The sequence below is a fragment of the Cottoperca gobio genome, chromosome 5 (assembly GCF_900634415.1).
Source record: "Cottoperca gobio chromosome 5, fCotGob3.1, whole genome shotgun sequence".
NCBI classification, from domain to species: domain Eukaryota; kingdom Metazoa; phylum Chordata; class Actinopteri; order Perciformes; family Bovichtidae; genus Cottoperca; species Cottoperca gobio.
The window spans coordinates 3,945,923-4,090,101 of NC_041359.1; the positions used below are offsets into that span (position 1 = coordinate 3,945,923).

The 144,179-nt window shown below is 42.4% G+C and overlaps 4 protein-coding genes across 5 annotated transcripts; 2 read left to right on the plus strand and 2 right to left on the minus strand.

The window, feature by feature from the left end:
• The first annotated feature begins 37,463 nt into the window (after positions 1-37,463).
• Positions 37,464-39,043, plus strand: LOC115008784 (uromodulin-like). Its single transcript, XM_029432612.1, has 4 exons — positions 37,464-37,647; positions 38,322-38,562; positions 38,661-38,797; positions 38,890-39,043. The coding sequence occupies exons 2-4, from the start codon at positions 38,529-38,531 to the stop codon at positions 38,971-38,973; spliced, it is 255 nt and encodes an 84-aa protein (XP_029288472.1). The 5' UTR covers positions 37,464-37,647; positions 38,322-38,528; the 3' UTR covers positions 38,974-39,043.
• A 6,489-nt stretch (positions 39,044-45,532) lies between these two features.
• On the plus strand, positions 45,533-46,427 carry LOC115008707 (protein phosphatase 1 regulatory subunit 3D-like). Its single transcript, XM_029432459.1, is given in 2 exon segments — positions 45,533-46,219; positions 46,221-46,427. Coding segments are annotated over 2 exon segments (894 nt in total).
• Positions 46,428-50,707: 4,280 nt separating this feature from the next.
• phactr3b (phosphatase and actin regulator 3b) lies at positions 50,708-101,525 on the minus strand. Of its 2 annotated transcripts, none has more exons than XM_029430663.1 (13): positions 101,311-101,525; positions 80,707-80,865; positions 80,454-80,528; positions 80,187-80,327; positions 78,525-78,752; positions 78,237-78,444; positions 77,217-77,407; positions 75,119-75,272; positions 55,220-55,275; positions 53,136-53,197; positions 52,824-52,964; positions 51,640-51,716; positions 50,708-51,264 (listed from the first exon to the last, which is right to left on the minus strand). In XM_029430663.1, the coding sequence occupies exons 1-13, from the start codon at positions 101,417-101,419 to the stop codon at positions 51,249-51,251; spliced, it is 1,617 nt and encodes a 538-aa protein (XP_029286523.1). In that variant the 5' UTR covers positions 101,420-101,525; the 3' UTR covers positions 50,708-51,248. The 2 variants fall into 2 exon arrangements, with proteins under 2 accessions (XP_029286523.1, XP_029286524.1); XM_029430664.1 differs by lacking the exon at positions 101,311-101,525 and adding an exon at positions 84,247-84,446.
• A 9,026-nt stretch (positions 101,526-110,551) lies between these two features.
• On the minus strand, positions 110,552-111,531 carry LOC115008670 (uromodulin-like). Its single transcript, XM_029432396.1, has 3 exons — positions 111,388-111,531; positions 111,153-111,289; positions 110,552-111,060 (listed from the first exon to the last, which is right to left on the minus strand). The coding sequence occupies exons 1-3, from the start codon at positions 111,419-111,421 to the stop codon at positions 110,977-110,979; spliced, it is 255 nt and encodes an 84-aa protein (XP_029288256.1). The 5' UTR covers positions 111,422-111,531; the 3' UTR covers positions 110,552-110,976.
• Between the last annotated feature and the right edge of the window lie 32,648 nt (positions 111,532-144,179).

Below are 144,179 nucleotides of genomic sequence, written 5' to 3' on the forward strand. Positions count from 1 at the left end.
ACAGGCAACAGGTAATAACCAATCAGAGGCAGAGCAGGGCGGGTCATGCCTTCGCCATAGTAGTGCTGTGTATTTTCGGAGCAATTGGTGTTTGTTTTCGGGGAAACGGACTGTCGGATAAAGGGGCTTTTGGAATAGTGGGAAGTCCACCTGGTGTGCTGATTCAAACCCTGGATCTTCTGGCTGTGAGTCATGTGTCCCTACTATGAAGTGCTTAAAAATAAATATATATATATATATATATATATATATATATATATATATATATATATATATATATATATGTACACAGTATATATACTTTTTCTTTACTTTTGTTTTCCACCACTATATGATTACAGGGTGAACTGTTTATTTTAAAAGATGCTTGTTTCTCTTTCCTGGTCTGCAGTGAGAATGTGTTTTTTATTAATGGTATGAAAGAGTAACATTTGGAGCAGGCACTGAAACATAGTTGTGTTGTTTGTGTCACCTAATCCTAAAACCACACACTATTGTTTCTGACAATGCATCTGAACAATGAAGAGAAACTGAACGAATACCTTAAGCCGACAGTGAAAACACCGTTTTTTGATTATTGTTTTTTTGTTGTTGTGTTGGAATCACATACACACATGTAGGCTTGAGTCCCATCTGCCATTTCTATGGAACCAATGTTGTGTTCTGCTGTTTAGTAACTTGAGAGGCTTTCTTCTTGTTTAATGCTCTTACTGTATGTGATGACTTATTCATAGCAAAATGTGAACCATTCAGCTTAACTTAGAGCAAAGTCTAAAGTTGCAATACTGTATTGTAAAGTTCACAGGCTAAGAGGCTTTAATACTCTTCAAATGAAGCAGGTAACTTCAAAAGGTACAGTCTTTCTAGTATGAAATGTGTCTAACTGTCTGCTGAAGCCTCATTTTAGCTTAAGTACAACTGTTGAATACATGTATACCTGTAACAAGGCCTGTGCATTTTGACCCCCATTTCTGACTGTGTGAGTGCACGAGGAGGGGATGACTTCAGGGCCAGCAGGGAGATGAGGAAAGGTTCTCAAAAGACAAAGAAATAATTAAATCTTATTTTAAATGGGAAACTGATTCCACCTAAAGAGATGTTACAAAAATAGCTTCTTCTTTTACAATTTAGAGTTTCCTTAATTATTTTACTCATTGAGTATGTTGCGGTGGTTTTACACATCTGATGTCAGTCCTGATGTGCGGACAGAGCTGGGAAAGATGCTTTCTGCTGCAGCCACTTGGAATACTTTTATTGATGAATCTTATATCTATGGCAATAATTTCGTACAGTAAATAATTCCCTGTTTTTAGATCACTTTTGCTTGCTTTGTTATTTTAATCGTCGGATTTTAGTATTGTTTTTTAATTTAATCTATTACTTTATTTTAGGATTGTTTTGTCTGTTGTTTTGTCGACAATGTTTTATGCTTCCTTTTATGCTGTTTCCCGAGATGTCAATATTTTTCATCTACCTGATTATGTTCCAATGTTTTACTTTTATCTGTTTGTGTTTTGTAAAGCACTTCATACCTTTGCTTTGTAAATTGCTACATAAATAAAAAGGGAATTATTGTTCTGTCTGTGCCAGGTGGCCAGTGTCTGAATCACAGCCGTGTTTAATCCTCCCATTGGCACTTGGACACATTGTTGTGACAAAAAATGATGAAGATTTAACTCAAATCAACCTTAAACGTTGTTAATAAAGTTAGCCATGCTTTGTAATCCAGTGTCTTCATGGCAAAATGTACATTGTCATATCTATTAACAGGGCTGCAGTGAACCTGATTCTAGACTTATTGTAGTTCCCAGTATACTATTGTTTCATCTGAATGTCCTCCTGTATTTTAATAGTAATTTATATTCTGTTGGTGAGCTAATATTACTCTGATGTTTGCTGTGTTTGTATTAAAATACATCTGAAATAGCTCAGCAGCTTTTTAGAAATACTGGAAAAACAAAGGCAATAATAAAATTGTTAGCTCCACACAATAGCATATTCATATTTATAAAAAACCTAATCAGTATTCATGTTTCCATCCCACTAGCTTGCACATGCTGGTAGATATGACAGCAGCATTTCAAATTGTGCCTCGTGTACTTAACATCTCATAATCAGGAAATGGTCTTCATGTAAAAGATAAGAAAAGAAGATAACATATCAAATCACAGTATACTGAAGAAAATCACATTTTGATGCCTGATATGAGCACATGTTGGACAGACTGACACATTGTGGGCTCTGCCTTCATTAATGCTCATGTTGCATGCTGAGGCAGGAAAGTGGCATTTTCATAACCAGCTTTATTATTCACTTGTACCAGTTTGGTGTTTTGGTGATACAGTGAAGTTAACTGTGCCAGTGTGGGGGCAGAGGTGCAATTCCAGTAACAATCAAGCTGGGAAGTGCAATTTCCATGTCAATTATTGCCCAGATTTGCATTTGCTCACACCAGAGCAGAGCGCAGGGGGCAAGGCGCAGTCATGTTTCTACTGTGTTTTGTGGCTTCGCTGTTATACATGCGCCAGTAGTTCCAATTCAAAGCTGAACTTTTTGTAGATGAGTTGGTTACCTATGCAAATCTCTCAAGCTAGAAAATACAATGAGTAGCATTTTTCATTTTAACTACACAGACATGGCTTGGGTGTGGATGACTGTAATCCAACACACAGCTGTCAGTATGTGCACCATGACACGATGGGAGGTGGAGGTGGCCGCACACATTAAAGATGTTTCCTACATTGAACAACTTCAGCAACACAGCAAACAGTGATTTCTAATTCATGTAAGTGCAGGTGTATTATAGGTACACCTGAACAATATATTGCAATTCAATACAACTAATATGCCATAAATTCTACTTTTACAAAGCTCATAATGTTCAATGTTTTTGGTGACGTTGTCAGAAATATGTCAATTGAATTATATGTTTATTATTGAGGTCATAGTTGAAGGTGGTGTTGAACAGGAATACATTATGTTGAGAACATTTCTAAGTTTGTACACACGTGAGAATATTTCAATATAATGCAGTTTGGCACAACAACATCACTAACTGTGTGATAACCTCAGTGCTGAATGTATAATTTAAATGACATTGATACTTTAAAAACTAAACATCAAAGGCATCACAAACTTAATGGCAGGTGTACCTAATAAAGTGGCCACCGAGTGTATTTGCTCGTATTCTGCACCTACAACAAGTGAAGCTATCAGGGTGCACAGCACAGTGGGAAGCAGGGAATTTCATTTGTCAGAAATGATGCCAGACTTGCCATACCTGGTGAGAATATAACCCTCCTCAGTCCTAGCTTCAGCGTATATGTTACTTATTTAGTCTCTCTGTCAAACTCTCAAACCAGAGTTGGTGACTGTTGGAACAGTGGAAAGACTAACAAAGACGGTTTTGATTGAGTTTTAGTTTGTTTCTGTGAGGTTTGAATGAAGGGGGTTTTATGATGAGAGAGAAGTAAAATGACTGTTTCTATCAATGGAGTCTGGTGGTTTTGAGGAGAGCAAAATAATTGTATGCTTTGTAAATTAATACATTATAATATTTGTCCAAGTTCCTGTAGAATATATTTATGGTGTGAGTAGGACTTTATTGACAAGAGTACCACTACATCCTCCATACATTGAACATGATGCTGGATTCATTTAGGAATTTGGTTTTACAGTTCTATTGCTTTCATTCACATTTTATTGAGAGAAAACATTCTGAAGGTAAATGTTTTCATGCTTTAACGTACACTAAAGGCCTCTCCACAGACACACAGTACATGTAGCTCAAACTAACTTCTAAAAATAACTTTTTTTTTCATTGAATGCTATGTAATCCTTAACATTTCAAATCTAACCCTAATAATAATAATAATAATAATAATAATAATAATAATAATAATAATAATAATAATAATAATAAGCTTTATTTGTATAGCACCTTTCATACAAGAATTGCAGCCCAAAGTGCTTCACAGCAAAAACATAACAATTAGTACAAGATTAGAGAGAATAAGAGCATTTATAGTACAATAATCACAGTGTTGATGTAAATGAGTCTGAAGTACCATTATAAAAATAGCAGAATTAAAATAGTATAAAATAGCAGATAAAATAGCAGAATTAAAATAATATAATATAGCAGAATTAAAATTGTATAAAAATAGCTGAATTAAAATAGCAGATAACATAGCAGAATTAAAATAGTATAAAATAACATTGGAAATCATGCCTAGTTTCCCTATCTGTGCCGTACTTAACGACCCTACTGCCGGGAAACCACATTCATCACACCATTCTTGAAAATGTTTTAAACTGTCAGAGCCATATTTTGAAAGCATGAGATCAACTATGCACCCCTGTGGCCTTTCCACTGGTTTACTCCCTTCGGTTAAAGCCAGTTATTCTCCAATACACATTTATCAGAGAAACTTCCTCTTTTTCCCGTAGTAACACAGTCTATTTGATCTTAGGTTTTTAAAAAATACACACTCTGAAATTTATCTCAGTTACCTTTACACATTCAACCAGGCATAGCAAAAATTTATGAAATCATTTAAATTAGTTTAAAGTGGCACCATTAAAAGGCAAAGATAAAAATATACAAAATATCACCATTAAAAGGCTAAAGTAAAGAGATATAAAATATCACCATTAAAAGGCTAAAGTAAAGAGATATAAAATATCACCATTAAAAGGCTAACGTAAAGAGATATAAAATATCACCATTAAAAGGCTAAAGTAAAGAGATATAAAATATCACTATTAAAAGGCTAAAGTAAAGAGATATAAAATATCACCATTAAAAGGCTAAAGTAAAGAGATATAAAATATCACCATTAAAAGGCTAAAGTAAAGAGATATAAAATATCACTATTAAAAGGCTAAAGTAAAGAGATATGTTTTTAGCTTACTTTTGAAGATATTGAGCGACCTTGCCTCCCTAATGTCTGCAGGTAATGTGTTCCATAGCTTTGGTGCATAATTGTAAAAGGCTGCATCCCCCATTTTCTTTTGGATGTTTCATTTAATAAACCAGTAGTGGATGATCGTAATGTTCTTGGGGGCACATAGTTTATTAGAGAGTTGGCAGTGTAACTTTGTGCGGTTCTGTTTAGGGCTTTGTATACAAGAAGTAGGACCTTAAAGTCAATTCTAAAAGTTACTGGAAGCCAGTGTAGAGCAGCTAACACTGGACTGATGTGGTCTCTCCTCTTGGTTCTGGTCTAATCTAAATTTAATCCCAACTGTGATTCCAGTAGCACCCCAAACAAATTTATTGAAGAAGTTTGAATAACCAGATACAGTATATGCGTTTATTTCATGATAATGTTCAATGCTGAAGGTTTCTCTCAAGGTCAGGAAAACAACACACCCACACATACAATAAAGATACAATAAACTCATCTAAAATTCCACATAAAAACATGGTCAAATACATCACCTTTGAAAAAATACCTATGCTTTAACAAAGTAATCTAACTTGAATTCTGAATTCTGGAAACTAACTTTGTCCCTGACCTCCATGACTTCTAAACACCTCTCAGTTTTCATCAGCAAATGGAATTTTCTATGTTGTCAAATAAAGCTATTAAGCAAACCTTCAGTTGAGAATATTTAGTCAAACTACGATTTAAAAATGAATTTTCATGCTCATAAACACTCTTAAACTAGAGCAAAGATACTGTGTGAGTTGAAAGGGACAACCACATGCAGGTGTTCCAGAAACAACAGTAAGCTGTTAATTGTAGTTGGGCCAGCAGAAGCACTTTAGTGCCCAATTGTTGCAATTTGCATTGAAATTCGTATTACTTCTCGGAGTCGGAAAACTAGAGGCCATCTTTGCGCTGAGATCACAGCAGTTGTGATGCCAAATCGGGCCAGGGGCGTAAAGTGACTTCCTAGCCCCCTATTTCTGGCGCCCTTACTTGGACCACGGCAATTATCGAACTCAACCTTAATTTCCATCTCAACTACACATCTTTAAAGTTTTGTGGCTGCATCTTGTAAGGTTACGACACTATTATGATGACAAAATCTTTCCATAGACAGACAGACATATATATAAACACCTGGCAAATGACTTAAAACCTCTCCTGTGGTAGTTCCTGTTACAGTCTCCAGTAGCACCTTTTGCCATGATGACACCCAAATAGAAGACCAGTGTCGCTGTCGCGGCTGGTAAAGATGCTCCAGAACTTGCTTGAGAATCATAACATTTTAAAGCTTACTTGGGTATAAAATGAATCCAGTGATAGCTGCTTGTACACCCATGGGTAAATTGCAAACAGGAACTGCTAATAGCTAATTCAGCATAGCTTTCATGGTGCCAGTTTGCCCAAATGTAAACAAATATAGGCTAACATACTGGGCTCGAGTTGCAGCTAACTGACTGACTGATAGCAACATTGTGCTTCCTGTTTACATCCCTCAAAGGACCCAAATAATGGGGATTGTAGTTCCAAAACGTAGAGCATGATTATACCCCAAATAGCAGTAAGACAAAAACATTCAACTTTGTCTGACGGGGAGCCCGCAGTTACAAACCGTTGCCCTAGAGTTAGTTTACACTGCACAGCAGCGTGGCCTTTTTTGTTCTGGTTTTGGATTGTCTGTCTGTTTGTCAGCAGGATGAAGGAAAAACTACTGAACCATTTTCATGAAACTTGGTGGAAAGGTGTAGCATGGGCCAAAGAAGAACCCACTGGAGCAGATTATTATTTCCCCTTCTAGTTCCTGAATAAGATAATCAGTTGTGTTGTGACAAAATACAGATGATGGGAGCTCAACTCCACTTACTCTTGTTCAAACTGACTGTATAGTGCTTCTATATCCCCACTAATGTATCATTTTGTCCATACAAATCACACCGTTTTTTTGTTTTAGTAGAAAGCATAGTGGCAGCTTTACAATCTCATAGCTTTATTCTCCCTCGTGCCTTTCAGGTCGTGTACCTTTGTCTATGCTGTTGAAGCCGGCCAAGTCTTGCTGAGCAGTGGCAGCCTGACAGGCTGGGCCCTACAACACCTTCAGACACCGTTAGCTATATGTTCTAGGGTAGGCTTGTATTACCATGCTCTGTACTATAATGCCTCAGCACCTATTTGTACTCTTGCAGCACCAGAGTTTCCATATTAGTGTGCAAGGTTGTTTGGAAGATTAAACTTGTATTATTCCCATGAGGATATTGAAATAATAGGATAAAGCAGAGCAGAGTAGAATATAAATAGCTACAGAGGAAATTAATATAACACATCAGCAACCTGTATCACATTTTGACCTGGTTTAGAAGAAATGTATCAATGAAAATAATGTTAAAATAGGATTCACATGATTACAGGCAGTAACACATAGCAACAGTTAGTGCCATTGATCTGTAGTCAATAATACACTTTGTGTGTGTGAGTGATTCTCAGTTAATCTTGATACATCTTAATTTTCTATAATCACATTCACAAGAGCATATCATTAAAGCTGCACTAATCAATAATTTTATATCAACAATGGATCAAATTTTATATCAACAATGGATCAAATGACTGTGTTATCAGGTTGTCCAAAAAAGTCGGTTAAGACTCTTCAGTTGATCCAAAATGCAGCGGCACGTGTATTGACTAGAACAAGGAAATGGGATCATATTACTCCTGTATTAGCTGCTCTGCACTGGCTCCCGGTAAAATACAGAATAGAATTCAAAATCTTTCTCCTGACTTACAAATCAATTAAAGGTCAGGCTCCAGCATATCTTAAAGATCTCATAGTACCTTATAAACCAACTAGAGCATTACGCTCCCAGACTGCAGGGTTACTTGTGGTTCCTAGAGTCTCTAAGAGTACAATGGGAGCCAGAGCCTTCAGCTATCAAGCTCCTCTCCAGTGGAACCAGCTTCCAGTTTGTGTTCGGGAGGCAGACACACTCTCCACATTTAAGAGTAGGCTAAAGACTTTCCTTTTTGATAAAGCTTATAGTTAGGGCTGGCTCAGGTTTGCCCTGGATCAGCCCCTAGTTATGCTGCTATAGGCTTAGACTGCCGGGGGACACCTCCCTGCTCTCTTCCTTCTCTCCCTCTCTCTTCTTCTCCCTCTCTTCTTCTCCCTCTCTATCTGTATGCATTTATGTAAATGTATGTTACTAACTCACCATCCGGGGTATCATCCCCGGAGTGTCTGTCTCTCATGTGGCAGGTTGTCACTGATAAAGTTTACGTCAGGATCATGAATCGTGACAGCGCCTGCTGACCTGGTCCTGCTGGACACCGGGAAGCCTTATTGACATTTTCCTGGATTCATCCAAACTTTCTATTTCTTTTTTTTTTCCAACACAACATAATTTCTGTCAAATGTTGTATTTGTACTATGTTGTTTATCCTGTACACACGACATCTATTGCACGTCTGTCCGTCCTGGGAGAGGGATCCCTCCTCAGTTGCTCTCCCTGAGGTTTCTTCCATTTTTTCCCCTTTAATTTTGGGGTTTCTTTTAGGAAGTTTTTCCTTGTGCGATGCAAGGGTCTAAGGACAGAGGATGTTGTAACCTGTACAGTCTGTAAAGCACACTGAGACAAATGTATAATTTGTGATATTGGGCTATACAAATAAATTTGATTTGATTTGATTTGAATATAAAAGGCTCATAGTGACGGAATGACAGATAATTATCACCTGTTTTTGAGGTTCCCTTCAGCGCTACAAAGCTGTTTAACGTTTTCGGGACTAAGTTGTGCATTTGTTGGGACTGACTCAAAGTACAGTGTGTGTGTACATGGTAACAAAGGCACATGACACTCAGTGCAGCGATTTCGCTCAGCAATGTGCTTTTAATAGTTTGTGAACAACATGGCAAAGAGTTTTAAGATTTATCACACACTACATGTTAGGAGGATCAATTCATTGTCGGTTTTAGTCGTCTCATGGGATTTGTTGACAATTATTTCATATAACAAAATTATACACACGGTGTATTTTTTCAGTTCGATCGGTTTAATCTTAAACGGTTTAATTTAAGTATTTTATTTTTTCTGTTTCCTGTTTGAAAATTGTGTCGCTTTTTCTCCAATAGTGGCACCTGTTGCCTCTGTGATGTCGGGATGGATGACTGACGCCTCGGAAACTCTGAGATTTTGTCCAACCTGAACGTATATTTAGCGCATCTGTCCGATTCAGAAAGGTCTGATATTAGCAGGCTCATCAAAAACTGTCCGGGTCTTCTCAGTCATGATATTGATGTGGCCGTTCTCAAGCCTATAAAACAGCCAGTCTGTTCTTTATTACGGCTGGAGGTAAAGTACCTTGACTGTGTTAACCATGTAGAATCTGCAAGTATGTCACAAACTAGACCTCCTAAAGAGATATTTACTACTGTGTTACCCCTAACCATTGTTTACAGTATGCAATCATGCCAATCACAGAGAGGGCCAACATTAAGGCATCGTTTCGGGGGTGAAGCTTGGAAACTGCAGCGCCCACAGAGTCACACTTTGCCTTGAGTGTGTCATTACACTGGAGGTCAATCAGCTTCCATTTGGATGTTCACATGTGCTGTTTCCACGTCAACTGCAAACGGATTGCTGAGCAGTTCATGCGCAGTCGGGAACACAGCGGTGGAGATGGTATGTCAGCGTTTGGAAACACGTAGTGACCAAAGTTTCCTTCTGCATCAGAGTCTCCCACAGGCAGCTCGGCTTGGAAAGCTCTCACTGCATCATACATGTCCGTGATCACACGGCCCTGAAGCTGGAGGTTTAACAGTGAGATGCTTCGTTATGTCGCACAAACAGGCCAGCTCACATCGTCCCAGAGATCTGTGGTGTGTTTCCCTTTGCTTCCAAAAACGGCCAGATTTCCTCACACAACTCGAAAAATCTATTCAGCACTTTCCCTCGACTGAGCCTTCGCACCGCCATGTTCAGAATGTATCTCCTCAGGGAAAGACTTTCATTGACTTTCATTGACTCTTATAAAGTTTCCTGTCTGTGTTAGGGTGCTTATTACATGTTCCATCTCCAGAGCTTTACAACACAGCGCTTCCTGGTGTCAGCTCACCTGCACAGTTCTCCCGCTGCATCTTCTCCTGCATCCTGCACTAATCCCCTCTTTTCTTCACATCGCAGGCTCCGTCTGTCGCCAGTATCCGTCAGTTTGTCCCGGGGCAGTTTCATTTCATTCACACATTTAGATACTTCCTCAAATATGTATTTTCCCGTGGTTGTGCCATGCATTGATTTAATTACCAAAACCGGCGGGCCAGTTATGATAGAGATATAATTATGGCCTTGAGTTTTACACCCGTGCAGTAGACACAGAAACTTGCACATAAATTAGATAAATAACATAAGCGTTTAGTTTATTTAATAAAAGAGCACCTGTTCAATGTGAAAAGTGAGTTGTGAATATTAAATTTAAAAAATCAGAGGGGGGCGCGGGGTTCGGTTGGGGGGGGCACAGACAATGGTAGGGGAAACACTGATACCGCTTTTAGTACTCGGAGACGTGATATACTTAAAACTGAATTTTATTAAATATATGGCTCTCAAGGAAATACATTTAAAAATATTTGGCTTTTATGGCTCTCCCAGCCAAAAAGGTTCCGACCCCTGTCATAGACTGAACATGTGAGAACCCTCAGTGAGATTTGTTGGCCGATCACATTCTATTTGGGAAGTTACCTATTTATTTGACCTATTTAGGTAAACAAGTAGAGCAAGGTCAGGTTTACCTGGTTGATGTCAAGATGCGAGCAATCTTAGAGTTCACAGTTCCACAAATGCGTTGTGAACTCCGTAGCTTTATGGTGAGGGCGGGTTTTATTGTGCGATTTCAATATTGATGTTTGTTAAAGAAGGGACTAGATAATGTCATGGCTGATGCAGGTCTTATGACCCTGGGTCATTTTGTGCATTTGTGTAAGTGTGCAAGAGTGATGAGAAACAGGTGGAGAAGCCTCTGGAGTGATCCACTGGATGACATCAGTCCCTTTTTAACTCAATCAGTCAATCTCCCCTCCCTCACATCTTCCAACAAACAGCTAGCATTTAGTGTGTGTATTCGCAGAGTTATGTGTAAGTAGTGTATATCCGTAGGCCATTTGGGAAGTGTGCTGTTGTGCTAAGGAGTTAGTAACTTTGTGATTCTGTCCATTTATAAATATTCAGCTTCTTTTTACTCTGTAAATAATGGGCACTTAAAAGCAGTTTGGTGGGAGTGAGAAGTCCTTTATGTTTACTTTTGAACTCTTTTCCTCTTGTTTTTTCATGTGGAAGCTCAGGTTAGTCTAATTGTCTTTTGTTTAACTTTTGTTAGCATAAAAAACATTAATATTGCTTGTTTTTACTGTGCTCGTTATACATTACTGTAGAAGGCATCATACAGTAATGTAGTCAGTTACCACAACATTATAAAGTGAAAGCAGAACAAAACAAAAACAGACCATAATTGTCAGTTTTTCTCAGTGTTGGTCAAAAGAAAGGAGCTTATCATAAAGAAACACAAGTATAAGAAGCAATAAACTACCGGTATATCACAGTCATTTCTGTCATGTCAGTCATGTGCATACATATTAGTTAAGTGAGTGGCATCATGTTACATTGAGCATAATATTTGTCTGAATGTAATGGTTTATTAGTAAGGGAAGTTTATTTATGCTTATTAAAATCTGTTTGTAAAGTCTGACAAGTCAAGTTGAGGTAAATGACAAACTACAGAAAATATGAACCCAACACAACAATATGTGATTTTTAGTGACACAGTGGCAGTTGCTTGAGGCTTGTTGTGTATGAGCAGCATAACGTAATCTAGGTGCAACATGTCATAACAACCCCGACCTCAACTGAAGTCAATTACCCACACGGTCTTCCTGTGTCCCAGTTTGCCCCTCTTTTCTGGGGTTGTCAGATTTGGAATCAGGTCACTCGACTGCTATCTCCATTCAGCCATTAGATAGATATCTGCTCTATCTGAGGGCTGCTGACTGCACAGACTACCTGCCGCTTCTCTCTGCTCCTCACACACTCATATATACACATCTAACAACTCGAACAAGGCATGTCCGGGATGAGACACAGCAAACATCTAATGTGAGACACAGGTTTTTTCATGCACTGATGCACTGGTCAAATTGTTTTAGTTTGAGCTATTTTGCTTCCATAAGTCTTATTTAAGACTAGTGGAAATAAAAAATCCAAAATACACATTTCAGTGTTTATTTAACCATCTTTGTCTAGTTATGTCTTCAGACTTCTCCAAAAATAACCAAAAGTTAGCATTCGATCATTTAAATAAACCTCATTTGCATGTTTAAACATAACATCTTGGAAATCTTTTCATACAAAAAAGTATTGTCTTAATGTACGTAATCAATTTGCGAAGTTTCATGGTGATATGTATTCTATATCTACTTTTCTTTTTTATCTAGTTTTATTTTTACCCTATTCGTATGGAATTTTACAATATATCATTAATAATTAATTAATTAATGAATAATTAATACAACATATTTAATAAGATAATGCATAATTAGCATTTTTAAACACAACATTTCAGAAAATGTGTCTTAATATAAGTAATCAGGTGGGGAAGTTACATGCTGATATCTATAAGTTGGTCCTCAATACGTAGCTTTACTTATGTGTTTGTGTATTGGATATTATTCTTATGTTATTTCTGTTGTACAGCACCTTGGTCAACTCTGGTTGCTTTTAAATGTGCTTTATAAATAAACTTGATTTAATTTGATTAAATAGACTGGGATGATGCAGTCTGCACCAACAATGAAAACCTCTGCAAATATTGCACCAATGCGTGGATTGGGAACTACTTGAAAACAGCTGTTTAAATGTGAGTTTGAATGTGCTGTAATATTGTTTATTAATTAATAATACGTCCTTCTTGTTTGCAGAACGTTGCAAGATCCTACATGATTGCCTCTCAAATGTATACAGAGTGTGTAATACTAAAGAGAAGTTTTCAGTCATGTTGTCTCTCCATCCAAACACAGCAGCAGCTCATCTGATTGATACTGAATAAACCAGAGTACAGGAGAGAAACATTGAGCAGCCGTTAGAGTGTTACACACTCTTCATGGGCCTTCATGAGAGAGACTTGCCATGCTCACAAAACGACCCTCACAAAGGCACACAGAGTTTGTTGGGTCACAGAACTGGTTCAGAGCACAGAAATAAAACATGAAAGAAAGACAAAAGATTCGGCCTGCAGGCATTACTATAGCAAGGTTTTGGGTCAGTGTTTCCAGCAGCAGTGGTCACTCAAACACACTCGCTTATAATAATAATAATAATAATAATAATAATAATAATAATAATAATATATTATTATTATTATTATTATTATTATTATTATTATTATTATTATTATTAATAATAATAATAATAATAATACTAATATTAATAACAACAAACATTTCTCAATAATATTACAAAGTGCTTCTAAGTAGTAAATCTATTTTTTCAGATCAATATATGAAGAATATTTAAAAATAAGATGCAGACTGGTAAAAGACACAAATAATTAATAAATAAAAGCAAGTACAGAAATCAAGAAACATGAATATATGATTGATGATATGATATGAAAATTACAATAAAAACTGTTTTAAAAAGTACTGCAAATACATGTAGAATTTTGAATTGAAATGTTTTTAGTTACCTGTCATTCTTGTAGTATTAGATATTTGTGCTAATGAATTTAACCAGATGTTTTTTATCTTAACCATCAAAATCTGATGCTGGTAATGTAAAAAGTAAAATGTATTTGTTCCAACTTCTAAAAAAGAAAGAAAACTGAAGATTATCAATTACAGATATATTTAGTAATTTTCTCTTTCTCTTTCAAGATAGTGCTAGTGTCTTTAAAGTCTAGGCCTTTTGTGGATTTTCAAAGGACTTCAGAATGTTTAAAATACTCTATATCACTCAAACAGAGTTTGTCGTTTACGAAATGTAGAAAATACAAGTTCAGTAATTATTTCCTGTCTGATTCCAGAGTGGATCTTGACATAAATCATGTGCTGAGATTGAATATAGTGACCAGGAGTAATAATGATGGGCTGGACTTGTTACAAGATAGTATACAGCACAAAAGACAAGGACCTAATATAGTTTTAGGTCCTTTAATACGATCCAAACACTAGAACGATGGAGCTATGGCTCATGGTGGCATGTTTCTCTGTTTTCACAACCAACTATCATGAGCTCAAGGTTGTAGGTTGTTGAGTGCAATTCTTTTACATAAAAAAGCTCCATGAATGCATGAGCAGGTAAAGTGTGTGCATATATAGACATAATATATATATAGACAAAATGCTTTTGAGTCTAACCCGCCAAGCTATTAGTATAGTTTAATAGCAACCTTCTTTACCTGCAACAGTGTGACCCATAACGCCCAGCATGTGCACCAGAGGGAGGGCCCCTGAGAGATAAACACCAACAGTGGAAAAACCTCAGAAGATTATTCTGCTTTGCTGGCACAATATCACAGCAATAGGGCAGATCTGCTTATGTGTGAATTTAGGCAGAACAAGGCGTCTCAACCAACATGCAGAAAAGGCAAAGTAACACACATACACACAAACACGCATAGGGGCGGCTGAATGAGACTATCGAAACAACGGTTTTTGCTAGCGTGTCAACATGTTGCAGATGTTCCGATAAGCAAAGTTCGCATTATTTCTGAGAAGCAAACACACCGCAACAACCTCTTTTCCGACCCTTCATCCGCTGAATGCAGCAGTACAACAACAGCGGAAGCACGTGAAGCCGAAGGCGAGGGCTGCTCTTCGTAAATATTACCCTATAGAGATACGGAGACCACAATGACCTGATTGAGTCGATAGCGATGTTCACATAATTCTACAGAAAGTCTCCGGAGGACAGAGGGCGATACTGTCGGTGTTGGCAAACACGATTCAACGGTGAGTGTGAACATCACACGTCGGCTGGACGGGGTCAACCGACACCCATCACCTCACGTTCTTTCCCCTCTCCCTCCATCTTTCTGCAGCTCTGGCCCATGTAGCAGGCTACACTTTGCCCTCAGCTGATGGAAAGCAAATAACAAGCCACATAAAAGGTCTGCTACGGACACACACATTCACAAATACACACAGTCGCACACAAGATAACAGGGCCTCTGCGGGGGCGAGGGTGCGTGGGGGGGGGATTCAGGGAGTTGAGGGTCGAGGAGGGGTGGGGGAATATGGCACTGCCCCACACAAAGGCAGCCCTGAAATAGCCCCCTCGCACAATGAGACCTGCCACTCTGTCTATGAGATAATGTCTAATTGAAAACACTGCAGCCATTGTGCTCCTGTCACCGGCTCTATTGTCCAGATAGCCCTCTCTCCCCCCCCACCTCTCTTTTTCCATTGACGCGGCGCAATTGTTCCTCACCATTGTGGCAACCTTACTCTCTCTCTCTCTTTCTCTTTCTCTGTCTCTCTATCTCCCCCTCTCTCTGTATTGTTATAATTTCATTACTTATTTGTTTTTTGTTCCGCTTCTCCTTTCACTCGGCTGCAGACCTTTTGTTCACCATATTTAGGCACTTCATTGGGATCTGCTGCCAATGTGTGTGTGCGTCTGTGTGTGCGTCTGTCTGTGTGTGTGTGTGTGTGTGTGTGTGTGTGTGTGTGTGTGTGTGTGTGAGCAGGTGTCAGTTTCACGAGGAGATAAAAACAGGAAGCAAGATAAAATAGTTCTCTGAGACGAAATAAAGCCCTTGCAGGCATCACAGAGGGGGAGGTTGGTTTCAGCCATGTGCTCCTCTTGATTCTGGTAATATGAAACATGGACCTCGTCGTCCTCGGAGACAAGTGGCTATGAGGACAACAGGCATTGTCCTGAGTGAATTACACTCTGTGTTGACATTGTTGCAGCCTGCCAGTGTCCAGAAACTATGGACAACCTGTCACCTAATGACACAGATATCTGGCAGAGACGAGGCAAACATGGATCATGAATCATGGGACTGACAGGGCCGGTCGACTTGAGGTGAAGCACAGTAATGTTGTGCTTGGCTATGACAGACCTGACAAACCTGAAGAATCTCCTGCTCCTCATCTTACAGCTGCTATTTATATGGTTCTTCTTAAAAGGTACAAAAGGTTGCTCGCATTAAAGGTTGTCAATTCGATATTCATGCAATAATATAGCAGCAAACAACTAATAAACTAGTAATGTCTCCTTGAGCAGAAAATAAAGTGACTCCCTCTGTGTGTGTCGTAATCTGAGCTTCTTTGTGCTTTGTTTAAATAGCCGGCCCGGCCACGCATGCATGTCAGTGCATGTGAGTCCCGTGGCCCCTAATGGCCGCAGCTCTGCACTGCACCTTCGCTGATAATGCCATCTTGACCCATGTCGTTGTCGCAAAAAAAGTTACGGCCACCCTAACACTGTTAGCATTGTTGTCGTAGTTAGCACCTTTGGCTGCTAGCTGCCAGCTCAGCCACCGCCATGTTGAGAGCCGTGTGGAGGCAATCCCTATGCTTTGAATCATTTAGCCTATTGAGAACCTTTTTAGTGTTATGATACTGTTAGGATAGAAAATCTAAGTAACAAGTTATTGATTATTGGTGGACCAGCTAGGCTTGCTGATGGCCAATACCAGTATTTGATTTACAAAAACTGTCCACTATTTTGTGTTTTCGTGGAATGTTTTACCCCTCTAGCTTCAAATAATTAATTCAACCTTTTGGAAGATTTGACGAGAATATTGATACAATATGAATCGAGATTCTTATTATTATTATATTAGCTGAGCATTAAGACAGGAAACGGGGAAACAGCTAGCCTGGCTCTGACATTCACCATCCAGCATCTGACAAGGTTTCCATTCATTGCTGTACACAGCATAAACAATATTATAAGATTATTGAAATTTGCTTAATCCGACTAATCCCTCACTCTGAACAACTAGAGCACTATTATATTAGGAAAAGTGAAATTAACTTTATTATTTTTAAAGCAACCTGCATTCAAATTCTGAATGAAATCACAAAAGACCTTCCCTTTTTGCAGTCAAAAGTCTATCAAAGGGATTTTCAAATGTATTGTGAAAACTTTTTTTGGGGAAGGTAATGTCATTCTGTCGGCCCGTCCAGCATCTTGATATAAACTGAAATACTTCAACAATTACTGGATAAATTCAGATACATTTTTGTAGAGACATTCGTGATCATTCCTACTGACTTTGGAGATCCCCTGACTTGTAGCGATAGATGTCATGTGTGAAGGATAAACAACATAATACAATTACAACAAAGAAAAATCCATGTGACAAAAATGACAATACAAACATATACAGTCCCCTCCAAAACTATTGGAACAGCAAGGCCAATTCCTTTATTTTTGCTGTACACTGAAAACAATTGAGTTTGACATCAAAAGATGAATATGAGAAACAAAGATCAGATCAGTCTTTCAGCTTCTATTTCCAGGTATTTACATCTAGATCAGTTAAACAACGTAGAAGATAGCACCTTTTATTTGAACCCACCCATTTTTCAAGTGAGCAAAAGTATAGGAACATGTGACTGACAGGTGTTTTTCGTTGCCCAGGTGTCCTGTACATTGATTATTCATAGCCAGTACAACCATTTGGAATGTCCTGAAGAAGAATGTAACTACTAGTGTGCTGAGCAATAGATGTCAAACTGGTAGAACAAGGAAAACATCAGCTGCTGATGACAGAAACATTGTGAGAACTCTAAAGAAAAACTCTACAACAACTGTCAGTGACATCACCAACAACCTCTGGAGGGCCGGAGTGAAGGTTTCACAATCCACCGTTCGCAGAAGACTTTGGGAACCAAAGTACAGAGGCTACACCAGAAGATGCAAATAAGCAATAAGAACAGGAAGGCCAGATTAGAATTTGCCAAAATGTACAGAGACAAGGCTCAAAAGTTCTGGGACAAAGTTTTATGGACTGATGAGACAAAGATGAACCTTTGCCAAAGTGATGGAAAGGCTAGCGTGTGGAGAAAGAAAGGATCTGCTCATGATCCCAAACACACAAGCTCATCTGAGAAACACGGTGGCGGTAATGTTATGGCTTCTTCTGGGACGGGCTCATTGATCTTCTTTGATGATGTAACACATGATGGCAGCAGTAAAATGAACTCAGAAGTCTACAGAAACATTTTGTCTGCCAATTTAAAGAGAGACGCAACGAAACTGATCGGGAGATCCTTCATCATGCAGCAAGACAACGACCCAAAACACACTGCCAAAACAACCAAGGAGTTCACCAGGGGAAAGAAGTGGAAGGTTTTAGACTGGCCAAGTCAATCTCCAGACTGAAACCCTATTGAGCATTTTACCTGCTAAAGAGGAGACTGAAGGGAGAAACCCCCCGAAACAAACAGCAACTGAAAGCAACTGAAAAGCCTGGAAAGGCATCACAAAAGAAGAATGCAAAAGTTGGGTGGCAGGCTTGAGGCAGTTATTGCAAACAATGGATTTGCAACTAAATATTAAGTATTATTCACTTTTCACACTATGTTAAGTCTCTGTTCCTATACTTTTGCTCACTAAAAATGTGATTTTCCGTTATAAACGATGCTATCTTCCAAGTTGTTCATCAGATCTAGATGTAAATACCTGGAAATAGAAGCTGAAAGACTGATCTTTTTTTTCATATTCATCTTTTGATGTCAAACTCAATTGTTTTCAATGTACAGCAAAAATAAAGGAATTGGCCTTGCTGTTCCAATAGTTTTGGAGGGCACTGTATGACAATGATGGACCTGCCATCAGGATATTAAGTGTTTGATGCACATTATTTTTGGTTTTATAATCCCGTTATGATAAATTGCAATAACTTTGGTGATCATCAGACTTTTTATCTAGTGCCACAATCAGGTCAAATGTGTTCAATACAATCGTGACATTCACAGCTGCGGTTAAGGTGTTGTGCTAATTAGCAAATGTTAGTAATTCATTCAATTTTAGCTGAAGAACAAGCCCCAGCAGTTGCAGGTGAGTGAGATGTAAGCTGGGCTACTTTTCTTGCTGTTTGTGGTGAACAAACAGACTATTATAAAGAGGCTTTGCTCTTAATGCAGCCAACATGTTAAGAAGCACACATCTCCTGTGACAATTTGTCCCCTCAGAGTGAGACATGTGACGTTGACAGACAGCAGCACAGAAGACAGATGAAGCATTGTCCCCTTGCAAGTGGAATGTAAGTTTGGCAACTTATTTAGCCACTGTTGTGTACTAACAAGTCAGGCCACAAATGTCACTTTGATTGAGGGAATTGGTCTGAACAATGCTACTTATCCCCTCCGCTGAACTTCTTTAGGCAAATTAACCAGAACATTTCAAAGGCACAGTGGACATGTGAACATTTCCCCCTGTGGAGGGACTGAAAGATGCTGGATTCTTACCATGACTGAATGTTGACAGACAATATATATAAACCTGTAACACTCAAATGAAGATTCACTGCAGATATGGCAGCATATGGCTCCTGATTTCTCTTCTGGCGCGCCTCTCACTGTGTTCTTTAATGATTCAGCAGTTGTAATGACATGTGGGAATCTTTCCTGCTATTTGAGTGTTTTGTCTTTTTGTTTCCCACATGGAGCTTTTGGAATAAGACTGACATTTAATAATAAAACATATTTGCTGAAACTGAATTATACTGGCGTGTAGGTTGATTATAAACACTTAACTATACTACTTAGTTTGCTAACACTTTAGATTACAGCCTACCAATTACTGAGTAATTATTGCAGTTAAGTTTCTCTTTCACAAAGTATGGGTTGATCCAGTTGGTCTGTTTTGCCTCATCTGAACCACTCCAATGGTAGTGATAACAACTGATAATGGCCATTCAATGGGCTGATAACATCTGAAAAGGGTGGATATGAATTAAATACTTGTTGGGCACCTACAGAGCTGTTTTCTCATAAGAACTCCAGATAATGTCTGGAGAATCAGGTCCGGACATTGTTCGGAGTTCCCCTTTCACACAACAGGACATTGTTTGTGTCAGAAGTTCTCACTCGCTGGAACTATTCTGTTTGGTTTAGGTGAGGGGAGGCGCCTGCAGGAGGCAGGTAATGGAGCGGATTACACCGCGGTCACATAGCCGGTTCATAATTTTGTCATAAACAACCGAGTCCTTTAACGTTCCTTGAATTTGTGTGCCCTTACCAACTGATGTTTATTTTCTTCCGATTTCACGCCAACCACGATAGAAACGTCATTCTATGTCATTGTACGCCGGACAATTACATGGACTTTGTACTCAGGAGCTGGCAGGATAAAGTCTGTTTGAAGTCCGTTCCAAATGATTCGGACATTTGCATTCCGACGTACAGCTCCTCCAGGTAAAGCCTGGATCATCGTAAGGTTGCATGTGGTGTGAAAGGGGCTTAAATTAGTACAGTGGAAGAGGTGATCAGGGCTATTAAATTACTGAGTAACTATTTAATAGAAATAGGGTACATTATTATTAATATTAATAATAATAATAATAATAATACTGGGTAACAAGGAAAGAACAATGGTATAACACTGTTGTTATTGAAATTAAATTATTTATTTAATCATCTTTGAGATGATTAAATAAATGATGAGATATCTACAAAAGATGACTTTAGGAAATAAACGTACTTATAATAATAAAGTTTTAATGTAGGCTAAGCATGGGAGGAAGGGCCTAATGATAATGTCATACTGGGCTGTTAAATGACCCTTACATTGTTCACCCCATTGCACAGTAATTATAGTGTAGTTACAGAGAATTACAGATTTTGATGTAGTGCAGTTCTTTGTCATGGAATACAGTAGCTGTAGCGGAAAGTGAAGTGAAAAATATAAGATAATTTGACCTTTTCAGCTCCTCTTTGATAAGAAAATGTATTACATTTATATAGTTGAAGTGAGAAAAAGACAGTTCTGAAAAGACTTTTGGATGATGACCAAATGGTTTACCATCCAATTAGAGAGCCAGTCACTCTGGCTGCAGGAGCTGTCAGAACTGGATGATTTTGACCTTGGGTGAACTGTAAACCTGCGATCTGCATATTTAGCAGATTGGCTGAACCAAACTGTGAATGGTGTGGAAAGTGGATTTTGTCTCCACTTCACATGTTGTTGCATTGATGTTGCTGATTGCTCAAACAGACAGACACAACTGAAAATGTTTTATCAGTTATTAAACTGGAGATCAAACATCAGTTGCATCAGAATGAGCTTTGAAGTGGGGGACATCCAGCTTTGGATGATGTAAGAGGCTGTTGAACATTTTCACGTCAACGTCCTTTCAATCTCAGCCTAGCCTATCGTTTGTGTACAACTAACATGTGGTAAGGAATGCATTCCCTCTTCTCATCAGGGTAGGCCTACTTACAGATCCAAATATTGGCAGCTTTGTTTTCTTTTGACAGTGGTACACCAACAACTTAAGACCTACACGGTACGCGACACTCCGCTGAGAAACACTTCACGTGTTCATACATTAATACAAGGGGGTGCAGACTTGAAAGGAGCTTCCTGTTGTTTCACTCTGAGAAATGTTACAAGGTAATTTATCAACCAACCAACCAGTCAATATGTTTTTTTACTAAGGTTCGAAAGACAATCATAATTCATGGCCATTAAAAGAGAGTCTTTACATCCTATATGCATATAAACATTCAAATACACAGCACAGCGAGGTTGAGTCACCTAGGCTTACTTTCTAAATAACTGTGGATGTGCAGTTAGGTAAACACACACACACACACACACACACACACACACACACACACACACACACACACACACACACACACACACACACACACACACACACACACACACACACACAATTCATAATCAAATCTTATTGGATGTCAGATCACATTGATTTCATTTGGAAACCTAACTTTCTGTATTTGAATACAATAAACCGTGTATCTCCAAAATTCACAGCTTCTTTTCACAAAAAAAGACTAGACATGTAACAGCTGATTGATGCAGCTTGTGGACGCAGCAACACAGTATATCATGTTGAATCCGACATTCACACTTCTACAGGCCGGAAGCAGAAAGGTGAGGTGAAACTGTAACAGCTCTTGTATAAGCTGGTACAGACAAGGCAGGTAATATAAATGGGATTTTACTTGCTTTAAAAAAGCAAAAACAGGTTCAGCAACAGGAAGGTATTCAGCAATGCAAACACGACTGCTTTGGGGGAGGAATTACAGGGTCTGAGAAGAGAGTGATGGGAAAAACAAGTTGAACATGAGTTAAATGGATTCCGAACTTGTGACAGGAACTGTTTTGTCAAAGCAACAATAAATAGTAAACATTTAAATTTAAATTTCAATTCTAATAACAACTCTAATAACAATTATAATAGAAAATCTAATAAAACACGCTATATCTAATAATAATCAATAATTATTGATAGAAATCAAATATGTAATGGTAAATAATTGTGCATTCATTACAACACTTGACTGTGTTTCTCCTTCCCTCTCTGTTTGAAGGGGCATGGCTTGCTAGAGGAAATCACAGTCCTAGAGACTGCAGGTAACATAAAATAATGCAAGAGGGCTAAAGTTCCCATCACTGTCAAAGAACAGTAATCTTTACACTTTTCAAAGTGAAGGTACTTTGGCTTAAACTGTGGACCTCTGTCCTTTTGGATTTGGACCAAATTGATGCAGTCTCAGTCTTTTTACTTTCCAGCTTTATTGATGGGATCAGGAGACTCAAAGCACAAAGCTGTACAACAGAAAACCACAAACATGCAATCAATGCAATAATTACCTTAAGGGGATAATTCTTTCTTTTGTTTGTGTGTTGAAACACCTGAGACTTAGTTATGTGCGTACTTACTATTTTCGACCAACATGAATAAGTAAAACAAAGTATGTCATTTACAATGGTATGAAACAAATTCTCATAGTTGAGAATAGTAGCCTCCAAATGTTTATTATATTTTACTTAAAGCTGCATTGAGTTTTGTTAGGCCACTAGGGGGCAGTGTAACAAGCTGAAAACACAACACTGCCTGTTGCTATAGGCGACGTACAAGCAAACAATTGCCTATTTACACATCCAGCAACATGAGCATTCATTTGGAGTCGTGTTTCTGTCCACCTGATATAAGTACAACATTCACTCTCCTTTAACTCTGTTTTGGATCTTCCCCAACTACTGAGAAAAATATCTGTCTCTTTAGCTAAACAATGCATATGTTCACCAGCAAGTCGCTAACTTCGTCTGTTTGTCATTTGGTACCAGACTGGTTTGACCCGACTCTCTTCCTAGTTGGCTCAGTAGGACGTTATCATCTATTGGTAAGCTGGATCACAGCAGGGAAGTTCAAAATTGTTAGGCGGCGACCTCTAGTAGTATTTTAAACAACAACAAAACATAGTACTTTCACCCAGGAGACAGCTGTTCGTGTTCCATGACCTATTTTAAGTACGTATACGTATGTAACATAGTTTTGTTTCAACTCACAACATTAACCATGTGTTTCAAACTGCGACCAAAGGTTCAGTTTTCCCCGATTGAAGCATAATTAAAGCATGATAACAACTGATAACGGGCATTTAATGGGCCTATAACTTTCTAAATGTTTGAAACAGCTGCCTGCTGTTGCTGGAAACAGGGTTGATGATTTAAGTGATTGTAAGAGTGAACCAAAACAGCAAAGTTGCAGGCCGAAAACTGAAACAATGAGCTGAAAGACGGCTCTTTACTTGCTAGCTGTTCCACTTAATGTTAGTTACTAGCTTTGTCGGTGTGCCGAAGTGGGTTTATTGCATCTGAAAAGTGTTACCTGCTGCATCTGGAAGTCTGCATCTAGAGTATACCACATCAGTCAAGTTGCAAGGCCCAGAAACCAAAACAATGACTTGAAAAATAAAATAAAAAACTAATTTAAAAAAAACTCTATAGAGTATGTGGAAACTTGTAGAGTTGGTTAATAATTTTCTTTAGGTTTACTGTCAGTGACCACTTCCTTCATGACAGTCATTTGATTTATTTGAGCAGCTGTTTATATAAAAGCAATGAATATTGCAGTTTTAATAAATCATCGATCATTATAATTATTATATACAGTATTAGTAAAGAACATCGAACAGCACACAACATATTTCAGGTCAGTACCACTCAGCATAATATGTGTTATTAGGTAGTTTGTTAAATACAAATTATGGCTATAAGGATCTTATAAAATAATGTTTGCAATAATTGATTCATATCTGAGAGCAGTTAGATGGACAGTGTCTAGATATTGATGAAGCTTTCCTCCTCTTCCTCCCCTGCCTCCCCCTCAGTGCCTCTGCTCACTGACCCCTGCCACTTCTGGAGCAGCTTTGGCCAACGTGTTCATCAGATCCCCAGTGTTGCTGCCAAACAACCTCACAATGAAAAATGCCTCCACATTTCCTCGGTTTCACAAACACTGTTTGGAACAAAAAGCCCTTATCAGACCTGCATATTATTCACCGTGTTAATTGGAGGGAAAATAAATGTATTGTGCATCTCGACGGTGCTGTTAAAACAAGATAAGAACCACATGAGCAAGTCCGAGGCAGTGGCTATTGAATGAATTGTTTAACAGAGAAAGTGTGAACAAGTTGGAAACTCTTTTCTTTCACTTTTTCTGCTGTGCTGAGGCCTGGCATGGTTTATGTGACCAATCTGGTAATCCCCTGTTATATGTAATTTATTGATAGTTACTGATTCTGGCATTGCCCATTCAAGAAACAAATGTCAGAGGTCAAACACATATCGGCGTATTGAAATTATAAACAGACACATTCATCACCTGAAACAAGCAAGCGACATGGATGTATATTTGTGTGGATTCCCCTCAACAGCAACCACAGTAAGCAGCATTTCCAAAGCTACACTGAACTTTAAGGTGAGCTACTGCCAGTATGGAGAAGAGCGTACAGCTTAGATGAATTTGAATTAGTAGCAAGTTATATTTCATTTCATTTACATTCAGAATTTTGTTACATTCTTAGCAGCAGTCAAGCTTCAACTCTGGCCACAAAGGACCTCACCTCTCTATTGGCTTTTGTTCCTGACAAGCACAGCCACCTTATATCGAGAAAATGACAGCTTTGCATGAATTAACAAAAAAGCAGCTTTACCTAATGGCCATGCATTTATAAAAAACATGTTTTTTATTTATTTTTCCAGAAAGATCTCATGAGCTCAAGGATCATACACTTTGGAGGTACTTGTACTTTACTTGAGTATTTCCAATTTATGCCACTTTATACTCCTCCTCAGCTTCATCTCAGATGGAATTATTGTACTTTTTACTACTTTTCATCCACTTCCTGTCCAGTGAAAACCATGTATCTCCAGATGTGGTGATTTTGAGTAATTGTGATGAACATATAAAGGTGTTTTGTGTGTAAACAGATTAAATATAGTACATGCAAATATGGGCGTATGCTGTGAGGCGACACCACAAACCATAACCTGGTTTTGCAGCAAAAGGCAGTAAATTAAAGTAGTACAGTGAGACAGAATTAGATCATGACTCACATTAGTAAACTCCCTATTTGGTCAAGTTTGGTCAAAACATTGTATTGTACGTGTCTATAATTGCTTTCTACTTCACATCTACGCTGATTAAAGGGAATAAACATGTCATGCTTGTTTGGTAAAGGCCTTACTGACTGCCACCACCTCCGTGAGTGATACCATCGACTGGAGAGAGCGACAACAATAGCAACCATGAATAGGTAGAGGGTTCACATACAGATTAAAACAACCCGCCAACACAATGCTCATAAAGCGCTTTCTCTAACTCAAAGTCATTGACTGTTTGTCCTTGATAACAAAATGCTTGTTGTGACACTCAAGTGATATAGATATAAAGCTACTGCTTTTTAATTCAAGCAGCCTATAGATATAATCATATACATCAACATCTTTAAAGTGAGACCGTGCACATTTGTTTTCAAAGCCTGCACATGAACAGACATCATCATTATGTGATTTAGAAGCAATGAATGGTAAGCGAGGGGCTGATTAGGATTACAACACAGCTTTCTGCTTTTGTTCAATTGTGGACATTTTCGGGGACACTATGTAGTGCATAGCCTTTACACTTAAAGTCAGACAGTCCAATAAACTGACAAAAAGTTTTTCTTTTGCAGGGAACAACAAACATGTCCGCTGAGGAGCACGGACGGACCACTGACCGAACCTACCAGCACAGGCCCAGGGATAGGCTACAAAGTGTGAGGTGCCCTCCTAAACTAAAAAATGTCAGTCAAAGAGACACTTACCAATCAGTAGGAGAATCTAAATGATCACAAAGAAACATAAAACGACAACAAAGAGAAACAAAAAGACTACAAAGAGACACAAAATAACTACAAAAAGATACAAAACAGCGGCAAAGAGACCACAAAGAGTCTCACAACAATTATGAAAAAGGGCAAAACAACCACAAAGAGGCACGACATACCTACAAAGAGACACAAAGCCACTCTAGAGTCTGTGTGTCTTGCTCCTGGAAGTGGTGTCTGTGCCAAAGGGCCCGTTGTTGCACATTATAGCTTTAAATGTTACCTTCCAATTCCAAAGTACCCAGTGTTTCCCCCAGAATGTTATTCTTGTATCTAATAATAAGATACATAAAAAAACATGTAATTAAACTTTGACTAGAAAAAGGCCAACATTGGCTCAGACTAGCAGTCTAAATTGAACTATGAATATCCTGTCAGTCAGCGAGGCAGGAAGCAAAGAGCCAGCGGGTCGTCTGGCTGACTCTACCAGGCCTGCAGGGGTCGAGCCTGTCAGGTGGGGGTCTGGCAGGTGAGGCAGATAGTGAAACAAAGAACCCCCCCCCCCCCCCTCCTCTTTCTTTCCCCATCCCGTCTGCCTTCCCTTCCCTTCAGAACAATCAGCACTAACAGGAACAGGAAGTGATGTAGAGAGGAGGTTGATCAAACCAGGGCAGTTCCTTTGGCCGGGTCACATGAGGAAAGAGAAGGTAGGAAGGACAGGCGTTAAAATGAGCAAAGATAGAGAAAAACAAAACAAGTTAGTGGCAAGTTATCCTGTTTGTGTGTGTGTGTGTGTGTGTGTGTGTGTGTGTGTGTGTGTGTGTGTGTGTGTGTGTGTGTGTGCATGTGCGTGTGTGTGTGTGTGTGTGTGTGTGTACTTTTGTGTACTATTTCTGTCTGCTGTGTTCAGTAGTGATTTACAGTCAGGGTTGGGTAATGTGTAATCAGGATACCGTAATCAGATAAAAAAACAAGTAACTGTAATCAGATTAGATTATAGATTATTAGATTATAGTTACATTGTCAAGGATTTCTCGATTACATTTTATGATTACGTCTTTAAATTAAGTAAATTACTCCTCTCCTGTTGCTGGGTTGCCAGTTTTGTTAATTGTGTCTTAACTGATTTATGGATTATTTATGGATAATGGAGTTTTTATTCCCTTTTTATTTACAATGAAAATGGAAGCTGAACATTTTGAGTAAGTGCTCCTCTTGCGTTACAAATTCCTCCATGCGGCCTTTGATTGAACAACAGCAACACAAATGTACAGAAAAGTATTTTGTGCCTTTACTGTTTTTGTAATAAGGATCATTCGATCTCGCCAACTGTAAATGCTGAAATTGCAAATGCATATTATTTGCATTAAAAGTGTTTGGAGGAACTGACATTTTTGTGGATGTGTCCTTTGTTTTAGTATAAGGTGCAATATGTTCAATGTTTGATTTTGAAGTAATCCAAAAGTATTCAGATTACATTAAAACATAATTGCAATCCAATGGATTATGTTACTCATTACACAAATTGCCATGTAACTTGTATTGTAATATAACCCAAGTGTGCTTACAGCATCATGTATTAGAGGAAAGCATGTATTGTATTACTCTGATGGTATTTATCCTGTACTAACAATAATAATAATAATAAATTGTATTTATAGGCGCACTTTTCATTTGCGTAAACAAAACTCAATGTGCTAACAAAACTCAAAGTGCTACTATTCATCTATATTTCTGCAATATTACCATGATGACCACAGTTCCCTCTCTGGACAGATATCAGAAGATGCCAATATGACCCTGACTGTGAATAAGGCCATGACAGGAGTTTGAGGTACCGCACTCATGTGTGCATGTTAACACTAGCCTCCTCCTCATTGTTATTTTGACTCCAGGGCCTGTATGGCGGCCAGCTGGAGTGCCAGTGACTGCACTGCCTCCCTTCTCTCAGTCTTCCTTGAGAATGTGAGCACAGGCGTGTGGCATTGAGAGTCAGCAGCCCATTCCTGTTCCCATAGCACAAAGACAAGCATGTGGCACTTGACAGCGATGCCCGATGAGCGACGCACGCTACCACAAGCCGCAGCATTGCCCTGCCTTTTAAGATGCGGCCTAGGGGTCCCTGCCCTGAAAGGTGACACCGAGGCCTGCACCACCGAGGCTCCTTGCGTCTTTCCTTTCCCCCCACTTGCGAACTCTCGTCTGTCCTCGGCTGCTAATTTCCGTCACACTTTCTCTTCTGAGCAGGGGGGCAAGCCTGTGTTGTATGTTATTAATACTATTGTTAACTGCACACTAAAGGTTGGCCTCCCTGACGCAGCTCATCATGTTACAGGTATATTGTGCACAACAGAAAAATAGCCAATCCTGCTTCATATAATACCATCTATAAATATCAGAGGGAATACCATGGCCAATTATGGTTAGATGCAGGCTGATTGTCATGTTGTGGCTGGCAACAGACTTAAAGGCCTTCTTCTTGGCATACGACCAGGAGCAGTGTTTTGACTGTGAGATCAGTCAAAATGATAGGTTTAGATTAAAGATTAAGGTAAAGGTTGCTTTTTGAGAAGGATAATCTAAAAAGGAGTAACCAATATGCAAGAGACAAATGCCAGATCAGGAGTGAATGCTGACTTCCATTTATCTTCCCGTGGTCCAGAGAAACTGCCGTTAAGCTTACCAAACATTTCAGACACCATCAGAGTGCTGCACGAGGGCCTGCTGTAACGTTTGATATGACACAGCACCCTCTAGAGGCACAAATCCTGAGATTGTTTTGGACTGTATTTATTTACTGCTAAATGTGACATTTTGGAATTAAGTAAAAAGAGTAAAAAGTGAATCCTACTTGAAATCGTAACATGTACAAAGAGCTCCAGAGAATACATCCTAAATGACTGCAATACAAAGACAGAGGTCTGAACATATTTCTTAAATCTAATTTGAATGTTTGACAGGATGTGCCAGAATTAACTTTTTTACATTTCATTGCATTTCTCAGAGGTGCAAGCTACAATAATGCAGCTGTCATTGCTTTGATTTGCACTCACTTTGCATGCATCTGTATTGTTTGTACTCGTCCAGTGAAGAACTCAATTCTTGTGATTTCTCTGATGTACATGCTGCAAAATGTATTTCCTGCTCCAGATTTCCAGATCTCATCTTTATCCTTATTTTTATAACTTCACATATCGCTTGCTAGTGGAGATATTATCGATTTCACAAAAAAAAACTTTTAAAAAAACTAAAAAAAAAAAATATATATATATATATATATAAATAATCTCTTTTTGCCAATTGTATAGAGAGGTCAGAGATCAAGGTCTAACATCCCCCGAGCAGTGACCTGCTCATGGGCATTTCAACACTTTGATACCAAAGAAGGGCCAAAAGAATCTTAAAAGCATCTGAATGCCTTATTGTAAAATTTCCACACTAATGAATACTTCATGTTGAAATTTAAGTATACCACTTAGCTGATAGCACTGACATGTTTTGCTTTGAAAAGCATTTATCTGAATTCCCCTCTCTCCCCTGTAATTTAAAGTTGTGCAGTATTCACATGGGAGGGAGGCTGAGTGGAATCAATTATATCTGGTCAGTCACATGATGCAAGAAAGAAAAGAAAAGATGTACTGGAAACCTTGCACTTTGAAAAATCTAGTTTTTGACATTGCATAACTTGTAATTGACAGAGTGGAGTAAAGTGTTTTTAAAATCAGTAAAATGTTGAGAGGGAGAGATAACTGGTTGCTCTGTAGACGATGATGAAGGATGTGTCAGGTGCTCTTGGAAAAACGGGGAAAAAACAGAACAGGAAGGCGATCCAGGCATTCCAAAATGAACAAGCAAACAGGATGGACATATTTAAAAAGCCTGTTTTGTTGTAGCTAAATCATTAAAAAGTGTTTCGACCACTGTTCGGCGTTCATCAGTGCTTACAACAACACAAGTGTGGCCTCACCTATATAGTATCAACAACCAAGGAGGCAGTCACAAAAAAATAATGAACACAAAATATGAGATGAAAACACAAAAAGGTTTTATATACATGGAAATGATGAACACTTATATAAATACATTTAAATATAGTCTGTGAGAAACAGAAGTCTACAGAGTAAAGCATGTAGACATTTTACAGAAAGCATTTGAAGTGTCTGTGGTTAAGTTTCAGTCTAGTGTCTCCCCCCTGGCCAGAGGTTTAATGTGTTCAATGCCCTCTTTGCGTAATTAGGAGTCATTAGCGTTGTGAATTTCACAAAAGTGTCCATAATAATAATAATACATTAGATTTGTATAGTGCTTTTCTAGAAACTCAAAGACGCTTGACAGAGTGAGTGACACAAAGATAAATATATAAACGAACAAACAATAAAAGAAGGGAGGATAAGGAGAAGAGACGGTCAGTGGTTGAAGGTGAGTGATGATTTGAATGTGGTGAGTGAGGAGGAGTCTCTGATGGTTTGAGGCAGAGAGTTCCAGAGGGTGGGAGCAGCAATGGAGAAGGCTACGGGTGGGAGTGGGTTTGTGGAGGAGGTCAGTCAGGTAGGAAGGGGCCAGGTTATGGAGGGCTTTGTAGGTCATGAGGAGGATCTTTTTTCTGGATTCTCTGGGGCAGGGGTGATGTGGTCACGGATCCGGGAGTGGGTGAGAAGACGGGCAGCGGAGTTCTGGCTGCATTGGAGTTTATTGATGATTTTTGCGGGTGAGCCATAGAGGAGGCTGTTAACAATTTGTGGGGTAATCACGTTTCTTTATCCTAATGGCATATTTATGATCAGCGAGGCGATCCCTCAAGCGTCCGTTAGTGCGGCCTACGTAGAAAAAGTCTTCCACACACACAAGACAAGCAGTATACAACAGTTATGTTCCAATGAATGAAATCACTCGTTTATATCTTCTGTTTTGTGTTCACATCAGTTAATATATTTAGTTTGCTCCACATGATCACAGTGAGGGTAATGCATACATCCTTTTTCTATCTGCACGAAGATATTATTGAGCCAGTGTAGGTGTGGGGAAGCATCTAAAAGAGACAATGTGGGGTCCCACAATCCCCAAAAAATAGGCAGGAAGAATGAGGGGAAAAAAACAGGAGCCCATAGTTACCCCAATCTTTTGTACATGTTCAGCCATAAACAAAAATAAATTATTGTGAATGAGCCAGTCTGTCAGTTTCAATGAACAACCACAGGAGGGTGTAGAGTTCTATCTGAAAGGTAACAACTTAAAGCAAGTAGCCCCACCTGGTGGTCGATATTTGATAAAAAAAACTTTCTATGTCCATAGTGATAAGAAAATGAGGCCGGATATCAGTCAAAGTGGCAATCCTATTCAACACATCTGTGGTGTCCTCGGTAAAAGGATGGAAGTTTTCTTACTAAAGGTTTATTAAATGAATCAATAGATTTATATGCTGGTTCTGTAGGAACTTGATGAGGCCTGTATCAGTGATAATACATTTGGATTCCTAATGGTTGATCACCATGTTATTTTAACTTTTCATCTACTTCCTAAAGTACACAAGGAGCCTTCAGATAACCAGAGAATGGTACTCTTACAGAAAAGCGTTGGAAAAAAGACTTCCAACATTTCTTATCTTTAACATGATACTCTTAAAAAAAAAATCAGACATGAGCCTGCACATCAGTCTCAACCATTTTTTGTCACCACTTATAGTAGACATGCTGAACAAGGTATATTCAAACTGAAGGATTTGAATTCCCACACGTGTTCTCAGTGGCTACACTCCACAAGGGGCAAAGAACCACTTTTAAATGGAATGCAGGCACCTGAGGCGGCTGGGATGATGTTGAATCTTTGATGTTCAAACAGCAGGTAGTGTTACGGGGAGTGTTTGGACCCAAATGCAGCACACAGGAAACCAGGTAGCCTACAGTAGGTAACACCATTTAATTGTTGAAGCTTGGCAGGTACAAGGCAAGACAGATACTCAGCATAGTGCAAATACAAAAGTCCAAGTAGACAAACCAGCAAGGGATAGACAGAGGATCGGAAACAGACGAGACGGGCAACAGGAAATCAGTCGGACGAGACGTCAGTTGGAGTGGAGACGTGGGCAGTGTAAAACTACAGAGGTGCAGCAGGCACAGAGAAGCAGACCGTGCCAGGTAGTTTAGCAGATGATGTTGTAATACTACTTGTTAACCTACTTAATTGCAGTCATTATCACTTTTTTACATTGTGATTTGTACACATAACACCTTGATTAATTGTTGCAAATTCCTGTTCCATATGCACACACTAAAAGGGTTATAACTTTGTGGTACTCCCATGTAATTTGTTTAATAAATCTAGTGCCTTGGCAGGAACAAACTTTCCTGCAGTACATTCAGTTCTTGTGTGCTGCACAATATCAATGCACAATTTTGGAGTTGTGTTGTAGTAAATGTTCATCCAGAAAGTACTTTGTATCTAGCATATATGATAATAATATGTAATATTCAATAACGTGTGATATTCAAGATACTCAATCTGGTTGTCAGCACAGCATGTTGTACGCATAGCAGGTTTGAGGGTCAGAGTAAAAGTGCTGAGCATATAGGTTATTTTTAGAGGGAAAAAGTAAGTTCCCCAATTAACCCAGAAATGTTAGATTCATGAGACCATTAGCAAATACCAAAGAGGAGATAGGGGAGGGGACCTGCGGCTGTAGAGGGGGCACATGGCACTACTAGACTGTGCAGGTAGCCCTGTGAGTACCCCTCACACAGGCTAGATAAGCCTTATACCCGGGTCATTGAGATGTCATGAAGACACAGGTGTTAGATCAAAGGAGAATCGAAAAAAACAGTTGCTTGATTTATTCTAAAGTGCTGACTCGGGACAAATAAGATGGTGGGAAAATAATGACCTTTTAGCCTCATTGCCGTCGTAAAGGGTAAAGCTCAGAAGGTTAGAATTCAGTTTACAGCCGGCTGTAACCTCGGGTGATTTCTCATTTTCATATAAGAATAAACTCTATTGCATATCTTATAACTTTAAGAATACCAGAACTTCAATAGCTTATTAGATTTAAAGTGTTCAAGGAAGAGGGTCCGACTTCACTTCTGGACCGGAGAAAGGACTTTTTTTTTACAGTTGCCGATATTTTCCAACTAATTTTGGCCGATTGCAGATGCATACTCGTCATCTTATCTGCTTCTCATTTCTGAGGAAATGTTCATTTCTGGCCGATGACAATATTCAATTTTAATGCATCCATCTGCCGATGACGCTACTTCACAACATTATTGTATATACAAAATTCAGAAATTCAGTCAACAATAAAATAAAAGGGGACGTTTGGTGACTCCATTGATCTTGATAAGACATATCTCTAACTCTGCATTCACCTATCTTTCAACTCTCGATCCATTGCCGTTTTCCAATGCCTCCAAATAATTCTGGAGGCTGTATTGATGGCCAGCATTAAAAAAAATGTTTCCCTAATAAACATGTAGGAAACTCACACCATGGTAATTGAGCCATAGGTCTCAATTTCCCAGAATCCTTTATTGCTGTAAAAACCCTACATCACTTCCTGTGTCAAATGGACGTGCCATAAAGCCTGAGGACACAAAGTACTGTAGTGATTGGTTACTGTAGTCTGTGATGAATGACGTCACCAGGTCAACAAAACCACAAAACAGCAATGTGTTCACTCTCTTTCTCCTCTGCGCCACAGCTGTACCCCGACCGTAGGAAGGCAGTTGCCTGCTGGAAGCACGCCACTACATCATCTGATCTGCCTAAAAGACTTCCAGTTAGCCAGCACTGCTAATCTTCAGTAACAAGTTTAGTGCATGCAGTGGCTCTCCACAGCTGGTTAGACTTCATAATAAAAGCAGCAAGGAGTTAGCAAGGATCGTAGTATAGAATTTAGCATACAGTAACTTTACACAACTAAGTAAGACTAGAACATATACTGTTGTAAATGTTTGTACATGTGTTGATTTGGTTGTTATTCACTGAACTTTATTGTTTGATCTGTTGTAATGAGCTAATGGGTAACGTAAGGTGGCTTTACCACATCGCCGAATTGATGTGAAGGTATTGAATTCACAGCCGTGAATTGGCCTTTAAACATAGCGACACACACTCAGAGGGATTCAAAGCTCTCGCTCTCATACATGTCCTTTTGTTCAGTTCCTACGCATGTTCGCACAAAGCAGACCGCACTCCCATGGTCACATCACCTTGCACCAGATCTGAAAATATTGTCAGGTTATTCTGAGGAGCTGAAATAAACGCCAACCCTATTCCCCGAACAACACTGGAACCGGTGTGTCTCTGAAAAGAAAGGCAATACAGAGTCCACAAAGTCCAGTGCTGCACAAAAAAAAAAAGAGATCAATGGAGATAGCCAGTGCCCCATATTGCTTATGCCTAACATACATACCCTTACATACATAATAAGGGTTCCAAATCACTCACCATCCCCAAACCCCTAATGGCAGCTGAGGAAAACATTCATAGGCCCAAATCTGTGGAGCACACTCATTGGAATTCAAGTAACAAATCAACAAAATCATCCCTAGAAATACCAGAGCAACCACAATCTGTGTGGAAAAACTCTCTCAAAAAAATGTATACATTCCCAGCATTAGATCCTGGACAAGCCCCCATTTGTTACCGCCTGGCTCAAGGTATTGCAATCGCTTTACCGCACCATTGTGACGAAAAGAGAGCTGAGCCAGAAGGCAAAGCTCTCGATCTACCGGTCCATCTTCGTTCCTACCCTCACCTATGGTCATGAAGGCTGGGCCATGACCGAAAGAATGAGATTGCGTGTACAAGCAGCGAAAATGGGTTTTCTCAGGCGGGTGGCTGGCGTCTCCCTTAGAGATAGAGCCTGCTCTTTTGTACATGCCTGTCAGAAAATTATTACATTTTTGTATTCGGTCTGCTTTAATTTGTGCGCTGGGAAACCAAACCAGACAAAATAGAAAACAAACCAAAAGCATAACCCTGTCCATGTTTCCCCTGTCACTATGTCTGTGTATGTGTGTATGTGTGTATGTGGCATGGGCGTGGCCTGAACTTCAGCAGCTGACCACACTCAACTCATTGACTCCAATCTGCTCATCTGTCTACAATCATCTCATCCCAGCACAGTATATCTACCCTGGTCTTCCAGCCACTCATCACCAGATTGTTGTTACAACTACCCGGTAGCCTAGTGCTCGGCCTCTCAGTGTAACAGTGTGCTGTTGAAAATCTCATGAAACCAAATAATTAATAATAGGGTCAAATCTGACCCACAAAGTACATTGTTTTTTAATAGTATGGCATGTAGCTAAAAATAACTTTTGGGTAGGAACAAGGCCATAAATGCAAGTCCAATTACCATTGACCTAAAAAAACACAAACGGATAAACATGACCTTGCCAAACTTGTTAGGGTTGCCTATCTAGATATTTAAGATTCTTCAACAAATGACTTTGGCTAACACTTTGGAACATTCCAAGTATGACCTTATGACCTTATGATATTTATTAGATATGATTGGTTAACACTAACTGTGTAAAATAAATTACCTGCCAAATTTGCACTCCTGCGTGTTTATTTTTACAATCCAAGTTACATTTTGAGGGTTTCAAGTGACTGGTAATGTCACAGTCGCATCATATGTCTCTGGACTGACCGTGGCTTCTAAATGGCCCTTATTCTCACAGGTAGATTCTCTAATAAGATCTTCCTATCACTGGTGGATTCCCAACCAGCCACTTAAAGAAAGGTAAGGACACTGGAAATCAACCATCTTTAAATCTAATGTAATTTCTGCCCTTAATATTTGTGAGTGATAACTTTGTGAACTTGTATTCGCATTAGCATCCATCATCGAGCAAGCCAGTAGAGTCTGCTTTGGTACAGTTTGCCAAAAATATCTCTTTTGTCCTTTTCAGCAAGTGTGTGTCTTGTCTCCTGATTGTGGCCCATAATGAGGATTACTCTGGAAATGCTGTTACTCCTGCTAATGCATATTCTAATAGGATGGACAGGTAATGATGAACATATTATCGGATGACACAAAATAAACTTAAATCTTAAAGCAGTGACAAATACGAAGTTCCATTCCAGCTCTATGGAAAATTGTATTGTTTTTGTTCCGCTGACCCCATGTGGCAAAACAAATCAGTTATTGGTGCTTTAAAATAGAACATGCATGGAACAAAAAACAGTAAAGAATATTCTGATCTATATTAAATCAAAAGTATTTTTTATTTATAGTTTTATCAGTACATTGATGTAAGAAATGCTCATTAAATGTTTGCGAACCCTTATCAACTAAAAAGCGAATTAATCAAAATTACTAAAACTTACTGTACTTAATTGTTTGTATTAAATCTGTTTCAGTGCCAGAGATCCAATTTTTGTGAGGTATAATTGTATTCACACGAAAAATCATCTACCAATATTGCTTTGTTTTCTAAAACATTGATGTTTAATTATTGTTAACAGGAAATACAACCACAATGGCAAAAAACAGTCCTGACATATAATAGCTAAAGTTAACATAACCCTCCCATTAGTTGAATTTCTAATGTGAATCAAATGTTCACTTTCTTCTGTCGTTCGGTCCACCAACTCCTCAGAAAAATCTCCATGTTAGCTTTCGAATTCTTGTTTCTTTCCCAGCTAGTAACTAGGGATGTACCTGAATCCAAATACATTATTCGGGAAAGCATAAATAATGATAATTTAAACAGATATTTCTTCTCTCTAAAGTTGTTCACTATTATTCGGGAGGGAAACACTATGATGGACATCATGCGTGCGATAGATATTCTTTAATTGATTCATATCATTGTGAATGGCCAAAAGATAAAAATGGCCATTCTGTTTGCAAGATAGGTTATATGACTCACACCATTCATTTATAACGATAGTGAAAAGGAACCCAATGATTAAATGATCAAGTACAGTTACATTGTAGAAATTAGGCTTTCGCTCAATAATGCTGTAATTGCAACCTGCACTTGCCATGAGGGTTGACAGATTTTTTGCTTTCACTTCAACCAGGAATTGCCATGACAACCACAACTGTTACAATACCAGAAGGTCCCTCAGTGAGGCTGGTCGACTCTAACAGCTCCTGCTCTGGCAGAGTGGAGATCTTACACAACGGCGAGTGGGGGACGGTCTGGAATCTGGCTGATGCTCAGGTGGTTTGTCGACAGGTGGGCTGTGGCAACACTCTGGAAGCAAAACAATGGGCACATTTTGGAAGAGGCAGTGGATCAATTTGGTTAGATGATCTTCAGTGTACAGCAATGGAGTCTTTAATAACAGACTGTCCACATTGGGAAATAGGATCCCACAACTGTGGTCATCATGAAGATGCTGGTGTCATTTGTGAAGGTAAATGTGTAGACATACAGTAAGCACAGTGCAGTTGGTAATGTCCACGTATACCTAGAGAAGTCATCTTATGCTCTAGCATTATCAGGATACCGTACAGAATGGACAGGTTTCTTTTACAACAATAAGCTACATTGATAATTAAAACAGAAGTTACTGAACTCTAATTTGTACCAAACAGAATGGTCATCCTCCACCACAATACTCAAATATTAGGCATTACTTTTATGTTAAGACCATTTATTTCTAACCATAGTGAAAAGGAACCCAATGATTAAATGATTAAGTACAGTTACATTGTAGAAATTGGGCTTTTACTCAATAATATTGTAATTGCAACCTGCACTTACCATGAGGGTTGACAGATTTTTTGCTTTCACTTCAACCTGGAATTGCCACGATAACCACACCTGTTGTAATGTCCACGTATACCTATAGAAGTCATCTTGTGCTCTAGCATTATCAGGATACCGTACAGAATGTATAGGTTTCTTTTACAACAATAAGCTACATTGATAATTAAAACAGAAGTTACTGAACTCTAATTTGTACCAAACCGACACATCAGGCTAAATGTTGTGATGAGACCACAACTGTGAGTCTTCACATCACTGGATAAAATAATTATATTGCAGGGGGGAAATACATCTCTAATTGTCTTTCTTTCTTCTCAGCAATCGGGGTGGCCTCTTGGGATCAGGTACCAAACCCATAGCCTCCATGACTCTTTTCCACGGCGCCAACTATTTACACAGCTACCCAGCAGGCCAGGTCACTCTGCCGCTGGGCTCTGCCTTACATGTAGAAGTGTTGGTGGATGAGTGATCCAAGTTCTGCAGTTGTTCTGGAGGATTGCTATACCACTCACTCCTCAAACCCCGATGACCCCATCCGAGACTATCTCATTCGTTCCAGGTATGTGTCTTTCCTACTTTAGATGGACTGGAGTGGAAAATGTGAAATATATGGTGATGTGTAATGGTCCTAATGACTTAGTCCGACATCTTTGCCAGGTGTCCTTCTGCCTCTCGTCATGTCCCGCCGTGCTCGTTTCTCTGCCCTGCTCTTTAATCTCCAGAATGATCAGCCAAACCTCTTCCATCACTGCACACTATGCATGTGTGACAAGAGGATCCACAACTGTGTTCCAGTAAGTCAGACACTCATCAATCAACAATCAATGCTTTATATCCAAACACTGGCTATAGGTGTCTAATCATGCTACCCCCTCTGCCCTCACAGCGCTGCAGACGAAGGACATATCGCTCTCCTGTCTACCAAGATCCGATCCATTCCATCACCATTGGACCAATCACGTTCAAGTGAAAAATACAATCCGGTATCAGAGCAGATGTCTCAGCACTGTGATTTGTTTGGAAGTTATGTTTCCTTTTTCTTTCATCTTGGTCTTTTGCAAGCACATTTTAATGATATCTTTATTTTTCGATCACCCTGTGATATCCTTCCTGTCTATACATTATGTAGGCTATGGTTAATGGTGGTTCTGTTTTAGCTAATCAACAACAACATGTTCATGTCTTAACTGTAACTTGATTTTTTTGTAAAAGACACGATAAACACATTTAAAGGTACACTAATAACAACACAGGTTGTGGGTTTGGGGCGATATGGCAAACATATTCTATCCCATTATAGCATATTTCTGGTAATTCAATAAATAATAGTTCATGTGAAACAGCAACATGTTAAAGCCTATTTATGTATACTCTTCTGTGAATTAAAAACTTAAGCAAATTAAGTACTGAGTATGTTCTCATTTATTTAAGAGTGCAAAATTAACATAACAGTGAATAAATGCTGTTGGACAGCACTACACACACTTTATTTTAACCAACATTTGGGTTCATTATTCTCCCCCAGTATTATGCAGAGAGAAGCCTGTCCCGAGCTGTATGCACTATTGTATTCTGGGGTAATGGATTTTAATAAATATTGATATTATTCACCCATCTTGCATACATACTGGCACTGAGAGGCTCTACCCCCATGTGGACTGACAGGTGTATTACATGCTTTTATATGACACTTGGTTTGATGTTTGATGGCCATCTAGTAAAAGCAAATAAGCTAAAAAGGTTAAGGTTCCATTCAGTGCTTCTAACCAACACGTGTTGTGTGTATCCTTGAGGCTCAGTAAACATACTGAATGCCTTTCCTTCTTCAGAAAACATTTGCAATTTGCATTGACTTACTTCTGCTGTTGTGTCAAAGTCTGTTTCCCTTTACCTTAACCTTAACCCTTAGCCCTAACCCAACCAGTTATCTTTGTGAGGCCTAACCATAACCTATCCTGAGCCCTGATCCCATCACTGAGAGCAGCACTATGGAGAACACTACTCAAAAGGAGTAGTGTCAAAAGTTGTTTCAAAGGCGGAAGAGACTTGTGGTGCCCAAATAACAACGCAGCGTGTGGTGTCTGGTAGGACTGCATGTGTCCTCTGAGATATAAACAAAACCAGAACCAGAAGCTTTTCTCAAACATTTCTTCAAAATGCTTTAAGTGGTCAAAAAACACACAGTTTGTGTACTAAACCCTTTATAGTTAAAGTTGAGAAGTATTTCTGCTGACTCTTAATGGTATGAAAAAAGGCACTACATATAGTAGAGCTCAAGGTGCAGCAAACAGAAAGACAGACACACTTAAGAGACTAGCTGGTGAACATAGTGCAGGATTTATCATCTAAAGCAGTGGTTCTCAACATTTTTCAGGCTAATTGTCTATCCTGAATTTTAATGTTGATTATTATTTTGTTTATATTATTCTGATTATTATTGTTAGTATTTATTATTTATTGTACATATTGATTATATTCATTTTGTATAAATGTTTCTATCATTAGACTGCTATATTAAGTTGTTATAAAAACTCAAATTCTCTGAGAATGAAGTTACATAATAATATTTCAAAATAATAATACATATTATATTATTTAAGTATTTTGTTGTTGTTTTTACCTTTTATTGCCCTAATACACCATGTACCCAGGGAACAAACAAAGACATTTTATTCAGGAGTGTTAAACAAATACAACAGTAAGAAGTTTGAGATTCAAACGTTAATCTGTGTCATACACTGCAGCCAATCAGAAACAGGTCAGACATTCAAACTTTAATTGGTGTTAAACACAGCAGCCTCAGAAATTCAAAACAATGTTCCAACGATAAACGAGCACAAAGGAACAAGTCTGAGGCACTGCCCCCCCCCCCCAACGGAACTCCGTGTTTTTATATATATATTGCGCCAAAGCAGAACTCACTTTTCACATTGAACAGGTGCTCTTTTAGTAAATAAACTAAACGCTTATGGTATTTATCTAGTTTATGTGCACGTTTCTGTCTACTATGTTGCTGCTTTGTACATTCACATTCTTTCCTCTGCTATGTTTTGCGAAGGGCGGGGCTCCGCTCCCGACACACACACACACACACGTGCGCACGCACACCTACAGTACAGTCAGAGACAGAGCGGAGGAAAGGAAAGGAGAGAACTACAAAGTGCAAAAAAGTCAAAAATCCAACATATTAATTATAAATGGAGCGACGTCGACCTCAACGTTCAGAAACTCAGGCGAAAATATTCACATTTTTTAAAGGCACACAGCCTGAATCAGCAGCAGTGATGCAGATGTTAGCTCTGCTGGTGTTAGCTCTGCTGATGTTAGCTCTGCTACAACGAGCAGCTCATATGCTGCTGGTCCAAGTCCCGACCAGAGCGTTAGTTTGTTAAAATTAATTCAGATTAGTTTTATTCATGGTGTATCCTTGGAAAAACATTCATGCTTTTGAGCAGTGGCGGCTGAGGGTGGCGGCGCTGCTTTTTTTCAAGCAGCACTCCTCAGCAAAATAAAAATTAAAGTCTAAAAACAACACAAAGTTGCCTGAACACTGGTCAGAATCAATTCAGAATTTGGTTTATTGGCAAGTAAATTTACACATACAAGGATGTATGCATTTATGCACCATGCCTCATCTTTTTTTCAAATCTCAGATTTAACAACATAGCAGAGCCCAGGGGTCTTCAACGTTCTTCAGGCCAAGGACCCCTACTATATATTAGGGGACGGACATAATATTATCTGTTTTTATATATAGATTTGCTTTAGCAGCAGAACTGAGAAGTTCACAATTCAAACAATTCTGAATAAAAACTGATTGTCACAACAAAATAACATAACATTTTAAAAACTGATTGAGAATTTAAGACAAAAATGAATTAGATGCTACTGGTGATATTTTTGGATACTACAGTATGTGATATGCTGTGTGGCAGACTTTGTGTTACATGGAGGAATTTTGTTGTAAATGTTTTGCTAAATTATAATTGTGTAATGCATCGTTTGGTAGAGGATTGTCTTCACTAGCTTTTAGTGGGAACCTCCAGTTGTTATTGATATCCAACATAATATATGAATTAATAGAAATAAAACATTTACAACTGCAACATTAATGGATTACTATAATAATTCCTTTATTAGTGATTTATTTATAATTGACAAGCTTTTTCTCATGTCTTATTAGAAAGTGAAAAACTCAAGACCCTTTATTAATAACTTACTAACGTCTGCAGCTGAACTACAGATCAATCAAAGAGCATTCCTCAGTTGATTGATAAGCACATCTGTCTTTACTGTAAACCCCCATCTTGTGTGAACAAAAGGAAGACTGACCTGGAAGCTCTTCTTGACTTCCTGACCTTTGAATTAGCTATAAATACTGAAGCAGGGACAGCTGCTCCTTTGAGCAGCACGACAGCCTTACAACCTGTATGTGTGAGATTGATCATCTTTTGTATGAATAAACTCAGCTCCTTCTTGCAACAATATAGATTAAAACTCTTATTTGGATCCTGACTTCGTGGTGTTATTAAGAATATTTTTCCGACAGTTGCTGATGGAGGTTGTAGGTGGAGGTTTTGTGGAATCCTCCACGTGCATTTTGTACACATGTTCTTACAGTCACCTCATCTCTGTGATCTGAAGGTTATACAATCAGCCTGAGATCAACTCCATATCTAAATATGAATCTCCAGATCTGACTGCAGCCTCAGTCTTATTCACCATTATCCACAGACTTATTTATTTAGCTTATCTATATATAAATACAACTAATGAAAGCACTTGTTATTGCATCATTAGTGATGCAGACCTGTTGTTGTCGTTACACAGAAGGCCGATCATTCCGCACAGACAATATTTGAGTTTCGTGAAACATATATTTAACTTCTTTAAAAAATAAATGTAGGCTATCAGCTTAAAGCTTATAGTTAGGGCTGGCTCAGGTTTGCCTTGGATCAGCCCCTGCCGGGGGACACCTCCCTGCTCTCTTCCTTCTCTTCCTCTTTCCTCCCCTCCCTCTCTTCTTCTCCCTCTCTATCTGTATGCATTTATGTAAATGTATGTTATTGACTCATCATCCGGGGCATCATCCCCAGAGTGTTTGTCTCTCATGTGGCAGGTTGCCACTGATAAAGTTTACGTCAGGATCAGGAATCGTGGCTGCGCCTGCTGCCCTGGTCCTGCTGGACACCGGGAAGCCTTTTTGACATTTTCCTGGATTCATCCAAACTTTCTCTTTTTCAACACAACATCATTTCTGTCAAATGTTGTATTTGTACTATGTTGTTTATCCTGTACATGCGACATCTATTACAGTCTGTCCGTCCTGGGAGAGGGATCCCTCCTCAGTCTCTCCCTGAGGTTTCTTCCATTTTTCCCCCTTTAATTATGGGGTTTCTTTTAGGAAGTTTTTCCTTGTGCGATGCAAGGGTCTAAGGACAGAGGGTGCCATAACCTGTACAGTCTGTAAAGCACACTGAGACAAATGTGTCATTTGTGATATTGGGCTATATAAATAAATTTGATTTGATTTGATTTGATTTGATCTACCACTGACTGCATATTTGGGTTGTCATTAAGATTTTTAAAATCGCTTTGGCTCAGACAGCAAAAAAAGAAGCTAAATCTGCGAGTTCATATCACAGCCTGAGTCAGTGACGTGCGGTGAGGTCTCATATCAGCATTCTTTACACACACACACACACACACACACACACACACACACACACACACACACACACACACACACACACACACACACACACACACACACACACACACAGGTAAGGTGCATATTTGGCCAAAAAAGAGAGGTACATGTATTGGGCTCACGTGCGCCCTCTTCAGTTTGGGCTCACGTGCGCCCTCTTCAGTGCGACAGAGTACTGTCTGCCTCACCTGGCCTGAGTGAAGGACTAACACGTGAAAGTTGTAAAAAGCTGTACAGTCCACCATGCTGGATGTGTTACCCATGCCATACATCGTTAGAAATCTTCGAATCTCGTCTATTGAGGATTTTGAGATCACTATCACAACAGCAGGTACAATCAGCTCCTCAAACTCAGGGAAGTGACGTCAGGGGAGTCAGGGGAGGCAGATAACAATAAAATAAATATAAATGTATATTTGTCCACTTTGTGCTATAACTGCATTTTCTGTATAATTCCAATAATTTTGATCATTGTTATAGTCACAATCGCTGAATTTGCGTATCCTCTGTTCAGATACAGGAGAGATGCGAGCTGAGGCAGCGACGAGCTGAGCCTCCCCTCGGATTGCGCAATCCCTCGCAAACTAGGTTGAGCGCAGGCATTTGGCGCGTGCCTGTTGCTATCTCTCTGTATGTCGCCAACAGACACTTTTATTATGCGTCCTGACTTTCCATAGTCCAGTTAATGTATATAATGTATGTGTGTAACATATTTATATTTACATCTTGCTGATGTGACATAAAACCATAGTGAGACGACACCAGGTGAGGCAGACACTACATGAGCCCAATACATGTACCTCTCTGAGCCGCTATAAATGTAACGTTCTTTTTTGGCCAAATATGTACCTTACCTGTGTGTGTGTGTGTGTGTGTGTGTGTGTGTGTGTGTGTGTGTGTGTGTGTGTGTGTGTGTGTGTGTGTGTGTGTGTAGATCATACATGTAGAAGGGACAGTGAATTTTTTGCGACCCCCTGTTGAAGACCTCTGGTTTAAGATATGTATATTTATTTCTTCTTTCTTCTAAGTTTTGTCACCAAAGAGGACAAAATGCTACATCTCAAAATATATTTATACTTAAAATGAAATGCAAACACTCAAACATTAACATACAGTGACACAATTAAAACAAATTGCATATCATAGAGGTAGTTGTTTGATGTTTTTCTTGGCACTCTGTGAATCAAGATAGCTAGTAACTATAGTCGTAGTAACTATAAAGAAGGCCTGTTCAGAGACGACCTGCTATAAATATTCACTCTACACCTCCCATCCCCAGTTAAGGTCTCATGTTATATGTCAAGGGCTGAGCTCAAAGGGTGGCAGCAGACAGTTTGGTATTCGGATCAAGTTTGTCCCTGATCGCTTTGTATGCAGGTTGTGTTGTTTATTAAGTCTTCTTACTACATCGTCTGCGGTCTGTGGTTTGCAAAAGCTTTATTATTTTTTGCTCAAGAAGTTTGTGTGTATGGTTTCCTGTGGAGTGTTGGTGGTATTTGCTGGCAGAGACAGGCTGTCTGGCATCTGGTGGCAGTTGGATTCATAGCAACTTTGCTTTCAGACAGTGAACGAGGTCAATGCCCGAGGCAGGCTCAACAACAGAACACAAGAAGTCTCTGCTGCAAAAGGTTTGCTACTTTTAGCATGAAGCAATATTTGCATTGTTTTATATTTTAAGCATTTGATTGATGGACTTGTGAGATGATTGCAAATTTGTCTAGAAAACTTGCAGTTGTAACAGTATATTTGCTTGTGCTGTTTGAAAGACTGAATGATTAGATTATAGATGGACTGGTTTGTTTCTCAAGGTGTGACAAACATGGCCAGTTGTGGTGAGAAAAGTCGGACCCAGCCTCAGTTCATCAGTGGCTCAAGTAACGTATGCGCCACGAGAAACGTCACCACCCGTCTTCGAGACATTTATGATCCCAAGCCTTCTCTGAAAGCCCCAGTCCGGATACGCCCTCCAGGTCCAAGACCTCCCTCAGTAAAAGAGCTCAATTTAAAGCAAAGCTTTGCCAGTGATCCTCCAACCAAGACGATCATGAGGAGACGAACTCAGTCTCTTCCTTCATCAGCAGAGACAAAAAAGGAACTTCGTAGCCTGCAGGTACGCTTTGTGGACTCATTGGGCCTCGAGTTAGAGGATGTTAAGGTCTTCAAAGTTCAAGAGCAGCCCCTAATACCCCAGCATGTCATGTTCAGACTGCTGATGAGCTCTGAGCTGGCTTTCGGGAAGTCACTGGAGCTGTCCCTGCCTTACTTCAAACCTTGTTTCCCTGAAAATATGAAGGCTCAAGCAGACTTCCTGAAGCGCCTCTGCACTCAGGGCGTGTGTCTGGAGCAGGTCGTGTGTTCAGAGCAGGGGATAACGGGCACTATACAAGTTCTGAACTTAGCTTATGAGAAGGAAGTCACAGTGCACTACTCTTTCACCAACTGGAGAACACACACGGAAACAACAGCATCCTGGGTGTCCAGCGGGTACGGTGGTGAGTGCGACGCTTCCAGAGGCCGATATCTTCAGATTTCGTCTACCTGTCCCACCCTTCCTTCTGCAGCCAGGAGCCATGTTAGAGTTTGCCATCTGCTACCACGTAAAAGGATGTAATCGTTGGGACAACAACAGTGGGCATAATTATAAACTATCATGCCACAGTTACAAGGTGACTGTGCCTAGAGAGTGTGAGGACAGCATGCTGCATTTTACCTGAGTGTCCACATGGGGGCGCTGTAACACCTGCACACAGGTATGGGGGATAAAACATGCTTGTTCAGTAACTATGTTTCCCTTTACTTAAAACATGCAGAGGTGGAATGTAACTTCATACAATTACTCTCTACTTAGTAACATTTTGAGGTACTTTTCCACTATATACTGTATTTTTTACTCCTGCTTACATGTTAATGCATCAGTACTGATCAGTCAAAATGTATAATGATATTACACTGACCTTGTTGATGCACAATTTTTTACTTTACTTTTGATACTTTAAATACATCTAGCTGAAAATACTTCTGCACTTTTATTTAAGTAACATTTTAAATGCAGCCGTTTTACGTGTAATTAAGTATTACAGTGATTGTTACTTTTATTTAATTGAAGGATCTGAATCCTTTTAGAAAATGCACAATGGTTCTTGATAAAGTGAATGTTATTCTGTATTACAAAACAGCTTCTTGATAGTTTGATTTATTGCATTAGTTTGAGTACAGTGAAACATCAGCATCTGTTCAGCTTCACCATATTTATAGTTCAGCCTTAAAGGGGTATGCCATCATAAATTGTGTTGCATGTGACCCCTGAACTAAAATGAGTTTGACACCCCTGTATTACATTCAGCTGAAAACTTAAAATAAAAGAAAGTGTACAGTATACTGCTTGTGAGTTGAGTGATGGGCTGGTTTACTCATTGGCTCTATGGAGCGGGCTGTGATGTCTGCTCCAGTTTATATGTAATCCACACCCTCCTCGCCAAAACAGTGACAAAAAGTTGAAACTGAAAAAAAGAGTGACATGAAGAAAAGATCATTAAAAAAACATCAAAACACAAAAAATATCAAATCATTTTTAATGCCTGTGTTTTACTTTAAAGTGGACATGTTTCCTTTTCTTAATGCCAAGTTTAATTTTCGATGCCAAACTTACTGTCACTGTTATAGCTCCATGTTTCGGGCTCTCAGAGGCAGACAAGGGGTTCAAGTCATTTGGTCCAAGTCTCAAATAAGTCCCAAGTCAAGTCACAGGTTAAATCGAGTCCTTAATTAAGGCAAGTTGTCCTGTCTTTATAAAGACAAAATACAAGGTATTAGTAACTGATAATGTAAAACATAAAATGAACACAGACAAGTCATTCATGTCTCGAGTCACAAGTTCACCTCCAAGTCCAAATCGAGTCTCAAGTCATTTATTTTCTGTCAAGTCAAGTTACAAGTCATCAAGACAATTACTTGGGTCCACATCTCTGCCCTCATACGATGACGTATTGCACTGTAGCAGTTACTGGGAGGCACAGTGGAGGAAGGCTTGTAAACTGTAGCACAACCAAACAAGAAATGCTCTTCGTGCTGTGAGGCTTCAACATGTCCTCAGTACTTGAAGTGAAGTCATTGTTTGTCCTAAACGTTAGACACACATCCCCTCAGTGGTTCTGTGCTGCCTGGGTTTCATCGCTCCTGCACGCTGCTCGTTTGTATTGATGTTCTTCACTGACGCTCTTAGCTGTGATGCCAGTGTGTTGTCGGGGCACACATCCGTACTGCCTCACAGCGCTGTGCCTTTATTTGGGTCTGTCATCTTGTGCTAGTTGCCAGTAGTTATATAAGAGGCCTCCATATTAGGAGCTCGATAGTGACGTTTGCTCCGGAGACTGGCAGGGATTGAAATGTGAAAATTGAGGCTTCATTATTATGATTACCAGTTGCGTGTTTAAAACACCATTGTGGCCTGTGTTTTCTGGCATAAAGGAACTGTGTAATATTGGTTCAGTTGGTCATGACTGATTTCCTCATATGAATATTAATTTGAAGTCACAACATTTCTGAGTATTGATCTGATGCAGTGCAGCTCAAATACTGTCTCATAATGGACAAGTGTCAATATAGCACTTAAACTACTTATATACATTTATAATTGGTTAATACATCCAGTCATGTTATGCCACTCATCTGGGTCCATTTAATTGATTATATTATTATGAATTATTGTTACTTACTGCTGCAAAGTACTGGGGAAAAAGTGATATAATACATAATTCTAGGCAATATTGTCCCTTCTGGTTTTTCATCATACTTTGGTTGGAATGGTCATGAAACAGGCAGTAAACTGAATTTGAAATAGTATTAAAAAAGGTCTTAAAACATTTTAAGATTACATTTGGTGAACGCTGCAGAAACCCTGTCTGTCATAATATTTCAAACATAACCTGGTTACTGTAATATTTAGTGCTTGACCTTTTCTTTGACATAACACGCAGTTAAGCTTACATAATGCACCTGAACAATAGATATTGTTTCTGGCAAAAAGGTTTTCAAGGAATAAATGCAAAAAAAGGAAGAAATTGTCCAAAATATGACGTGATTTAAAATCCAAAGCCTAGTTTTAAACCAGAAGGTCATCACGTTTACAGTTGGCATAAAAGCGCTGAACATATGTTAGGCGTGTTTTCCGTTGGCCTCCACCTACCTGAGGGACGCCCGGAAGTCAGGGTATCCCCCTTACGCGCCATGAGAGTGTCCCGTGTTGCACCCACGCAGCTCCACAGGTTCCTGGGCTGTTCAGCACCAGACTGTGAGCCGCCGCAGCTCTCGGCCGGTAGCGGCTCGTTTCTTTACTCCAGACAGCGAGCGGTCCTGGACTACAGTGTCATTTTAACTGGAGCCGCCATCTGCTCCTCCACCAGTGCCAGCACGCAGGCTGTGACTCACAGAACCTGCATGTTGTTTCAGAAAAGAAGCTGAAAACTACACATCCAATCCGAACGTGCCTGATGAAGAGGTTACCGTGCCAGGGCTGCTTCCATTTCTTCCCCATATTTATTATCAGGAGAGAGGTTTCTACCTTCTGAAAGAGGCTTTTCAATGGTCACAGGGAGTCAGAACTCACTCCAAATTGGACAAATGGAGTCAGGTTGACTTTGTTTCATGAGGGGATTTAACCTAACTAACCTGCTTAATGGACTACAAATTATGTCCTCATTTCAGAGACGCCTCCACAACACGAGGAGAAGAAGCAGGTCACTGCCTGCGCTTGTAAACTAATCGCTGCTTAATCTCATGCAACAAAGTGAACTTCACTACGATTGTATTATCTGCTTAGTAAAGCGTGGAAATGATTAGATAAATCTGAGGGGATAACAACCCATTTATGACGTTTAGTCGGGAATTATCACCTTAATTCTGACCTTTGTGAGAACATTTTTGAAATATCACCATCAATATCATCATTTCTGTTATGCCATGATATTAAAGAGGCCGTATTATGCTCATTTTCAGGTTCATACTTGTATTCTGAGTTTCTACTAGAACCTGTTTACATACTTTAATGTTCAAAAAAGACATTATTTTCCTCATACTATCTGCTTCAAAATACCCTCTGTCCGAAACGCTTTGTTTTAGCATCTGTCTCTTTAAGCCTCCCTCACGAAAAAAATCCAGTCTTGCGAGAAAAGTATGGCGCACCTCTATTAAGGTACTTCTCAAGCTCAGCGGTGGAGATCCTCAGATGGGGGGGCCACATCTGAATACTTTATTGAATCCCATGTTTTCTGACCCAGATGTGCACAAGCAGGTTTTCATATTACAGTGGAACCTGCTTATAGTGATCACGTCTGTGCGGGTCAGATTGATCAGTATAAATATATGGATATTATTATTTGATAATACCATCTAATTGACATTTGTATATTTAACACATGAATATAAAGTAATGAAAGTGCAGCGTCACTTTTTACTGGCTTGCTTTCATTTCTCCTGCCTTTTGAAACGAACGGCGCCCTTTTTCCGGTGCTCCTCGCTCACCCGACTCCGGGCACTGTGGTCATGGAGGGAGACGTAGTATGTCTGTAACCACAGGTCACTTCTCTGTGTGCATCTGTGTTCTGCAGACTTCACAATGTAGCCTGAGGAACACCAAGTTTTGCTGCGGCCCGTCAGCTCATTATTGGCAGTTTGTCATGAGACAAAGTTTTTCACTGAAAGAAAAGGACTTTCATTTTCCCGTCAGGTCACCAGCCGGAGAGCAGACAGGTTACTCTGAGGCACAGTATCAAGAGAGGAAAGTAATAATACAATAACTGTAGTTTAAAAATGTTTTCAAGATGCTGTCATGTATGAACAGACCCAGCATGAACACTGTAGGCAGACTGCTTGATTACTTTAAGCAAATTATTTAAACATTTGTATAGGAATGGTTCTGTCCCAAGCTTTTTGACCCATATAAGCGGTGCGTCCCCTTTAAAATGTGTTTTGAAAAACTTTGAAATCACACTAATATACACGAGACAAACAGAGTTTGTTAGAAATTGAAAACCTGTATTGTGCAGACAATAAATAGCGCTTACAAAGGGAATTTTGTCTTTTACACAGACAAGGTTTCTGTTTATACTGTTGATATGAAACGCATCTCCACCTGAATCAGTGGGACTCAGATGCAGCTCGGGTAAGTGACGACTAATACTGGAGTGGGACTGCTCGACTCGGTCACATGCATATTTCCCCCCTGTGGCATCAAAAAGGACGTCTTTCAAAAGAGTCTGTTTACAAAAAGAAGTCTCTGCTTGTCTATGGCGAACGCATGACCTTGACTCTCCTCGCTCCTCTGACAAGGTGAAGGGAGGGTTCAGGAGATGTTCCTCTGAGCAGAAGTGGAGCTCCCCATCCACCAGCAGCTCCATTTCCAGAGACATAGCCTCCAATCTTCACTGGAAACAAATACCAGGACGCCCACTAACTGTGGGCCAGGGCGCTGGAAGACTGCGTGCAAGGCCTTCACTGACAGAACCAGATATCAGCAACTCTTCACAGAAGAAACCTTGCTATGGCCGGTGGAACCTGGAAAGAAAAGAGGGGAAAGTTTGAGCGTGGGCTGAAATATTCACATACTGGGGTTTCATCAATCAAAAGTTCTATTATTAGCCCAACGGACAGAGCTCAGCCAATGGCCTCTCCTTACTAATAGGGTCTTGCGTAAGCAAGCTATAGCTACAGACAGTTTTGACGAAAGCAAAACGTAAGCTAAATACATACGGACATTCATTATAGTGGAGAGGCTCGTCTCAAGGGGCCTGGTTGCAGCTAAATTTAAGCCCCACTCTGCACCCACTGATGTGAAACTGTTGGGTAATGCACCTTTGAGTCTTTTCACAATGTCACACTGACCCTCTTAGTCATCGTCCACTAACAGTAAAGCATGCAGAGCGAACCCACCTCGTCAGATGCTTGCTCGAAGTATGAACTTCCATCTCGTTACTTTTGAACTCGTTCAGCTCCTTCCGTATCGCTGCCTGCGGAACAAAAGCAACATGAGGCGTGAGCACAGGTGTGTCCCTTCATACAGGCGTGCAAGTCGCTCAGGTGCTGAAGCTCACATGAGGATGGAGAAGCATCTGTTGTTTAGGTGCAGATTATGTAAGCAGGAGTTTATATAGACGCGGTGTCTAAGAGTTTTAAGGCCACATAGAATGCAATTAAGCACCTGGACAATAGGGCCTAGAATGATCTATTATTATATCACTTTTTTTCCTTCTCAGCATTATGTAACAATAATTCATAATAATATAATTAATTAAATGAATGTGGACCCAGATAGCATAACAGGAATGGATGGAATAACCCAGTCATATAAACGCTGAATTAACACTTTCCTGCCACATTATGCAACGATAAGCTTCATATCTACTGTAGCTGGCAGTAGTGAGTGTTTGGGTCTGATCGTGCTGACTGAGGATTAAACACAACACACCGTCACTACACTTTAGTTTATAGTTGTATAATGTCTCCTATATTTTTACTTTTGTAAACACTTTCTAACCCTAACCCTAACCCTAACACCTTTTTGAAGAGGGGTTCTCAACCTTTTGTAACTTAAGGCTCACTTCTGATTGGTAAAGGATTTCTGAGGAGCACCTTTCCAAATAAATAAGAAAAAAATCGAAATAAAATGACATAAAAAAGAGAAAAAGTAAACTGGGCTGTAAACATGTGTTATGCCTCCTGCAGCTGTAATAACCACAAACAATCTTTGTGTCACTGCATCCGCGGTTAGCTAAACGTGACAAAACCGTCGTGATTGGCTGTTGTGATATTACTGGTCATTGAAATGATGCATTTTAATTTGACTTTATTTTATTTATGTGATTTAGCTTGGTAAATTACCAAATAATATCGTTTTTAATTTAATATAAGCATTTGACAGTATCTCTAAGTACCACTAGATGGCGCTCTGAGGCCCAGTGTATAAAAATTGCTTTTTTATAATACTTTTGAAGACCTGCAGAAACCCTGCAGAGAGGCTGACACAGGTCTACTTCACAAAGAGAGTCAGAATATGGACAATATGGACTACTTTTAATATTTAAAAAGCCGGTGGTGCTGTCCTGTCTTTTAGCTACCTTGTCAGCAGCTGACAGTCGGGTCCAGGGCTTGTCAGCTCGCCTGTCGTAGTCCTGAGCTTTGGCAACTTCCACATAGTCACTGAAACGAATGAGGATCTTTCTGTCCCGCAGTTCGTCCACTGTCGGTCGCTGGTTCAGCTGGAAAACAAGGATAAATGTCAATGTCACCAAAGAGATTGATGATAGAAATTAACAGCAGCAGCTCGAGTATTGAGGTTCTGTGTTGTCCTGGGGGCTGGTCCGTTGCCTAAATGTGGTATAAACTTGTATAAACTTTAGGAAAGTGCTCAGATGACTGCAGCTGCCTACCTTTCTGTTCAGACGCTGTTTGATTTCCCTCCTCTCCTCCTGTTCGGTCTGGTCATTTCTTTCTGTAGACACAAAAAAAAAGCCAAATATTATAACCAAAAGTAAGTCAAAATCCTTTAGTTGTATAGATACACGGCCCCTGATTATTTCATGAGACTGGACGGTTGATGAAGTCTGTGATTAACGGAGCTAATGTGTGTGATCCGCCTCATGTCAATACTCCTCAGGGAGTCTGCAGGAGTGCTGCGGACAGGACTGGTGGACACAGTGTGGGTCAGTGCTGGATGTGAGGTAGAGCGGGTGCATTACAGCACTAATAGGATTCATCTTCATTAGTTACAGCAGAAAGATCACTAGATGTCACTTCATTTATTTTTTATCTCTCTTTTTTCTTTCCCAAAGATGATGTTGAACTGCTGCACTAGTCACCGTCAACACATGATTTGAATTATGTGCATTGTTTTTTTCTTCTTCTAAAGGCATATTTAGTTAGTGGTTAGGACATCGGGTCAATGAATGTGTCAGTGTCCTGCTTGCTAAGGGGTCGTGTTTAGCTTGAACACATGGGGTGAGTGATAAAACAGACAGCTGAGCTCACAGGTGGCTCGACTGGGAGACGCAGCTCGCTACAAGTGTGGGACTTCACTCCTCATATGGCTGTTTCATAATTGTTCTGTATCATCAGGACAGCAGGTCTAGTTTCACAGTTTGAAGTGTTACGATCTAACACCTTCTCCCGACACAAGTGGAGCTATTCTTCTGAATAAAACAGCGGTAGCGTGATTTAAATATGAGTTTATATACAGTATCCATGGGGAAGATACCAGACCATTACAGCTGAAACGATTGACAGAAAAAGAATTTGCAACTATTTTGATAATCATTTAGGTCATTTTTTGAAGCAGAAATAGTGAAACAATTCCAATATTTTCTGATTCCAGCCTCTCAAATGAGAGGATTTCCAGCTTTCTTTCTCATAAATCATTGTAAACTAAATATTTTTGGGTTTTTGGACTTTTTGTCAAACAAAATAAGACATTCGAAGACATCCCATTTGGGTCTGTGAAGTTGTAAAGGACATTGTTTTTACTTTCTTCCTTTTTTTCATAGATTAAGCGATCATCGATTAATCAAAATATGTTTTGGCAGATGAATGGATAATGAAAACAATCAGCCCTCAAGAACAGTCAACCAACAACCCAGTCTCTGTAAAGAGCAGAGGACATTGATTTTGGGGATTTGTGGTCAGAAATATATAATTGGATCAACAAAAAAGGGATTTGTTCATGATGTCTACATTTGAATATTCTTCTTGAAAATATGTAATTAAAAAAAATACTTTCATTGATAATTAATCTGCACATTTCTTTCTTAATTGATTCACGATTTCAGAAACTATTAACTGATCATTTTCTGTCATCCACCAAGTGATTAATAGACTAATTATTTCAGCTGTAAAAAATAATAATACACAAGTAAAAAACAAACAAACACAACTATCATCATTTAAAAATAATAAAAATGGTGTGAGCACCCCACTGCCAGCCATATTTGGTGTTCCACCAGAACCCGTGCAGCCTGATGTAGATATATAATTACAACAGTCTGAAGAAATCTCCTAAAGCTCCCTTCTTTTCAATCTGGTTTAATTATAGTTTTTCTAAACTTGGAAAAAATAAAAAAAGTTCTTTCTTATTTTGTTTATTTGTTTTTGTTTTTTCTTCTTTTTCTCTTTACAACTTCTTGAGAAATGATTTTACAGTTAAAGTCAAATCAAATCTGGCGATATGTAAATAGTGTGAGCATCTTATTTTGAAATATCCATTTAGCCCACATCACAACAGTCTATAGTCACTGATAGAGATATTATAGATCAGCTAAACTAGAAAGTAAACATGAAAGCACGCATGTTAACAAGTTGTTCTAATGAAAGGTAGTTTGCTTTTATGTTTGACATAGGAGGCAGGACGTATCATAGCGAGATGTATCCACAAACAGTAAATTGTGCCGTCATCAGATTTCATCATCATCATCATCATAATAAGTGAATAAGTGCTGGTTGTGTCGCTGGTTGAACTACTTACGCTTTAAGATGTTCCGACTCTCCAGCTCCTCCACCGCCGGCCTCTGGCTCAGTCTCCTGCGGAAGAACACCAGAATTACGTTCTGGACCATCTTTCCCCCTCACACACTGCTGGCCTTTTCTTTCTTCAACCCCTCTTGGCACAAAGTCTTTCCACTACTACTAGCACTTCGGATGCTTGAGCCGGTGCGCAGAGCGCCAAGATCCGCACATCCAAAACGCAAACACCGCGTCCCACCTCGGGTCCAAAAAGCGGCTTGTTTTGCTATAATGACATTTAAGGCTCCACATCGGGAAACAAAAAGCTGGCTGCGCGTTTAATATCACGCGTCAGAGCCAGTTCAGTGAAGAAAACAAAGGGAGAGTTTCCCTCAAACACCAGCTGGGTTTTGGTGATGGTGAAGTTTAGAGAGAGGAGCGTTGGTTGTTGTAGTCCCGGCGGAGCTGTGGAGGATGCACAGCTCTGAGTGTAATAGTGAGGCAGCACAGCCTGCCTCCTTTTTACCACATGCACAACACTCATGAGAAGGGGAGGGACTGAGAGGGAGATTCCCCATGCAGCACACACACACACACACACACACACACACACACACACACACACACACACACACACACACACACACACACACACACACACACACACACACACACCAGCTGTATCAGAATAAGAAGGCGACAGAAGTAAAGGTAATCCCTTCTGAACTCACTTTGCAACAAATGTATTAATCTTTATAATGCATGTGCAGTCTATATGATGAGTCTATGTGATGTTGTAGTAAACTGAGGATTGTTTAAGAGAAAACAAATATAAAGCAAATACGATATCTGTTATCTGTTAAACAGATGATGAGCAGAGCATCAGCAGGACAGCTTAACTATTGAAAGGCTTCTGTGTTCACTACAATTGATCATTTCAGTATCTGTCTGTCCTTGTGTTTTGTCTATAAATGTCAGGGGAGGGTGAAATACGAAAATAATAAAATACAAATAATTCCCAGAACATAATAAAATGTTATCAAAGTTCTTGCTTTGTCTGAACAACAGGCAACAAGCCAAATATATTTAATAATAAAGAGACAATACAGAAAAAAAGCAAAACATGGATTCATGTGAGAGCCTTGGTGTTTTAGCTTGATGACTGACATGATTAGCTGGTGGTAAGAATGCATGTGATGTGATAAACAGGCTGCTGATACCAGCATTGATATTCACAAGATAGGGTGGTGTGGTGCTCAGCATTCCACGTCACCTGAATTTGGAGGATTCTGCACAGGACTTTCCAAGACAAATCTCCACCCCACCCCCAACACCCCCACACAGCTGTCAGACAGCGCTGAATTCCAAAGGGGAAAACTCTCATAGTGCCTCACAGGGAATAAATATTGAGCTTAATATTTCCATTTGATCTAAACTAGGCTACAAATATTTTATAAGAAACCAAAAAGTTCCTTTCCTGACCCTTGAGTTATATGGGTGAAAGGGACAAAACATAGTGAACTTGAATTACACATGTACCTGAAAGATCCCCTGCAGACATGTATTAATACAAATAGTCTGCTTGTGTGTATAATTTTCATATTAAAATCCTTCTTTAGGCATCTTCTCTTTCCCTACAAGCCCATTGTCAGTGTATGCACACTTGTGGCTTCAGGTTTCTACATCACACTTGTATGAGCTGTACATTGGACCAGGATTGGCTTCCAAACTAGTCGTGAGGTCACAGATCATGTTCTCAGGCCCACAATGTAAAATCAGATGTTCAATGAGCACAAGGACGTTTTCCACTTTCGGCAGATGGACGCTGCACATGCGTGATTCTGCAGTGACGCTCAAACAGGAGGAAGAAGAAGAACATTGTTGTGGAGGGGGACTTTAAGGTTAGTTTGGACTGGACTAGGACAATATGAGCAGGCAAAGTAATGCTTAACACCTGAGAAAGACACCTCTGCATTATAAAAGCAAAACGCAGTGTCAAGTGGTCGATTTAAGATCTGAATTTGACGACTTATCTGTAAATAAAATACAATTTTGATCAGAAACAGAATCAGGTTTTCACATATACGGAATTTGCTTTGGTGTATTGGTGCAAAACATAAACACAGTGTGAGAAAATGAAATGAAAAATGAAAGCAAGCATTGCAAATATCCCAAAACATAAAAATACAATAGAAGAAAATTCCAAAAACAAATTATTGTAACTTTTAAAACTTAAAACTTTATTTTCTCAACTAATAGTTTGCCTTCGTATATCAGATGAATTGCAAGCTGTCCACTGCTGGTTCACCCAGCAGCTGTAACCACCAGATGCACCAACGTAACGTGAACACAGCACGAGTGCACAGAACATCCGCTCCCTGAACAAACAAGTTCAATTAAAACAAACTGTCACGACTCACTTGAGAAAAAAGCTAGACAGTCGTAACAAAATCCACTTTTTCTAATCAAGCAGAAAAGGGTCAGACCACAATGTATTCACACTATGTTGGGAGATGAAACGATGATTCACAGCAGCAGCAGGGCCGATGCACAGCAGACCGGGCGAGCAGAAAATGAGATCAGATGTTGTTCTGACCAGCACAGGAACTTACAGTGCTGACCGAGAAAGGGACATTACGTTTACTGGGAACACGGTGTCTTTTTGGGAGCTGGACAAACCCCCCCATCCTCCAAATTATTGAGGATGGACAGTTTATAAATCTGGGTTCACAGCAGGTCAAGCTGGCGTCATCCGTGAAGTAGTTACTGTCCCCCTCTCATTGCTCTTCCCAGGTCTACTTAGAATAAACGTGACAGGGGTTTAACCATCTATGCTTTACGATGACTCTGCTGGCTGGATAATTCACAGACGCTTTTTATCAGATGTATTGTTACAACTATCCAAACCATTCTTATAAGCATCAACGTGAGAGTATTGGAGGATCGAGATCACAGATAAAGTCCAGCGACTTTGTTTTTTAATATCGAATTCCAACGACGGTTAAGGTTAAGCAACTGCAACACTTGGTTGAGGTTAAAGAAAGATTATGGGCAGGTTAATAAAATAAAGAGCACTGTACACAACGTTCAGGTCACAGCTTCCGGGAGCTGAACTCTCCGCAGAGGTAACCTCCTCTCTGACACAAGAGGATAAGCTCAGTAAAACTGGTAAAAACACTAAATAAAGCGTTTCACGCTACAAATCAGTGTTTTTCCTTTACGCTGTTCAGCTGCCACTAACTTAGCTTGTTACTCTGATAACTTCAGATCCAAACATCTGAGGACTGAAATCCTTCATTTAGTTACAAAACATAGTTAGAAAAGACCAATAAAGTGTCATAAAAATGTGGCTTAAAACAGGATAAAAAGTCAGTTTCTGAAGCTTCTGGCAGACAAAGCACAACACTGACAGGAGAGCAGAGGACACACACTCACACAGATTTCTCTAGTTTTGAAATTGTTGGAAACATTTGGGATAATGGAAGAACACAACTCAATAAGATATAGAACATCGATGTGGAAATGTTACATATTATACCTGAAATGTTCATTCTGTGGGCCAAAATGAAACTAGTCTGTTGTCAGGTTTGTGCGTCTGTACTTGGCCAAATCATTTGTGAGGGAAGAAGCTCCGCTGCAACACCTCTGTACAGGTATAAGTGGTTTGAGTCTTTGGAACAGAGTGTCTTCTCTGAGTTAAATTCTCCCGGTAAACTTTTATTCATATCATATTAATAATTTAATCTCATCACCCTGATAGTTTAGAACCAGGACCTTCAGCATTCGGATCAAGTAGCTAGTAAATAAAATAAGGTGTCAGATGTATTAGCTTCACCTGTCATTCCAATGTCCCACATATCCTAATATTGCATATATTTTGCGGTTATGTATATATATATATTTCACAATGCACCCTGAGCATCATTGGTACAACTTCCAGGATGAAGTAAGTTCTACTGCACGGGGCATTTGTGTCTTTGAGGTAGATATACTGTAAGTATCAGACTGGACTCAGTATCAGCAGATAATCCACATTAAAAGGACTCCAATCGAGACCGGGATTGGAATCAGTTGAGCTCAGACTATGACAAAGACAAAATAAAATAAAACCTTTTATAAGCGGCAACATTTTGTCCACAGCCCTGAAAATAATGGCCGGGCGGATGGCACCTATGGAGTGCACATCTAAAATAAGCCTCCTGTCCTGTAACTGGGACCACTGAGGGCTTATGAAACAGGCACCCAGACGTGGCAATATCGGAAGCTGAGGGGAGTCGATGTGCTAAATGGAGCAGAGCTATAGAAGGATGTGTGGTCTGCAGCGGAAAAAATTTCAGGTCAATAGCATTTGCCTCAGTTCACAGAGTGAACCAAATGTGCTCCAGCCACACTCTTACAGCCACGAAGATGCATCAGAAGGGTTTCGTATAAGACAATTTACGTGCTGTGGATTAAATGTAAAAACTAAATCCAAATATCTGGAAAGCTCGAGTGAGTCAGTCCGTTTCTATTTTGCCAAACAATCCTAACGGGCCTTTAGTCACAGCCTCCTGCAGCGATTTGCGTTTCACAAGTATTCACCCACTCTGCTTGGTCAGAGGTAAAAGTTCTTCGTTGGTTGGAGAACTCACCAGCATGTCAAAGCAATGAGCTGCCTGTAAGAGCAGGTGCTGATGGGAATGTCAGCCCATGAAAAGTGGAGGAGAATGAGATGAGTCAGGCGCCACGGGCCGGGCAGCGGCCTGTTTCTGCCCACTGAGGTGTGTCCTAATCCTGCGCTTCTTCCCCTCAGTGGCAGAGCCTGAGGACAGGAGAGCCGTGGTCGGATGTGCAGTCTGAGTGAGCCCAGGACGCCCGGGGGATGGGAGGGGGGGGGGGGTTGGGAGTGCATTTGCCAGAAATAATTAAAGGAACCCTCTTTAATCGTAGCCTGCCAGAAGCTCCAGGCTTATGTAACTTGGTTGTGTTTAAGTGTTGACCTGGATGTCTCCCACTGCTACTAGGTCACATGAATATGAAAGGATGAGGAAAATGCTGCTTGGATATATATACATTACCCAACACTGTATTGCAACCATTACTAAAATTCAAGTTATGAAAAAGCTCAGCATATCATGAGCCTTCCAACTGCCCTTTAAAACTCCCTCTGTTCAAAGGCGCGCTGTGCTATTGATGAGAGATGAATGGAACACATTCAAAGACTCAGACATGAAACCAAGAATCAATTCTTTATCTGGCCGGTTGTTTGTCTCCGAAGTTTTGCCCTGTAGCGCGGGTCCACAGATCAAGCGGGGGATCATGTCTGGCTCTTGAACGTCCCGCTGGGAGCACAGTGTGGAAGAGGCAGCTTCAAAAAGCGTGATCCCGCTTCGGACACGATAGGTCACTTTACATAAGCCATAAACTTTTACACTGAAGAAAACACCAGGTTATTGCACATGAGCCATGAACTTCCACAATGAATACATGTCAAGTGGCTCTGTAAGCTAAAGCAACACGATGTGAACACATACATTTATGTCTACCAATCATAAAACAAGACTGAGGGTAAAGAGCCACAAGTCACAATGACGATGCTAACATGCTGACGTTAAGCAAGTATAATGTTTACCATGTCCACCATATTGCTAATCAGCGACACAGTAGAGCTGAGGCTGATACAATACAAATAGTTAAGGCACCTACACATTATAAGACTTGCAAAGTCGTCAGATTGCAGTACTGATCACATTACAGGACTGTCTGTGTGATGATGAGGTCTCTTGAAGTATCTTGAAGTCGTGGTTTGCACATTACAATGAGTACAAAAACCAACGTTGTTTGTGCATTGATTTGCATCGTCTGTTCTGCAGAGAGCTGGAGGTAAATAGATAATTACTACACTTCCTCTGATATTTTCCTCGCCCCGTATCTTGCCATTGGCTTTGTACTTAACCTGCTAAATATCTCTCAGGCGTCTGCGACCCCACATGAGCATTTCTTAGATTGCATCTTTGAAAATTCACAGAGAGGGATCGTTGCTTACAATATGCCACTGATCTGGGGCTTCTAACGTTCCCTCTCCAAAAAGTGTTGGAGTGGAAAAATCAGGGCTAAATTTGCATAAACTTGCTTTTAAGCATTGGACAAATATAAATGTTGACCCACTGATGCCACTAAAGGATAACGCAAAGAGATTTGAATTTATCCTAAAGTGAACAACAGTTGTGGAGATATTTCTCATGACCAAAAAATGGATCGATTTCTTATGAAAAAATAGTTGCACACCAGTTGGACAGAAACAAAGCGTGACAAACGAGGGAAATTAAGATTTGTCTTTTGGAGCATTAAACCACAGCGGAATCAAGAGGAAGATGCTGGAGATGTGGTTTGTGGACAGACAACAGCTGCTCCCGTTAAAAAAAGAAAGGTACGAGCCACACAACACGAGCAAAGGACATTTCAAGAAAAGTAGACAGAGGAATGTGTATTTGTCCTCCACGAGTCGAACCCTTCGTGCTTAATGTGCAAACAGACCCGCTCTGGTTTCAAGAGAAGTCATTTGGAGCCGCATTTCTAAACGACGCATCCAAAATTCATCGAAATTTACGCACCTGGAAGAGAAATTAGTTTAAAAAAATAAAATAAAATAGAGGACCTTTCTTCTTCTCTTTCTGGACAACAAAGGCTCATATATAGGACAACTAATACAGCAGAACGATTAACTGAGGCATCTTTTGAGATCGCATGGATTTAGGTTCGGGCTAAAAAAAACATCTCAGACTCAAATATTGTGAAACACTGCTTTTTGGCTTCAGCAGAAATATTGTTTGCAGAGTTTGACAACATCATCCCAGTATTAAGTTAATCCTGCTTTTAATGAATGTATTGGTTGGCTGCATTGCATTGTATTGTATGTTCTTGGTGGGATGACAGATTAATAAGCAAACGTGCTTTTTATGACTGGATGTAGCTTTTCATACTTTGCGGTAAAAGTGGCTCTCACGTAAAACATAGTGAAGATCACTGGTATAGAGGAAAAGGATTCATCATCAGGGGACCGCGAACGTTGGTACTACATTTCACGGACGGACCAACAGACGAGGGTTTCTGTTATCTTGTATTTACCGTTTGTTATATTCTAAAATAAAAATAATCAAAATAATTACACATCTACATGCCTTGACGATGTCATTGATTATATAGCCTCAATTGTTTTTAAGATCAACAAACACAGATTATATTTGACCAGAATTTCAGGACATTGAAACCTTAAGGACACGCGGACCGGCACCAGCTCCAGAGTAATGCCACCATCACTGTCTTATCTGCTCAAAGTACACTAACAATCCTGAAACGACTGAACAAACATTGATTTCTTAAACAATGGTCCTCCATTAGCCGACATGGCAGATGAAACCTATTTAAAAATCAATTTCTGATTGTGTTTGCATAATGGCTCTTACAGTCAACTGACGGGATCAGTGCTGGAAATGGAAAGTTTCCAGACTGGGGGAACACATGTCCACCCTACTGTATCGGTTTATTTATATACCCAGAAATGTAGCAGTGGGTAACAAGCAAACAAATGTAGCCACATATGTCGCGTCTCCTGATCACTGATGATCTAACCCTAACTTGGCGCTGGGTTAGGAAGGAGGGAAAAAGTAACCACTGTGCAGTGAGTGGGTGCTGAGGCTTTGAGACTTTTGACATTTCAATTAGAGGGTAGTCGCAGTGAGATCCCAAAAAAAAAAAGCCATTGTATAATGTTAATTACTGCTTGTGGGACGGGGCTGGTCTATAGTGGTGACAACATGTTATTTGTGGATTTCACTTCATGCCATATATGTGCAGGCTGTCATCCGGCGCTTACATCTCTCCAACTGCTTTACAATATCTGCCAACTCCAGTCCTGTAATTGGACTGATGCCCGGCTGTGATGCTCTAAAGGCACGAATAGAAACCACAGAGACAAACTACTCTTGATTATTTTAACCCTCAGCTGACTGCAGAAGTGTTCTCACACGCAGTGGGCGGAAGTGGAGGAGTCGGAGGGTTTTCAACACACGAACATTCAGCAACACTGAACGCAGCTTTTAAAAATGTGGAATAGGGACTTTAAGGTGTAACTCAACACGATTATCTCTTCCCCCAGCTCTGCCTCAGTGAAATGTGTGTATAGCTAAAAGTCCAGTCAGCAGAAAGTGACAGGAGCAATGGTAATTGAAGAGAAAGGCAGAGGGAGGAAGACACCCAGCAGTATGGTGATGATGTCAGGAGCCTGCTCAGTATTTGCCACAGTCCCATGAGCCATGGAAGAACCAATAATTGCATATTTGTGTCACAGAGAACAATTTGTGCTGACACCGCAGCTCACTGTGTGAAGCACGACGGAGCAACGAGGCACAGCTGCTGTCCAGGAGCGCCACAAATAACTCGCCACACAGCAGCTGACTGCAAGACAGCAATATTAGCATTAAGGAATCCCAATGTTTGGTCTTTAAGTGCAGCTTATTGCCAGTGTTGGATCGTTCTGGAGTCTCTCTGAACTGTCAGATTCAGTGGGAAATGATTTTATATGCTGATACAGATTTTCAGCCAACGAGTTCTCCACAAAGGCCAGAGAGAAATATAAAGTGTCGAAGCTAAAGGAGTTGTATTGATCATTTCATCAAAGAGCGGTCTACCTTCGTGTCGTTGAGGCGTGATCTTTAATCCCTTTTGAATTCCTTTAAAATGTTATTTCTATGAAGGATACTCAATAGCAGTTTCCAGGCAACCAAGGCTGTCCGATGACGGCTGGCTGCTCTTCTTGTGGAACTGCAGAGAATATTTTTCAGTTTCATAATCCTTTTCACCCGCAGTGGAATATTAATGCAGGCTCTGCTCAGGGTTTCCCTCCGTGTTCTTTTCCCTCCTGCGGGCAATAAAACTGAGCTGAGCCAGTGATCTCTTTAAAAAAAACATCCTCAGTGCTCAGGTTTCACAACAGTGCAGAGTCATGTCGGAGACGACAAAGACTTCTTGGAGCATGAAATGGATTTGATTAAAGTGTACTTGATGCAGACCCGGGACCAGCCCGGCCAGCATTTTCAGACCAGCAGTCCAACCGTGCACAAAAAGTTATTTTCTTTTATATAACGCTGTTTGTGTGTTTAAGTGTGTGTTTGACCTACAGAAGGTAAAGGGTTTCGTTAACTGGAGCATATTTTCTGCTGAAGAGTGCAGAGAGTCAGTGAGTGTCCTCTGCCTCTGGAGAGAGAAGGAAGCTGTTAAACTGCGGAAGCTTTGTGTCGCCACCGTGGCAAAAGAAACTGCTCGATTTCTTGTTATAATATAAATCGGTTCTCGTGAAAACAAGATATTCTTCAGTATTTTTAAGAAACGAGGTCACTGTGGCTTAAGTTTAATGATGTAACCACATGAAGTGACAGGTTGTGTTATAACAAAATCATTTGTTAAGTCATAATTATGAGACAAATATGTCATAGTTTAACATGAGCATCCTATTATAACAATATGAAATACCTTTATTTTAAGCTTTTTTTTCTTAATGTAGTTAAGCCACACGTGGTAACTGCATAGTGGTGAATCTACCATGTAGTGTAGCAGCAGCACAAGTAGAGAGAGGTTATACATCATCTCTAAAGATTGCTGACTTGACTGTATTGAATTGAGCAAGGGCATGTTTTGTTACTTAAAAGTTAAATTTGTCAGAAGAAGATTATGTTATTTCATCTTTTGAATGTTACGTATTCTCACGTTAAGCTTTGGTAGGGAAAACATATTTACAATGGAAAATAATAGATACCGGTACATTTATATCATTTTCAAAAGTACGATTATTTTTGACAGCCATCAAAATAATTATATTTAATATTCTTTCTCCAGAGTTACGTATATATATATATAATATATATATATATATATATATATATATATATATATATATAATATTATCCTTTATTTGTGTTTTTTGTTTTAGCGAACATGCTACATGTAAAACGTCAAACTAACACCAAAACAGCAGAATAATAATAAAAACATTTTTTTACCTACATTGATTGTCTAAAGGTGTTGCAGCCTGTAAGTGGCAACATCAATACGTCTACATCTGCCAGTCTGAACTGATGCGGCTGTCTCTTATTTTCCTTAAAGGTAGCTTCGTTGGATAGATGTGGGACTGGCTCCCCCTCCCAGAGAATCTGCAGCCTACTAAATGTGAATCAGTGTGTGTTTGTGAGTGAGTCACATGCTATTTATTTGACCGTGTTACCGTACGTGTGTGTTTTAATGAGCAAATTTGGGTTAGGGTTAGAATTACTGCCCGGTGGTTGTATGCCGCTGCCAACATGGATGCAGTTTACATCCATGTCTGTCCAAAATGCCATCACTTCATTGTTGTATCCTATTTGACATTTGTGTGAAATTCACATAATTAACATATTTATGGCCACAAACGTGTTGTGTGAGGTCACAGTGACCTTTGACCACCTAATTCTAATCAGTTCATCCTTGAGTCCAAGAGGATGTTTTTTTGCTAGATTTGAAGAATTTCCCTCCGGCCTTCAGGGATGAGACGGAAGGACACGGACGACCCATAAACAAAGTGCCTACAGCCACGGCTGTCACAGAGGCGTAATAGAACACAACTGTAGCAATGGTTTGAGTCTAATTCATAATTCATGAACATAATCTTGTTACGTCAGTGAGCTACTGTACCAGCTTACGTTGATAGCTTCATGCTAAAGGTCTAGACTTTACCCCCTTCACAAATGTGTGAAGTCATGTAAACCATGAGCTGGTTAGCCCACTAGCTACAGCAGTTCACCAACCAGCGCTGTCAAAAAGCTTCTCGAACCAAATAGTTAAAAAAAGACGGGCAGATTTATTATGGCGTACAACTTTCTGGTGATACGTAACGTGTCCGACAGTATGCAAGCAAGAATGACAAGCAGTTATATTGAAACTTAAGCAGCTGACACAAAGAAAGCTTATCTATTCAGATTCTGATGATAGTGCTTGTACGGAAGGGATATTATTATTATTGTCGGTGTTCAGACTACAAACTGTAGTTCTTGTATGCTTGAGTATATCGGTAAAGTATAACTAAAGTTCCAATCTGCACAGAGATGCTATGAAGAATACATTCCAAATATCTGCTTATCCTCCTTTTATATCACCGCCAGAGCACTGATGCTTCAGGGATCTTTCCCTAAGTCATCAGAAGTTCACAGAGGATCAGGCGGGCTGCAGCAGAATCTCAGCAGTGTTATAAAAAGGTGTCATTTTTATATAACAATGTCCTCGGCTGAGGGCGCGAGCTGCATTAAAGCACGGGACAGAGCACATAGATGGAGATCATTGCAGTAAACTGTGTCCAGCTCTCCAGAAGAGCCCTGCAGAGGAGTTGGGAGGGTTCAATCCGAGGGGGGGGGAGCAGGGGAGATAAAATATAATCTCTCCATCAGCGGGGACTGGGGCGGAGGGAAGGCAAGCTGCGCTGTGACGTACATGGGCCACTGACTATGGCTGCTGCTGCAGCACTTTGCCAATGAGAGCTATATTTAGAAACAGAGGGTTCCCTTCTGCTATCCTGGGCCAGCCCGCTGCTCTGCATCCTGCTGCAGAGGGCTGCGCTTTAGCACTGCAAATCGATCAGCAATGTGCTCTTCAATATACATCAGTGGACATGTTGCATAACTGCAGCTGCACAATGATGTTTACACGTTCTGACCGTGTAAAAAGACACCAAGTCAGTTATGTGTCTTTTAAAACCCTCCGACACAAATTTGTGGCACATTCGAATCCTTCAAAGTGCAAACATAGTTTACTGAATGTATTGCTTGCATGTGATGATTTAAAATCAAGTCTGTTACTTTATGAACACAGGGTTTGTATTCCAGATAATCCAAATAACGACGCAGAAGAAGAGGCGCAACAAGATGACGTAATTAAAGGAGCGACAGTCGGACCATAAATGGGGAAAATCAATGTCGAAAAACTCGAAATGTGACATTGATGTTTGTTTCAGGTGTTAATCGTCTCTTCAGCGGAGCAGAAGCTTCAGTGTGTGTCATCATTTTATCATTAAATCTGTTTCCATTGCACTTTGTCACATTTGGCTTTCATTGATACACCAACTTTTCCACTTCAGCAAAGTGTAAAAAACCTTTTTTGCGATATTTCTAGATTTTTAGAATTTAAACGTTTCCTCTTCCTCTCAGGGTTTTTACACTCAAAGTGAAAATGGCCATGAAAACAGGTGGATGGAAAAGGACCTTTTTTCATGTCTTTCTTTTCACTGCTTTTCTTCCACTACACTGTCTCAAAAAAGGATAAAGTGCCTGCGTATAAAGACTTTCACTTTAAGTGCCTTTTCCAAGAATCTGTCCAGCAATTGTAACTGTTGCAATCAAATTCCATTCAAATAAGTTATAATAGCTAGATGCATGTTCTGTTTTTATCTTTCATTCCATCCCCCTGATGTTGACTCTGCATCATGTTGCCTTGCATGACTGCTGCAGCTCTGCACGGGAATCAAGGTGAATGATTGTTCTCTGTCTGTGATGAAGGCTGTTCTGTTCCTGATGTTGTACAAACAAGGCCCTTCAACACTGCCACGGATGCCTCAGGCAGGACACGGCGTGCGAGCCACCTCCACAAACATTGCTCTGTTTCCATTCAGCACGTGGTGCCGTCTCCCCAAACAATGGCACGCCTCAGCTGTCCACAGCGCTGAGTCAGACCACTCTCGCTGAGCAGCCAGTCCTGCCGTCAGTCACAGACTGAGCTGAGCACCGCAGTGGCTGAGAGAGCGGAGCCAGGCTGCAGACACGGCGTCTGGCACCGGACCTGGCCCCACGGTGACATCACACAAAACTCTGCCAAAGCTTTTTTCTGTTAGCATGGGACACGTGTTGCACTTAATTCAACTTCAACAACATTCTGCTGCGTCTACGTGCCTTTCTGTCACATAACGTCTGCAGGCAGAGTCTGTTTTACTGCAGCTCTAAAGGGATACTCAGCAGCATTTCAACCAACTCTATGTGCAGATGATCGGCCCCCCGGCAGTCCGCCTGCAGATAAGCAGGGAGCTCCGGTCGCTTGTTGAAAATCAGCAACATATACATTTAATATAGGATTTTGTCGGACACATCTTGGGGGATCAAAAATGGTTATTAACGGATCCCAATAAAAGACAAAATAAAACTTTTCATTTTTTTAGGCTCAGCAATTTATTAAAACAGCGAGTAGTTAAGTGTATTTTTCAGCACATTTCTGGGGACTATTTTCAGCAGTTGATCAATACACATTTAGTCTTCTATTAGTATTTACAGGAGCAGGACGGTGAAAATAAACTACAGTGTGGCTCATTGATGAGTTTTTAATAGTTATTGGACATTAATGCAGGATTAAGATGCATCAGGCTTCGACACACACACACACACACACACACACACACACTCACACACACACACACACACACACACACACACACTCACACTCACACACACACACACACACACACTCACACACACACTCACACACACACACACACACACACACACACAATAGTAGGACACATCGGGCCTCATGCCTTATTTTTTGTGCATGTCCACAATAAAACATTTTTTTAAAAAGGATTCTGGGATTCACCAATGTTTTCTTATCTCTGCTCTTCTCTTTGAGTGGTAGAGAGCACTCTAACCAAGATAAGTGCATACAGTTAGAATGATTTGATTATTACATTTGTGGACTAAATACCATTGGTCCATTGATCCCTATAAAAACCATTGGAGGATGGTATTGCGTGCGTTCAGCTTCTGAATGTCTTCCATACTGCTCTGAGAGAGTTTCCTGCTCTGCAACTGAAGTTCTTCTTCTTGAAGCCTTTTTTTGGTGGCATCTCTCTAATTCTTGCGCCTGTGCCAGAGTATTTGCACACGGAACAAAACCTGTCCTTAAATAGTGTTTATAACAATATAACAAACTATAAGCCTCACGCGTCCAATTCATGATCAAGAGGGATTCATCATTCTGGGAAGAGCACACGTGAATGAAAGAAGCTGTTGGTTGTACTGTGTTGGGCCGACTTCTCCTATTTCTCTCTCTTAACACAAAATAAGAGGATAAGAGGAATGTCAGAGAATGTTGCTGCATGAGGTCGGATGATTGTTAACAACGAGTACACTATAAGATATTGTGTGTTTCTCTCAATAATGAATGTCATACATGTCTAACAGATGTATTACCGAAGTGCAGTTTGGCATGGACGCTACAGTCGGAGAATTGACGACTGCAGTAACGTAACACATCGAGTGAACTGTATGACCAGCAGGGAACAGAGCGGCTGCTGTAACCTCTGCCCGTAACCAGCACTGTGTACATACTGTCCACAACCCTGCATCCCACTGTCAAACTCATGAAACAGAATTGATCACCCCCTGTTTTTATTACGCAAGAGTAATGAGTTTACATAAGCAGTTGGTGCTGTTTGGGATGTAGCTCTGTCCCACTGTAATTCCCCCTGCAGACTGCAGGACAAAGTGCTTCCTGCATCCTCGCATGATATCGTTGCAGCACGTCTCATCAGATAATCACATGCTATACTGTGCACGTGGAGAAGCTCACATGGAGCATGGCGTGTTTGGAACAGCTTTGCTTTATGATAACGTCACATACATCAGACGCATAGCTACTCACTATCCAGATTGACACGCAGCTGTGAAATGCCTCGGGCGAGGGCGTAGGAAAAAGGCGCAGCGTGATGCCAGGCTCACAGAAGCTTATGGGGAGTATTATTATTATTTATGTCTGAATGTCACCCTGCCTTACTCATCTCACAGCTGTAAATTAATTAGGCCTCATCAAACGCTCGCTGCCCTCTCAGTGTGGTCGGACAGGAAGAGGAAGCAGCTCTCTTCCTCTCTGAGCTCAAAGTCTTCATCTCTCTAATTAGCTGCTTTGACCTGTGATGGTCCTGGTTATGTGATGACACCACACCCAGGACACACAGCGGTCCAATCACCCCGCAGCTCATTGACTGAATGGTGACCTTTATGCTGCACAAATTATATAATTACTATTTCCTTTCGATAACTTTTTCCACAGGACTATTATTCCATCAATGTAATAGCTGTTACTTTTGCTAGCATAAGTTTAGCTTCCCTAAAGCCGATGTAGTGTAAGTGTCGAGATGACTGAAGATGTTTCACAGCCTGGGACATGCCACCGGAATATTCACAGTGTTTAATTATAAATTAATCAATTGATAAACCATATTTGCATTGCAATGATACACAGCAATTCCAAGTTAAAAGGAATGTAACATTTCAATGTCTAAACACGACTAGAACTGTTATATTTACTGTACTGACATTATCACAATGTTCAAACCTTGAGAAATCTGCAATTTTAATCAAGATAACGTCCGTTTCATTTGGTCTTCTGATTCGGTGTTGTATCCTCTTTGAGCATGTTGTTGTTATCTGCCAGAAGCTGACAGCAATTCACTTTAAATCTATTTTAAGCAACATTTTTATGGTAGAAACCTCCTGAATGATGAACACTGAAGTTATATTTTTGGGCTTTTTTTGCCTTTAATGACAGAGAGAGGTGTATATCGTGAAAGGGGGAGAGAGAGAAGGGGAACGACATCCAGCAAATGGCCACGGGTCGGACTCGAACCACGGGCCGCTGTGGCAAGGACACAGCCTTTATATATGGGTCGCCTGTGCTACCGGGACGCGCCTCACACTGAAGGAATCCAAACCGGGAGAATCTGACTGCAAAGACGGGCGGTGGTAAAGACAACAATTCCCATGATGCCACGCTACTTGACGACGTAGCCAAACTTAGTCTTTTGGTATTGTTTTGATTGACAGACGCCTAGCGGCAAACACATGACTTGTTTTGCGTTACTAATTTCCTAGCTGTCTAAATGATGACTTAAATTGTAAACAACTTTTTTTGTGGTGAACTAAGTAAGAATCATATAACAATTTATAAATGTAATCTTTATATATATAAATACTTTACATGTGGTGCAAAGTGACTAACTGCATTAACTGTACTCTAGTGCTTGTTCCATTTCCTGCTACTTTATACATCTAAAGAACTGTACCTTTTACTACCACTCCACAGCCAATCTTAATTTAGTTTTAGAGTAAAATAAATATGTGCGAGCATGAACGAAAGAATCCATCTGTGATGTTATGTCACTTTCTGGAGCTTCCCCCTGGTAACGAAAGACAAACTGACGAAAGCTTATTGTATAATTAAAGTGTTTCTCAGCGATACCTCTTCAGCACCCACTGTAGCTCGCCAAGGAACAATCACATGGGTATCCACTACAAAGTCTCTTATTTATTGTCAATGGGTTCTCTTGTGTTAACATCAGCACAGCATCTTCCCTTGAGGCTCCCTGAGTGAAGACACTTGTAGTAAAACCAGTCCTGAGCAGAGAGAACGGGTGGAGGAAAGTTAAGGACATTTTACATTAAAGATAAATGAGTGTGCCGTTTTGTTTTCACCAGAAGCACTGAACATGTTCTATATGCAATACTTTATTAAGCTTGAATATTCCTCATGTCCTATTAAGAATATTAAAACACGCTGCGGGCCATAAACACACTCATGCTGAAAGAACAGATTTTATACCCTCAGAAAAACAAAAAGGCACAAGTGAGGAAATGAACTGATATTGTATCCATCTCTGATCTGAGCATTTCATGGATTCCTCTTCAACTGAAGGGAAGACAACATCCTGAAGCAAACATCATGGCACCTGATGTTCCTCCAAAAAGACAGTCTCCTCACAAGACACGTACAGCGTTGGCCTCGTTTCCTCACATGCGAGTTGACTGAAAGTTCATTCATTCCTTCCTCTGTCGAAAAAATACATAGCGAACACGCTATTTTCCATCACTATAGCCATTTAATTGAGTTTAATTGTATAATTAAAAAGAAACTAGCTAGCTAGTTATTTTGCTCAAATATATGGTTAGCATTAGGGATGTCACGATACTGAAGTTTAGCAGTCGATACCAGTACCAGTGAAGTTACACGATTCTCAATATGCAATTTGATACGACGGTCAAAAACAAAACAATAAATCCTATGTCGCCTATTTTAACATACACTCTTTTATTATGTTTGCACTGCTTTTTGTTAGGAAGTTTAACCAAAAATGCATTAATTTACATAAACAACATTTACTGTGTTAATCTGAGACGTACCACGACCAGAGAGTGTGTGCCAACTACAGGGGTATCACACTTCTCAGCCTCCCTGGTAAAGTCTACTCCAAGGTACTTGAAAGGAGGGTTCGGCCGGTAGTCGAACCTCTGAATGAAGAGGAACAATGCGGATTCCGTCCTGGTCGTGGAACAACGGACCAACGGACCAACTCTTCACTCTCGCAAGGATCCTGGAGGGGGCCTGGGAGTACGCCCATGTGTCTGGTCTACATGTGTTTTGTGGATCTGGAGAAAGCGTATGACCGGGTCCCCCGGGTGATACTGTGGGAGGTGCTGCGGGAGTATGGGGTGAGGGGGTCACTTCTGAGTGCCATCCAATCTCTGTACGCCCAAAGCGAGAGTTGTGTCCGGATACTCGGCAGTAAGTCGGACTCGTTCCCAGTGAATGTTGGCCTCTGCAAGGGCTGCACTTTATCACCAATCCTGTTTGTGATTTTCATGGACAGGATATCGAGGCGTAGTCGTGGAGGAGAGGGGTTGCAGTTCGGTGACCTGAGGATCTCATCGCTGCTCTTTGCAGATGATGTGGTCCTTATGGCATCATCGGTCTGTGACCTTCAACAGTCACTGGATCGGTTCGCAGCCGAGTGTGAAGCGGTTGGGATGAGGATCAGCACCTCCAAATCTGAGGCCATGGCTCTCAGCAGGAAACCGGTGGACTGCCTACTCCGGGTAGGGAATGAGCCCTTATCCTAAGTGCCTTCCCAAAATGCTAATTAGAGGTTTGCAGTTTGTTTGTCACTCATTGTGATGAAAGCAGGTCAGCCTCAGATTAAAGTGTTCAGCAACATTCAGTACACAGTGGAGTGTGAACATTTCTCTAACAGGCTACTATCACAGCTGCCTGCTTCCACAAAGGTCTGAAAAACAACTACATGTGTTTATAGTCTACAAGAGGGAAAAGTCCAAACAGCTACAAAAGGAGCTTCAACTCTGTGCGAGAGCTGCCGTTATACTGTCCAGCACTCACACCTGACATGCATCAGAAGGCAGCCATGTTGTTTCAGCATAAAGTCACTAAATGTCCAAACAACAGCAACACTCCTCCCACCCTGAGCTTTGCAGAGGCCTCCCAGCTCACCCTGCCACTGTATCATCCACTGAAACTAACCTGAATTGACTGTTAATCCTATTAAAGTCATAACAGCCTTTGGCCTCACACAACACGACAAATACGATTATGTTCTCTGTTGCATTCCTCCTCTGCCTTTCACAAAATCCCGCTCCACACTTAAAAAATGAGACCACTTGACCTAGAAAAACTTTGTCTAAGGACACAACAACAATTGAAATTGTTGCGAGTATTCAAACTGAGGCATGATAACGTTTGCTTATTCCTCGAGGCTACATCCAGGGGGGTCCGGGGGCATGCTCCCCAAAAGTTATACATGTTAAACACACAAACACAAAGTTAAGTGTGTAAGTGTGTCAATTTCCATGCCGGACTAATGTCAGAAATTTGGTTTGTGTTTGTGTTTGTGTTTGTGTGTGGTGAGTTGTAATGAACCCTGCATGTTAGGTCAGCATTATTTTTTTAAATAAGTCAATAAAAATAAATCATAATGTTGCTAAATTTTTGCTTTTTAAGGCTGAGGCACTAAAGGGGGGGGGGGGGGGGGGGTAGAAACCTAACATTACCCTCAGCTCAGCTTTGATTATTGCTGTGATTTTACTTGATACTTTTATAATGAAATAAATACATTTCACATGCATGTCTCTTGTTTGGGAACCCTTGTTATACTGTGATTAGATGTGCGTGTGATATTAATTCTGCATCCATATAATACGATTGATTTCAACAGCAACACAGAACACATCCTGAATCCACACTTCTTCACTGATCAAAGGTGTCCTGTGGACATATCATGTTTACGCTGTGTGTATCATTGACGTGTTGAATGCATTTCCTTCCACTTAAACATCTGTGAAGCCGATCTGTGATTTAAAGTTTGAAACTTTCTTTACAACGTGAGACTCGTGTCGGCTGATATTGTAAGTTTAGTGCGGGGCGGCTATTCTACAGCTGCTCTGTGCTGTAAGGGAGCAGAGGCTGTGAATAATATAATTATAGGTGAGGACTGAAGGACAAATGTCTTGAAGTACAGACTCTAGAAATCCTTAAACCAGTACAGACCGATCACATCCATCCCGTCCTCAGCTAAGTACAATAGGTGTAAGACTATTTCCTTTCTTGGCATTTTGTGAATTTATTTGTGTTTATTTAATACACCACAAAAGTGAATTGATGGAGCTCGAACAGCTGATCTCCCAGCTGAAACTCTGCACACACATGAAATGATATATCGGCGGTCTCCGGTTGTCGGACTGACGGGGGCCAAAACAGAGACCAAAACCAGAAACCTGTGCTCTAGAAACCTGAGCTTTTACCACAAATGTAACCTCGTGATCGTCTCCTCATATCCGTCTTTGCTACTAAACTCTGAATAAAAGCTTTACCCTCTGCAAGTTAACATTCAAACACTTCTTTCAGCTTTGCATTGAGCGTACACCGTGATGTGTTTAAGGACTGAGCATTTGTTAGGGGATGGTGGAAGAGAAACACAAGTGTAGACAGCAGTGAGTGATGAAACAGACATACATGGGGCAGAGGAGGGTGGGGGGGTCTGATGGGGGGGAGCTGATGGTGGGCTGATCTGGGTCCACACAGAGCGACTCACTTGGCCAGCTTCAGCTCAATCTGCTGCCGAATTTCCTGCCGCTCCTGGTCACTGCGCACAGGGAAGATGTTGCGGTCCTCCAGCTCCTGCTTGCTGGGTCGGTTCCGAAGCTTCACAGCCAGCAACTCCTTCCTCACCCTGCGTGGGAGCGTCCCTGTTGTTGTCCGCCACAAATTAAGGTCAATAACGACACAGTGGCGCTCCGGCTAAACCCGCTGAACTAATCACCACACAGCGGGCTTTTGTACTTTCTCATAAGACCTAAGAAAACCTAACACCTTATTAATTAAATACATGTCAACATGCTTATACAAGATGTTAAAGTATGCACTTAGCTTACTTCTATAATGCCTCTAATGATATTTATGGATTAGTATAAGAATGTTCACCCTTTGGACCTTTGCATGTTTTTTTAACAACTTCAAATTATGGATGAATTCAACAACTAAATAAATAAATATTTTAGGTTCCAAAGAGTGTAAACATATTAGACACTACAGGTGAACAGGGTCAAATAAATGTCCTAATATTTATCCCCATGAAACTTCCCCAGCTGATTACTTACATTAAAACAATTAGTTTTCTGACATGATATGTTTCATTGTGCAGATGAGGCATTATCTTATTAAATATGAGCTCATTTGCATACATTACCAGAACAGAAATGTGAACATTGGATGAATCTTTGTGAATAAAATGTTATATGAATCAGGCTATGAATGATTTATGAACAAACCCCTCTGTATAAACCTTCAGAATATAAATAGGAATGAAACTGGAAAGTTTGGTGAATGTAAGTTCAACTGAAGTGGAGACTTCTGGCACTTATTAGTGAAACCTATGTATTTATGTAATCATAAACTAATTAGACTGCTGAAATCAGATTATGAAAACTATTTTGAAAAAAAGGCCTTTAAATATATGTATTGAATTGGGTAACACTATTTAACTAATAGATGTCGTCATGAAACTTCCCCAGTTGATTACTTACATTAAGTTTACTTAAATGTTATGTTTAAATATGCAAATGAGGCGTTATCTAAAGCTAACTTTTGGTGAATTTAGGAGCAAATCTAACAACACAAATAGACAAAGTTAGTCGAATAAATTCCTAAATGTGTATTTTGCATGTTTTCTTTCCACTAGTCTTAAATAAGACAAAATAACCCAAACTCTTAAAATTAACCAGTGCATGAAAACATTATGTTTCTGCCTTAAGTTCTGTAAATTCATAAGACTTTTATTAATTTTCTAAATCTACTCCATTTTGTTCTTTGCCATTTCCCGCGCTACACAATTTTTTATTTACTTTATCGGTACTTTTTCCTACACACTTATTTCACAATATAGAAACAATAGGTCTTTTATGCTTTGGCCTAAATATAAATAAAACAATTATTAAAAAGAAAAGAAAATCTGCCGTTTTAGCCATTTGGTGGAAAATATTAGAGTGTGACACATCAAAGGCTCTCTGCTAGTGGAGGAGAATAGCTTCTTACAAGGACCAGGCTAAATAAACATCTCTAGGTCCATTATCTCATTTTTCATTTTGTGACATTTCTAGTTAAATGGGCGTGTTGCTGCTTTAATGTGGCCTAATTTTACAATGAATTAATGCAATTGATTCTTAAATTATTTTGTTAATAAATGATTAATGAAATAATAAAGTTGTCTGTCAAATTTAGTTTGTCATTAGTAAATAAAAAATGTTTTTCACAGAGTGATAACAGTGATACTATATGGTATTTTGCCCAGATATGAACACAGGTGTGCCTTGAGGTTTTGTCTTGGTGTTTGGTATGCCTTGGCCATGGAAAGTTTGAAAACCACTGGTCTAGATGTGTCCTGCTGGGTCACAGACAAGTTAACCGCAGCGACCCACACGAACGGCTAAGAATTAGGCCACCGGAGCAGATGTTGACGAGCCGCTAAAACTTAACACGAGTAAGTCTGCTGCTAATCATCATGGCTGTAAATCTCCCTGTCATGCTCTCACTGTAAACACACATCAGCAGCTTTATTATCCACTGACAGGGAGGCCAGATATTGTTTTTACATTAAGCGGCAGATAATGGTAAAGAAAACAGAGCACACCTACCGGAGATGACAGACTCGTTCCAGCTGTCCGGGTCGTTCAAGTATTCGTCCAGACGCCAGTTCTCTTTGTTCTCGTCAGACTCCTTCTTGCTCTCCGGCTCCCTGGCAGGCTCCCTCTCGGTGCTGGACGTGCGGGACAGACGGCCATCCAGCCGGCGTTTAAAAGACGAGCGTGACTCCTTCGTCTGGAAACTGAGCTCACACATCACAAGAACAAGCCTATCAGTTACAACTTTATTATACCATGACCACTTAGAACTCTCAATTCTGATTGGCTGGAAGGTGTGGATTCACTTCAAGTAATCAGACACCTGGTACACCACATGATGTACCGGTTTGTTTGTACTTTGACGACTAATCGATTAGTTGATTTAATCGACTGTAAAAGTTCCTCTCATGCAGGAGCACCACTTTATATCTTGTGACTCATACGTTCTTTGGAAATAAGTCATTCAGCATGAAACCAGCTGAAAGACTGATCGACTAATGAAACTGACATGACAGAAGTTACAATCCTTGACTTTTACTCCTACTCACAAACTTAAGCCATTTATCAAATGTTTAAATGATTAAATATTATTCTGAATTGAAGAGAGCTCCAGAGGTGTCTTAAGTTAGAGAAGAGTAGATCCTGGATGACTGCAGTACTGATCCTTCTGAGAACTTTCATATCAAAATTTCAAAATATTTGTCAGAAAAACATAATGCACAGATTAATCTATAATGAAAATAGATTACATTTGCAGCCCTTGCAGTCATATTTTTAGATGTGTGTTGAGTAGGATATGCGGTTTTTGGTCCATATTGTTCATATTTTGTGTATGTGTAATCAGCACAAATGTGGGTTTTGGGGTTGGATTTTAATATTCTGTGAGCAGGGTCTTAAGAGTCTAACAGGGATAATACTATATCATTTATTAATTTTTCATTTTGTAAAAAATAAAAGCATCTCATGTGATAAAATCTACACAATAATATTATTAATAATGCTGATGCTGCACATCTTTTGGCAAACTCTGACCTGTCCTGTCTGTGTTTGGTGGCCAGGGCGCGGTGCAGTTCTTCAATGATGCAGCTAGGGGGCAGCTGTGAGTGCAGTGCCGCAAGGTGGGGGGACCCAGTGGGTGTGGAGATCCGGCCTCTCAGCAGGGAGCCATGAGGGTCTTTGGGGAGAGTGAAGTTCCTGGGTAAGGTGGCTGGGGACTTCTTCACAGGCACTGAAGGGGCACCTGGGAAGGAAAGTCGTGAGTGAGACACTGCCGCAGACCGGTGGGCTTTTTTTACATCAGGGTTCTCCTGGTGAACTCACAGTCGAGGCTTCCCATTCTGGTGAGCAGTTTGACTGGTGGCTTAGGTGGAGGAGATATTCTGGCACGTACGGGCGGGGCCGCCGTCACCTCCTGTTTCCCTTCGACAGCCTCCACCTTCCCCGGCGGCTGCTCGTCACTGGGGTCGCTCAGTGACGTGCTTTCATCTTCTCCATCTTCACTCTGACTGGGTTCTCCCACTGTCTTTGAATCTTCTGTCACATCTTGTACTGAAATGAAACATCAACAATGGTTTGTTTAGGAAGTCTCTGTCTCCACCTGGTGGACAATCAGAGACACCGTGTTTCAAACTAAACCACAAAGACAGCTGCACCATGGGAGATTGTAATCAATTTTACCATTTTAAAATCAACCACAACCCCTCATTTTATTACTAAAAAATAAACTTTTTATCATCTTGAAGCACTCACAGTAACCACAATAAAGAACAATATGCTATCTTGATTTAAAACAACTAAAAATAAAGAAAAACTAAATCATTTGAAAGTTTATTTTTATGGAATGCCTGAAAACATGCCTTTAAGGACGTTTGTTTTCCTTTGACTGTGTTTGGTGTGCATAGTTACAATGAAAATGTACAAACACAAATGTATAGCTGAATAAATAAAATGATAGAAATGGCAGAACTGGTAGTAGATCGATCATGTCGATTGATAATCGACACAAGAAGAGAAAGGACTTCACTTTTTTACCTTCTGTGAAAAAATGCATGATGGGAGTTAGCTGTCCGTGGGCTTCGGTGGAACACTACTTATGATACCATGCACCCCAAGATCATTCAAGTCCATTATATAGAGTGCTCTGATTCTCACTAGACATTGGGCAGCACAGTGGTGCCTCATTGCAAGAAGCTCCTGGGCTTCTATCGCCTTTTTCTGTGTGCAGTATGTATGTTCTCCACACGTCTGCCTGGGTTTCCTCACAGTCTTTTTTTTTTACACAAACACATAACACAAACAAACCATGTTGATATAGATCCCTTATATTTTCCACACTGTGACCAATCTACATACTTAACGTGACATTTAACAGTGCTGGACAGTTTTCCATACAAACAGCTGACTGTCAGGACTGGATACAGGCTTAATGAGAGCTGTGAGAATGAACCAAAACAATAAAGTTGTGGGCAGTAAAACCAAAACAATGAGCTGAAAGATTGCAGGATGCTCCATAGAGCTGAGGGAAACCGCAGAGTCAGGTAATAATTCTCCTGATATAATCATGCTCTACATTCTGAACAAAATAATGATGAGGATTCTTTGTCATTATAAGCTTGTGTCATCTTAGATAGAGATAGATAGATAGATACTTTATTTATCCCAAGGGAAATTCAGGATTCAGGAAATTCATCTTAATTAGAACTAAAATAATTCCTTGAAAAACTCAAAATAACTTAATTACTAAAATCACTGAGGCACATTATTTGCAAAGAGACTTTGTTTATCAAGTTTACATTTTTCTAAAAAGGAAACTAATTGGTGTTACAGTCTTATTTTCTCTTTTGTATATTTACTCCTTGTGAATACTCAAAATAATCGACCGCTGCAGCCCTAAACCTAATGCAGCTTTAACACTTCAAAATAAAAAACGTGCTTTGAATATTTTCTGATTGTGTTCTCTCAGACCACAGTACTGTACTCTACCTGTGGAGGCCTCCAGATCGCTGCCCAGATCTTCACTAGTGCTGGCCAGCGGGGCCACGGCCTCCTCGTCTCTGTCCTCAGCATCAGACTGAGGCGGCGTGTCTGGATCTTCACTGTTGCCCCCACAAGCAACATCTGACTCTGCACACAGTGCACAGTGGACGAGGACAGGAATGAGTCGGCATAGTTGGGCATCATGTGGCTAAACAAGTGAACTGTGATGAGCCTGCAGTCGTATGCATGCCTTTGTGTGTGTTCATCTCACACCTGTCTCAGTCTCTCTGGGGTTCCTCCTGACGAGGTCATCTCTCTTCTGTCGCACAGCTGCCTTCTTTTCCACCGCTAAACAACACAAACATTTATGAAACTGGTCCACTGATTGCACGGACAATAACAACATGTGAAGCAGCCTGGGTCTATTTGCAAATACAGCCTTTAGTGTTCCTATTCCCCGGAGCGATTTCCTCTAACCAAGCCGGCGTTCACCGGTGCTGATGGAAGTCTTACGTCACACACTCACTTGCAGAAGGCTTCAGCTTCTCGTTTTTCTTTTTCCTCCATTTCCAGGGTTTGAAGATGCGTCCCAGGCTGGCCAGCTTGCTGTTGCGGCGGACGGGAGGCGTACGAACCCCTGAGACCAGGCAACCTGAATGTAGTGCCCTCTGCTGGTCCATCACATCTACAACACAAAACAAACAGCCTTACAATAGACTGCAGGCAACATCAAAATTCATCCCGAAGACAGATGACAGACATCAATCAGCGCTCCGACATGAGGAAGTTCTTAAATCCGCTCTAACACAATTGGCCGAGTACTGCTAACACATCATCATCATGTGAGAGTAGCTGTACATGCCTTATTGATTCCAGCCTAATTTCTAAGGAGAAGCGAGCGGTGGGGAGAAGACAGAGAATCACATTGTTTGGGAGTGACTCACATGGTTTCAGGGCAGCCAGACCTTCCTGGCCACAAACACACAGACAATAGAACGCTTTTAGAAGTCACACAGAGAAAAAATAAAATCAGCTTCAGCACAACTGCCTTTTCTAAGGTCAGTGCAGACATCTGCAGCATGCAATCCCCACTGACTTTACACTATTTTAGACTGCGTCCTTATCTTAGGGGAGTACACAGCAGTTTGACATCATACAGTAGTGACAGGATTGTACAAATCTTACATGCTGCTGCTGACAGACTGCTTTGTTTTCAGAGCATCCTGCTGCGTCTCCAAGTCCTGATTGTTTAGTTTGTTTTTTTCTGTTGTCCTGCATTTGTCATTATTTTTGGGTACTGACAAGGATTTATTCCAGTGTTTTGGATGGCGAAGGTGCCTTGCCGGCAGAAAGGCCTTTCTAACAAGGAACCACTTCAAAGTCACACAATAACATAAAGTAACTACAGCTTTAGTACCCTGTTGGAAACATACACTGAATAGCTGTCTCACGGCTAAAATATGTTTTGCTGCTGCCCCCGTCCACCGCAGAACATGGCTCGGCTTCCCTGCTGGTACTTCTGTCTGTTTCTGCAAACTGGGGGCGTGCCGACTGCCATCTACTGTAGGGTATACACTGACTATGGATAAAGACATCATACAGCCTCACTTCAAACAATCCAAATGATCCCCATATTTAGGCTGATCAATTAGCAGAAATGATATATATATTTGACTGAAAGCTTCAACACAAGTTTTTTCATTGTTACTTGATGAATCGATTCAGTAAAATTCAGTAAATATGAATCGTGACAAATCGGCCATCACAGTTTGCAAGAGCGGAAGGTGACATTTTCAAATTGCTTATGTCTAAAACTCAAAAGTATTCAATTAACTATCATACAAGACAAAGAAACAAAACAAATCTGATTTGAGAAGCTAGACTCATAGAATTTTTGCTATTGTTGCTTGAAAAGCGACTCAAAAGATTAATATTAGTTGATCAAGTGAATCGTGTGCAGAAGCTCTGATCTTTCTTTATAGACAAAGGCAGGCGATCAAAGGCTGCTCCTCTTAGCTGGTACTCTGACTCCTCAAAGAGCTCTTCAGTCTGCAGACTGAGCTGGAGAGGAGGGATCACAATGATGGACAGACAGGCAGGCAGATAAGCACAGTGGCTGACTGAGAGAGAGAGGGGAAGAGAGAGGGAGGGAGGCAGAGAGAGAGAGGGAGAGAGAGAGAGAGAGAGAGAGAGAGAGAGAGAGAGAGAGAGAGAGAGAGAGAGAGAGAGAGAGAGAGAGAGAGAGAGAGAGACAGGTTCCTTGGAGAAAGGACAGAAATAGGCACTCCTACACAGTCTGGCTGAGACAACGAACTGACACCTCAGGGAGCCTGTGGGCTGTGCAGGGACGTTCTATGAACACTTTCATTTTCTGCGTCTAAATCCACAACATCTGCTCATGTACATCCCTTAAGAAATTAATTACATACAATAATTACCAGCATGTTGAAGGTGGCCAACTTAACAGTAACTTAAGCAAAAGTGAAACATATTAATACATAATATATATATATACATACGTTAAAAGCAGGGTCAAAATCTAACTGATATCAGAAAGAAATGTCTCCAGTTCTACAAAATGATGCATGGAGGGAGCAGCCAGGGATATAAACTGTCGCTACATTACACAGACTCCAGAGATATTACCTCATACAACCCCACTTCAAACAATCCGCACTATCCCTTTAATGGTCAAAATCAAAAAGTGCACTCGGGGGCTAGAGCTGCAACTAACCATTATTTTCAATATGAATTAACCGGCCAATTATTAATGTTTTAGTGATGGCCATTATTTCCTAAAGCTCAAAGTGACATATTCAATTGCTTTTTTTGTCTGACCAGCAATCTAAAAAGATATTCAATTTACTAGCACATGAGACAAAGAAAACATCGGACTGGAGAAGCTAAAAGAAAATACAGAGAAATATTTTAGCATTTTTACTTAAACTTTGCTTTTAAATAAAACTAGCAAGCTAGAAGTTCCAGCTGTTTGATCTGCCTGCAGAAGCTCCAGCATCATTTCCACTGCATTTACAAATGCAACTGAACAGACTTGAGCCTGCTGCACAAGAGATAACATTACGAACACACAGACTCCGCTAACACCACAAGGCCAATCATCACTGATCCATGAACGAGCTGACACCTTGGCTTACACTGACAATCAAAAGCTGCAGCTTGACCGCCAACAATGAGATGCAGGTCAGTTGCCCAAGTCATGTGTGCCTGCCTAGGATGAGGAATTCAGGTCAAGCTTGTAGTAGCAGCACACCCAGGGTCAGGCTGCCGTTTCCATGGTTACCACGCTGGATGCTGCAGAAAAAGGCCCTGGGAGGAGGAGAATCACCAGGCATGAGGAATAGGGAGTTGCTGGGCTGATGGGAAGGCTGTTGCCACACAGAGAGATGGAGAGCTGCAGCCAATCACGGCCCAGCATGTAACTATGCATAATGTAAAGTCAGGGAGCCACTGTATTTTTAATTTACAAGTTATGCTGAAATATTTATTCAGATGTTGGGGTTTTGAGTGAACATTAACATGTATTTTCTGCAAATGCAGGGGGAAATCATCTTTTCAAGAAGGAACAAGAACATGTATTGATGAAGTTAGTGTACAGTGTAACCTAAAGCACATCTGCAGCTGCTGATAGAGAGCCAGAGCAGCACAGAGCACCTGGACACGTCACAACATCCTCATCGCTCACATTTAATAACCTGTTGTCAAGAGCTTAATGCTGCCGAGTGTTTTTGAAATAAAATAGTTTATATCACCAGGAAAAAGTCATGTTGTAAGGGAATAACATATGAGTTATCATACTTATATCACCACTAAATAATTCACTACAAACTCGGTGCTAAACGCGCACACAACTGACTGTCGGGACATTACACCGCAAACACAGGAGGAGCTCGCGCCACTTAGTACTATTTGCTCATAAAGTCAAACAATACAAGCCCCAATGGGCACATTACACATACGTTATTATGTTTATGGTGAATATGTGGAATGCTCCGCCACAAATTGACATGAAATCAGTGTAATATTGAGCCAAATAACACATACATACATAGCATACGATACACAGCTGTCCAGTCCTCCTGCAGCTCTCGGTGTTCACATCATATGTTCCCAAAAGAGCCGCCGGGCACCGGAGACTAGTGGTTTTGCAGCCGCGGTGTGTTTTAAGAAATAAACAGACGAATAAAAATACTCAATGTAACAGCACCACGTTCAAAAAGGTAAAAAAAATGCTAGTTTAACGGCGACAGGAGGAGTCGGAGTGAGAGGAAACAAAGTGTGAGCGGAGGAGCTGGGTCACATCTGATGTGCCATGTGGACCTCGCCCCTCTGGCCGGGAGGAGGAGGGCAGCTAAACTGGCACACACTCATAAAACGTACTATTACAGTAGTTTACAGTGCACAGTAGATTACAACACACACACACACACACACACACATACACGCACACACAGTTTACAAAGTGATCATCAAATATGATGAACATTACTGATAAACTGGCAACTGAATATACTTAGATAAGAAAGAGTAATTTTGACATAGCCTACTTAAAAACATATCTCTACGTATACTAGCACATGTGAAAGTATTCTTCACAGCTTTTATATCCTCTTTAAGCACTTATTCACATACTGTACCTATCAAAGATCAGGCCCTGCTTTTACAAAGGTACATATGGCTCAGTAAATAATCATCACAGACAGATTAATTATCTGGGCCAATATAAACTTATTGCAAAAATATCAGCATCATCATTTGTTAGGCTACATAGTTTGTCCATCAGAGAGCACTGACAACTTCAAAAGTTCAAATTGTTCAACTCTGAAACATTCCACTTGTACATATTGGCGATAATTCTTTATTAAGTGATTTTATGCTATCCTCATTAGGAAAGTTTGTTATCTTTTGGGTTTATTAAGCTAAATGCTAACAATGACAATGCTAACATGCTGGTGTTTAGCAGGTATCATGTTTACTATGTTCGCCACCTTACTTTAGAGTGTTAGCATGCTTACATTTGCTAAGTGGCACTAAACACAAAGTGCAACTGAGGCTGATGGGAATGTCATTACTTTTGTTTCATTAGATATTTAGACATAAACCAAAGTATTGGAAATGTTTATCATTTGACTGATGGCGCTGGGGACCACCAAAGTTATTACAATTCACCCTGAGTATTAATTATTCAGACGTTATTCATCACGTGGCATGTAAACAAAGCCTTTGTGGTTTCAGATCAATTTTCTAGACGGCCATTCATACACACAGCAGGAAGGGCTCAGCTACATTAGAGATGATAGAAGTCAACGGCTGAATTTCTCCTCAGGGACACATAGGCAGTAAGCAACAAATGTAAACAATGGCGTAGGCTACACACTGAACATTAATCTCATTCAATATTTACAAGACTTCCTCTTATATGGCTGAAAGGGTGTGCACACAAATTGTGATCACTTAATAAAAACTGACACATGACCTCAAGCTTGCTAACTTGAACATAAAGTAATCAGAAGCGACCACAGTAATGCAGTCAACGTTTGCAGTGTACGCAAAGTAAATCATGTGACCTCAATGCTAGCAGTGGGTATAATCATCTTGGAATAATGTTACCAAATCGACAACACTGTGGGAATACATTGTATTGTGGGATTTCTAGCAAGCAGTAACCTCAGGGTCTAAACATTAAAGCCAATACGGAAGTGCCTTAAACCACCATTTGCTCTAATGCTCAGTAGGACTACAAAAAGAAGTCCGGTTCTTTAGAAGTCTATGAGAAAATGACCCTACTTCTCACTTGATTTATTACCTCAGTAAACATTTTTCTAATGAGTCACTAGTTTCAAGTCTTCTTCAATACAGCACAATGTTCATTTAGTTAATTATCTTCCCATTTAGAGTAAAATAGACAATAGAGCAGGGTATGCTTTAGGGATTGAGGGGTCGCTACCACAGTGTAGACTTGTTTTGGTCTTAGAGCTTTTACAGTGTGTTTTCAGTTCATGAAAGTTAATTGTAACATTTTGTCACCTAAAAGTGTCTTGTGCAGTGTTTGTTGTACTTAGCTCCACCCTCTCGTGTCACTACTGGTTTAAGAAAAAACAAGATGGCGACGGTCAAAATGCCAGGATTCAAAACGGTAGTCCACAAACCAATGGGTGGCGTCTCAATGACTACGTCCACTTCTTATATACAGTCTATCATTTTCATCAAAAAGTATTGTACAGGCCGTGGCTAATCAACTGTATGATTTCTTAGAGCACTATTTAGTGTACAGGCAGCATATAGGTAATGATTGTTTGGACACATTCTCATTTAGCAAACAAGCTAACTTATGGGCAGTTTTGTGACATTTTGTATGGATCATTTGAAATTAGATAGTGAAACAAAGACTTTTGGAAATAATTTTTAATTTATAAAAGCTTCAGCTGAACTACAATTTTATAATGATGACTGTTGTAATGAGTTTGTCCCCACTAACATTAGATCTGCATTAGGGAGGGATCTCCTCAGGACCAGTTAGGACAGGAGGAACAATACCTGCGGCCAATCACGCTTTCAGTGAGTTCAGTGTTACAGTGTTTCAGTGAGTTCAGTGTTACGATAGACTGGGGGATGATTAAGTGTAGTGCAGTCACAAGCGAGACCACGGAAAATGGAGAAACACGCTCCACATCAGCAGTATAACAGCTAAAACCTGCAGTTATGGAGTGTCCATTTGTGGAACAATTTGCACCAAAGTACTTTACAATTGATTGAAAACCTCAACCGCAAAGTGGTCACACTCTCAGTGATGGCTGAGAGGCTTTTTGTTTCTTAGATTAGCCACAAAGTAACTGAAGCAGAGGGCTGTTATTGATAGCCTGACATAATGTTCAGAGTTGACAAAAAAAAATTATAAACTAGAAGGGCACTGGGAGAGCGCAGACCTCCTCCAGGCCCTTTCCAAGTGAAAATGATCAAACATTTAGTTTTGAATTCCTTTGCAGATGGTTCATTAATATTAGATGTATAGTACCTCTGCAATGGTGGATCAAATTGCAGACGTATGCATTAAATGAAAGAGAGAAGAGATACTGCAAATGTCCAAACAGCTTATGTCAAACCCATCAAAAACCAAAGAAAGCACTCCATGTAATTATAACTATAATTATATGTTCTGAGATACTGAGCATCTAAAGTTTGAAATATCAGCTGGTGCTTAGCAACCAAACTCATTTTTAAAAGAATGACCACGTAAGCATAAAGTAATATTTAAAGCTTGGGAATATGTGCAGTAAGTCAGCACTGTGCGATTGTCTAAGTACATCATCAGTTGTTGTTTTTGGGCAAGTTTTGTGACAATTGTTGTAATTTTATTTTGCCTGCTCAGACAGCGGAGACAAACAGTGTGCGGTAATTTGGTGAATTGAGGGTTTATTTGGACCACAGTTGGTACATACACACCTGCGTGAGTATTTCGGTAATCAGTGGTTGTTGGGCTGATGTTGGAACATTTGAACATCGCCCAACACTAATGTGAATGGGTGCAACTTTGACTTTACGTAAACACACACCATTTTCGTTTTCTATAAAGTTCTTCCTGCTTGCAAGACATTCCTTCTGTTCCATCACATTGTCGCCAAGTTATCTAATTGTCCGTTTAAATCTGCATTTACTTACTTGTCATTCCTGTTTGTTTACCTTCTGCTGCCACATCAAATTGTGATCCATGTTGCTTTACTGTCTGTGATGTCACATTAATCCTGCAGGTTTTTGTTTACCAGCTGTCCTGGGAGTTGAACCTTAAATAGCTTGGTAATGGTGGCACACAACTCCAGACATCAATAATCCAAAATAAACCTAAACTAAATATACTCTAAGTGTTTATGGAGTTGGTGAAGGTCATCATACTAGAATTTTATAATGCTTGATTCACCTCCAGACCTTGAGTTATATAATAAAATATGAATGTGACAGGAGCGCACAAGCAATCTGAGATGTCACTCTGCGATGGTCTTTTTCTCATCATGATTGCAGCTGTTCATGCATGTTGGCTACCACTCTTCATGCTACCAACCACCTCTGTTAAGGAACCCATGTGTGTGACACAGCAAATGCTACATCATCAAATACAGTAATAAGTGGAAAGACAAAAGCAGTCAAAGATATTTATTTAAAGATGTCAAATCGTTGAAATATGTGCCCACAAGACACTACAGCCCAATAGTAACTCGGTACATTAAAGCAAGAGCAACTTCACAGGATATAAGTGGGAGGACGACCGTGTTTATTTATTATGTGTTTGACATTTAACTCCTAAACAGGCATTGCATTGTGACAGTGCTGCCTGAAACTGACATTTTACGTTCATAATACCCTGCTGGTCCTCCACTCCAGTACTGTTCCCCTTTAAATCTGCTGAATCATTTATCAGGTACAGACACAGCCTCTGCATCCTACGAGCCAATGCAGTGTCGCATTGACAGATTAGGGGACTGAAGCAGTGGGGAAGACACTGCCTCGACTGTGTACTGTAGTGTGTGTGTGAGCTGCAAACAAAATAGTGTGAGGGATTCCTCTGGAGGGGATGTTTCAAGGTTGGGAGGAGGCCAGGTTTCTCAGGTCGGACTTGATGCTGCCTCGACATTGCAGGAGGGTACTTTGTCGACTTGATTAATTAATTAATTTTTTTGGTTGATAGAATGTCAGAACTAACAGTCCACAACTCAAAGAAATTCAGTTTACAATCATGAAAAACAGAGAAAGGCTAAAACCAGAAAACATGTTTCTTGCTTGATAAAATACTAATCAACGACTCATTGGTTATCATAATCAGTTTCCAACAAGTCCTCCAAAGTACACAACAAAATCAATAGTTTCTCTTTGCCTTTTTTTGCCATTCTTTTTTATTTGCACACATAAAACTGCATAAAATCCAAATTATGAAAACATATAAGAAATGTGACAGGAGAGGTCAAAAAGCCACAGGCCTATACAACAGACTTCACCTCTACTTAGCGAGAAAAACTAAGAAAAAAAGAAAACGAAACTAAGCTAATATAATTAAAAAACATTTAAATTATTAAGAAATGACAAGAAGCACACAAATGAGCTGAAAAACTAACCAACAGTCCAATAAGAACAAAGAAATACATGAAAAACAACACGGACAAAAAGAAGAAGAAATAAAGAATACATGTACAAGTCAAGAAATAATTTGACATCCTGGATGAAATGTGATGACAATTTACTTAAATGGCAAATAAAAAAAACAAAGACTAGAACATCTCGGAGAATGGTGCGTACAGACAACACAAAAACATACCCTCCCTGGCCAAGGCTAGAGATGCCGCGAATGAATAAAAAGGACATGGTTGTTTTTGGGAAAAGAACGTGGTTTAGGTTAGAAGTCTACAGCCACCGCAGCATCTATTTGAGGCTGTATTTATGCACAGGGCTGCTTTTAGCCTAATGTTAACATCATATATATGGTACAAAGTTGACTATATTCACCATCTTTGTTTAGGTTGTTAGAATGACCCACCGACGCCCAACATCCTCCATACGAGGCTTTTTGCTAGTTCCAGCTTTGTTCCAACTCAAATCCTGGTGGTAATTTACTGCGGCACGTAGAGTAGTACAATAACACAATATAGGCAAAATAAAACTGCTGATAAGATGTACACGTTATGATATGATACATACATACACAAATAAGATGTACACATTATGATAATACTGAGAATGATATGAGAATGATCTTAGTGCAATAAAAGCATAATGCAGTAAACAAGTTCCTGACCATATAGTCATAATTCATATAATGACAATAGAGGTCTTATCAGGTAAACTATGAGGTAGATTATATTTCAACAAACGACAAATGCCATCATTTTTTGTTGATTGACTAATAATCCATGGATCTTCAACAGGGGTCTTCAGAGTTACAGCAGGTGGGCCTCCCAATGTATGTTTGATAATGTTTTGAACGTCCCTGCTCCGTGTCACTTTCAGCTACGCAGTCCTTTACCTAAAAAACGTCACTAAACGATTTATTGACTAATTGTTGTAACAGTAGCGCTTAGCTAATGAAAGGAAGCATGTGATGGCTCCGGTCCTTACAGCAAGTGAGTCTGGATGGAAGGAAAGTAAAGAATAAACAATCTATTTGTAGAAAAGACAACTGGTCCATGTCTGTAGCTCCCTCCTAACAGCCATACTTTTTATTTGCATGTATTTCATGGGGTTAGCAAATCAGGACAGCAGTTTGGTGCTGATTAGTAGCTTTTGTTTTTACTTTTAGGGCTTCAAAACCAGCCACCAGTTTCAGCAGATTTCTGCAGCTGCTGCCCCCACCCCTCCTCCGCATCCTTCTTTTAAACTGCTGAGAGATTCAAGTCTGACAGCGATCAAGCTCTCCATTCCTACTCTGGGCTTAAGCATTTGCTTTAATTACATCTGCCACTGAGAGCAAAGTATCTCTTTTTGTGATAAAACTCTCACGAAGCTGTTTCTATTCCCTATATGGGATTCGGTGGAGATTTTGTAAAAACAAATGACTGAAAATAAACTCAGCTTGGGGAGTCTTGAGCCTTTATTCCTGCTTTTCCAGGACATCCAAGAAGAGATCATATCACAGCTTTGTTTCTGTTTGTCTGGCCCTTCCTATCCCCTTGTTGTGGGCTGAGGATGTCTAAAGGATCAGCTGGATGCTCTGCTGTGTTGTCGTGTGCAGCATATTGCTTTTACTCAGCTCTGAAAGGAATTAGGTCAGCACATGAAACATTCATAAAAGATACATTATGTGTAAATGGCTGACAGCTTAAGTCAAGTAGCTCTCCCTGACAGTCACTGGGTAGATCTCTGCTTCTGCTTACACATAGTAAGCTGTGTTTCTTTCTTAAAACAAAGCAAAGTATAGCATGTGCACACCCATCCTCAGTGCAAACATGTGATATGTACAGCAGCATCTATTTAGACTAATAAAGGCAGTGTTGCTCAAGTACAAATCATGGACATAGAGAGCACAATGGAGCATAAAAGCAAAGGTCTGATGGGAGAGAAAACAGTAAGTTGGCTGTGAATAATTTGCAGAGCAGTAAACACAAGCCCTTCATCCCTTTGGCCATGGCTTCACCACCACACTCTTCTTTATTTGGCTTTTATATTGGAGAACTTGAACACACCAGAGCAGCATTTACTACTGTATGTGTGACACGCTTGTTGTTCAGAGATACCAGATTGTTTGGTAGTTGGGGGAGGGGAGGCGGTGTGTGTGTCTGTGTGTGTGTGTAGCGGGGGAGGGGGTAGTACAGTTCACCATAAAGTCTGTACATGGAGACAGAGATATTAATCTGTTCTCTGAAAGGGAATACCTTGAGACAGAATGAGCCCATTGTTACACGTTTGATGCTAATTATGTCCTGAAATATCATGCAGCTGGCAAAAACAAAACAATGACAGCTACTCATTTTAGAGATGCGTAGGGAGAGCTGTAGCCGACTGCCTTCATTTGTTTCTCAGGATTTCAATTCCAAACGCGAAATCCTAACCATTTCTATATTTCAGTTTCTTTTTTTTGTTGAGATCGTGAAAGGGGGATTACATGCAGAAAATGGCCACGGGTCAGATTTGAACCCCGGGCCGCTGCAGCAAGGACTCAGCCTTTGTATATGATAGGACTACCACGTGTGCTACCTTGCCAAGCTTTATTTCAGTTTTTGAATGCATGTTTTTTCAAAGACCTCTGCAATTAAATTAAACTAGTGCAGTGCCCAACCGGGATGTGCTCGTGCCGCTGCTTCTTGAGTTTCGAAGTGAGTCCAGGCACAAGTCTCTCTGGCCTTATGACCACCTTCTCTTTTGTTCATTTCTGTTTCTTAGTTATATGTTTGCCGAATTACAGGAGATGCTTGTACAGATTCAGACGTACAAAATGTAATTTTATCAGTGCATTTGGTCAGTAATTAGAGCAACATTGTTGAACACCAAGATGATTATCGGCCATCGGTTAATGTCGGGCCGTCAGTGAGCATCTGTCGGCCTAGTGTCCCGGCCTTTTTTGGCTCTCTTCATTCAACACGTTGAATCTGCGGCGGAGACTGTGGGCAGTCAATCCCTCTGATTGGCTGTTCAGTTTAAGCAAATCAGTGCACGAGAAGAGAAACGGACGTGACATGTGTATCTTAACAACGGCTTGTATATTTACAGTCGTAGGTCTTCAGGTTTACGTTTTCTAATGACGAATACAGACTACTGCTGCTTTTGGTTGGTGCTATTATTAAGAGTTATTTCCTCTCAGACATGTATGTGCTAGTTTGCTGTTGGCTGTAGTCTTTGCGGTGTGTCCAAATGTGACTTTGTGGCCAAGACAACGGGAGCCTGACGCAACAGTCTTCTCTATCGCCGTTAGTTCTTTAATGTCTGTTTGGTGTGTCTGGGCTTTTAGAGGATGTCTCCTTTAAATAGTAATCAACTGGGAACGTTTCATGGGGATATCTATTAGTTAAATGTTTTACTTTATTCACCTGTCCCCTACACAGTGGTGATTATGTCCTTTAATTTCATTGGCAGAGGGTGATGGCATGTTTTGCTCTGCCTCTGTGCTGTTGTAGTCAGTGGGACCCAGGGACATCTCAGCATTGTGCATAATGGCATGACGGATGAGTTGGCACAAAAAAAATAAAAAGAGGTGCTTTTGAATTACAACTAAGTCTTGGCCATCTCGTAAAAAAGAATCAATGCTGCACCAAAGACTCAAGGGTAAAACTCACGGATGGAACCACCATATCTGCAAAGTCACATTTTCATCTGTAGTCCTAGATTAGTCTCATCACTTCTGCACTGCTCCACATTAATCATCACCATGCTGCCTTTGCTAAATCCTTCACCACTGCTTTCGGAAGCTCCACTTTTGAAAAGAGATGACATGAGATCCAAAACAACTCTGAGGAGTTGCATTAGCTCTAAAAATACCCACGGGGTGCATGAAGTTAAGCAAAGTTTGGTTTTCTATGTGGAGTTTTCCTTTTTAAAACTCCTCTGATTGAATTTCAGAAGATTTCTAAGCTTGCTTGCACAGTGTACTTCCCCGTCTCAGGGTTGATTTGACATAAAGTGACTCTTCATTTAAAGCACATCTCACTTCACACCAATTCCAACTCATCTTAAACCTTGTAATATAGTGCTGTGTAATCCTGAGTAAGTGTCTGTCCATTCCCGCTCTATATGAAGCGTGACCTTGCATAGACTATTCCATATGAGAGGTGGTGACTGCAGTGCTGGGCTTGTTGTGACAGTGACGGCTTACCTTATTTATGCAACATCTATCTATCTGACAAGTAGAGCCCTCTTGTGGCAGTTTCACCTACTGATTCACTTTCAGCTGCTCTTGATTCCACTTAGCACCATTTTTAGACCTCTCCTGTTAAAAATAAAAATCTGAATTACCTACATACATCCAACCTGGTCAAATATAAGCATTTGAATGAGTTTGTAATATTATTTCTCCTCTGAAGTAAATCTTGTTGTCAATGTCAGTGAAATATGTGCCTAAACTCATACTGCCTTCAAAACAGAATACCAAACTTACATACTTGGTCATGATAAGTAGTTAACAGAACCATAACGTCAATCACAAACAATATCAAGCTAATCTTTAGCAGCACATTAGCTGACGTTTAATGCTAGCACTGAGTTTGATCCTGTTTGTTTCACACTTTGCTAATGTTGAGATGCTTGTTCTTTAGTCTTCATAAGGGACCTCAAACCTCACAATAAGTTGATTGTGGTGATTTCCATCATCAGGCTAATAAATATTCTCACGAGTGAGTGAAAGAAGAGACTCGTATAATGTTGCTATTTATATATTATTTATCCTTTATTTATGCAGGGGGCCTTATTATTTTAGATTATTTAAGATTGTTTTCTTGTTTTATTTTTCAATAAAAGGATGTTCACTATAAAAGGAATTGTCCTATTTTTGATGCAATAAAACATATTACTTTTGATTGTCGGGATAATCGCAATTATTTTGGCCGGGATAATCATGACATGAAGTTGTCATGCCCATCTCTACCCAAGCAGAAGGAGGGAAATTAAGCATAAAAGTATCTCTCTACTCTCTCCCATTGACTCACAGCCCTGTGCTCCACTAGACGTCTGCAGTTTGAGCCTTCTTAATATTTTGGTGATGTCCCAGGTTCAAATCTCTAAACCTTCAGCCTCATACCAATTCTGTCATGGTGCTTTCACAGACATGACATTTGAGTATTACTAACACAAAGAAGCTACATGGTGCCTCCCATCCATCCATCCTGTGGGCCCACCACTCATGGGAAAAAACACTGGGGTCGGGTGCGCTGTCACACAGGTGTCAGTGATGGTCAGGGACCTCGACGGACCAGACCCGGGCAGCAGAGGCTGGCTCTGGGGACGTGGAACGTCACCTCTCTGTGGGGGAAGGAGCCGGAACTAGTGCGGGAGGTGGAGCGCTACCAGTTGGATCTGGTGGGACTTACATCTTCGCACAGTCTTGGCTCTAGAACCGTACTCCTGGATAGGGGTTGGACTCTATTCTTCTCCGGAGTTGCCCAAGGTGTGAGGCGTCGGGCCGGGGTGGGGATACTCACAAGTCCCTGCCGTTACGTTGGAGTTTACCCCGGTGGACGAGAGGGTCGCCTCCCTACGCCTTCGGGTTATGGGGGGGAAACTCTGACTGTTGTTTGTGCCTATGCCCCAAACCGCAGTTCGGAGTATTTGGCCTTCTTGGAGACCCTGAATGGAGCCCTGCAGGGGGCTCCAGTAGGGGACTCCGTAGTCTTGCTGGGAGACTTCAACGCACACGTGGGAAACGATAGAGACACCTGGAGAGGCATGATTGGGAGGAAGGGCCTCCCTGATCTAAAACCGAACGGTCGTTTGTTGTTGGACTTCTGTGCTAGTCATGGAATGGCCATAACAAACACCATGTTCGAACATAAGGATGCTAATAAGTGTACGTGGTACCAGAGCACCCTAGGCCAAAGGTCAATGATCGATTTTGTAATCGTATCATCTGATCTGAGGCTGCATGTTTTGGACACTCGGGTGAAGAGAGGGGCGGAGCTGTCGACTGATCACCATCTGGTGGTGAGTTGGATCAAGGGGTGGAGGAAGACTCTGGACAGACCTGGTAAACCCAAACGGGTAGTGTGGGTGAACTGGGAACGTCTGGAGGAAGCCCCTGTCCTGGGGATCTTCAACTCACACCTCCGGTGGAGCTTTTCAGACATCCCTGTGGAGGTTGGGGTCATTGAACCTGAGTGGGCGATGTTCAAAACCTCTATTGCTGAAGCTGCGGTGATGAGCTGTGGTCTCACGGTCTTAAGTGCCTCAGGGAAGCCGTCCGACTGAAGGAGTCCTTCCGGGTTATGTTATCCGGGAGGACTCCAGAAACAGTTGCAGGGTACCGAAGGACTAGAAGGGCGGCAGCCTCTGCCGTGTCAGAGGCAAAGCCGCGGGTGTGGGAGAAGTTCGGAGAAGCTATGGAGAACGACTTTCGGTCGGCACCAAGGTGCTTCTGGAAAACCATCCGGCACCTCAGGAGGGGGAAGCGAGGAACCATCCAAGCTGTGTACAGCAAGGGTGGGACCGCGCTGACTTTGCCTGAGAAGGTTACCGGGCGGTGGAAGGAGCACTTTGAGGAACTCCTGAATCCGACTAACACGCACTCTATGGTAGAGGCAGAGCTGGAAGCTGATGGGGGATCATCGTCAATTTCCCTGATGGAAGTCACTGAGGTAGTCAAACAACTCCACAGTGGCAAAGCCGCAGGGGTTGATGAGATCCGTCCAGAAATGCTGAAGGCTTTGGGTGTTGAGGGGCTGTCTTCGTTGACACGCCTCGCCAACATTGCGTGGAAGTCTGGGACAGTGCCTAGGGGTTGGCAGACCGGAGTGGTGGTTCCATCCATCCATCGTGACCCAGCCTCCATGACCATAGGTGAGGGTAGGAACCTCGGAGTGGTGGTTCCCCTATTTAAAAAGGGGGACCAGAGAGTGTGTGCCAACTACAGGGGTATCACACTTCTCAGACTCCCTGGTAAAGTCTACTCCAAGGTACTGGAAAGGAGGGTTCGGCCGGTAGTCGAACCTCTGATTGAAGAGGAACAATGCGGATTCCGTCCTGGTCGTAGAACAACGGACCAACTCTTCACTCTCGCAAGGATCGTGGAGGGGGCCTGGGAGTACACCCATCCGGTCTACATGGGTTTTGTGGATCTGGAGAAGGCGTATGACCGGGTCCCCTGGGTGATACTGTGGGAGGTGCTGCGGGAGTATGGGGTGAGGGGGTCACTTCTGAGGGCCATCCAATCCCTGTACGCCCAAAGTGAGAATTGTGTCCGGATACTCGGCAGTAAGTCGGACTCGTTCCCAGTGAATGTTGGCGTCCACCAGGGCTGCGCTTTATCACCAATCCTGTTCGTGATTTTCACGGAGAGGATATCGAGGCGTAGTCGTGGAGGAGAGCGGTTGCAGTTCGGTGACCTGAGGATTTGATCGCTGCTCTTTGCAGATGATGTGGTCCTTATGGCATCATCGGTCTGTGACCTTTAACAGTCACTGGATCGGTTCACAGGCGAGTGTGAAGCGGTTGGGATGAGGATCAGCGCCTCAAAATCTGAGGCCATGGCTCTCAGCAGGAAACCGGTGGATTGCCTACTCCGGGTAGGGAATGAGCCTTTACCCCAAGTGAAGCAGTTCAAGTACCTTGGGGTCTTGTTCACGAGTGAGGGGACGATGGAGCGAGAGATTAGCCGGAGAATCGGAGCAGCGGGGGTGGTACTGCAGTCACTTTACCCCACCGTTGTGACAAAAATAGAGCTGAGCCAGGAGGCAAAGCTCTCAATATACCGCTCGATCTTCGTTCCTACCCTCACCTATGGTCATGAAGGCTGGGTCATGACCGAAAGAACGAGATCACGGGTACAAGCGGCCGAAATGGGTTTTCTCAGACGGGGGGCTGGCGTCTCCCTTAGAGATAGGTTGAGAAGCTCAGCCATCCGTGAGAGACTCTGAGTAGAGCCGCTGCTCCTTTACGTTGAAAGGAGCCAGTTGAGGTGGTTCGGGCATCTAGTAAGGATGCCACCTGGCCGCCTCCCTAGGGAGGTGTTCCAGGCACGTCCAGCTGGGAGGAGACCCCGGGGAAGACCCAGGACTCGGTGGAGAGATTATATCTCCTCACTGGCCTGGGAACGCCTCAGGATCCCCCAGTCGGAGCTGGAGGATGTTGCCCGGAAAAGGGAAAATTGGGGTTCCTTACTGGAGCTGCTGCACCCACGACCCGACCCCGGATAAGCGGTAGACGATGGATGGATGGATGGATGGATAACACAAATGAACAGCGTCACAACTTAACTGTAGGAGCCTCCATTAAGTACCTTAAATATATAATTAGGGCAATAAATGCACATTTTATGTACTATTCATCCAGGTTAATTGCAACTAATGAGCTTTGCGTTTGTTGCTTTGTACATCATCAGATCTATTGATTCTTGATAAGGTCGTACTCGCATCGCTAACTGTTGAGATCTGGAACATGGGGACATTGCTAAGAGTAGCTGCTGAGCAGTCAGATGATTATACAGGTTGTAGAACAGCCAACAGATGAGCTCGACTTGCGCCAAAATTAGCACGCTTATACATCATTCAGTGTCTGTCAAACTCAACCCAGAGTTTCTGATTGTTGGAACAGTGGAAAGACTAACACAGACAGTCTTAAAGAGTTTTATTTTGTTTCTGTGAGCTTTGAATGAAGTGTGTTTTACAATGGTCAGCGAGGTGAAATGACTGTTTCTGTCAATGGAGCTCTGAGGAGAGCGTATTAATTGTATGTAATAAGGTTGATAAATTATGATAATTGTCCAAATCCTTGTTCATTTTATTTATTATGTATTAAATTCAACCCGGGTGTCATGTTTCCATCACTGACAATCGGAGCTGGAGCTGATAAATAACGTGACTACTGCGAGTGAATGCCGATAGTAACGTTTCCCACTGAAGACAAACAGCAGATGTTAGTGGGTGTCAGTGGGTTTTTCTGAAAGCGACTTTACTTGGACTTCTTTGATTGCTAAGATCATATCCATATCTTAGCAATTAACTTAGTGAGTACAATGTTGTCCTTATCATAATTTGCCTTTAAGTCTGTATTGATTGATTTGATTTGGACATGGAAATGCAACAAGCTCTGACATAAACTTCAGCAAATAGTTCACATGCCAGTTACTAACTTTGTCTGTCTGCTTGCTGTGGTCAGGAACAATGCTGATGACAGCAATGCATAACATAAAGGTAAAGTTGTGGGCCATAAAACCAAAACAACAAGCTGAAAAACGCTCCGTAGAGCTGAGGGGGACTACAGAGTTGGGTGATAATTCTTTGTGAGTTCAAAACTACGAGCTACCACTTTCACATTACAAGTAAAATACAAATATTGATTAGTGTAGCTTTAAGTTCAGTTCAAAGCGGATTCAAGATAAAACTTTGCTTAAAATGACGCAGTACATATTAGATATTGATTACAACTGCAAGTTAACCGAAAGCCAAACCCGGTAATTGGGTATATCTCGTATAGTTATTATATAGTTGTTGTTTGATGAAAGGTGCATAAACTAATGTGGATACACTAATTTGGCCTCATTTTCAAACATCACACTTGGCTTCACTGCCAGCAAACTGTAGAAATTGGAAAGAATTGGAGTCATTGTGCCAATTTGTGTTTGAAGGCACGTTAAGTGTAACACTGCACTGTCGTCTCTCTCCTGATGGAAGTAATGAATTTCCGGTTTTGCTACTGCATATGCCAACATTTGAATGCAGCATGAGTTGCACCTTTGGGCTAAAATGTTTTGGCTGCACTTGCTGTTCTGCATCATCTCTAACAGAGCTAGTGATGTAACCTGCATGTGCTGAACAAGGTGGCTGCTTATCACTGGCTCCAAATGAAACTACAGAAGTCCATACAAAGAGATTTTAATCCAAAGCAGCACATTGTTTCCCCCTCGGTCTGCTGTCTCGAGCTGGTGCAGCAGAGTCAACCAGGCGGAAGGTTTGGCGAAACAGGTATTCAGGTTAAATCAGAGTCCTCAGTTCTCTGTGTGCTTTATATGGCATGGAAATGCGCAACATTAGAATCTGATTGGGAAGCATTCAGTGAGCCTCAGCACATATAACAAGTGATTTTTCTGCTTTGGTTGTAGCCATGTGCCGTAGACAAAATGCTTAATTTTCTTCCCACATCATTATCAGAGCATCACAATGGAAGAAGTCATTTGTATCTTAAATCCGGTCTATAGTACAGCTGATTCACTGTGACATTGCCCAGCTGGGTGCCATGATAATGCCTCCATCAGAGACCTGTCACTCCCCCTTTTCTCCCCTTTACTGGAGATGGTTTTTCAAGTGCCAGGATCAAAGCCGCAGTAGAAGTGCCAGGGCTATGAAAGGGTTAGCACCGGGGGGATGGAGGGGTGTGGGAGGGAGGACTGCTGCATTGCCCGAGCCCTGTCTGCCTAAACGCTGCACAGGAAACGTCAGATTTGGGTGAAGTCTGCTACACCGCTGTAGGGGGGATATCTGGGTGAATTTGATGCCAAGTTTAAGATGATATAATGAAGGGTATATTATAGGACAATCCTGCAAGTGTTGTGTCAGAGTTGCACATACACCAACGCTGTTACGTAACCATAACAACCACGACAACGTGACAAGCACTGGATTGGAAAGTGAGGGCATAAACACAACAATATCCGCCGTTGGCAAGAGAACTTGAAGATCCTTCCTGCAGTATCGCTGTGGTATCGTGTCTAAAGATAGCTGGCCCTGTAAAATGCTCAGATGTTCAAACAGAATGTAGCATCACACTCAAGGGAAAATTAAAGTGTAGCTCAATATGTGCGCTATAATGTAATGTAATGCTGTAGTATGAAGCCAAGACTCCTGTCTCGTATATTATACCGCAAACCCCAAGCACGTCAGACTGTGATTCAGTAACTGAACCCCTTATTTGTACAGAAACAACAGCTACAGTAACTCTGTTCAACGCGTCACTTTTTCTGTTAACCAGGACAGTGAATGGGTGAAGAGGACTGCTGGAAAACATCAAAGGCCTGCAAGGTAAAATGAGAAAAGCTTTCTCATCGATCCCCTGTTCAATACCTTTCAAAACAGTACATCTCACCACTGCTCGGTGAATGCCGGCCCATGGACTCCCTGTGGAAATGTGAATCCCCTTCTCACATATAAACACGATTCACAGTCTAAGTGGCATTTCACTTTGAATGGCTGGCTGCTGTACATCACCGAGAGCATTGAGAAGAAAAAAATAAATCAGTAAGTGGAGCAGACAAACACCATGTTGGCTCACGGTGGAAGTGCTGCCTTCTGCCATTTGGATCACCATGGAAACAACCAAATACACAACCAGCACTCTTATCAGCTTCAACTCGACATACTGCAGTCCATGTGTGAAGGCAACTATTACATCCTATGTTTCAATGCTTATAAAAAAGGATTTCACACATACAAAAACTGGATCATAAACTTAGAGAACATTCCGTTTCGCTGTGCTGATTTTCATTGCACTAATGGCATCAACTGCAGCTAATGGTCAACATGTATGTTTGTTGAGGGTTGTCAGTCAGTGGAGAGGAATAAACATGTGACATGTGGTAATATACCACTGTTAGTAAGCATATGGGTCTGCAAAAGACCAACATCAGTAAATCAATGCATGCTATTATTGACGTAAAAATAATATAGATTTAATTGGTAAGACAGCGGTTGGTGTCATAAGCTAGGTTGCATGACACAATTTCCCCCTGATTTTTTGACATTATTATTAGAGCCATTTCACATATAAGGCCTACAACACAGCACAGCAGTGAGTATATGTAGGGGATAGTAAATGACGCACGTTTACAACACAACCTACGTTTGTTGCATACAAATTCAAAGGGATCACCGCGGCTGCAGGCAGGCGAGCCCCGACATCGTGATGTGTTTCCTATCCAACCACCTGCCAAAAGCACAAACTAATAATCAGCAGATGACAGATGGCCAACATCCGCTTAGGCCGCCCCCCCTCCTCTTACCTGCTCTGTGCGCTTCACCCAAGCGGACCTCGGTGATGCTGCTCGGGTCACTCTGAGATCTTCCGCGCTGCAACACGCAACCCTCATCCAGCCCGTCCGATGATGCCATAGTGAAAAGAAAAGAAAAATACAAGAGTGAAAGGCGTAATCACCGCCAAGGTCACCGGCATCAAGTGGTGGAGCAGATTTAATGTGGATGGACTGCTGCAGCTGCAGCTCCTGGTCCCCAATAAGCAGCAGCGCTGGGGAAATCCATTACACGCGCAGCATCATGCCTCCTTCAAGTGCTGCTCGTAAAGTCCTACTATTACCGATCTAAACTCGATTTGACGTTTCTTTTCTTTTTCTTTAAACTGAGTTTCAGAGTCATGATGCCTATGTAACACAAACCCACTTTTCAAAAGTTGTTATTGACACACCACACTGACTTATTACACCAATTGCAATTACAGTAATGCTGCGAGGGCAACCCACCTCTAGATATAGGCTAATACATGAGTTAGTGCACTGTATTGATTTGTCAGGAGAAATAAACTAATTTAAAAATGCCACGGCCACATAAAGATGGACCCAGCAATGGCGTACAGCCTCAATATCTACATATGCAAAATGTTTGGGCTAAAGGAATCTGTTCTTCACTTAACTGTACAGGTATAAGCAATGCTTGCACCTTGTTAATGGCAATTTTAGAGGCTCTTATGTGAGACCAACTTTTAAATTCGATATGGCCTACAGTCATTGAAGGCAGCGTTAGATTCTGGGTCGCATGGGATTGGTAGACAATTGGGACTTTCTTAATGACCTTTTCCCACTGAACTGGATCGTCTATATTTATTAAATTAAGCACGAGACCTACTGTCAGAAATGATAGCAATGTGTGGAAAGGTTACCTTTCTCTTTCACCACGCCCTGCATATGTAGCATACAATACAGTTAGACAACATGAGCAGGTACAAGTCTAATGTATGAGTAGGCTACAGTCATGTTAAAGGTGGGTAAAAAGGATCAGAGGACGTCGGGGGGGGCGGGGGGGCTGGAATATTTTAGAAAGGGGGGCGTTCAAGTGTTTTTGGGGGGTGTTTGTTTTGTAGCAGGGGTGGGGATCCTCCGGACCATTTGATCTGGCCTTCGAGGTAATTCAAAATTCACTCCAAATCTGGTCAGCAATAGAATAAAACGGGCGACTGACAGGTCAGGGTCCTTGAACACAACATGAGAGGAACGTGTCATCACGTGGTCACGTCATGTAAAAAAACTTCAATATTAAACGAGACTGTCATTGACTTCAGCGAACACAGCATGGCTCACTTTCCAGGAGAAATGGACAAACGATTATTTCTTTGTGGAAGTAAAAGGCCGGTGTGTCTAGTTTGTGCGGACGCGCTTGGAGTGATGAAAAAGGCTCTCGAGCCAAACTGCACGAGCTGAAAGGACGAGTGCATTTGGATAAAGTTAACGCTCTTCGGTGAAGTTTGGGTGACCAACAAGTAGCTCTCTCCAGAGCGTAACATACAAATATGGAAATATAAAACAGAAAGATACATGGATGAAAAAGTTGCTTTTTTTGCACGGCATGAAATAAAGGTAAAATGAATGGGCTGTGTCTTAGAGGTTATGAGTTCAATAATTAGTACGGCCTTCGAAGGATTTTGTAAAAATTGAAATGGCCATTGATAGGAAAGAGGTTCCCCACCCCTGTTTTATAGGCTATGCCAGAGGTCTTCAACAGGGGTCGCAAAAAATTTGGTTGATCAAATAATTTTTTTTAATTATCTTTTTTTTTGTCCAACCAATTGTTTTTCCACAAATGTAAATGTCTTTAAATACACATTAACATGAATCCAACATATTGTAGCGAACAGATAAATGGATCAGGGTTAGACATCTCACTAATGTGGGACTAGGTGTGCCATCCACAGATGGCTTGAGGATTCACTGTCCCTTCTACATGTATGTTTAAAATACAAACATGAATCTGTGAATTATTTTAATAGCTCAGTGTTGTATGCAAGATGTATGTTTCAAAATGGCAGTGGCACGGCCACCTGTACCTTGCACATGTTTAAAATAAAAACATGAATACATGAACCTGTGTATAAATTGAATAGCTTAGTATTGAATGCACAATCACAGGGTAACTATGTATATACATGGCACTAGGCACTAAAACACCATTGTATACAATATATATAGTAGGGGGTCCCTGCTCCATCTCTCCATCAGTTTGGGGGTCCTTGGCCTGAAAAACATTGAAGACTGCTCCGGGAGATACATGTTTGATCTTTTCCATAAGATCTGTATAAAGCACATGCAGTCATGGTCACATTAACCTGTTGAGGGACCCAGAGAAAAAGTTTTATGCTGGGCCCATGTTGATCACACCCACGTGCCGCCCTCTGTGCATGTTGATAAACCTGCTGTTCACAAGTTCCCATAAAAAAAACGGCACAGTTATCTTTATCTAGATTTTTCAAAATATATTATTATGGAATAAAGACGAAAATCTTACTATGTAATTTATCGCTGATACAAATTTCATTGGTACATTGCTAACAGGCCATGAACCGGCCTCAGATTTCCCCTTATAAGGGAAGAACAAGATTTTAACCTCTTACAGGGTGGGGGAATTTACCCCAAAATACCTAAAAACGACACCCAAAGTAAATTAGAAGCTGCTCTTCAACCATTTGCACCATATGCATGGTTTTGGTCTCATTCAAAAATAACTCTCTTATTGTTCTTGCAAACAGAATTACTCCAAGTGCTTCTGGCACTGAGTAATAGTGGTCTGAATATACTGAATTTAAAGAAAATAAACTCAGTCTGAATCTTTTTGTTGAAAAAGATGCCTGAAGATGTCTATAGCTGGTAGGTAAGAGCTGGAAAACACAATAGGAACATAGCACCAAGTATTACCAAGTTCAGGTTCAAATTTCAGAACAAAAACACAAAAGCACAACATATTAGACAGGTTTTTCTAAGAGTAACACCAGGCGTTCACAAGCTGAGCAATTTGGAGATATTATAATATTTATTGATAAAATATTATTTGTATTGCTCATAAATAACTATTATATAACCATATTCCCTGTCAGTAGTAATGACACAGAGTAAGTGAAGTATAAACACATTGTTTGTAATGGTTTTCTTGTATTTTTTTCTGAACGTGAATATAATAAATTCAATTTTGAAAAAAACCATTGAAGTAGCATATCTACATGTTCAGAATGTCATTGGCTACACGATATGCCAGTCATCGGGAGACTCAGTTGCTATTGGCTCAGTCTGTAAACAAAAGAAGAGAGGCTGGCACTTCCTTATCAAGTTGACACTCATTGGCTATTGAAGGCTGTAGATAAGGCATGGAAGCTCCGATTGGCTCAAATGAAGTGTCAATCGAACGCTTAGAGTCTGGTCTCCATTTTACAATCATGGTATCAGCACTATATGCACTAGAAATTAAACAGAAAAATCACACACATCAGCTGATTTCAAAGATTGTAACAGCTGTTCATGGACATTTATCAATGTGGATGTTGATGATCAATATATTTTTTTTACTGGAATCGATGCTTTGGACCTTTACATTTACATCTGTACATTCCACAGGAGTCAGATTTACAAATATATGAACCCAACAGAGTAATTTATTCACCATTTTCTTGGTAGCATGTACATTGACTACTGGTTATTTTTCATATCTCATATCAGCATTCTTTATACACACACACACACACACACACACACACACACACACACACACACACACACACACACACACACACACACACACACTTGGCCAAAAAAGAACGTTACATTTATAGCGGCTCAGAGAGGTAAATGTATTGGGCTGACGTGCGCCCTCTTCAGTGCGACAGAGTACTGTCTGCCTCACCTGGTGTTTTTTCACTGTGGTTTTATGTCACATCAGCAAGACTAAATATGTTTCACACATACATTATATACATTAACTGGACTATGGAAAGTCAAACATTATATTGCCGAAATACAGAGAGATAGCAACAGGCACGCGCCAAATGCATGCACTCAACCTAGTTTGCGAGGGATTGCGCAATCCGAGGGGAGGCTCAGCTCGTCGCTGCCTCAGCTCGCAACCAGTCAGAGGTTAAGAGCCAAAAATGTTACTATGTTACTATGTTACTGCAAAGAGCCACATCATACGCACAGTCACAGATGCGCACCCCCCTCTCATTCTCTCTTTTGTTCTCAGCCTTTCTCTGTGCTCCCTCACTCTCTTCCTCCCCTCTCTCTCACACAGACAAAAATTTAAATCTAAAACTTTACACACACACACACACACACACACACACACACACACACACACACACACACACACACACACACATACACACACACACATACACACACACACACCCACACACACACACACACACACACACACACACACACACACACATACACACACACACACACACACTCAAAGACCCTCCCTCCCAAAGACACACACACCCTCACACAGACAGACACACACAGCTCTGCTCAGATAGATTTATTGTAAATGTCACACACCGTAATATTGACAGATTTGAATTAAACCTCTCCTACTAGTATTCAGAGGCCAGTTATTATCAACAATGAACATTGTGTGCACTCTCACACACAAACTCTCAGTAAAAAATGTTTTATAAAGTGTTTTATTTTCCTATGCATGTTGCTTCTTTAAATCAGTGGGACTTCTGACATTCCTTGCCTCGAACAATCCTCCTCAAATCTGGCTTGTATTCCGTTGTGGTCACTCGAAGCAATTCTTTCACATGTGTGTCAGTCAGAACAGATGGATACTTTGATTTCATGTGTTTCAGGGTAGATAACACCGACTCATGTATGTTGACCCAAACATTGATAGTAGCTTGAGCGCAGCCCGTTTGACATTGGGATATTTTTCCATTGGTAGAGTTTTCCAGAACTCAAGGGTCCCTTCCCTCAGAGCAGGTTTCAGTCGGTCTTCCTCAGAAAGTTCAATCATCTCCAACTCGGCCACCGCCTCGTCAGTGACTAGCGGGGCTTTCAAACAGTCCGTCTCAGCATTAAAAGGGTCGACGAGGAACGTAATCTGTGACCTTTTCAGTTGTAGATCATGGATCCGGGTCGCAAAGTTTTCGTGCAGGGTTTCAACCAATGTTGCATATCGGGCTGTTTGCTTTCTCAGGGTGGCACCGGTGGCTTGTCCGCTTGCTTTTGGCAGAGGGAAAATGCGCTAATTCTCCCTTTTGAAGAAGTGTCTTAAACAGTTTCAGTTTGTTAACAAACGCAAATACACTTTGCACTAGGTCAGGCAGTATTTTTATATGAATATGAACTCTCCCACTCTACTATGCTCGTCTTCATATTTTCGCTTAGCTGTGCATTTTTTCCCTGCAATTTTAGGATCGAACTCAGATGGTCAGATAGTGTTTACTCTACGATAGGTTTTTCCCCCCTCGAAGGTGATTGGTTCACTGCATCGCAGGCATTTTTGTGATTGGCTCTTGGACCACATCAAAATTAGATGCGCTGTCATGCTCTCATACTGACACCACACATACACACACAACTAAAATTCGATATGAACTGAAGAGCCGCAAGAAACTTGGCAAAGAGCCGCACGCGGCTCGAGAGCCATGGGTTTGCCACCTGTGCTGTATCTGAACAGAGAATACGTAAATTCAACGATTGTGACTATAAAAATGGGTCAAAATAATTGGAATCATACAGAAAATGCAGTTATAGCACAGGCTAGTGGACAAATATATATTTATATTTATTTTATTGTTATTTGTTTTTTTTACTTTTCATGATGACCCTCCCCTGCCTCCCCTGACTCCCCTGACCGCACGTCCCTGAGTTTGAGGAGCTGATTGTACCTGCTGTTGTGATGGTGATCTCAAAGTCTCCATAGACGAGATTCAAAGCTTTCTAATGATGTATGGCATGGGTACCACATCCAGCATGGTGGACTGTACAGCTTTTTACAACTTCCACGTGTTATTCCTTCACTCAGGCCAGGTGAGGCAGACAGTGTGTGTGTGTGTGTGTGTGTGTCTTTTTTGCTGTCTGAGCCAAAGCAATCTTAAAAATCTTAATGACAACCCAAATATACAGTCAGTGGTAGATCAAATCAAATCAAATCAAATCAAATTTATTTATACAGTCCAATATCACAAATTATACATTTGTCTCAGTGTGCTTTACAGACTGTACAGGATACAACACCCTCTGTCCTTAGACCCTCGCATTGCACAAGGAAAAACGTCCTAAAAGAAACCCCATAATTAAAGGGGGAAAAATGTTAGAAACCTCAGGGAGAGCAACTGAGGAGGGATCCCTCTCCCAGGACGGACAGACTGTAATAGATGTCGTGTGTACAGGATAAACAACATAGCACAAATACAACATTTGACAGAAAATGATGTGTTGAAAAAAGAGAAAGTATGGATGAATCCAGGAAAATGTCAAAAAGGCTTCCCGGTGTCCAGCAGGACCAGGGCAGCAGGCGCAGCCACGATTCCTGATCCTGACGTAAACTTTATCAGTGGCAACCTGCCACATGAGAGACACAGAAACTCCGGGGATGATGCCCCGGATGCTGAGTTAGTAACACACATTTTACATAAATGCATACAGATAGAGGGAAAAGAAGAGAGGGAGGGGAGGAGAGAGGAAGAGAAGGAGAGCAGGGAGGTGTCCCCCGGCAGTCTAAGCCTATAGCAGCATAACTAGGGGCTGATCCAGGGCAAACCTGAGCCAGCCCTAACTATAAGCTTTAAGCTGATAGCCTACTTTTCTTTTTTAAAGAAATTAAATATATGTTTCACAAAACTCAAATATTGTCTGTGCGGAATGATCGGCCTTCTGTGTAACGACAACAACAGGTCTGCATCACTAATGATGCAATAACAAGTGCTTTCATTAGTTGTATTTATATATAGATAGGCTAAATAAATAAGTCTGTGGATAATGGTGAATAAGACTGAGGCTGCAGTCAGATCTGGAGATTCATATTTAGATATGGAGTTGAAAATGTATTTTTCCCATATTTCATATTTTATTTATATTATTTTGTTGTGACAATCAGTTTTTATTCAGAATTGTTTGAATTGTGAACTTCTCAGTTCTGCTGCTAAAGCAAATCTATATATAAAAACAGATAATATTATGTCCGTCCCCTAATATATAGTAGGGGTCCTTGGCCTGAAGAACGTTGAAGACCCCTGGGCTCTGCTATGTTGTTAAATCTGAGATTTGAAAAAAAGATGAGGCATGGTGCATAAATGCATACATCCTTGTATGTGTAAATTTACTTGCCAATAAACCAAATTCTGAATTGATTCTGACCAGTGTTCAGGCAACTTTGTGTTGTTTTTAGACTTTAATTTTTATTTTGCTGAGGTGTGCTGCTTGAAAAAAAGCAGCGCCGCCACCCTCAGCCGCCACTGCTCAAAAGCATGAATGTTTTTCCAAGGATACACCATGAATAAAACTAATCTGAATTAATTTTAACAAACTAACGCTCTGGTCGGGACTTGGACCAGCAGCATATGAGCTGCTTGTTGTAGCAGAGCTAACATCAGCAGAGCTAACACCAGCAGAGCTAACATCTGCATCACTGCTGCTGATTCAGGCTGTGTGCCTTTAAAAAATGTGAATATTTTCGCCTGAGTTTCTGAACGTTGAGGTCGACGTCGCTCCATTTATAATTAATATGTTGGATTTTTGACTTTTTTGCACTTTGTAGTTCTCTCCTTTCCTTTCCTCCGCTCTGTCTCTGACTGTACTGTAGGTGTGCGTGCGCACGTGTGTGTGTGTGTGTGTGTCGGGAAAAACATAGCAGAGGAAAGAATGTGAATGTACAAAGCAGCAACGTACTAGACAGAAACGTGCACATAAAGTAGATAAATACCATAAGCGTTTAGTTTATTTACTAAAATAGCACCTGTTCAATGTGAAAAGTGAGTTCTGCTTTGGCGCAATATATATATATAAAAACACGGAGAGAAATATTATTATGTAACTTCAATCTCAGAGAATTTGAGTTTTTATAACAACTTAATATAGCAGTCTAATGATAGAAAAATACAAAATGAATATAATGAATATGTACAATAAATAATAAATACTAACAATAATAATCAGAATAATACAAACAAAATAATAATCAACCTTAAAATTCAGGATAGACAATTAGCCCAAAAAATGTTGAGAACCACTGCTTTAGATGATAAATCCTGCACTATGTTCACCAGCTAGTCTCTTAAGTGTGTCTGTCTTTCTGTTTGCTGCACCTTGAGCTCTACTATATGTAGTGCCTTTTTTCATACCATTAAGAGTCAGCAGATATATTCAACTACTTCTCAACTTTAACTATAAAGGGTTTAGTACACAAACTGTGTGTTTTTTGACCACTTAAAGCTCTTTGAAGAAATGTTTGAGAAAAGCTTCTGGTTCTGGTTTTGTTTATATCTCAGAGCACACATGCAGTCCTACCAGACACCACACGCTGCGTTGTTATTTGGGCACCCCAAGTCTCTTTCCCCTTTGAAACAACTTTTGACACTACTCCTTTTGAGTAGTGTTCTCCATAGTGCTGCTCTCCATGATGGGATCAGGGCTCAGGATAGGTTATGGTTAGGCCTCACAAAGATAAATGGTTGGGTTAGGGCTAAGGGTTAAGGTTAAGGTAAAGGGAAACAGACTTTGACACAACAGCAGAAGTAAGTCAATGCAAATGTTTTCTGAAGAAGGAAAGGCATTCAGTATGTTTACTGAGCCTCAAGGATACACACAACACGTGTTGGTTAGAAGCACTGAATGGAACCTTAACCTTTTTAGCTTATTTGCTTTTACTAGATGGCCATCAAACATCAAACCAAGTGTCATATAAAAGCATGTAATACACCTGTCAGTCCACATGGGGGTAGAGCCTCTCAGTGCCAGTATGTATGCATGATGGGTGAATAATATCAATATTTATTAAAGTCCATTACTCCAGAATACAATAGTGCATACAGCTCGGGACAGGCTTCTCTCTGCATAATACTGGAGGAGAATAATGAACCCAAATGTTGGTTAAAATAAAGTGTGTGTAGTGCTGTCCAACAACATTTATTCACTGTTATGTTAATTTTGCACTCTTAAATAAATGAGAACATACTCAGTACTTAATTTGCTTAAGTTTTTAATTCACAGAAGAGTATACATAAATAGGCTTTAACATGTTGCTGTTTCACATGAACTATTATTTATTGAATTACCAGAAATATGCTATAATGGGATAGAATATGTTTGCCATATCGCCCCAAACCCACAACCTGTGTTGTTATTAGTGTACCTTTAAATGTGTTTATCATTTCTTCTACCAAAAAATCAAGTTACAGTTAAGACATGAACATGTTGTTGTTGATTAGCTAAAAACAGAACCACCATTAACCATAGCCTACATAATGTATAGACAGGAAGGATATCACAGGGTGATCGAAAAATAAAGATATCATTAAAATGTGCTTGCATCACTTTGCAGTGTTTATCATCTCACTCCATTAACATGTGAGTTCTCCCATAAAAAGACTAAGATGAAAGAAAAAGGAAACATAACTTCCAAACAAATCACAGTGCTGAGACATCTGCTCTGATACCGGATTGTATTTTTCACTTGAACGTGATTGGTCCAATGGTGATGGAATGGATCGGATCTTGGTAGACAGGAGAGCGATATGTCCTTCGTCTGCAGCGCTGTGAGGGCAGAGGGGGTAGCATGATTAGACACCTATAGCCAGTGTTTGGATATAAAGCATTGATTGTTGATTGATGAGTGTCTGACTTACTGGAACACAGTTGTGGATCCTCTTGTCACACATGCATAGTGTGCAGTGATGGAAGAGGTTTGGCTGATCATTCTGGAGATTAAAGAGCAGGGCAGAGAAACGAACACGGCGGGACATGACGAGAGGCAGAAGGACACCTGGCAAAGATGTCGGACTAAGTCATTAGGACCATTACACATCACCATATATTTCACATTTTACACTCCAGTCCATCTAAAGTAGGAAAGACACACACCTGGAACGAATGAGATAGTCTCGGATGGGGTCATCGGGGTTTGAGGAGTGAGTGGTATAGCAATCCTCCAGAACAACTGCAGAACTTGGATCACTCATCCACCAACACTTCCACATGTAAGGCAGAGCCCAGCGGCAGAGTGACCTGGCCTGCTGGGTAGCTGTGTAAATAGTTGGCGCCGTGGAAAAGAGTCATGGAGGGCTATGAGTTTGGTACCTGATCCCAAGAGGCCACCCCGATTGCTGAGAAGAAAGAAAGACAATTAGAGATGTATTTCCCCCCTGCAATATAATTATTTTATCCAGTGATGTGAAGACTCACAGTTGTGGTCTCATCACAACATTTAGCCTGGGGAGGGAGAGAGAGAGAGAGAGAGAGAGAGAGAGAGAGAGAGAGAGAGAGAGAGAGAGAGAGAGAGAGAGAGAGAGAGCAACCTACATTAAACATAGGATTGTCATTATGAAAAAGCAAAAAAGCTCCGGCTGCTATATTTTACAATTTAATATCAGTTAGTTAAAAGTTTTTAGTGAAGTTGTATTGTAATGGTTAAATTAAATGGTTATTTAGAAATTTCCAATGAGGTACAGTTCTCTCCACAGTAAATTAAAACTCTTTGCTTCTCATGCTTTGTGTTTAACGGAATGAATGTTCATTCCTAAATCATACCTGCATACTGCCCATATGTGGAGTATATCAATAGAGAATAAAAAGGAAGTAAAGGTGTCCATACAAAAATATAAAGTTTATTGAGCATTGTGTTTAAAAAAAAAAAAATGAAATGAGCCTAATAGAGACTGTATGGGCTAAAATATACAAGAAGCCTGATTTTCCTTTACAATAAATAACTGCATTTTCACAATCACGTAGGCATACTGTACTCCATAAAATATGCAATAATGAAGATCAGTTTAGAAGATGGATGGGTGGCGTTAGAATGTGGCAGAGGACACAAAATGTAGGCTTTAACGGCCACAATGTTTCTTCCTCACGTAAGTAGTTAATCTCACCGTCATTTCAGTTCCACACCTGCCAGTCTGACGTGGCACCTGGTACCAGACAGTATTATCACGCACCCTGTGGTATGTACAGTAAGGGACTGCCAGTTGACCTGATGATGCGTTAAAACCAGCTGCATGTAGATTTTGCAATGGCAAACCAATTATGAGCTGATCACGGGAGCAGACAATCTGAGCATCCTGGAGTAAGGTTGGTGGGTCTAAAAAAACAAAGAAATGTGTCGGTTTGGTACAAATTAGAGTTCAGTAACTTCTGTTTTAATTAACAATATAGCTTATTGTTGTAAAAAAAACTTGTCCATTCTGTACGGTATCCTGATAATGCTAGAGCACAAGATGACTTATCTAGGTATACATGAACATTACCAACTGCACTGTGCTTACTGTATGTCTACACATTTACCTTCACAAATGACACCAGCATCTTCATGATGACCACAGTTGTGGGATCCTATTCCCCGATGTGGACAGTCTGTTATTAAAGACTCCATTCCTGTACACTGAAGATCATCTAACAAAATTGATCCACTGCCTCTTCCAAAATGTGCCCGTTGTTTTGCTTACAGAGCACTGCCACAGCCCAACTGTCGACAAACCACCTGAGCATCAGCCAGATTCCAGGAGTCATCACACACCGTCCCCCACTCGCCGTTGTGTAAGATCTCCACTCTGCCAGAGCAGGAGCTGTAAGATTCGACCAGCCTCACTGAGGGACCTTCTGGTATTGTAACAGTTGTCGTTGTCACAACAGCTGTGGTTGACGTGGCAGGTGTGGTTGTCGTGGCAGGTGTGGTTGTCGTAACATGTGTGGTTGTCGTGGCAGGTGTGGTTGTCGTGGCAGGTGTTGTTGTCGTGGCAGGTGTGGTTGTCGTGACAGGTGTGGTTGTCGTGGCAGGTGTTGTTGTGGTGGCAGGTGTGGTTGTCATAACAGGTGTGGTTGTCGTGACAGGTGTGGTTGTCGTAACAGGTGTTGTCGAAAAAGGTGTGGTTGTCGTGGCAGGTGTGGTTGTCGTGGCAGGTGTGGTTGTCGTAACAGGTGTGGTTGTCGTAACAGGTATTGTTGTCGTGGCAGGTGTTGTTGTCGTAACAGATGTGGTTGTCGGTGCAGGTGTGGTTGTCGTAACAGGTGTTGTTGTCGAAACAGGTGTGGTTGTCGTGGCAGGTGTTGTTGTCGAAACAGATGTGGTTGTCGGTGCAGGTGTGGTTGTCGTGACAGGTGTGGTTGTCGTGGCAGGTGTTGTTGTCGTGGCAGGTGTGGTTGTCGTGGCAGGTGTGGTTGTCGTGGCAGGTGTTGTTGTCGTGGCAGGTGTGGTTGTCGTGACAGGTGTGGTTGTCGTGGCAGGTGTTGTTGTCGTGGCAGGTGTTGTTGTCGTGGCAGGTGTGGTTGTGGTGGCAGGTGTTGTTGTCGTGGCAGGTGTGGTTGTCGTGACAGGTGTGGTTGTCGTGGCAGGTGTTGTTGTCGTGGCAGGTGTGGTTGTGGTGGCAGGTGTTGTTGTCGTGGCAGGTGTGGTTGTCGTGACAGGTGTGGTTGTCGTGGCAGGTGTTGTTGTCGTGGCAGGTGTGGTTGTCGTAACAGGTGTGGTTGTCGTAACAGGTATTGTTGTCGTGGCAGGTGTTGTTGTCGTAACAGATGTGGTTGTCGGTGCAGGTGTGGTTGTCGTAACAGGTGTTGTTGTCGAAACAGGTGTGGTTGTCGTGGCAGGTGTTGTTGTCGTAACAGATGTGGTTGTCGGTGCAGGTGTGGTTGTCGTGACAGGTGTGGTTGTCGTGGCAGGTGTTGTTGTCGTGGCAGGTGTGGTTGTCGTGACAGGTGTGGTTGTCGTGGCAGGTGTTGTTGTGGTGGCAGGTGTGGTTGTCGTAACAGGTGTGGTTGTCGTGGCAGGTGTTGTTGTCGTAACAGATGTGGTTGTCGGTGCAGGTGTGGTTGTCGTAACAGGTGTTGTTGTCGAAACAGGTGTGGTTGTCGTGGCAGGTGTTGTTGTCGTAACAGATGTGGTTGTCGGTGCAGGTGTGGTTGTCGTAACAGGTGTTGTTGTCGAAACAGGTGTGGTTGTCGTAACATGTGTGGTTGTCGTGGCAGGTGTGGTTGTCGTGGCAGGTGTTGTTGTCGGTGCAGGTGTGGTTGTCGTGACAGGTGTGGTTGTCGTGGCAGGTGTTGTTGTCGTGGCAGGTGTGGTTGTCGTGACAGGTGTGGTTGTCGTGGCAGGTGTTGTTGTGGTGGCAGTTGTGGTTGTCGTAACAGGTGTGGTTGTCGTGACAGGTGTGGTTGTCGTAACAGGTGTTGTCGAAACAGGTATGGTTGTCGTGGCAGGTGTGGTTGTCGTGGCAGGTGTGGTTATCGTAACAGGTGTGGTTGTCGTAACAGGTATTGTTGTCGTGGCAGGTGTTGTTGTCGTAACAGATGTGGTTGTCGGTGCAGGTGTGGTTGTCGTAACAGGTGTTGTTGTCGAAACAGGTGTGGTTGTCGTAACAGGTGTTGTAGTCGAAACAGGTGTGGTTGTCGTAACAGGTGTGTTTGTCATGGCAGGTGTGGTTGTCGTAACAGGTGTGGTTGTCGTGGCAGGTGTTGTTGTCGTGGCAAGTGTTGTTGTCGTGGCCGTTGTTGTTGTCGTAACAGGTGTGGTTGTCGTGGCAGGTGTGGTTGTCTTAACAGGTGTGGTTGTCGTGGCAGGTGTTGTTGCCGTGGCAGGTGTTGTTGTCGTGGCAGGCGTGGTTGTTGTAACAGGTGTGGTTGTCGTAACAGGTGTGGTTGTCGTAACAGGTGTGGTTGTCGTGGCAGGTGTTGTTGTCGTGGCAGGTGTGGTTGTCGTGACAGGTGTGGTTGTCGTGGCAGGTGTGGTTTTCGTGACAGGTGTGGTTGTCGTGGCAGGTGTTGTTGTGGTGGCAGGTGTGGTTGTCATAACAGGTGTAGTTGTCGTGACAGGTGTGGTTGTCGTAACAGGTGTTGTCGAAACAGGTGTGGTTGTCGTGGCAGGTGTGGTTGTCGTGGCAGGTGTGGTTGTCGTAACAGGTGTGGTTGTCGTAACAGGTATTGTTGTCGTGGCAGGTGTTGTTGTCGTAACAGATGTGGTTGTCGGTGCAGGTGTGGTTGTCGTAACAGGTGTTGTTGTCGAAACAGGTGTGGTTGTCGTAGCAGGTGTTGTTGTCGTAACAGATGTGGTTGTCGGTGCAGGTGTGGTTGTCGTGACAGGTGTGGTTGTCGTGGCAGGTGTTGTTGTCGTGGCAGGTGTGGTTGTCGTGGCAGGTGTGGTTGTCGTGGCAGGTGTTGTTGTCGTGGCAGGTGTGGTTGTCGTGACAGGTGTGGTTGTCGTGGCAGGTGTTGTTGTCGTGGCAGGTGTGGTTGTCGTGACAGGTGTGGTTGTCGTGGCAGGTGTTGTTGTGGTGGCAGGTGTGGTTGTCATAACAGGTGTGGTTGTCGTGACAGGTGTGGTTGTCGTAACAGGTGTTGTCGAAACAGGTGTGGTTGTCGTGGCAAGGTGTGGTTGTCGTGGCAGGTGTGGTTGTCGTAAACAGGTGTGGTTGTCGTAACAGGTATTGTTGTCGTGGCAGGTGTTGTTGTCGTAACAGATGTGGTTGTCGATGCAGGTGTGGTTGTCGTAACAGGTGTTGTTGTCGAAACAGGTGTGGTTGTCGTGGCAGGTGTTGTTGTCGTAACAGATGTGGTTGTCGGTGCAGGTGTGGTTGTCGTGACAGGTGTGGTTGTCGTGGCAGGTGTTGTTGTCGTGGCAGGTGTGGTTGTCGTGACAGGTGTGGTTGTCGTGGCAGGTGTTGTTGTGGTGGCAGGTGTGGTTGTCGTAACAGGTGTGGTTGTCGTGGCAGGTGTTGTTGTCGTAACAGATGTGGTTGTCGGTGCAGGTGTGGTTGTCGTAACAGGTGTTGTTGTCGAAACAGGTGTGGTTGTCGTGGCAGGTGTTGTTGTCGTAACAGATGTGGTTGTCGGTGCAGGTGTGGTTGTCGTAACAGGTGTTGTTGTCGAAACAGGTGTGGTTGTCGTAACATGTGTGGTTGTCGTGGCAGGTGTGGTTGTCGTGGCAGGTGTTGTTGTCGGTGCAGGTGTGGTTGTCGTGACAGGTGTGGTTGTCGTGGCAGGTGTTGTTGTCGTGGCAGGTGTGGTTGTCGTGACAGGTGTGGTTGTCGTGGCAGGTGTTGTTGTGGTGGCAGGTGTGGTTGTCGTAACAGGTGTGGTTGTCGTGACAGGTGTGGTTGTCGTAACAGGTGTTGTCGAAACAGGTGTGGTTGTCGTGGCAGGTGTGGTTGTCGTGGCAGGTGTGGTTATCGTAACAGGTGTGGTTGTCGTAACAGGTATTGTTGTCGTGGCAGGTGTTGTTGTCGTAACAGATGTGGTTGTCGGTGCAGGTGTGGTTGTCGTAACAGGTGTTGTTGTCGAAACAGGTGTGGTTGTCGTGGCAGGTGTTGTTGTCGTAACAGATGTGGTTGTCGGTGCAAGTGTGGTTGTCGTAACAGGTGTTGTTGTCGAAACAGGTGTGGTTGTCGTGGCAGGTGTGGTTGTCGTAACAGGTGTGGTTGTCGTGGCAGGTGTTGTTGTCGTGACAGGTGTTGTTGTCGAAACAGGTGTGGTTGTCATGGCAGGTGTGGTTGTCGTAACAGGTGTGGTTGTCGTGGCAGGTATTGTTGTCGTGGCAGGTGTTGTTGTCGTGACAGGTGTGGTTGTCGTGGCAGGTGTTGTTGTGGTGGCAGGTGTGGTTGTCGTAACAGGTGTGGTTGTCGTGGCAGGTGTTGTTGTCGTAACAGATGTGGTTGTCGGTGCAGGTGTGGTTGTCGTAACAGGTGTTGTTGTCGAAACAGGTGTGGTTGTCGTGGCAGGTGTTGTTGTCGTAACAGATGTGGTTGTCGGTGCAGGTGTGGTTGTCGTAACAGGTGTTGTTGTCGAAACAGGTGTGGTTGTCGTAACATGTGTGGTTGTCGTGGCAGGTGTGGTTGTCGTGGCAGGTGTTGTTGTCGGTGCAGGTGTGGTTGTCGTGACAGGTGTGGTTGTCGTGGCAGGTGTTGTTGTCGTGGCAGGTGTGGTTGTCGTGACAGGTGTGGTTGTCGTGGCAGGTGTTGTTGTGGTGGCAGGTGTGGTTGTCGTAACAGGTGTGGTTGTCGTGACAGGTGTGGTTGTCGTAACAGGTGTTGTCGAAACAGGTGTGGTTGTCGTGGCAGGTGTGGTTGTCGTGGCAGGTGTGGTTATCGTAACAGGTGTGGTTGTCGTAACAGGTATTGTTGTCGTGGCAGGTGTTGTTGTCGTAACAGATGTGGTTGTCGGTGCAGGTGTGGTTGTCGTAACAGGTGTTGTTGTCGAAACAGGTGTGGTTGTCGTGGCAGGTGTTGTTGTCGTAACAGATGTGGTTGTCGGTGCAAGTGTGGTTGTCGTAACAGGTGTTGTTGTCGAAACAGGTGTGGTTGTCGTGGCAGGTGTGGTTGTCGTAACAGGTGTGGTTGTCGTGGCAGGTGTTGTTGTCGTGACAGGTGTTGTTGTCGAAACAGGTGTGGTTGTCATGGCAGGTGTGGTTGTCGTAACAGGTGTGGTTGTCGTGGCAGGTATTGTTGTCGTGGCAGGTGTTGTTGTCGTAACAGATGTGGTTGTCGGTGCAGGTGTGGTTGTCGTAACATGTGTTGTTGTCGAAACAGGTGTGGTTGTCGTGGCAGGTATGGTTGTCGTAACAGGTGTTGTTGTCGTGACAGGTGTTGTTGTCGTAACAGATGTGGTTGTCGGTGCAGGTGTGGTTGTCATAACAGGTGTTGTTGTCGAAACAGGTGTGGTTGTCGTAACAGGTGTTGTTGTCGGTGCAGGTGTGGTTGTCGTGGCAGGTGTTGTTGTCGGTGCAGGTGTGGTTGTCGTAACAGGTGTTGTAGTCGAAACAGGTGTGGTTGTCGTAACAGGTGTGGTTGTCGTGGCAGGTGTTGTTGTCGTGGCAAGTGTTGTTGTCGTGGCCGTTGTTGTTGTGGTAACAGGTGTGGTTGTCGTGGCAGGTGTGGTTGTCTTAACAGGTGTGGTTGTCGTGGCAGGTGTTGTTGTCGTGGCAGGTGTTGTTGTCGTGGCAGGCGTGGTTGTTGTAACAGGTGTGGTTGTCGTAACAGGTGTGGTTGTCGTAACAGGTGTGGTTGTCGTGGCAGGTGTTGTTGTCGGTGCAGGTGTGGTTGTCGTAGCAGGTGTGGTTGTCGTAGCAGGTGTGGTTGTCGTGGCAGGTGTGGTTGTCGTAACAGGTGTGGTTGTCGTGGCAGGTGTTGTTGTCGTGGCAGGTGTTGTTGTCGTAACAGGTGTGGTTGTCGTAGCAGGTGTGGTTGTCGTAACAGGTGTGGTTTTCGTGGCAGGTGTGGTTGTCGTGACAGGTGTGGTTGTCGTAGCAGGTGTTGTTGTCGTGGCAGGTGTTGTTGTCGTGGCCGTTGTTGTTGTCGTAACAGGTGTGGTTGTCTTAACAGGTGTGGTTGTCGTGGCAGGTGTTGTTGTCGTGGCAGGTGTTGTTGTCGTAACAGGTGTGGTTGTCGTGGCAGGTGTTGTTGTCGTGGCAGGCGTGGTTGTTGTAACAGGTGTGGTTGTCGTGGCATGTGTTGTTGTCGTTTGAGGTGTTGTTGTCGTAACAGGTGTGGTTGTCGTGGCAGGTGTGGTTGTCGTGGCGGGTGTGGTTGTCGTGGCAGGTGTTGTTGTCGTAACATGTGTGGTTGTCGTAACAGATGTGATTGTCGTAGCAGGTGTGGTTGTCGTAACAGGTGTGGTTGTCGTGGCAGGTGTTGTTGTCGTAACAAGTGTGGTTGTCGTGGCAGGTGTTGTTGTCGTAACAGGTGTGGTTGTCATGGCAGGTGTGGTTGTCGTGGCAGGTGTGGTTGTCGTGGCAGGTGTGGTTGTGGTAGCAGGTGTGGTTGTCGTGGCAGGTGTGGTTGTCGTAACAGGTGTGGTTGTCATGGCAGGTGTTGTTGTCGTGGCAGATGTGGTTGTCTTAACAGGTGTGGTTGTCGTGGCAGGTGTTGTTGTCGTGGCAGGTGTTGTTGTCGTGGCAGGCGTGGTTGTTGTAACAGGTGTGGTTGTCGTAACAGGTGTGGTTGTCGTGGCAGGTGTTGTTGTCGTGGCCGTTGTTGTTGTCGTAACAGGTGTGGTTGTCTTAACAGGTGTGGTTGTCGTGGCAGGTGTTGTTGTCGTGGCAGGTGTTGTTGTCGTAACAGGTGTGGTTGTCGTGGCAGGTGTTGTTGTCGTGGCAGGCGTGGTTGTTGTAACAGGTGTGGTTGTCGTGGCATGTGTTGTTGTCGTTTGAGGTGTTGTTGTCGTAACAGGTGTGGTTGTCGTGGCAGGTGTGGTTGTCGTGGCGGGTGTGGTTGTCGTGGCAGGTGTTGTTGTCGTAACATGTGTGGTTGTCGTAACAGATGTGATTGTCGTGGCAGGTGTGGTTGTCGTAACAGGTGTGGTTGTCGTGGCAGGTGTTGTTGTCGTAACAAGTGTGGTTGTCGTGGCAGGTGTTGTTGTCGTAACAGGTGTGGTTGTCATGGCAGGTGTGGTTGTCGTGGCAGGTGTGGTTGTCGTGGCAGGTGTGGTTGTGGTAGCAGGTGTGGTTGTCGTGGCAGGTGTGGTTGTCGTAACAGGTGTGGTTGTCATGGCAGGTGTTGTTGTCGTGGCAGGTGTGGTTGTCTTAACAGGTGTGGTTGTCGTGGCAGGTGTTGTTGTCGTGGCAGGTGTTGTTGTCGTGGCAGGCGTGGTTGTTGTAACAGGTGTGGTTGTCGTAACAGGTGTGGTTGTCGTAACAGGTGTGGTTGTCGTGGCAGGTGTGGTTGTCGTGACAGGTGTGGTTGTCGTGGCAGGTGTGGTTGTCGTGGCAGGTGTGGTTGTCGTAACAGGTGTGGTTGTCGTGGCAGGTGTTGTTGTCGTGACAGGTGTTGTTGTCGTAACAGATGTGGTTGTCGGTGCAGGTGTGGTTGTCGTAACAGGTGTTGTTGTCGAAACAGGTGTGGTTGTCGTAACAGGTGTGGTTGTCGTAACAGGTGTGGTTGTCGTAACAGGTGTGGTTGTCGTGGCAGGTGTTGTTGTCGGTGCAGGTGTGGTTGTCGTAACAGGTGTTGTAGTCGAAACAGGTGTGGTTGTCGTAACAGGTGTGGTTGTCGTAACAGGTGTGGTTGTCGTGGCAGGTGTTGTTGTCGTGGCAGGTGTTGTTGTCATAACAGGTTTGGTTGTCGTGGCAGGTGTTGTTGTCGTGGCAGGTGTTGTTGTGGTGGCAGGTGTGGTTGTCGTGGCAGGTGTTGTTGTGGTGGCAGGTGTGGTTGTCGTAACAGGTGCGGTTGTCGTGGCAGGTGTGGTTGTCGTAACAGGTGTGTTGTCGTGGCAGGTGTTGTTGTCGTGGCAGGTGTGGTTGTCGTAACAGGTGTGGTTGTCGTGGCAGGTGTTGTTGTCGTGGCAGGTGTTGTTGTCGTAACAGATGTGGTTGTCGGTGCAGGTGTGGTTGTCGTAACAGGTGTTGTTGTCGAAACAGGTGTGGTTGTCGTAACAGGTGTTGTTGTCGGTGCAGGTGTGGTTGTCGTGGCAGGTGTTGTTGTCGGTGCAGGTGTGGTTGTCGTAACAGGTGTTGTAGTCGAAACAGGTGTGGTTGTCGTAACAGGTGTGTTTGTCATGGCAGGTGTGGTTGTCGTAACAGGTGTGGTTGTCGTGGCAGGTGTTGTTGTCGTGGCAAGTGTTGTTGTCGTAACAGGTGTGGTTGTCGTGGCAGGTGTGGTTGTCTTAACAGGTGTGGTTGTTGTGGCAGGTGTTGTTGTCGTGGCAGGTGTTGTTGTCGTGGCAGGCGTGGTTGTTGTAACAGGTGTGGTTGTCGTAACAGGTGTGGTTGTCGTGGCAGGTGTTGTAGTCGGTGCAGGTGTGGTTGTCGTAACAGGTGTGGTTGTCGTAGCAGGTGTGGTTGTCGTAACAGGTGTGGTTGTCGTGGCAGGTGTGGTTGTCGTAACAGGTGTGGTTGTCGTGGCAGGTGTTGTTGTCGTGGCAGGTGTTGTTGTCGTAACAGGTGTGGTTGTCGTAGCAGGTGTGGTTGTCGTAACAGGTGTGGTTGTCGTGGCAGGTGTGGTTGTCGTGACAGGTGTGGTTGTCGTAGCAGGTGTTGTTGTCGTGGCAGGTGTTGTTGTCGTGGCCGTTGTTGTTGTCGTAACAGGTGTGGTTGTCTTAACAGGTGTGGTTGTCGTGGCAGGTGTTGTTGTCGTGGCAGGTGTTGTTGTCGTAACAGGTGTGGTTGTCGTGGCAGGTGTTGTTGTCGTGGCAGGCGTGGTTGTTGTAACAGGTGTGGTTGTCGTGGCATGTGTTTTTGTCGTTTGAGGTGTTGTTGTCGTAACAGGTGTGGTTGTCGTGGCAGGTGTGGTTGTCGTGGCGGGTGTGGTTGTCGTGGCAGGTGTTGTTGTCGTAACATATGTGGTTGTCGTAACAGATGTGTTTGTCGTGGCAGGTGTGGTTGTCGTAACAGGTGTGGTTGTCGTGGCAGGTGTTGTTGTCGTAACAAGTGTGGTTGTCGTGGCAGGTGTTGTTGTCGTAACAGGTGTGGTTGTCATGGCAGGTGTGGTTGTCGTGGCAGGTGTGGTTGTCGTGGCAGGTGTGGTTGTGGTAGCAGGTGTGGTTGTCGTGGCAGGTGTGGTTGTCGTAACAGGTGTGGTTGTCGTGGCAGGTGTTGTTGTCGTGGCAGGTGTGGTTGTCTTAACAGGTGTGGTTGTCGTGGCAGGTGTTGTTGTCGTGGCAGGTGTTGTTGTCGTGGCAGGCGTGGTTGTTATAACAGGTGTGGTTGTCGTAACAGGTGTGGTTGTCGTAACAGGTGTGGTTGTCGTGGCAGGTGTTGTTGTCGGTGCAGGTGTTGTTGTCGTGGCAGGCGTGGTTGTTGTAACAGGTGTGGTTGTCGTAACAGGTGTGGTTGTCGTAACAGGTGTGGTTGTCGTGGCAGGTGTGGTTGTCGTGACAGGTGTGGTTGTCGTGGCAGGTGTGGTTGTCGTGGCAGGTGTGGTTGTCGTAACAGGTGTGGTTGTCGTGGCAGGTGTTGTTGTCGTGACAGGTGTTGTTGTCGTAACAGATGTGGTTGTCGGTGCAGGTGTGGTTGTCGTAACAGGTGTTGTTGTCGAAACAGGTGTGGTTGTCGTAACAGGTTTGGTTGTCGTAACAGGTGTGGTTGTCGTAACAGGTGTGGTTGTCGTGGCAGGTGTTGTTGTCGGTGCAGGTGTGGTTGTCGTAACAGGTGTTGTAGTCGAAACAGGTGTGGTTGTCGTAACAGGTGTGGTTGTCGTAACAGGTGTGGTTGTCGTGGCAGGTGTTGTTGTCGTGGCAGGTGTTGTTGTCATAACAGGTTTGGTTGTCGTGGCAGGTGTTGTTGTCGTGGCAGGTGTGGTTGTCGTGGCAGGTGTTGTTGTGGTGGCAGGTGTGGTTGTCGTAACAGGTGCGGTTGTCGTGGCAGGTGTGGTTGTCGTAACAGGTGTGTTTGTCGTGGCAGGTGTTGTTGTCGTGGCAGGTGTGGTTGTCGTAACAGGTGTGGTTGTCGTGGCAGGTGTTGTTGTCGTGGCAGGTGTTGTTGTCGTAACAGATGTGGTTGTCGGTGCAGGTGTGGTTGTCGTAACAGGTGTTGTTGTCGAAACAGGTGTGGTTGTCGTAACAGGTGTTGTTGTCGGTGCAGGTGTGGTTGTCGTGGCAGGTGTTGTTGTCGGTGCAGGTGTGGTTGTCGTAACAGGTGTTGTAGTCGAAACAGGTGTGGTTGTCGTAACAGGTGTGTTTGTCATGGCAGGTGTGGTTGTCGTAACAGGTGTGGTTGTCGTGGCAGGTGTTGTTGTCGTGGCAAGTGTTGTTGTCGTGGCCGTTGTTGTTGTCGTAACAGGTGTGGTTGTCGTGGCAGGTGTGGTTGTCTTAACAGGTGTGGTTGTCGTGGCAGGTGTTGTTGTCGTGGCAGGTGTTGTTGTCGTGGCAGGCGTGGTTGTTGTAACAGGTGTGGTTGTCGTAACAGGTGTGGTTGTCGTAACAGGTGTGGTTGTCGTGGCAGGTGTTGTTGTCGGTGCAGGTGTGGTTTTCGTAACAGGTGTGGTTGTCGTAGCAGGTGTGGTTGTCGTAACAGGTGTGGTTGTCGTGGCAGGTGTGGTTGTCGTAACAGGTGTGGTTGTCGTGGCAGGTGTTGTTGTCGTGGCAGGTGTTGTTGTCGTAACAGGTGTGGTTGTCTTAACAGCTGTGGTTGGCGTGGCAGGTGTTGTTGTCGTGGCAGGTGTGGTTGTCGTAACAGGTGTGGTTGTCGTGGCAGGTGTGGTTGTCGTGACAGGTGTGGTTGTCGTAGCAGGTGTTGTTGTCGTGGCAGGTGTTGTTGTCGTGGCCGTTGTTGTTGTCGTAACAGGTGTGGTTGTCTTAACAGCTGTGGTTGGCGTGGCAGGTGTTGTTGTCGTGGCAGGTGTTGTTGTCGTAACAGGTGTGGTTGTCGTGGCAGGTGTTGTTGTCGTGGCCGGCGTGGTTGTTGTAACAGGTGTGGTTGTCGTGGCATGTGTTTTTGTCGTTTGAGGTGTTGTTGTCGTAACAGGTGTGGTTGTCGTGGCAGGTGTGGTTGTCGTGGCGGGTGTGGTTGTCGTGGCAGGTGTTGTTGTCGTAACATGTGTGGTTGTCGTAACAGATGTGTTTGTCGTGGCAGGTGTGGTTGTCGTAACAGGTGTGGTTGTCGTGGCAGGTGTTGTTGTCGTAACAAGTGTGGTTGTCGTGGCAGGTGTTGTTGTCGTAACAGGTGTGGTTGTCATGGCAGGTGTGGTTGTCGTGGCAGGTGTGGTTGTCGTGGCAGGTGTGGTTGTGGTAGCAGGTGTGGTTGTCGTGGCAGGTGTGGTTGTCGTAACAGGTGTGGTTGTCGTGGCAGGTGTTGTTGTCGTGGCAGGTGTGGTTGTCTTAACAGGTGTGGTTGTCGTGGCAGGTGTTGTTGTCGTGGCAGGTGTTGTTGTCGTGGCAGGCGTGGTTGTTGTAACAGGTGTGGTTGTCGTAACAGGTGTGGTTGTCGTAACAGGTGTGGTTGTCGTGGCAGGTGTTGTTGTCGGTGCAGGTGTGGTTGTCATAACAGGTGTGGTTGTCGTAGCAGGTGTGGTTGTCGTAACAGGTGTGGTTGTCGTGGCAGGTGTGGTTGTCGTAACAGGTGTGGTTGTCGTGGCAGGTGTTGTTGTCGTGGCAGGTGTTGTTGTCGTAACAGGTGTGGTTGTCGTAGCAGGTGTGGTTGTCGTAACAGGTGTGGTTGTCGTGGCAGGTGTGGTTGTCGTGACAGGTGTGGTTGTCGTGGCAGGTGTTGTTGTCGTGGCCGTTGTTGTTGTCGTAACAGGTGTGGTTGTCTTAACAGCTGTGGTTGGCGTGGCAGGTGTTGTTGTCGTGGCAGGTGTTGTTGTCGTAACAGGTGTGGTTGTCGTGGCAGGTGTTGTTGTCGTGGCCGGCGTGGTTGTTGTAACAGGTGTGGTTGTCGTGGCATGTGTTTTTGTCGTTTGAGGTGTTGTTGTCGTAACAGGTGTGGTTGTCGTGGCAGGTGTGGTTGTCGTGGCGGGTGTGGTTGTCGTGGCAGGTGTTGTTGTCGTAACATGTGTGGTTGTCGTAACAGATGTGTTTGTCGTGGCAGGTGTGGTTGTCGTAACAGGTGTGGTTGTCGTGGCAGGTGTTGTTGTCGTAACAAGTGTGGTTGTCGTGGCAGGTGTTGTTGTCGTAACAGGTGTGGTTGTCATGGCAGGTGTGGTTGTCGTGGCAGGTGTGGTTGTCGTGGCAGGTGTGGTTGTGGTAGCAGGTGTGGTTGTCGTGGCAGGTGTGGTTGTCGTAACAGGTGTGGTTGTCGTGGCAGGTGTTGTTGTCGTGGCAGGTGTGGTTGTCTTAACAGGTGTGGTTGTCGTGGCAGGTGTTGTTGTCGTGGCAGGTGTTGTTGTCGTGGCAGGCGTGGTTGTTGTAACAGGTGTGGTTGTCGTAACAGGTGTGGTTGTCGTAACAGGTGTGGTTGTCGTGGCAGGTGTTGTTGTCGGTGCAGGTGTGGTTGTCATAACAGGTGTGGTTGTCGTAGCAGGTGTGGTTGTCGTAACAGGTGTGGTTGTCGTGGCAGGTGTGGTTGTCGTAACAGGTGTGGTTGTCGTGGCAGGTGTTGTTGTCGTGGCAGGTGTTGTTGTCGTAACAGGTGTGGTTGTCGTAGCAGGTGTGGTTGTCGTAACAGGTGTGGTTGTCGTGGCAGGTGTGGTTGTCGTGACAGGTGTGGTTGTCGTGGCAGGTGTTGTTGTCGTGGCAGGTGTTGTTGTCGTGGCCGTTGTTGTTGTCGTAACAGGTGTGGTTGTCTTAACAGGTGTGGTTGTCGTGGCAGGTGTTGTTGTCGTGGCAGGTGTTGTTGTCGTAACAGGTGTGGTTGTCGTGGCAGGTGTTGTTGTCGTGGCAGGCGTGGTTGTTGTAACAGGTGTGGTTGTCGTGGCATGTGTTGTTGTCGTTTGAGGTGTTGTTGTCGTAACAGGTGTGGTTGTCATGGCAGGTGTGGTTGTCGTGGCGGGTGTGGTTGTCGTGGCAGGTGTTGTTGTCGTAACATGTGTGGTTGTCGTAACAGATGTGTTTGTCGTGGCAGGTGTGGTTGTCGTGGCAGGTGTTGTTGTCGTAACAGGTGTGGTTGTCGTGGCAGGTGTGGTTGTCGTGGCAGGTGTGGTTGTCGTGGCAGGTGTGGTTGTCGTAGCAGGTGTGGTTGTCGTGGCAGGTGTGGTTGTCGTAACAGGTGTGGTTGTCGTGGCAGGTGTTGTTGTCGTGGCAGGTGTTGTTTTCGTAACAGATGTGGTTGTCGGTGCAGGTGTGGTTGTTGTAACAGGTGTTGTTGTCGAAACAGGTGTGGTTGTCGTGGCAGGTGTGGTTGTCGTAACAGGTGTGGTTGTCGTGGCAGGTGTTGTTGTCGTGACAGGTGTTGTTGTCGTAACAGATGTGGTTGTCGGTGCAGGTGTGGTTGTCGTAACAGGTGTTGTTGTCGAAACAGGTGTGGTTGTCGTAACAGGTGTGGTTGTCGTAACAGGTGTGGTTGTCGTAACAGGTGTGGTTGTCGTGGCAGGTGTTGTTGTCGGTGCAGGTGTGGTTGTCGTAACAGGTGTTGTAGTCGAAACAGGTGTGGTTGTCGTAACAGGTGTGGTTGTCGTAACAGGTGTGGTTGTCGTGGCAGGTGTTGTTGTCATAACAGGTTTGGTTGTCGTGGCAGGTGTTGTTGTCGTGGCAGGTGTTGTTGTGGTGGCAGGTGTGGTTGTCGTGGCAGGTGTTGTTGTGGTGGCAGGTGTGGTTGTCGTAACAGGTGCGGTTGTCGTGGCAGGTGTGGTTGTCGTAACAGGTGTGTTTGTCGTGGCAGGTGTTGTTGTCGTGGCAGGTGTGGTTGTCGTAACAGGTGTGGTTGTCGTGGCAGGTGTTGTTGTCGTGGCAGGTGTTGTTGTCGTGGCCGTTGTTGTTGTCGTAACAGGTGTGGTTGTCGTGGCAGGTGTGGTTGTCGTAACAGGTGCGGTTGTCGTGGCAGGTGTGGTTGTCGTAACAGGTGTGTTTGTCGTGTCAGGTGTTGTTGTCGTGGCAGGTGTGGTTGTCGTAACAGGTGTGGTTGTCGTGGCAGGTGTTGTTGTCGTGGCAGGTGTTGTTGTCGTGGCAGGTGTTGTTGTCGTAACAGGTGTGGTTGTCGTGGCAGGTGTTGTTGTCGTGGCAGGCATGGTTGTTGTAACAGGTGTGGTTGTCGTGGCATGTGTTGTTGTCGTTTGAGGTGTTGTTGTCGTAACAGGTGTGGTTGTCGTGGCAGGTGTGGTTGTCGTGGCAGGTGTGGTTGTCGTGGCAGGTGTTGTTGTCGTTTGAGGTGTTGTTGTCGTAACAGGTGTGGTTGTCGTGGCAGGTGTGGTTGTCGTGGCAGGTGTGGTTGTCGTGGCAGGTGTGGTTGTCGTAACAGGTGTGGTTGTCGTGGCAGGTGTTGTTGTCGTAACAAGCGTGGTTGTCGTGGCAGGTGTGGTTGTCGTGGCAGGTGTGGTTGTCATAGCAGGTGTGGTTGTCGTGGCAGGTGTGGTTGTCGTAACAGGTGTGGTTGTCGTGGCAGGTGTTGTTGTCGTGGCAGGTGTTGTTGCCGTAACAGATGTGGTTGTCGGTGCAGGTGTGGTTGTTGTAACAGGTGTTGTTGTCGAAACAGGTGTGGTTGTCGTGGCAGGTGTGGTTGTCGTAACAGGTGTGGTTGTCGTGGCAGGTGTTGTTGTCGTGACATGTGTTGTTGTCGTAACAGATGTGGTTGTCGGTGCAGGTGTGGTTGTCGTAACAGGTGTTGTTGTCGAAACAGGTGTGGTTGTCATAACAGGTGTGGTTGTCGTGGCAGGTGTTGTTGTCGTGACAGGTGTTGTTGTCGTAACAGATGTGGTTGTCGGTGCAGGTGTGGTTGTCGTAACAGGTGTTGTTGTCGAAACAGGTGTGGTTGTCGTAACAGGTGTGGTTGTCGTAACAGGTGTGGTTGTCGTGGCAGGTGTTGTTGTCGGTGCAGGTGTGGTTGTCGTAACAGGTGTTGTAGTCGAAACAGGTGTGGTTGTCGTAACAGGTGTGGTTGTCGTAACAGGTGTGGTTGTCGTGGCAGGTGTTGTTGTCGTGGCAGGTGTTGTTGTCATAACAGGTTTGGTTGTCATGGCAGGTGTTGTTGTCGTGGCAGGTGTTGTTGTGGTGACAGGTGTTGTTGTCGTAACAGATGTGGTTGTCGGTGCAGGTGTGGTTGTCGTAACAGGTGTTGTTGTCGAAACAGGTGTGGTTGTCGTAACAGGTGTGGTTGTCGTAACAGGTGTGGTTGTCGTAACAGGTGTGGTTGTCGTGGCAGGTGTTGTTGTCGGTGCAGGTGTGGTTGTCGTAACAGGTGTTGTAGTCGAAACAGGTGTGGTTGTCGTAACAGGTGTGGTTGTCGTAACAGGTGTGGTTGTCGTGGCAGGTGTTGTTGTCGTGGCAGGTGTTGTTGTCATAACAGGTTTGGTTGTCGTGGCAGGTGTTGTTGTCGTGGCAGGTGTTGTTGTGGTGGCAGGTGTGGTTGTCGTGGCAGGTGTTGTTGTGGTGGCAGGTGTGATTGTCGTAACAGGTGCGGTTGTCGTGGCAGGTGTGGTTGTCGTAACAGGTGTGGTTGTCGTAACAGGTGTGTTTGTCGTGGCAGGTGTTGTTGTAGTGGCAGGTGCGGTTGTCGTAACAGGTGTGGTTGTCGTGGCAGGTGTTGTTGTTGTGGCAGGTGTGGTTGTCGTGGCAGGTGTGGTTGTCGTGGCAGTTGTGGTTGTCGTAAGAGGTGTGGTTGTCATGGCAATTCCTGGTTGAAGTGAAATCAAAAAATCTGTCAACCCTCATGGCAAGTGCAGGTTGCAATTACAGCATTGTTGAGCAAAAGCCTAATTTCTACAATGTAACTGTACTTGATCATTGAATCATTGGGTTCCTTTTCACTATCGTTATAAATGAATGGTGTGAGTCATATAACCTATCTTGCAAACAGAATGGGCATTTTTATCTTTTGGCCATTCACAATTATATGAATCAATTATAGAATATCTATCGCACCCATGATCTCCATCACAGTGTTTCCCCCGCGAATAATAATGAATAACTTTAGATAGAAGATTATCATTATTTGTGCTTTCCCGAATAATGTATTTGGATTCAAAGATTCAACTAGTAAAAATGTATGGTTATTCTGAACATTGACCCCAAGCAGAAAAGAGAAGGTTTGGTTTTAAGTAGCTATTATTTTCAGTTAAACTGCTTTAACTATGATGATTCGTAAAACCAAATAGATTGAAAACAAAGTAATATTGATTGATGTATTAATTAATTAAACATCAATGTTTCAGAAAACAAAGAAATATTTGTAGATGATTTTTCGTGTGAATACAATTATACCTCACAAAAAAACGGATCTCTGGCACTGAAACAGATTTAATGCAAACAATTAAGTACAGTAATTTTGATTAATTAGCTTTTTAGTTGATAAGGGTTCACAAACATTTAATGAACATTTCTTCCATCAATGTACTGATAAAACTGATATTTTCGATTTAATATTTAATATATGGCTGTCTAAAATTAAAGATCAGAATATTCTTTACTGCTTTTTGTTCCATGCATGTTCTATTTTAAAGCACCAATAACTGATTTGTTTTTCCACATGGGGTCAGCGGAACAAAGACAATACAATTTTCCATAGAGCTGGAATGGAACTTGGTATTTGTCACTGCTTTAAGATTTAAGTTTATTTTGTGTCATCTGATAATATGTTCATCATTACCTGTCCATCCTATTAGAATATGCATTAGCAGGAGTAACAGCATTTCCAGAGTAATCCTCATTATGGGCCACAATCAGGAGACAAGACACACACTTGCTGAAAAGGACAAAAGAGATATTTTTGGCAAACTGTACCAAAGCAGACTCTACTGGCTTGCTCGATGATGGATGCTAATGCAAATACAAGTTAACAAAGTTATCAAATCTTGTTACCACTCACAAATATTAAGGGCAGAAATTACATTAGATTTAAAGATGGTTGATTTTCAGTGTCCTTACCTTTCTTGAAGTGGCTGGTTGGGAATCCACCAGTGATAGGAAGATCTTGTTAGAGAATCTACCTGTGACAATAAGGGCCATTTAGAAGCCACGGTCAGTCCAGAGACATATGATGCGACTGTGACATTACCAGTCACTTGAAACCCTCAAAATGTAACTTGGATTGTCAAAATAAACACGCAGGAGTGCAAATTTGGCAGGTAATTTATTTTACACAGTTAGTGTTAACCAATCATATCTAATAAATATCATAAGGTCATAAGGTCATACTTCAAAGTCAAAGTCAAAGTCATTTGTTGAAGAATCTTAAATATCAAGATAGGCAACCCTAACAAGTTTGGCAAGGTCATGTTTATCCGTTTGTGTTTTTTTAGGTCAATGGTAATTGGACTTGCATTTATGGCCTTGTTCCTACCCAAAAGTTATTTTTAGCTACATGCCATATTATTAAAAAACAATGTACTTTGTGGGTCAGATTTGACCCTATTATTAATTATTTGGTTTCATGAGATTTTCAACAGCAAAGTAAATGTGTACTGTGGACCAAGAAATTAAAAATCAAATTTCAAAAGAAATGTAGCATTTGTGGTAACAAGTTAATTAGATCAGTAATTATGAGGCTATTGTTTGGGTTGGGTGACACCAGAAATGTTCTTCTGGTTGGGATTAGCACTGGGCACACCTGAACTAAAAATGTATGTAATGTATGAACGTTAACGAGGTCACAGTGTACAACAGATACTTTTCTGCGGTTTTGAATAATATTAGAAGACACAATGATAACCTTTGAGGTGAGCCAAGAGGAGAGTTGTGTTGGCTTTGGTCTGGTCTGCGTCACAACACTGAGGGCGCAGTCACAAGCCATAGTCTGTTTGGCTAGTCTGAATAAGAGCAAATTTCGTTAGGTCCAGGGAAGACCCAGGCGCAAAGTATGTTTAAACAGTTTATTAAAGCGATACTCTACAATAGACAAGACTGTGAGAAGGAATGGCAAGGCAGGCAGGCAGGCAGCTAGGCAGACAGTAAGGCAGGTAGTAGTGATCCTGGGAAATACAAGAGAAACGCATTACAAGGGAACACAAGGGAAACTCAGACATGTTACACTGAGCGGCCGAGCTCTAGGCTACTGGGGTAGTTGAAACAACAATCTGGTGATGAGTGGCTGGAAGACCAGGGTAGCTATACTGTGGTGGGATGAGATGATTGTAGACAGATGAGCAGATTGGAGTCAATGAGTTGAGTGTGGTCAGCTGCTGAAGTTCAGGCTACGCCCATGCCGCATACACACATACACTGACACAGAGACAGGGGAAACATGGACAGGGGAACATGGATGGGACCACCACAGAATTTTATGCTTTTGGTTTGTTTTCTATGTTGTCTGGTTTGGTTTCCCAGCGCACAAATTAAAGCAGACCGAATATAAAAATATAATAATTTGCTGACAGGCATGTACGAAAGGGCAGGCCCTATCTCTAATGAAGACGCCAGCCATCCACCTGAGAAAAACCATTTTGGCCGCTTGTACCCGCAATCTCGTTCTTTCGGTCATGACCCAGCCTTCATGACCATAGGTGAGGGTAAGAACGAAGATGGACCGGTAGATCGAGAGCTTTGCCTTCTGGCTCAGCTCTCTTTTCATCACAACGGTGCGGTAAAGCGAATGCAATACCGCCCCCGCTGCTCCGATTCTCCGGCCAATATCTCCCTCCATCGTCCCCTCACTCGCGAACAAGACCCCGAGGTACTTGAACTCCTTCACTTGGGGTAAGGGCTCATTCCCTACCCGGAGTAGGCAATCGACCGGTTTCCTGATAAGAGCCATGGCCTCAGATTTTGAGGTGCTGATCCTTATCCCAACCGCTTCACACTCGGCTGCGAACCGATCCAGTGACTGCTGAAGGTCACAGACCGATAACGCCATCAGGGCCACATCATCTGCAAAGAGCAGCAATGAGATCCTCAGGCCACCAAACTGCAACCCCTCTCCTCCCTCAACTACGCCTCAATATCCTGTCCATGAAAAGTCACAAAGAGGATTGGTGATAAAGTGCAGCCCAACATTCACTGGGAACGAATCCGACTTACTGCCGAGTATCCGGACACAACTCCGCAGCACCTCCCAGAGTATCACCCGGGGGACCCGGTCATACGCCTTGTCCAGATCCACAAAACACATGTAGACCGGTCGGGCGTACTCCCAGGCCCCCTCCAGGATCCTTGCGAGAGTGAAGAGTTGGTCTGTTGTTCCACGACCAGGACGTAATCCGCATTGTTCCTCTTCAATCAGAGGTTCGACTATTGGCCGAACCCTCCTTTCCAGCACCTTGGAGTAGACTTTACCAGGGAGACTGGGAAGTGTGATACCCACTGTCTGGTCCCCCTTTTTGAATAAGGGAAACACCACCCCGGTCTGCCACCACCTAGGCACTGTCCCATACTTCCACGCAATGTTGACGAGGTGTATCAACCAAGACAGCCCCTCAACACCTAAAACCTTCAGCATTTCTGGATGGATCTCATTAACCCCTGCGGCTTTGCCACTGTGGAGTTGTTTGACTACCTCAGTGACCTCCAAAAGGAAAATTGACGATGGTCCCCCATCAGCTTCCGATGGTCCCCCATCAGCTTCCAGCTCTGCCTCTACCATAGAGGGCATGTTAATCGGATTCAGTATTTCCTCAAAGTGCTCCATCCACCGCCCGATAACCTTCTCAGTCGAAGTCAGCAGTCGAAGTCAGCAGGGTCCCACCCTTGCTGTACACAGCTTGGATGGTTCCCCGTTTCCCCCTCCTGAGGTGCCGGATGGTTTTTCAGAAGCACCTTGGTGCCGACCGAAAGTCCTTCTCCATAGCTTCTCCGAACTTCTCCCACACCTGTTGCTTTGCCTCTGCCTCCGCCCTTCGAGTCCGTCGGTACCCTGCAACTGTTTCCGGAACTCTCCCGGAATAACCTGGAAGGACTCCTTCTTCAGTCGGACGGCTTCCCTGACCACCGGGGTCCAAGGCGGTGTTCGAGGGTTACCGCCCCTTGAGGCACCTAAGACCTTGAGACCACAGCTCCTCACAGCAGCTTCAGCAAAAGTCTTTTTGAACATTGCCCACTCAGGTTCAATGCCCCCAACCTCCACAGGGATGTCTGAAAAGCTCTACCGGAGGTGTGAGTTGAAGATCTCCCGGACAGGGCCTTCTTCCAGACGTTCCCAGTTCACCCGCACTCCCTGTTTGGGCAACCTCTATCCAGGAGTACGCTTCCAGAGCCAAGACTGTGCGTAGAGGTAAGCCCCACCAGATCCAACTGGTAGAACTCCACCTTCCACACTAGTTCAAGCTCCTTCCCCCACAGAGAGGTGACGTTCCACGTCCCCAGAGCCAGCCTCTGCTACCCGGGTCTGGTCCGTCGAGGTCCCTGACCATCACTGCCACCCGTGTGACAGTGCACCTGACCCCAGCGGTTCTTGCCATGAGTGGTGGGCCCACAGGGTGGATGGATGGGAATGGGAGGCACCACGTAGCTTCTTCGGGCTGTGCCCGACCGGGCTCCGTGGCAAACCCCGCCATCAGGGGCTCGCTGTTGGGCCCTCCGTCTGGGCCTGGCTCCAGACGGGTTCCCGGGCTTCCTCCGGGCAGGGTCTGTCCTTCTCTTTCCCACTGTATCATGAGGTCGTTTTGAACCATTTTTAGTCTGGCCCCTCGCCTGAGACCAATTTGCCTTGGGAGACCCTACCAGGAGCACCAGGCTCCAGACAACACAGCTCTCAGGTTCATAGGGACACACAAACCTCTCCACCACGGTAAGGTGATGGTTCCTGGAGAGGTCAGAAATTTAAGAAAAACTCAAATGAAACAACTGCATTGAAAACACTGTGACGACCCTTGTTCGTATGGCTGCATATCTAACTCGGCTCTCTTGCAGTTACAGAGGAGGTGGAAGGGAGTGTCTGCCCATTTTTGATTGTTATAACTGTGTGTGGCCTCCCTCTTTGTTGCCGGTCTTGAGCCAGGACGGTAACAAATGGGGACTTGTCCAGGATCTAATGCTGGGAATGTATATATTTTTTGAGAGAGTTTTTCCACACAGATTGTGGTTACTCTGGTATTTCTAGGGATGACTTTGTTGATTTGTTACTTGAATTCCAGTAAGCGTGCTCCACAGAAAAAAACCTGACAATATTTTCAGATCTGGTGCAAGGTGATGTGACCATTGGAGTGCAGTCTGCTTTGTGCGAACATGCGTAGGAACTGAACAAAAGGACATGTATGAGAGCGAGAGCTTTGAATCCCTCTGAGTGTGCGTCGCTATGTTTAAAGGCCAATTCACGGCTGTGAATACAATACCTTCACATCAACTTGCCGATGTGGTTAAGCCACCTTACGTTACCCATTAGCTCATTACAACAGATCAAACAATAAAGTTCAGTGAATAACAACCAAATCAACACATGTACAAACATTTACAACAGTATATGTTCTAGTCTTACTTAGTTGTGTAAAGTTACTGTATGCTAAATTCTATACTACGATCCTTGCTAACTGCTTGCTGCTCCTAAGTCTAACCAGCTGTGGAGAGCCACTGCATGCACTAAACTAGTTACTGAAGATTAGCAGTGCTGGCTAACTGGAAGTCTTTTAGGCAGATCAGATGATGTAGTGGCGCGCTTCCAGCAGGCAACTGCCATCCTACGGTCGGGGTACAAGCTGTGGAGAAAGAGGGTGAACACATTGCTGTTTTGTGGTTTTGTTGACCTGGTGACGTGATTCATCACAGACTACAGTAACCAGTCACTACAGTACTTTGTGTCCTCAGGCTTTATGGCACTTCCATTTGACACAGGAAGAGATGTAGGGCTTTTACAGCAATAAAGGATTCTGGGAAATTGAGACCTATGGCTCAATTACCATGGTGTGAGTTTCCTACATGTTTATTAGGGAAAATATCTCAAATACCAAATATATCAAAAGAGGCTTTTCATTTTTTTTTTTTTATGATGGCCATCAATACAGCTTCCAGAATTATTTGGAGGCATTGGAAAACAGCAATGGAACGAGAGTTGAAAGATGGGTGAATGCAGAGTTTGAGATATGTCTTTTCAAGATCAATGGAGTCACCAAATGACCCCTTTTATTTTATTGTTGACTGAATTTCTGAATTTTGTATATAAAATATTGTTGTGAGGTAGCATCGGCAATCGGCCAAAATGAGTTGGTAAATATCGGCAACTGTGAAAAAAAAGTCCTTTCTCCGGTCCAGAAGTGAAGTCGGACCCTCTTCCTCGAACACTTTAAATCTAATAAGCTATTGAAGTTCTGGTATTCTTAAAGTTATAAGATATGCAATAGAGTTCATTCTTATATGAACATAAGAAATCACCCGAGGTTACAACCGTCTTATTTGTCCCGAGTCAGCATTTTATAATAAATCAAACAACTGTTTTTTTCCATTCTCCTTTGATCTAACTCCTGTGTCTTCATGACATCTCCATGACCCGGGTATAAGGCTTATCTAGCCTGTGTGAGGGGTACTCACAGGGCTACCTGCACAGTCTAGTAGTGTCATGTGCCCCCTCTACAGCCGCAGGTCCCCTGCCCTATCTCCTCTTTGGTATTTGCTAATGGTTTCATGAATCTACCATTTCTGGGTTAATTGGGGAACTTACTTTTTCCCTCTAAAAATAACCTATATGCTCAGCACTTTTACTCTGACCCTCAAACCTGCTGTGCGTACAACATGCTGTGCTCACAAAAACCAGATCGAGTATCTTGAATATCACACGTTATTGAATATTACATATTATTATCATATATGCTAGATACAAAGTACTTTCTGGATGAACATTTACTACAACACAACTCTAAAATTGTGCATTGATATTGTGCAGCAAATATAGATATTGTTTTGTAAAAGCTAAGAACTGAATGTACTGCAGGAAAGTTTGTTCCTGCCAAGGCACTAGACTTATTAAACAAATTACATGGGAGTGCCACAAAGCAATAACCCTTTTAGTGTGTGCATATGGAACAGGAATGACTGCAATTAAGTAGGTCAACAAGTAGTATTACAACATCATCTGCTAAACTACCTGTCACGGTTTTCTTCTCTGTGCCTGCTGCACCTCTGTAGTTTTCCACTGCCCACGCCTCCACTCCACCTCTCCAGCTCGGCGGTCAGGACTGATTTCCTGTTGCCCATCTCATCTGTTTCTGATCCTCTGTCTATCCCTTGCTGGTTTGTCTGCTTGGACTTTTGTATTTAGACTATGCTGAGTATCTGTCCTGCCTTGTACCTGCCAAGCTTAAACAATTAAACGGTCTTACCTACTGTAGGCTACATGGTTTCCTGTGTGCTGCGTTTGGGTCCAGTCAATTAGGTTGAGAATCAGTAAGCCTGTTCATCTCTCGGCCTTTCCATTCTAAGTATTGAAGGATAAAGTAAACAGAGAATCAATCCTAAAATTGTTATGCGCAATGTGTGTAAATTACTTATAGATATATTAACAAAGGATACAACTATGTAACTTACTAATGAAAGGTTAAACTATGTTGTGAAATGTACCAGAATGCTCTTTTACACAAGACTGTGTAACTAAGGAGGGGGTCAACATGGACGGGAAGTATAGCTAAAAAGGAGAAGTATGAGTGTGTCTAGGTCAGACATGGGCAAACTACGGCCCGCGGGCCATATACGGCCCGTTAGACTTTTTAATCCCGGCCCGCCGAACTTGTCCAAATTATAGTAAAAACCCATGGATGTGTAAAAACCTCATTCATTTCCCTTTTTTACCCTTTCCCCTGCAATACACTCGTTTCCCCAATAGATGGCACATTAGTAGACACATTGATCTTTGTTGGAGTGTAACTTTCCTGCTGCCATTTCCGCCCTTCGGTAAAAATGAGCGGACCAAAGAAAAGAAAAGTGGACACTGAGTGCCGAGTGTTTAAAAAGGAGTGGACAACAAAATATTTTTTCACTGAAGTCCGATCAACGGCTGTATGTCTGATATGCCAAGAAACGGTTGCAGTTTTCAAAGAGTACAATATCAGCCGTCACTTTGCTACGAAGCATGCTAACTACGCTAGCAAGCAGTCAGCACAAGAACGGGCGGCTACTGCTCAGAGGTTGGCAGCTAATTTACAGACTCAGCAGAATTTTTTTCACCGACAAACTGCGATTCAAGAGTCAAGCACCAAGGCAAGTTTTTTGCTGGCATTCAAATTAGCAAAGGCTAGCAAGCCTTTCTCCGAAGGCGAGTTTTTGAAAGAATGCATGGTAGAGACATCAGAGCTCTTGTGTCCGGAGAGCAAAGGCAAGTTTGAAAAAATCAGTTTATCACGCAGGACAGTTACTCGCCGTGTGGAACTGATTGACGAAGATATAGTCAGGGAGTTAAACAAAAAGGTGGAGTCCTTTAAGTTATATTCACTAGCACTGGATGAAAGTAACGACATAAAAGACACTGCACAGCTCCTAATTTTTATCCGAGGGATTAATGACAGTTTTGAGATAACGGAGGAGCTTTTGAGCATGGAATCGCTGAAGGGGAAAACGCGAGGAGAGGACTTGTATGAACAGGTGTCTGCTGTCATCGAGAGAATGAAGCTGCCGTGGAGTAAACTTGCCAATGTCACCACGGATGGATCGCCAAATTTAACGGGAAAAAACGTTGGGCTGCTGAAAAGAATCCAGGATAAAGTGAAAGAAGAAAACCCTGACCAGGATGTTATTTTTCTTCACTGCATCATTCATCAAGAATCTCTGTGTAAGTCTGTATTGCAGCTTAATCATGTCGTGGATCCAGTTGTAAAACTTGTTAACTTCATACGAGCAAGGGGACTTAATCACCGTCAGTTCATTACGTTCCTAGAGGAAACCGATGCGGATCACCAGGACTTACTTTACCACTCTCGTGTCCGCTGGTTAAGTTTGGGGAAAGTGTGTCAACGAGTGTGGGAGCTCAAAGAGGAGATTCGCTCGTTTTTGGAGCAAATGGGGAAATCCGACGAATTCCCTGAGCTGAGCGACACGGACTGGCTTTGTGACTTTGCGTTTGCTGTGGACATATTGTCACACATGAATGAGCTGAACGTTAAGCTGCAGGGGAAAGATCAGTTTGTGCACGACATGTACACAAATGTGAGAGCCTTCAAATCCAAGCTGATTTTATTCTCCAGGCAAATGGCAAACAAATCTTTCGCTCATTTTCCCACACTGGCCATGCAGAAAGAGGCCACGCGAAACGTGAAGAAATACTGCACATCACTGGACGACATGCACAGAGAATTCTGCCGTCGGTTCTCTGATTTTGAAAAAATTGACAAGTCACTTCAGCTGGTGTCCTGTCCCCTGTCACAAGACCCCGAAACAGCACCGCATGAGCTGCAATTGGAGCTGATCGATCTTCAGTCTGACTCCGTCTCACAGGAGAAGTTCAAGTCTCTTAAACTGAACAACTTTTACGCTTCACTTAACGAAGCCACGTTTCCAAACCTCCCGAGGACGGCACAGAAGATGCTGGCATTGTTTGGCTCGACCTACGTGTGTGAGCAGACTTTCAGCGTCATGAACATCAACAAAGCCCGTCACAGATCCCGGTTAACTGACCAACACCTCAGATCTATCCTGAGAATTGCCACAACAAAACTAACTCCAGACTTTGATGCACTGGCAAAAAAGGGAGACCAACAACACTGTTCCCACTGAAATGTGAGTTTCTCAGGACCTGCTTTCTGAAAGGTCCTGAGTGTATGAGCCTCAAATGATTACATTTGGATAGATTCAAAAGGAAAGAATAGCTCGTCTCTTACTATCTGCCTCAAAATATCTCTGTATTCCATCTTAACTTGCTATCTGACCCACTTCCACTTGTCATTAGTTCTGTTGTTGTTCTATTTAGCAAACCTTTCACATGGATTCATGCAGCAGCCGACTGATACCATCAAAAAGTTCATGGCTGAGCAGCACTCTGACAATGGTTATGATAAGCTACTGGCTGCAGGACACATAAATTGTGTTATGAAAAATTGTGTTATGAAAAATTGTGTTATGAAAAATTGTGTATTAAAAAAATGCATATGGAAAGTTTGGAGGAGCGTCTTTTAATTAAGAGCAATGTGCGCATTTACGCACAGCAGCGGTACAGTACCTCAATTAACACGCCACACATCGCTCTCAATTTAAAGTCCCCTTTCTAGTTTCTGCTGCAGGCAGGATATTTAATACAGTCTATCTCTCAGGACAATCCGTCCATTATTTTGCGGGGTTTAAAACAATTAGAAATTATTGAGCTTGAGTATTTCGTTGGGTAACAATATGTTTTGAATGTTGAAAGTGATTCCATTGATCTTTTTCCAGTAAATGTTGATTTCTTTAACTTTGCACCTTCAATTGAAATGTATAAAAAACAGACGCAATCTCCAGGTTTGATAAATTACTTTGAGTGTCCAAATGCTCCTGGCCCGGCCCCTCTGTCAAATTTTAGAACCCATTGTGGCCCGCAAGTCAAAAAGTTTGCCCACCCCTGGTCTAGGTCATGATCTACAAAAACGAGAAGTATGAGGGTGTCTAGGTCAAGAGCTACAAAAAAGAGAAGTATGAATGTGTCTAGGTCAAGAGCTACAAGACACACACACACACCAGAGGACTACAACAGAAATAACTACAAAACACACACACACACACACTAAAAGTATGTGAAACAGGGAGAGAGAGAGGCGGGGGCACTAAAAGGCCTATATAAGAAGCGAGCTGACACAAGCTTGAGGTTATTTCCTCTGCGTCTTCACCCGAGATGAGAAATGTGAAGACTACAACACCAAAAAGACTCTGGAAGAAGTGATCCAAGTTGCTGCCCGAAGCACAGGATAGGAGTAACCACTTTCCCAACAGCTTGGACTCATAGATTGGAGTTTTCTATGCTCACTCTGCAAATGGACGATTGACATGGACTGACCTCAAAAGACGGTTGTATACAAGCAGTAGACACTAGGCTAAGTCTCCTCGCCACCAACTTAAATAGTCGCTATATTCTAGTTAAGGCGGAACTTGATAGGATTAGGACTCGGACCCGTTAGTTGGAGAGTTGGTCGAGACTCGCCCCTGAGGGACCAGGGCGCGACCTACCACGTGGCGCCCAACGTGGCGCTTGACGTAAGCAATTAGTCAAGTCCAGAAGAACCCCGGCGGAGAGAAAACTGCCGGACGTGTAAAGAACGATCCGAAGAAGATGTGCAGTGGACAGGAGTCCGCCCGAGTGTCGAGAGAGGCCCCTTGCAAGGATAGCAGGCTTGCCAGGTCCACAGAAGCTACAAGTGGACAAGAACTTCTGCTATTATGCATTTCTTAAAAAAACATCTTTATATGTGGCAAAAGCTTGAATTATAAAATAATTTATTGACATTTTTTGGATAAGAGAGCTGAATAGCAAACCAATCTGTTACTCATCCCTGACTCAGCGGCCGAAGAGAGGATTTAAGTAACAGACGACTCAATACGATACGAGACGATAAAGACAAAATAAGAAAAAGCTAAGATGAGTTCCCTAGCATCTGGACCAGTAGAAGAAGTGGCAGAGGAAGAGCACCTAAAAAGACTGAAGCAGGTTGTAGAGAGACTTACAGCAGCAGGACTAAGGCTCAACCTGAAGAAATGTAAATTTGGACAGTTTCAAGTAAACTAGGGTTCCAGGTAGAAACAGACCTGGGACTCTCCGACGGCTACCGAGAGAAAGTAAATCAGATCATCCCCCCCAACTACAGAGAACGAGCTACAGAAGATTTTGGGGCTCTGCAACTACGTAAGAGACCATGTTCCGCAGTACCAAAAATATGCCAGACCACTGTATGCCTGCCTAAGAAAAAGAGACGGCGAGACGGGAAAGACTGGGTATGGACTGCTACCGATCAGTGCAACCTGGATAAACTAAAAGAAGCAATCCATGCTGCAGTAAGGCTAGAGCTGAGAAGCCTCACGGCCAGACTGGTAGCCGAAGTCAGCTGCGAAGAAGACGACGCAGTACTGAGAGTCAGTAACGAAGAAGGGGGTATGGTGACTCTTTGGAGCTATACCCTGTCCACAGTAGAAAGAAAATACCCACAAGAGGAGAAAGAACTAGCCGTGTTGGCTAGATACTGGGGTGGATTGAAAGATCTTGCACAGGGTCAGAAAATCAAAGTCATCACCCAAAGCCATGTACACAAGTTCCTGAGAAAAGTAACGATCGAAAGCACCAAAGCTACAAACACAAGATGGGGAAGGTGGGAAGACATCCTACTAGACCCCGACCTGGACATTGAACCAGCACAACCAGCAGACAAAAAGTCATCAAAAAAGACCAACCAGGTAGAAGAAAAGCCATACGACTGGATTCTCTACACGCAAAGGACAAGACGACAAAGCGTACTGGGGATTTATACTTAAGCATAAAGGAGAAGAAATATTCAGGCAAAAAAGGAAAACCCAGGGAAGTGCACAAGCCGGAGAAGTGACTGCCATTATGGAAGGAATCCTGGAGCTAAACCAAAGGAAGGTGAAGAGAGACAGGATAATAACTGACAGTCACTACTGCGCTCAAGCCCTATAAGAAGATCTATCCATTTGGGAAGAAAATGGATATGGCTGAGCTAAAGGCAAAGTTGTCACACATACGGATCAATGGAAAAAGATTGCAGAACTAAGGCTCAGCTTGGAGCTAGACGTAGTGCATCAGAAAGCACACGAGAAAGAAGGAGAACATTGGCGGGGAAACGATGAAGTGGACCGCTATGTATAGCAGAGGAAAATTGTCTTTGTCGGTATCGAGGAGTGGGACAGAACACCCAAAGGAAGGGTGGTCCCAGAAAAATCAGTAGTGGAGGTAGTACAAGCCGTACACAACGCGCTAGGCTATACAGGCCCATTACCCACTAAAAAGTAACTGAGAAGCAGCAACTGTGGATTACGCCGAGCCAAATACGCCGGGTCCTCAAAGACTGTGCCGTTTGTGGACAGTACAACGCTGGTCGACGAGGGCAGCGGGTTGCAGGCTCAACCATAAAAAGCATGTTACCCTGGGGATCAGTATGTATGGACGTAGCTGGTACTCTGGGAGTGACAGGAAAGAAAGGTGAGAAGTACCTTTTAGTGCTTGTGGACTCTATGTCAGGATACGTTACCGTGAGGCCAGCCAAAAAGGCTAATGGAAATAGCATTGTCAGCATGTTGGACCAAGTTTGCAGTGACATCGGAGTACCAAAAGAGTTACGTACTGACAATGGTACTCATTTCAAGAATGCACAAGTGGACCAGTGGTGCCAACGGTTCTCTCCACCCTATACACCCCAAGCAAACGGGGTGGTGGAAAGAAGAATAAGGCTCATAAAGAATTGTATTGGTAAAAATGCCAACACAAGCTCTGAACAACAGAAGCCGATCTGATAGGCCCTCCCCTTCAACAGAACTAAACGTACGCCCCTTCACGTCACCGGAGGTGGGGCAGGGCCTGGAAGAGAAGAAGCCTTGCACAGCACCCAAAGTCTCATTCCACGTCGGGCAGCGAGTGTGGGTAAAGGCAAGGGATCACCCAACAGAGGCTGCGGTGATAGCTAAATACACGGTATCGGGCATAGTTGAACAACTTTTGGACAACAATACAGTGTTATTGAAGACCAAGGGAATCCAAGGAGTGGAGCAGCTTAAACCAGTACCAGACTAGAGAAGAACCAGGAACCAAAAATGGCCAGCAACGAACCAAGCCTTCCACCCTATATCAGACTGGCCACTGTATGCGGGGTGGTAACCTTAAGAAGATCAACCTCAGGACTCTGGGCAGGCAGAGCCCTAAAGAAATTGGATTATGCTTAAAGAGCTTTCCTGTCGGAAGAAAGAGAAGTATTGGAATAGAAGGAAGTAAAGAACTGTTGCCTGGCATGCTTTAAACCGACCCGTCTCACGTTCGGTGGGAAGGACCCGGCCTACAGAAGCCAAGGCGACCTGAAGGAGCCAAAACGGAGTTTAAGAGGATATTCGAGAAACCCGTAAAAGTCCTAGATGCACACATCTGTGGACGTTGCAGAGTAACTACTTTAGCTCGGCTAGCATCCAATGTCATCATCCAATGAGACCTACGAGAAATTAAGTGGGACTTAACCGAGCGTAGCTGCCAATGGGACGGAGAATACATGCATCACTGCCGAACATGTGCAGCGCGGAACAGGGCTGGAAGACTCATGATGGTAGAAAGAGCTAGCGGATGGCAAGTGAGACGATTCCTGGAAAACCCTCTCCAGTCCTACAGCACATCTAATGAAGATTATGAGGAGATGAAAGACCAAACGGCCGAAGACGAGCCTCCTGAGAGAAATCAGGGTTTGTCATGCGGCCCCTCAGCACCCTGCTATGCCCACCTCCGAACGAATCCCGAGGTCAGAGACTTTCGACAAAGTAAAGAGCGGCCCGGAGGCCTTCGTCACACAGGAAGAATAGGAATGCTAGGCCAGGCGATCCGACCTCTCTCTCTCTCTCACTCTCCCCACCGATAAGTAAATCAGATAGACATGGCAGTTATGTGTTAGGGATTTATATTATAGTTAATCAATTCTGATAATCATGTTACATGTTGTTTGAATCAATTTAAGCTTGCCCCTGCTATAATACTTAAAATAAAATGAATCTTTTGATTTAAACCTAGAATTGTGGACATTAAGAATTTGTATCTTTATGAGGTATTTTATAAAGGTTTGGAGCGATTAACATCTCAATGGTTCTGTTAATGGTTGTCTCTAGCAAGTAGATTAAACATGTCCCTGTGGTCAATTCCTGACTACTAACTAAACCTAGTCAATACCAAGTGCACAGATCATAGAGGAGAGCTGTCAGACGACCGTGACCGGTGGTAGCCGTCAAATTCACATTGCTATTCAATTTGGCGGGATTATTGGTGCAAGCGGGATAGACGGTTGTATACAGGCAGTAGACACTAGGCTAAGTCTCCTCACCACCAATTTAAATAGTCACTATATTCTAGTTAAGGCGGAACTTGATAGGATTAGGACTCGGACCCGTTAGTTGGAGAGTTGGTCGAGACTCGCCCCTGAGGGACCAGGGCGCGACCTACGCAGATCTAACAGTCCAAACACTCCCCGTGACACTATCTGCTGTTTGAACATCAAAGATTCAACATCATCCCAGCCGCCTCAGGTGCCTGCATTCCATTTAAAAGTGGTTATTTGCCCCTTGTGGAGTGTAGCCACTGAGAACACGTGTGGGAATTCAAATCCTTCAGTTTGAATATACCTTGTTCAGCATGTCTACTATAAGTG

Bases quoted from the DNA above. Each gene is read 5' to 3' on its own strand.
- LOC115008784 (XM_029432612.1), top strand. From the start codon at position 38,529: ATGACCCCATCCGAGACTATCTCATTCGTTCCAG. The intron at 38,563-38,660 runs GTATGTGTCTTT...CATCTTTGCCAG, and splicing joins GACTATCTCATTCGTTCCAG to GTGTCCTTCTGCCTCTCGTC. The intron at 38,798-38,889 runs GTAAGTCAGACA...CTGCCCTCACAG, and splicing joins GGATCCACAACTGTGTTCCA to CGCTGCAGACGAAGGACATA.
- phactr3b (XM_029430663.1), bottom strand. From the start codon at position 101,419: ATGGCATCATCGGACGGGCTGGATGAGGGTTGCGTGTTGCAGCGCGGA. The intron at 80,866-101,310 runs GTAAGAGGAGGG...TTTGTGTTGTAG, and splicing joins GGGTGAAGCGCACAGAGCAG to ATGTGATGGACCAGCAGAGG. The intron at 51,717-52,823 runs GTAGCTAAAAGA...TTTGTTCCGCAG, and splicing joins GACTGTCAGCTGCTGACAAG to GCAGCGATACGGAAGGAGCT.
- LOC115008670 (XM_029432396.1), bottom strand. From the start codon at position 111,421: ATGACCCCATCCGAGACTATCTCATTCGTTCCAG. The intron at 111,290-111,387 runs GTGTGTGTCTTT...CATCTTTGCCAG, and splicing joins GACTATCTCATTCGTTCCAG to GTGTCCTTCTGCCTCTCGTC. The intron at 111,061-111,152 runs GTAAGTCAGACA...CTGCCCTCACAG, and splicing joins GGATCCACAACTGTGTTCCA to CGCTGCAGACGAAGGACATA.